The following is a 144,179-nucleotide window of genomic DNA, read 5'->3' as shown; positions in this document are numbered from 1 at the left end:
CTGGAAACTAGAAAACTAGAAAAAAATAAAATAGATAAATGTTGGTATAGAAGCAGTGGGCACCAGTGCATTGGGCCACTACTTCCCTTGAAGCGCTGCAGCTAAGGAAGCTGTACAGCAGACATCACATAATGGGTATGAGAACCAGCTCTCATGGATCCAGAAATTAGATTAATTTTTATCTTTGGAGAAGGGAGGAAGGCAACAGAGAATACCACCTTCTTTTTTGTGCTTGATGTCCATGCACAGCTTTGCTTTTTCTTTGTTTAATTAACCAATTTGAAAGAAAAAGTGTCTTTTATTTCTGCTTTAAATAAAATCATCTCCCTTTCTTCTCCTGATCAAATGCCACACACTTTAAAAAAAAATTATTTTTATAGAGTTAACTCAAAAATAACTGAACTCTAGAACCTGGCATGCAAATAGTTCTAATCTTAGGGTACACACATGTTCAAGCTTGAAAACAAACTGTGTAAGATAAAAATAAAGGTGTTGGTAATTCTGAATATGGCTTCTTGGCATCTGCTAAGACCTTTAGAATGTCCTGATTTAACTCCCCCCATATTTTGTGACTTGACACAGATACACCTGCCTGATCTCCATGCTCAGAAGGCTCTGCAGAGGCAGCGGACTATGGAGGACAGCGATGTCTCACAGTTGTCCCAGCAGAACCTTGAAGATAGTGAGGGAGGTAAAAGAAGAAATTGCCTAAAGCACAGACACACTGGAGAGTGCTTTCTTTCGAGAACTGCAGCTCCCAAATACTTTTGTTGCATTTTGCTACTTTAAGCTCTGCAGTTGACTCTTTGGACTTTAAGCAGTTCCAGTACCTCAGTGTATCACACTATACATCGTACAGGTCACACCACATTCCATTCCAGTGAAACAAGAGCATCACTGACTAATTTTATGATAATTCAGCTCCTGATTCATCAGTGTTTAGTTACATGTTCACCTTCAAGAAAGAAGGATCTCATTTACATACTCAAGTGGCTTACTTCGTTGGAGTTTAGTCTGGAGTTTACCTGCTCCAAAACCCAAAAGCCATAAACCCTAATGCCCCTCAACCGGAGTTTCCAGTATTTTGAAGCTGCTTAAGGGAGACTCAAAACGGAGACATTCCATTAGGTAAGGATGTGCACTTCCTCTCTATTTCTCCCTTTCTTTCTCAGCAGCCTTCAAAGAAGTCAAATTTCTTCAAGGAGCTGGGATCCTCTCAAAACTCTTGCTGTCTCATGGAAGATTGTAGGCAGTGGAAATAATGCTCACTACCTATCAATCTCCACCCCTTCTTCTTTTGCCCTTCTGCCCAAACTTTTCTGCACTTCCCCCCACAATCACCAGTTCTGCCATCCCTGTGCAGCAAGAGAGTCTGTCTGCAGGGCAGGAAAGGGAAGACAATGCACATGGGGAAACGAAAATCATCCTCTCCCGTGGACCCCCTTCAGTTAACAATGCAAGAAACATCTTGCCCATCACTTTTAGCAAGCTTATTACTTTGAAATGCTACTAACTGAGCTCCACATTGCCAGTAATTTTTTTTTAAGTCATGAGGAAGTAGTGCTATATAAAGAGAAATTGTCACAGACTTTACACACTAATAGAGAGAGTCAGGATTGCCAGAAATACCCACCTGCACATCCCAGGCAGTGACTCCTGCTGGAGTCAGTGTGCTGCCTCACAGAGGGGTGTGCATAGCACTCAGGAAGTGACCAGCCTGAGTCCTGCTAGACTCATGCTGGGCTTAAAGTTAAACATTCAGTCACTGAAAAGAAGAGAATGGGCAGTTCTGGGTACCAAGGAGACACACACATGTTAAGTAAAATAGGTACTGACAATCTTCAGAGCTCCTGAGATGCAATGAATCACCCACCTGGAAAGTCTTTTTTATCGCATGAGAAAGTGCATGTAAACGATATCTGAATTTTCTGAGCATGAAGCCTGGACATCTTCTCTCAAAAAGATACAAATATTGAAAAATTTCAAAGCATGCTTTAACTCTAAGTTGGATTTATCATAAAGAAACATGTCTGGTTTATAAATTAGAATTCGTCTTTTTCTTAGGCAGGAGTTAAAACCAAAAGAAATGGATCAGTTTCTGTGTTTAGGTCTGTGTATACATGGACACACCTACATACAAGACCAATGGCCATAACGCATGTTTTATCATTTAAAAAGCATCCTTCTCTGGGAAAATAATGGCAAAAATGGCCTTTCTCATTTAATTAATTAGAACTCAAATGGTTTCCAGTTTTGACATAGCTCTCCAGAAATAAGTGTTTCTGCCTGTGACTTACCTGATTTACATTCTGTCACTTGAAATTCAAGGAGTCATTCATCTTTGCATCACCTACTGGTACGTGCTGACTGCAGACACAGTCCTGCAAACTTGCACCACTCCCATCAGTCTCAAGAACTGCTGCATCTTCCAAAATGCAGCAATAACAATTCATTTCAAACAAGACAGCCCAGCAGTTGGACTTGCACTGTAACCAGAACTGTCAGTGGAAGCAGCATATTTTCTGGCTAAGAAGTTGCTGATCACTTCAGGCCTATACAAAATAAGGGGGATAAACAACCCCAGCTAATTAAAAACTTGCCTTGCAGTATTATGGTAAAGGCTTTTCTTTTTTAAACTGGGGGTTTTTTTCCCCATTTGTTGCTTGCCAGATGTTAACTGGATTGCAGCACGTTTGCACAGCTCATGGAGATTTTTAACTGTAAGGTTTACAAGAGGCATATAAAATGCATCTCCTAGCCTCTGACACAATTTATTTTTAACTAGCCCAAGTGAAAGCACTAAAATTCCCTGCTCAGCACTTGAGGAATGAGTATCTGACAAGGAATGCAGCACAATTGCCCCCAAATAACTTTGCCCTGACCCACCAAACACAAGGATAAAACAAATGAGATGGTTCTTGCCCCTCCTCCTTTTCTGAGAAGTCAGCATTCTCCACTGAAAATAAACCAGTGTCAGTAAGTGACAATTCTGGAATTCTCCTTGGGAGTTAAGTCCCAGCTGAGACACTAAATCACTTCATGAGAATGTGTCCTATTGCAAAACATTTGTATCAGGGTCCCATTGCAGTATCCTTGGGTGCATTCCTTTTTTAATAAAATTGACATTTTATTCCACTTAGGCACATCATAAAATTGCCACCAAATAATACTTCATGTGGTAGTTCTGTAATAATCAAAGAGACACTCCAGGCACTTTATTCTAAATGTTAGTCCTAATCCTCCAGGCAAATACTAACGGATTGTAGCAATTTGGGTAGTCATTGGAGCATAAAAAAATGAACTTTTTAAAATACCTAACGCTTAAAAAGCAAACAAACAAACAAACACAATAGTTTGCTTGTCAGAACACAAACTTCCCCACAAAACATCTGAGAAAGAACGAAAAGGCAGAAGTTTGGAGAAATCCAGTTTAGTCATTGTGTGTGAGTCTCTGCCTGCAGTAGGAAATTTTGGTGCTTTCCTCTTTTTTACTGACATGACTGCTGCTGCATCAAAGGATCAACAAAGCAAGCAGTAATGTATACAGGAGGAGGCAGATTCAGCAAACTGAAAAGCATTTCCTGTTTTCCTGCTCCAGGATAGAGGATACCATAGCTGTCAGTAGATGGGTTAACCCAAAACTACTGAGAAACCAAAGCTAGTGAAAAGCAATTGTAGAGACAAACATTGGGTATGTGACAAGGCAAACACAGACACACAGCTGAGTTCCCCAGGTGAGTGGCCCCATCTGCACTAGAGAAATGATGACACTGTGCTGTGTGTGTTAATTTACCTTGTAGGAGGCAGAACCCTCCCATTTCAGTCACAGCCACACGGGTACAACTCAAATTTTACTTGTCACCTGAACTTTTCCAAACTTCCCCTGAACACAGAAGAATACGTTGTCTTGGAATCATTAAACAATTTTAATGTGTCCTTTTCTAATTAAGTGGTTGAAAACAAACAAGCAGACTGACCCACACATGCAACAAGACCCTAATTTCCCCAATTTTCATTACATTCCCTTTCTTCCCTACTTTCAGATGACGAAACTGCACAATTTGATCTCTCCTTATTGGAATGGAATGCTTGACCCTGGACAGCAAGATACCCCAGCTAACACGTCCTGGGAGTCACTGCTGAGGTCCAGGCAGTGACCAGAGCTGCCCTATGGACCGGCCTGCTAGGACAGCTGTCAAGCCCAGCATGACTTGACCTGGTCTCTTCAGAGCCACGTGTCCCATAGCATCCTGCGGCTATCCTGGCTCCCAGAGGCTTTTACCCATGAACCTGGGGAACAGGACATCAGATTCCCATGGAGTGCTGCACTGATACACACCTCTTGCCAGGTTTCCACTGGGAGCACTGGCCAAGGAGGCCAGACACAAGCTCAGGCTCTTCCTCAGGAAAAGCAGGACAGAGCTTACCTGTGTCTAAGTGGTCAGGGCAGTCGTTTGGGAGGAGAGTTCTGGTCTTGGTATCTGTGCCAGAGATCATTTGTAGCTTCTTTTTAATAAACAACAGATACATGCATATATACATATCCACACAGATACCCGCTTAACTGCCTGAACTTTGGTCTAATATCTGCTTAATGTGAGAAGTGGCACATGGTCCCAAATGAGCACCATTTGAGGGAGTCAAATCCACGTCTGCATTGGCCTGATCCAACTGGATTCGTGGTAAAGGTGCTCAGCTTGTTGACTGCACTGGGCCCTTCTGAGGGCTGCAGGACCATGCCAAGCACTGTCAGAAAAGCAAGTGCTTCTGAGGCTCCAAGCAGAGGTGCGCTGAATAGGAATCCAGACACCTCAAAAAGACTTGATGACTATAGGACAGGGAGGAGCAAAGTGTTCCTCTTTTGTGGCTTTGTATTTTGGTATTTCCAGTTTGAACATCTATGCCCTTCATGGGGCTGAACCTGAAGCTCAAAGCTCACAGTAAATCTTGCATGTGTTACCAGACAGGAAGCACACCATGTAAATTAAAATGGCAAAGTACTAAAGACTAATCAGTTGGAGGCTTCACAGGGAAAATATTAATGAATTCTGCAAGACCAAAGTTTTTAATTGCAGTATTTGAAGATCATTGATGTTCCTCTGACATCCTGAGCTTCAGAATCAAAATGTCACTATAACTATTTCTTGAATACTTTTCTGTCTTTTCCCTCTTTCTAGATGGAGAATTTTCATCAAAAATTTGTTGCTTACCCAAGACTTCATATTTATGCTGACTCTGTGTGCTAGAAAGGAGATGAGAGATATAAAGCATATTTTTCAAAATATATTTTCAACCATGTAAGATAAAGAATCACATTAGTTACCTTTATGACCCCAACAAAAATGTCAGATCATGTTTCTGGTGATAGAAGTGACCAGACATACTTGGTTTCTGTCAGCTCTCTCAGCTCTGGAAAGAGATGGTTGAACCACTGTTTTCTCTCTCCTTAGATGTAGTTCTCATGTGTCAGTGTGGTGGCTAAGTTAAATCACAGTCTCTCATAGGATATTATCATTAAGAAGAGGCACATGGGAAACCAGTAATTGGTACTAAAACTTGATCTGTCACTTCTCTTGCTGGTAACTCAACAGATCCCCCATTTCCGGGCTTCATGAGATACTTCAGCCTTTGGACAATGTTCATGCACTCTGAGTTTGTGACACACATTTTGGTGTTAATCTCATTTTGCTGAGCTCATATCCTCACCTAAGCACAGGCACTGGTGTTCACATTATAAAGGCAGATGCTTTAATGCTGGACATAATGACATTACAAGATCCCATGGCTATGAAAGAAATTTAGATAAGTTCAAATTGTAAGGCATGCATATTTCTACTGTGAGGAAATGAAGCATTTACTTCAAGTTTGTGTCAATACTGAATTTTTTTACACCTGGCTCAAATGTTCTAGGCACAAACCAAGAACTGCAGGGTGAAATTCTATAGGTTTGTCCTATAAGGAAAGCTGAAAGAGATGAATATTTATAACCTCTCCTGGCTTTATAATCTACCAGTTCTTTGACTTGTGATCAGACTGCCAGCAAGTTTTTTGGAAGAGTTCTCCAATCTTTCGTTTTCAGACTATTAAAATTTTCTAATTTTGAAAACATGTGCCTGTTTTTTAGTGTTTGCTCCACTTTTCCTTTCCTTCTTTTTTTTTTTTTTTTTTTTTGAGGGGGGCAGTGGGGGTTGGGGAGGGGCAGGGAAGAGGGAAGGACATGAAATGAAATTAAAAAACCCCAACTTTCCCCAAAAGATCTGCTTAAAATACTACCTTACTTTGTCTACTTTGGATGCAACCCTGAGTTTTACACATTCATTACAAGATAGTACAAAGAATTTCTTACCATTGCTTAACTTTGATTTTGTTCTGAAAGGCAATTAAGTATCTTGTTTCGTAGATATTTAGGTGACTTATTTCAGCATATAAAAGATACTTCAAGGGGAGCATCTGCTAAACATCTCTGCAGGCATTGCTTACTGTGTTAAGGATTTACTCAATACTTGAAAAAGTAGACTCCTATTCTACTTTTTACTTTTTTTATTCTTAATTTTACAAATAGTGAATCAGCTCCCTCTGACATGGGACATATAACATTCTGTATATAATGTTCAAAGTAGATAAACCATCTGAACTAATTTCCCCTTTGACTTCCTATAATCTAAAGAAGTAAATGCATATCTTTGACTTCCTATAATCTAAAGAAGTAAATGCATATCTTTTTCATCACCTGTCCTTCATATGGGGAAGAGCAGAATGTAAAGATCTGTCCTACGAAGGAATCTGCAGACAATTGACTTTACAGCAAACCCCTAAAATGCATAATTCATTTTCCAAACAAGATCCTGCCAAACCTGGAGAGTTTGTATCTAAAAACATCCTGATGTGATTTTATCCAGCAAACTCATACCATTATTATTCTTGGCCTAGTTTCCTAAGATATTGAAAAAGTGTAATCATTGCATGTGTCTTCCCCTAATAACTTCTGTGGACACAGCCAACTTCAATCACCCTTTAAGAGGAACAGAGATGTCAGATGCATTCAGTTCCACAAGGCTGTTAAACTGAAATGAGGAGAAACTCTACTGGAAAATGGCAACAGTTTTAGAAATCAGTAAACGTGAAATATTGTGGGAATCCTAGGTCTGGGACAGGTTTCATTGGCATTTGCAGTGTAGATCAGATGAGATCTACCCATAAGATAGAAAGCTATGGATTAGACCTCAGTAATGTTGCTGCCCATAAAACTGGTTTCTGTAGAGTGACTGATACATTTTTACATTCTTTTTTAAGACAAAAGTGTTTGAGCAGTCCCAATCTGCTGCACACCAAATGGCTGCCTGCATCTGCCATCCAGGCTGCCTGCTAATTCCATAGAAAATATTGCCTCTGCCTCCTGAGAATCACTGCAGAATTCCCTCTCCCCTGCTTATTAAGGAGAGGACCAGGAGTTCTACTACTGTGAGGCACTTCAACCCAGAAGCCATGGGTTGAAATTTCTATCCCTATGTCACGTTCTGTGTGCAGATCCCACAGCTGGTCTCCAGCCCTGCCTCCTAAAAACAGCTGGACAGCTAATCACATGAGCCATAAAATCTCATGCAGTAATTTCATCACAATTATATTTGCACTATTTCATGACATTGTTATAGCTTTGGTTTGCTGTACGAATTCTGTGTCTCTACCTTCTTTTCTTGTAAGTGAAGTTCTCATCTGCCCGCTAAACAACATACAATTATGCTCTCTCTATAAGAACTATAAAGCCACTAAAAACACACTGAATTGAAAAATGACACAGTCTCTCTGTCAAGATTTTTCCTGGAACTGATAAATACTAGATAGACTGCAAGAGAAATTGAAAATAAACTTTAAAATATGGCTCTAAGAGCAAACCAATTTGGACAGTCTTATGGAAACTTAGAAAATCAAGTTCAAGCCACAGAGATTTAAAATAAAAAGGCAGAAAGAGCAGATCCTTAGATTCTGTAAACACATAGAACATAATATTTGTTTTGACTGAAAGATTTCCATTATATTTTTAAAAATATGTTAACTTACATAATACAAAATTGTACGTACAAAGAATAACGTACATTTTCTACCCTGATATCATCCATCCCATCTCTCAGATGAAAACCAATTGCACTATATGCCTTAAATATTTTGTCACTGGAAGTTTAGCTAGAAAAACAAATGCCTAACAATTTTATTGTTCAGCTCTTGAAAGAATTCTGGTTTTCATTACGGCAAAGAAGGTTATAAAAGCTGCATTTCAAAGACTGTGTATGGTACCACAAACTGACATTAGGTACCTGAATGAAGCCCATGGTGAGAGTAAATCATGGCAGATTTCCATCAATAGTCACTGGGTATTTGCTATCAATTGCTATGGAATTAAAGTCTCTAATAGCACCTAGAGCACAGACAGTCAAAGCATTAATCATTCCATCACTTTCCTTTCATTCTTAATTAGTTAAGAAGACACAGAAAAAGTCATCTCTGGCATTGTGAAGGCCTATATATGTTGCCAAGCCACAGCTTCTGTGATTCTGAGCAGGTCATACCAGAAAAAGCCCAGTATATCAAGAGGTGGGCACTAGCCATGCAGCACCAAACATCCCACAAATCTCATCTGTATCCTATCAAAAACAAAGTTGGGCATGAGAAGAGAGATGGAAGAGGTTGGGCATGTGTTCTGCGATCCGAGGTGCCTCCCTCCACAAGCAGCAGGCAAAGCAGGATACTTCAGCTAGAAAGGGCAAAGCAGAGCCAGGGAAAGGGAGTGATGGGAACCAGGCATGCTCAATAGTTATTTATTTCTACAGCTGTACAGGAAATTTCAGCTGTTGGCAGCCTGCCTTGGCAAGGCACACCTTGTCACCCTTTCTGAGCAGACAGAAAAGAAAGAAGGGGAGGCAAGTGAGATCCCTCTGCGGGTTCAGCCACCAATCCACCTGGAGCCAGCAGTATCTGAAATGTGATGTTTAAGTACCTGCTTTGCTTTGCTTATGGGTTAGAGATTTCTGCTTCACCCTCAAATTGGGGACCAGTTGTTGGCCTAAGTGCTGAAATCGCAAATGCTGGTAGGACTGTGAAACACATAGAAAGGTTAGATGCTTTCCTTTCTCAGCATGGGAAAGAGCTCAGCTGAAGTACTCTGCCCCATTTGGACTCCACACTTCACAGATGGAGCCAAATGGAGATAGCTCTGAGGGGAGTGATGGAAACTAATCTGAGGTTCAGAAAACCTGACATACAGGGCAAGAGAATAAACAAGTTGTTTACAGAAAAAGGCTGAGAAAGATACTTGAGAACAATCTTTGGTGTATAAGGTTGCAAAAAGAAAAGGAGAGGAACAAGCTATTTTCCAGGTCCAGTGTAGACAGGATAAGAAGCAATATGCTTCATTTGCAGTACAAGAAATCTGGGGAAAGGAGTCCTCTAACAAAAAAGAAAACCAAACACTGGCGAATTTGTCTGGAGAGCTCATTATGGGCGGTATTTAGGAACAGAGCAGACAGATCTGTATGACAAAGTGATGCCGGTTTAATGGATCCTTCCTTGGGACAGGGAGTGGACTTCACAACTTTTCTGAGATCATAGCTTGAGAAAACTCAAAATGAGGTAAACTGTGTGTCATGGTCACACTACAGACCCTGAGACATCATGTGTGAATGAAAGTCAGCAAGGACTGTGCCATGCAAGGACCAAAAGGCCAAATGGATTCCTTGGCACTTCAGCAGAGGATTGTGGGTACTTCTTTTGGCCACATTCTTCTAACCTGTGTGAAACATTACCTACATTACCTTACTCCCTTTCCTTTTGCAATTTCCAAGTGATTTCTGCTTATCTGGGAGCTGATTCAGAGGACAGTCTTTGTTAGGTCACTGTTGTCACTGTTAGGGCCTCACTTGGCCTCCTTTCCCAGGAGGGAGGCAATGGTCTGGGAAAAAAAAGTCATATCCTCACAACAGTTGTTAGAAAAAACAGCTTTTTTGGAGGGTCAAGAAAAATCTCTTAAATCTGCTTCCAAATTTAGATTAACAGGGACACCAAGCATGTCTACAATATGCAGAGACCTGGGATGAGAAATAGACTATTTCTTAGATAAGTTAAAAAAAGAGGACTAAAGAGAGCCATATGTCACATACCTCCTGTATTTGTAAAGGGGTCAGGAGCCTTCTGGCCACTCCCAGCTCAGGTGAATCCCCTTCTTCAATCAACCCCACACCAGCAGGAATCCTTCCAGGAAGGGCTGCCATGCTTTTCTGCCTGCTGGTGGGACAATGTCCTTGCCCTCATTCAGCTCTGCAGGAAGCACATTTTGGTGAGTGCTGCAGTTTAAGGAATGCAGGAATGTTAATTATTAGAGCTTCAAAAGATACAAGTTCCAGTGGGCTGGATTCCAGAGCTCTGAATGAAATAAAAACCTCATCTTGATCTCCCCTGGCCCACAGTTTGGGTTGTAAGTGGAAAAAAAGGATTGAGTATACACACACAAGAGGGCTTACCAGCACAAAACAACAGTACACAGCTTTAGGACTTGGGGACATGTTAAAGTAGGAGCTGTTGTTGGGAAATGTTCCTTATACAGACTTACCCTTCACTACTGTTAAGAAAATTCCACTGGAAGATTTCAGTGTTATGTTTACAGTGCTCTCCTTTAAAACAGATGTAAACAGATCCCCTCCTTCCCTACTGTTTGTTTGGAGTTCACATTTCAGTTCCTATGCTGTGACTGTGTTATATAATGGGTGCCACTGGCATTTTGAATGCCATAAGCAAAAAAGAATCACTTAAAAATATATCAGAACTGAGTTTCTCTGTCTGGGGTTTCTCACCAAGTCCCACTATAGTTTCTTGCTGTTCCTCCCCTTTTGAAGAAGAATATTAAAGCTGTTATTTTGCCTACCTCTCTGTTTGAGGAAGCCTGTGAGAGAAGCAAAAAAAAAAAAAAAGCTATAAGCCTTGTTCATCCTCTGGTTGATGAAAAGCTGTGACTTGAGGCACTGGATGTAGGAAGAACAGCACAAATACTTCTTCAACTCTGGTTACACAGGTAAAACAGCACGATCCAGGGCAAAGGTTCAAAATTTGGTCTGTTATGCCCAGGCTCCTACTGTGGTACACACGGACAAAACTAGCTTGTTTAGGTTATGATTAAGATGATGAGATGGCTCATCTAGTAAAATATGAGACCAGACAGTTTTTAAAGGAATATGAGGTGTCTGTACAGAAGGAAAGGAAGGGTAATTCATTCTCCCATGAGAGCTTCCATCACAGCTGAACACAGAAGAAAACAGTACAACCACATTCTGTACCCTCAAAAGCATTTTTTCATTGAGTGAGAGAAAAAAATCACAGGAAGATGAACCCAGCCATGGACACATGCCTCCTCCTAACAGAGGCAGACACATGAGCTTGTCCTTGCCAGCACACTGGTGCAAGCTGTCTGAATTTCAGAAGGTGCCAATCTCCAGCTCTTTCTACTCTTCAGACAGTCTGTTTTATGAACCCCAGAGGTGAAGCGGTTCTCATTTCTGAAGGTCAAAATCTCTGGTATTCACTGCTAGCATGTGAAATGTCTTCTCCTCTCCTGATGGCTGCAGCATGTGTCTGAATGGATGTGGCACAAGGTAGAATGATGAGCCCTTAACTCTTGTTCTTTTTCTTACTTGCTGGACGGTCTGGGGCGAGTGACTTCAATCTTTTGTGGCTCAAGTTCCCCATATGTGAACTGATGCTATTAATATGTCTCCAAAATCTCTGAAAAGTTCTAGATACTGTAAGCAGTTTATTTCCCCAGCAGTTCTTAAAAATTGCATGGGACACTCTCACAAAATACAAGTAATTTAAAAGAATTTAGGAAACTTCCAGCAGTTCAGACTCTAAGGAGAAGGAGTAAAATCCAAACCTAAGAATCTGCCTAGTGAGAATCGGGAGTTTCTCATTTAATTAAAATATAGACAGCTAGCTCAAACTCCACTTCTTACCTCACTGCCTGTGACTAATTCACAAGGATACACTAGGACCCAAACAAGGGAGGATTTTCTGTGAGTAGGTAAAAGAAAAGTTTGAGGGAGGTCTCTCTGGGATCTATAAAACCCATGCATTTTACACTCTCAACAAGTTCCAAAAACATCAAGATTGAAAAATAGCATTTCAATACAGCCAAGAGTTCAAGTACTATAAAAGCACCATTAAAATGTACATTTGTATTGCATCACTGAGGCAGAGCATCAAAGGATACACATTAGAATTTTACTTCACTGGCTTTAATATAGGCATTGCTATATCCTGGCTGCACTAGGACTATCTCTTTATGACTTTGCCTTTACCATCCAAATATATACATGAAGTGCTAGAAGTTGTTTCAGTGGACTGCACTGAAGAACATTCTTAAAAATATAGTAGTGCATACTTTGCATTTGACTGGATAATTAGCTATGCAATTATGAATGAGTGTGCAATTATGAAAACTAAAAGATTAGACTTAACATTTGCCAGTATAGGCTTTTGTAGTAGGGCTGAAATGAAAATCTTCTGTTCTGAGGTGAAAAACTATGAAATCTGGATTAAAGGGCATTGCTATTCAACTGCTGATGGGGGTAGATCTATGGTCTCACCAAAAGAAAAAACGAAAGCACTATTTTGGGGGCACATTACACATCTGCTGTTTTGCACACAACACTGAAAACCTGAAAATAAATTATCAGATCTGCTTTCTCTTATGGGAAAAGTTTGAACCAGGGTTTTCAAGCACACAAAATATCTCTGATAGTCACTGCAGTACTGCATCCTGTTATGTCCTGTTATTTTCCCTAGAATTTCCTAAAATTGGAGCCTATATGATCATTCATTTTGTGTTCACCTGTGTATCCATTCCATCAATTTCTCAATGATATTTCCAACCAGCTTCTAACACTGGTAGACTTGTGAAAGATAGCCAAATTCCTCCTTTTTCTTCCTGAAAATAGACAGATGCATAGAGATGCTATCAGAGTCCTGGCTCTGAGAAAACTTGCATTTGTGAGTTCAAGATATGAGAGAGGCCTCATGGGAGAAATCCCTTATATAAACAACCCACTGATGGGAAAAGCTTTGCCTGGGGCTCACATCCTCTTAGATAGTGAAAGTCAATCACCCATGAGACAAAAAACTATAGGAAACCAGGCTTCATTAGTTCTGCTGCCACAAAATTTACTTGTTAAACAAAATGGCTATTCCAGGATTTCTGAAGAATAGCACTGTACTGTAGGCATGTGCAAGTCTGTATTTTTATTCCTTTTTCACTAAGTACTTCTGTTTCATAAGCTGCAAGTTGTGTGCCTAAGTCACCAAAATGTACAGTCTCACTGCCATCCGTAGCAAGACAAACTGGTGACCTATGAAACACAGGAGAGTTGAGCAAAGGTTTGCACAAACAAACCATGACACAAATCTGCTGAGAACAACAAAGAATAAACAATTTAAACTACTTGCCTACTTTGCCAACACATGATTCCTGATTTTTAACAAGTAAATCTTTAGCAGAACATAGAGGGGGAAAAAATAACAAAAAAAAGCCTGAAAGCAAGCTGTTTAGACTTTTCTTTTCAGCAGACTATAGTGTCCTAAATTTTCAGCAGTGGTTTTGCATGCCAAAAAATCTGAAACAAGATTAATTATCAGAGAGCAAACTTTGAAAACATAAATAAAAACCCCCAAGCCTATTTTGATGTCTCATAGCTGGTCAACTCAGAAATGCGGTATACAAAATCTTTAACTTTTATTTCTAATCAAGTATTGTGAGTATACTTTTTCACTTCTTGGAATTCCTACTTTGTTTGGGAGAGAAGGAAATTTAGTCACAAAAGGTCCATCTGTGCTCTTGATGATTGGCATTCTTCAAACACTAAAGCAAGTTACAAAACTGTAATAATCTCTCCTTCAAATTCTGGATTTCACACATACACACACAAAATACCCTCAACATCCTGGAAAGCTTCTGCTATTGTGATTGCACCAACATTCACAAAAACAGCCTGGAGACTTGGGCCAGGGTCAAAGAATTGGATCTTTTCTGCTCTCCAGTATAACCAGTCTGAAAAAGTAAGGCTCAGCAGCCCTCTTCCCTGGTGGTCTGTTAGTATGGATATATACTGGTTTACATTTTTTAGGTCTGTTTTCAGGAAGCAGGCTACAGACTTTAAAGAAAAACAACCCAAATTCACCTCAAACCTAGTGGACAACCACCATAAACCTCATCAGACTCTAGCTCAAAATCCTCAGAAAATGGAGAGGGTGAATGTGACCACAGTCCCACATATGAAATATTCACATTGGTCAGACAGAGATCCATTCACAGCATCTGGAGAGCAGAAAGATTTACTAATTGTCCCATGCCTCTTATTTTTTCATCCTTTTCTTATATTTTTTTCATTTTTCTTCACAAAGAAAGTACAGTCTGTGAAGGTCTGCAGTCACACAAGTCAAAAGTTCCTCAGTTTAGTCCCTAGTCTATATTGTTCCCACTTAGTAGGTTGACATGAAAACACTTCATGGCTGTAGCCAGATTAATACTGCTGTAGATTAATATTTTCCTTACCCTTCTTAAGCCTCGCTAAAACCAAATCTTTATCTTTACTCTTTTAAATCCTCTTTGTTTCTCCTAGCCCTTTTAAAGTAAAATCCCCATGATCTCTCTCTTTGCAACTTAAAAGTTGATTCAGTTTGCTACCTCCACCATTTCCAGTTTATTTCCTTACCATGAGAACTGATTTATGTCTTCTCACAACTTCTCCATGTCCAGTTTTCAGTTCTCTCCACCCAGGTTTTAAGTGACTGGAGGAACAACAGAATGCAGGAGGTAACAGAGGACCAGATGAGCTACAAGAAACACTGATAGTGGGAAAACACAGAGAATTCTCTAATGAAAGAAATACCTGCTGATTTTTTCTAGCTTGGCATGCCATAACTACTCTCTGCCTCACAGAATGCTCTGCCCCATAAGCAAGTTTCCATGTCCTGTGCAGAGCTGACTGGTATTGCTTCAATTAAATGCAATTTTCCATTGAATAGAGATGTTCAGATAAGGGATTTTACCATGGGTCTCTTGAATCCCAGATAATTACAGATTCTTAGATGATATATACATGCCTCTCTTCAGTGTTTACAGATTATTCATCAAGCCATTTTGCAATTTCTTTTTTAACATTGTTTCCTTTATTTCAGTACCTTTGGTGAATTGCATTGATATATTCCCTAATCAATCTTTGTCTGTAACTCAGTGGGTGAGTCACCAGCCCTGGAGATATTTAATAGATGTGTAGACAGGGCATTTATTAAGGCCATGATTTAGTGGTGGACTTGGCAGTGCTGGGTTAATGGTTGGATTTGATCATTTTAAGGGTCTTTTTGAGCCTAAATGCTTCCGTGCTTGTAAATGGTTAACTAACACCAGAACCCTCACCTCCTAAACTCTGTGGCACTTAAGCATCACTATTTTAAGTCCCTTCACCATTTTTAAAATCACATTGATTCATACATTCAAGCTGATTTCAGAATTTGTACACTGCATATCCATGGTCCTCCACTGATTTAATTGTTATGTAAAAATAGCAAAGTCAAATGTGATGAGGTCTGTTAGTGACATAAACAAGGGCTATGACTGGAATGGCAATAAGCTATATGTAGGCATATGCTGATTGAAAAGAGAACTGATCCACAAGAGTCCGGCATCCCGTGAAACACAAATTAAGGCAGTAAGTGCTCCAATGCAGACATCTGATCCTGCACATTCCAGCCTATCTGGGACCTTGATCCTCTGATTCCTCCCTCTCCTCCCATCTCTGTAAATAACATTTCTTATTATGAACTACCCCACATCTGGCACAGGATTGCTTATACCAAGCTGAACTACACCCTTCCCCTGGGGAATAAGGTCAGGAATCGTGATAAACACAGCAGTATAGGAATTTCACACCTTATAAAATTTTTGTTTACAAGTAATACCAGTGATTACTCAAAAAATCTCAGAAAAAAAAAGATGAAAAAAGTTAATCAGATATGTAGACACAGTAATTAGGTTGTAGCCACTACCAGTTATCAATTTACCCAGCAGTCTGTGTCTTTATTCTTCTGCTGCTTTTTCTCTAAGAAAGCAAATCCCCTGCAGTCCTAACTGAGAGGAGAAATATCATTTAAATACTCTGCCCATGCAGCACAGAGCTCTGATTCAGATCCTTTCCTTACTCCCTAGAAAGAAAAAAATCAAGAGGGTGCCTTCTGGAATATATTTATTTTGCTTACTAGGTTGAGACTATTTGGAGACTATCCAAACTATCCACTCTTGTAGCCTTCCCTTAACGCCAATTGCTCCATGCATAATCCCACTGGGAGCAGGCTGCCGGAAGACATTCAGCACTTGTGAGCTTCTGCATCCTTTCTATGTGTGGCATGGCTGGCCAACCACACAGGAGCACCAGAGACACCATCTGGGAAGAGGTGAAGAGCAGCTTCCTCAGCCTGGCTGTTCTGGATGAGCAGAGATCCAGGGCAGGTGCCCAGTGGCACACACAGCCACAGCAGAGAAGTACCTGCTTGGTCACACTTCCAGCATGGAGCTGACACTTCTCAGCTGAGATGGAAGGACCCTGGTGCCACCAAAAAACCTGCTGCAGTGCCCCCAGCCTACAGTGTGTTTCTCTCCACTCCACATTATTTGCAAGTATCCCACACTTAAAGTGGGAAGTTGACTGTTTTCTATCTTCCCATAGAGGTGCTCCCCCCTAGTGCACGGCCACAAACAACACACACAAACTCCCTGAGGCCCTGGAAGCCAGAGTGCACCACACCTGAGTTACAGTGATCCTTGCAGGGTGCCATCAGTTACACAAGGCTGGACAGGGAAGGTTTGACATGCCTAAAAACCAATCTCTTTCTCTCACTCAGAGTTCTGGCAACAAAGACTACTTCATGGTTCATGCTTTCTACATTTAGAAAATTCTCTCCCAAGCTGAAAACATCACTCAGGGACTTTCCAGACCCTTCAAAGATATTGGAAATGGCAACACCATGTGTCCTCCTCCACTCTCATCAGAGAGTTATTTAGGAGTTAGTTCCTCTGGGTTCATCTTAAAAATACTCAGAGCACAAAAATAAGTCATGCTTGAAGGTCAATTAAATTGAAATCTTCCAAACGGTGTTAAAAGTGTCCCACTAGATGCAGCTAAGAGTAAGGGCTGGGATTTATTTCCCAACACCTTTCATATAGCTCAGTCAGTACTATGCCAATGTCAAGGGGGAGACAGGGAAATATTCCAGAGGGTCAGATCTTGCATCTCTCCTCCTTTCTGTGTAGACATGTGGACAGACTGACAGGAATGGTGGCAGTGTGTCCATCGCAAGGTTGTGCTCCATGACCAGGGACACATAAAATGGGGTTACAGAAGACAACAGCTACGCCTTCCTTTGCCAGTCAGCCATAGGATGAGTTCATCTGCTGTCAAATTTACAGGTTCTTTACAAAGCAGACAGCTATGGCCTGGCTGTCCCACCAGTGCTGTCAGCTGTAGCTGCAATATAGCACATGGGGGACTGCAGGCATGCATGAATTTTGGATTTCTATTTCTTCCTACAAATTAAACCCTTTTACAGTTATATTTCTCTAAAGATATTTGAGCCATTAATATATGTTCTGTGCTGCTGCATATATATGCATATTCTTTGACTGTATATAGAAGTTACATCTGCTGTTTTGTCAGAAAAGTGTAGTTTATAAAAAAAACATTAAGGTGGAGGTAGGAGCTGACTAAATGAATGCAGAAGATTAAAATCCTTCTTCAGGGCAGAAGAAAGTAGCTAATTTTAGTGGTTACTATTCACTAGCAAGTTTGATTACTTTATGGCTCCCATCTCTTTACCCTTTCCTGTTTAATTATTCTCCCTTATCATTCATTTGAAGACTAAAACCTTCAAGCCTGGCTTCATTCAGTCTTGTCCTCTTTTATGTTTTCTTGTCAAGACTGCTGTTATCTACTACTTCTTCCATCTGTGGCTTATTTTTCTGTCAGGGCAACAAGCTTCTCTTTGTCAGCTCCCCAAGGTCACTTCTGGGACATCTTCCATATGTGTAACTCCATGTAAAACCAGTGGGTCTAAGGTCACCTGCAAAGCCTTACCTCATATCTCCTGCAGCTGCTCACGGGAGTTCACAGTAATTTGTACATAAAATAATGTACTAGAAACTGATGTTTCCTCTGCCTATTTGTCAATCCTTGGGCTGTGGTTTTCCTGAAGTAGGAACTGTATCCTTCAGCTATGTCTAGACTGGTCAAACTAACAGTGTCTGAGCACAGACCCACCCCAGTCACCCACCCAGCTCAATTTGGAGAATGGCCTCTGGCATGGTTTTGGCTGAGGCCAGCTAACTCTCTTCCAAGCATTATGTGGGCACAGTTCAAATTTGGACATTAAGATGGGCCATGGACCATTCCCAGCTGAGTCCCATGCCTGGAGGAGAGAAGTGTTTCTCTGTGTGGATGTGAGCTCTGCCATGCCATGCCAGAGCAGGCTGACATCCTACCAGACGTTCCTGCAATTCCCAGCTCCTGCAACAGGGACTGCTTAGGATGTGTGCAGTGCCCATGCCTGGGGGATTTCAGCCATGACTGAGATCCCAGCTTGCTGTCTGAACCTCAGTGACTAAACAACAGCTTTATTTTTCCATTCCTAAGATTTTATGAGTGCATAAGAAAATATCTGCCTTTTTTCCCCCCTCACATTACTTGAGTATCCCTTTCTTAAGGCACAGAGGCACTTCACTTAACACTTGAAGGAGAAAACCCAATTCCAATCTTCCTTTCATTTGAGAGAAGCTAAGAAAAAGGATCAGAAGTCTCTGCACTCCCATTCTCCTCCTTGAGCCATCTGCATTACCTCTGTTGACTCAAGGGTTAACAGGGACTTTCTGTCCAAACTCTGCCTGTGAAACCTGTGGGTTCCTCTTTAGGGACTCCACTGGAGCACTGGGACCTGGAGGGATTTGCCAGTTTCCCTGATTCCAGAAGAGCTGTGCTGCAGGGGAAAGGAGGGTTCTGGGGAGGTATATAGCCTCTCAAAGAACACCCTGAAAACCAGACAGCTGTTAATGAGTTGCAGCAGAGAAGGCTAATGTGTGAGGTGGTGATTGAAGGCAAGGAAGATGCAACAAAAGCAGCAGCTGCAAAATCTGCACTATTCAGAGGGTGTTCCCATGATGCTGGGGGGAGCAGGGTGTCAAAGATCCCCTTCACATCACTGCAGATAAAAGCTGTTATTCCTTCCTATAAGGCCCCTCTCAGAGCCCAGGGAAGAGAAGGAAAGATAAATAGGAAACTGGGAGGTTATTATCTGTCTCTTATGGGTCCTTAGAAAGAATCTGGTGGCAAAAGCCACAAGTAAAAAAGGAGAAAAAAGCAAGAATGGCTGTGCATGTCCTCTGCTGTCAACAACAAAAACTTATATCTCAATGCCTTTCTTGGGCATCAGAGTGCTGGAAGGCAAAGGAAAAGACTGATGCCTGGAAAATTGGGCATCTTGTTCCTTGCATGGTTCTGACAATAGCTCATGGAGGCTTTCCTGCTACTGTGCCTTAGAGGCAAAAAAAGCAAATAGGGACAAGGAGAATGTGTGCATATTCTTATCTAGATTTTGTTCATAAATGAGAAAAGTCTGAAGATTAATTCAAATCTCTTTTAACTGGGATTCCTAGTGAGAGCATTGCTACATCATCCTTTCCAACCACAGGCACAGAGCTGAGCCCTGAGATTTTCCAACCCCCATCTCCTAAACCCTCCCACCCCATGGCTACACTGCAGTCAATATTTACGAGTGAGACTTATAAAACAATTTTATATCCATGCCCTCATTCTGCCACAATTAAGCACCATCTCCAGAGCTGTTCTGAGATCACTGATGGTATCAAGAGCAAATGGGACAGTAATTTGTAAAGACATGTTAGCATTGTTCGCCTTTAAAAGGCACAAACCCACACACTTACATGCCCTCACACACACACAGTTTTGCCAAGCATTACAACCAATGTTATTTTTAAGCTTCTGTCAAATAGATGCATGACTGCTGCGGGGATTTTACATGTTTAAAATTATTTCAGATATTTTCCTCTTAAATCTCCACTTTTAAAAAAAAAAATTATTTTTCCAAACAGGTTTTGAAATACTCACAAAGCCTAAACACATTTAAGCTTGCAGAAAGGTACATTTAAGGTCTGACAAGACTATGTTTAGGTAAGTTTGAAGGATCACTACTTTTTCAAGGATACTGTTCTTACTATAGTGCTGGATTTTGGCCTAATAAATCTACACACACACAGAGGTAACTTTTCTCCTCTGCATCCAATGAGAATACGCAAACAAATCAGGCTCGCATGCAGAACAAGTTATGAGAGCTACTGTTTTAAACTGTGAGGCCTCAGTTTTAGGAAGCATTCTTTACACTACAAATCCTCAAGTGAACAGAAAGGCTGTTTCACCGAGTTTCTCAGGGGAAGTTCATGGCCTCTGCATTTGACAGATCAAAATAACACTGCTGCTCCATTCCTGAAGTGGTGATGCAATATTTTCACTAGAACTCTCAGAGAGAAAGTCCGAAGAAAAAACCAAAACACCCTAGATTAAATTTCAGTGACTATAAATCAGGGCATGAATGCTTGAAACAACTCAAATGCAATTGCTTGTCTGCACAGATACTACCTTGCCATCCCATAATACAAACCCCATTTGTTTTCACTGATGAGACCCTTGTTCTAGAAATGTCATTGCAGCAAGAAGCAGCATAAGGGAGGATATCAGGTTTTCCTTTGGATTTATTGCCTTGGAAGGTAAGTGTATCTGCACTACATCCAAAACACGTGCAGGCAGGATATTGTCACAGTAAGCTACCTTCACTGCTTTCTCAATACTTTCACAAGAAGTGGACTTGTATGAAAAATAAACATCATTTGACATGTGCAAAATAACTTCTAGTACAAACGTATAAGAAAATATCCAGAAAAGATACCTTCATACCTTCTGAAGTTTTTTTGGCCCAGCTGCCCAAGCTTCCACATGTAGCATCAAACTGATCACTCAGCTAAAGGCATTGCCAGCAAAACAACACAGGATTCAACTGCTTAAAAAAAAAATAAATTGCAAAACTTTCCTTTTAGAAACCAAACCAACAAAAAATCATCCCACCATGGTATTCACAAAATGGTATATTTTCCACTCAGTTAAACCTCATGGAAATAATAAAACCTTAACCAGAAACTCTAAAATTTAGCCTCAGGCAGAATGCTTGAAAGAGCATAAATCAAAAGCTCCCATGATATCCACCAGAGACTTGGTTATAGCCAGTGATATTATGCAGCAGGCACACAAACACTGCAGTAGCAGGTGGGAGCATTCACATGCAGGAATGATAAACTAGGAAAAAAACCCAGTTTCAGACATATCACCTTGTGAAGCAGAACATTCCAGATTGCTTTGCTTTGCCTCGAGGTGGAGGGAGGATCACTACAAACAAGAGACACGTGTGCTTGTGTGTTGTAAGAGTGGTCTGCAATATCTGCAGATATTGTTAGGCAGTTGGTGTAACCCAATCAAAGCAGAAAACTCCTGGTTTTATCCAAGAGCATGACACATTTAAGAGTATAATAGACAGAAGATACTGAGGAAAAAGGACAAGCAAATGTTTAACCTCAGACTCAATCTTCATCCAAGATATTCAGGAAACATGGAAAAATCCTCAGCGCCAATCTTCTTGATTAATAGCTTGCCAGAAGTTTGCTACAGTTCTGATTTGGAACATATCAGAATCTGTATCTGACAACTCTTTCTGTAGTAAAACAGCATGTGCAGGCAGCAGCGAGCATCTCACTGCCTGTGCCACCTCTGAATGGTGTCCTTGGTACTATCACTGCTTCATTTCATTTCATGGACTTCACTTCTCATGCTATTTCCATGGCCAGCTACTTTTTTCTCCTTCCTCCATTAATTTATAAATTAGACAGGACTCAATTTAAAGTTCTGTTTGGAACTGTGTAAGTTATTCTACATCAATTCTTTACAACTGGTTTTATCCACCTATCAGCTTTCTTAGAGGTAAAAAAGGGCAGTAAAAGCCCTTGTGAAGTACAGACCAAATGCAAGACATACTTCAGCTACAAAAAACCATTCTCTGCCTAGCTAGACAATAAATCAAGACTACAAAAATTATCTGATTTAGTAGTTTGCCAAGCTTACGAATTACTTGCCTGTTTTTCACTTGCAAACAGAAGATGCACACTGATTGACACTGTGTTCACTATGCCTGGCTTTAGAACTGCATAGAATTTACAGTCAAATTAAAAATCTCTCTAACAGGAGGTGATAGCATTGACAGTAGCAAAACCAAGGAAGATGGACTGCTACAAATAAAACAAGTAAAAAAGTTGCAGGTACCTCTGGAGCATTCCCTGACAGGCAATCCCTCAAAGCACATGGGCTGTTCCAAGTCCTGCAGTACACTGGTGCTTGTGCCTGAAGTTGGTTCTTTTAACTTCGGGCTATTGCCAAACTGTGACTGAGTTTTCTCTCCAGCTGCATTGGTTACTTCTGGTTGGTCTGCCATCTGCCTCTGGCAGTGTAGGGTCTGCTTATTCACTGCTCCAACTTTCACTAAGGAAAGACTTGTGCTTTCCTGTCTGATGAAGAGTGCTAATCTTTTTTTCCTTGTTTCAGCAGTTCTACAGGGACCACCATCACCATCTCTGGGCTGCTGTTCTTCCTCCACAGTCTGAGTTTTCTGGCAAACACTCATGGTGCTCTTAACTCCCCTAAAACATAGAGGTCGTTGCCCTCTGTCTCATCCCCAAGGGGCTCAACTAAGACAGAGGGGGAAAATGCCCTTTTCCCACTCCTTCAAGTAACTCTCACCTCACTATAAATAAATTTTTTTATGCTGCTGCCAGCTACTCTCTCCAATAATTGCAGTCTTAGGGTCCTTGCTATCATCTTTCCTATGAAGACCGCATAGACAAATGTTAAAGAAGCAGGAAAGAGCTCTTACAGGGAGGGGATGGTGAGATAGTCCTGCTGGAAAGGGACAAAATGAAATTGCTGTGAGGCAGAAGCACATGAAGAACTATAAAATCAGGAGTGCTTTTCCAGGGACCAAAAGTCACAAAACTGGCAGAGGGTTAAGAGATCACAAAGATGGGCAAGTCAAGTCTGTGCCAGAGAGGGTGGAGAAAGAAACACAAAGGATCACCATTCCAGTGAGCAGAAACTGAAAAGTAGATCCTAAGCAGGAAAAATCCTTGGAAGTGGATGTAATGATTGCACTTAAGACAGAAAGAATGTGATGCTCACCTAGAGATGACAGCGGAAAAAAGATGAATTGTAGGGGTTAACTTCTAAAAGCAACTTGAAAAATGTAGCTGCTTCACTTCAGCAGTGATGTCATTATTAGGCTAACTTGCAGTTTTGAAGATCTTCATGCTGTTAATCCCAGTTTTCCATTGCATGGCTCTTGGCTGGTACTTCTTTGCCTGGTTTGTTACACTGATTTTTGGCCAAGAACTCTTGTAGTTGACTCACAGGTTACTGAGGTGTAAAGTAAATAGGAAAAAGATTGAGAAGGGACATATGACATCACTGGTGATGAAAAGGTTCTTGGTGTGTTCTAAGAAAACATTCAGGTCAGAGTAAACTGGAAGCAGAAAAAAGGACATTCATACTTAGGTTAACTTGGAAAACAGTTCTATAAAGAAAGCAGTTATTTAACATAGATTTTTAATCCTAAACCACTCTGTTGTTGCAGAGGATCATTTTAGCTTTATATCAGTATTAGTGGATTAAATTTGTCTTTCGTCTAACTCAGCAGAGGAGAGCAGCAATTACTTGACTTGGCATCCTTGTCTTGCTCAGTGAAGAGAGCCTGAATCCACAAACTCACTTTTCTTGCTTTAACAAGGGAATCAAGTGCAAAGGAAAAAGCATGAGTGAAAGGATAAATGCTACAAAAATAGTAAAACAAACCAAACCAAAATGTCCATCAAGATAGCTGCTGCTGTCTGACAGCTTTCTTTGTTCAAAGAGCAGAAGCAAATTCACTTCAACTACAGCATATAAGCTGCTCGCAAAGGCAAAGTTGTCCCCATTTTCAGTAAGGAATTCTAACAACATGCTGTTAAGTTACCAACTTTCAACTCCTTTGCTGAAAACCAAATAGTATCACTAATAATGATTAGACCTTGGTCTTTGAAGGATGTTAATAGCTAAAAAGAGAACCCTGTGCTACTACACTCAACCATAAAGGATAACTCTTTTATTAGTGTAGCCGAAGGGTTAGCAGAAATGTTCATCTAATGAATGCAGCTACTATATTTGAGCACATGCCTGAATAAGCTACTGGTTGATTGAAACCTATCTATTTTTAAGTACTTCTGAATGCTGCAAAAAACTTGCCCTACTGCAGTATTACATTGAGTTTTGTATAAATGTAAAGATTTAATTGCCAGTAACTTGTGAAATTCACCTTATGTGCAAGTCTTATGCCTGAAACGCATCATGTAAAATGTAATGACTTTATTACATCTGGTCTGATTTCCAGTCTCTGTAATGCATACAGCTTTCATGAGATGTACCTTTCTGTAAATGTACCTCTTACCTCTTCAGAATTAGTAACTGTTTGTGTAACAGACAGAAGATTCTACACATGTGGGGGTATGTGCTTGTTTATACATGTACACATATAAGCTTGCAAATATATAGACAAAATATAAACAAAAAAAATAAAATATTTTTTAAAAATAATTTTTGAAACACAAAGCATTTAGTTTCAGTAATCACACCAAAACCAACTCCATACAGTTGATGGCAACCTTTTCTTCTTTACAGTAATGTACTTCCTATCAAATTCCAGTTTATTTTTAAGCTCAGAGAACCCAAGTTTACCCTATCAGCTGTTACCTTTTCCATATTTTGGATGCACTTATGGTATAGAGCTCTGCATGAATGCAGATGAAGAAAAAATTAGGTACTTGTATATTATTTTAATTTGTATTCCTCTGGAAATAGAATGAGTTTGTTTAGCTTCCTTTTATCTCCTGAAATACATTATGTCCATCTGTACTGTCAGTCACTGATACTGAGACAGAAATACTGAACAGAAGAGCTAAGTCAAAACAATTTTTAAGAGACTTTACAGCTTCTCCAAAGTATGGTAAAATTAAGACCTGGCTTTTTTTTCTGTCTTATTTATTTTGAAGGGGCATAGTTTTAACCAATGTATGTACACATGCAAAAGCTGATGTTGTGTGTCCTCTGTATTTGATACAAAACATGCACCATTTTTAGAACTGAAAAATTATTTAAAGCTTCATTCCTTTCCATAGTTTTAGTACAGAGCTCTGCATAAATGATGGGATGAGAGCTGCCTGCCTTTCTGAATGTACCGGTCAGCGTGGTGGAAGAACACTGAGGACAATGTGACATGGAACACATTTACTGGCCTGTACTTGGGATGACCTGCCTGAGTCAGTGTGGCCCCACCAACCCTAAGAACATCCACTTCAGCCCATGAGTAATGTCCCAAACCCAACAAAACTTCTACTACCACACCCAGCCTGACACAGCCCTTTGGGTGAATCAGAAGATCTTCCCTAGGTTCTAACCACCAGGGGCTGAAAATACATCATGTGTTGAACCATATTAGGTCAAAGACATAATAACAAACCCTTCTAGACCACAAAAATTAATTCTTTTTCATACATCATACTTCCTGGCTTATACTCATCTTCCAAACTTGGAGACAGTTGCTTTCCCTGTCTGGGTTAGTAGAAGTTGAAAGATCTATACTCATCTGTTTTACCTCCATGTCACATCATATTAATGGCAGACAAACATCAAAAGGGGGAAATCCTAATACTTCTAAAGTCAGAAAGACAAAAAAGAAGGGAAAAGTACCCAAAGTTCTACCCAAAGTGAACTGTAGGCCATTCCTGCAACTTACTTCTTAATCAAGTCCATGCCACACTAATTAATAATAGGTAGCATGTTCTGTACATAGAGCTTTGAAAATAACAGAGGGGTTATAGAGGTATTTGCAAATGTGACAACTGTATTAGGAAAGGACTGTACAGTTTTGCTAAACTCTCTGGGATTCTGCAGCTGTCATGAAAGTGATCCAAGTAAGAAGACAGACACTTCCCATAAGATGGAAAGCTGAAAAGTCTGAAGTCTGTTTAGGAAATGATTCTTCCTCTTTCAATACTAGCCAGATTCTTCTTGACAGCCAGAGCTTTTATAGACACATTGTCTTCATGACAATGGTCTCCTAAAGCTATTCTGAACCAAATACTGCTGGCAGGAACACAGAAAATCAGTGCCACACAAAACTGACACAGCTTTTTGTGTCTGCAAAGTTTAAAAAGGCCTGTGATGATCTCCAAAGAAACTCAAAGTATGGGCTCACCTTGTACCTGAGGAAGATGAAAACATCCCAAATTCACAGGAAGAGGTAGCAAGTACATACCTGGTAAAGAGATTTATTTACATCAGGTGTTCAGTCTCATGGATGAAGTGGCTGAGGTCTTCTGGCATCATCTGCCCTGAAAAGCCAGACCTTAATGATGAGTCAGCTCCTGCCTTGCCATCTTTCACACCATGTATATTGTCTGTACATATTTCAGTTGTGTATTTATAAGTCTCTGCAGACATCTCCCCTTTACTACATTAATTGTGACGGGAAAACTGATGTGCTGTCATTAACACTAGTCATCCCCCTCTACAGACAGGAACACCCTGTCTGCTGTCACCTGGTTTTCCCTATATTAGGTGAAAGACAAAGCTGCTTACATTCCATGCATCTACTAAGACAGGGAGGCACAAATAAGATCTGTGCTGAGAAAACATGTGAAGTACTGTAAGAGCAGAAACTACTGAAAGAGCAGAATGACTTTTTCACTTGACCACCTTAGGCAAAGAAACAGGAAGAATCTTCAAAAGAACAAAATCAAATGGAGAAGGACTTGAAGGCTTTTGCACAGACTCTTCTAATATTCCACATGAAGTATTAACTTCCCATCCATCTTTTGTAAATGGTAGGCAGAAACCACTACACAAAAAAGAATCTGGCTTCATGTTCTGCAATGCTAAACTGCAGCTATAAAGTGTCCCAGGTAGAATCAATAGAATTACTGTCTTTTAAATCAAGACAACAGAATTCAAATCTCATGTTTTCAAGCTAATCATGGGATATAATTCCAGTTTAAAATTTGCCATAAGATTACTACAAAAATTGAAGATTTTTCTGCCACTGAGCTATTCCACTAAACCCCTTCTTCCTAAAAAACTTAGTGCTGGGAACAAAATAATAGTTTTAAATATACTCTCTTTTCCTTAGTGAGTAAGGTTAAGTCACATCAAAACATGACATATCAAAAAGATGGCAGTGGTGCCAGTCTGTCACAAAACTCTCAGCCTTTTTTTTTCTGTCAGGTGGACTTCTCATTATATGTATGAGCAAAATGGAAGCAGCTAAGGCAAATTCCCTCTGTAAAAACTTATAAAGTCTCCTCTCTTTCTGGGCAATTTCAACAAAGGTGTTTTGGAGCCAGCTGTCCTTCACTAGCAGGTAAGACTATTACTAAGACAGCAATTTCTGTGGGAACCTCATGCTTAAATACTGTCAACAAATAATTTATTCTCCATTCTAAGAGCCTTACAAAGATGTGCAGCTTTACAATTGTGTCAAGATGGTTTACCCCTTCATGCAGCAAAATAACATGCATGTACTGCTGCTTCAAATCAAAATAATTATTTGGTTTACTTGTACCTTCTGGCTTTCTCTTCAGGAAGAAAATTCTTACCACAGACTCTACAAAGCCAGAAGATAGATAACCACACCATTCTGATATGGAGGAGCAAGCCAAAACCATATATGTGAGGGAATTATTTCACACAGGTTTCTGGAAAACCCTGAAAAAAATATTATTTTTAGAAGAGCAGTAGGAAAGATGCTGAAAAATGAAACCGTGCAAAATAGTCCAGATGAAAATAAGACACTTGGGTCTAGTCAGATGTAAGTATTTTAGATTAGACTGCAGTTTTATTGCTCCCTCAGGTGGGGAAATCCCCCTGCCTATAAAGGTCCAAATGAAGTACCAGTATACTGCCCACAGGATACAAGTTATGTATATTGAACAAACCAATACTGCTTTAAGTAATAATGGTTTGCAAATCCTAATGCAACAAACAGCCTTCTACTTTAACTGTATTACCTGAAGAACAAAAAAGACTAAATTCTTGCTCTCAAGACCCCACTCCCACCCTGTAAGCAATTAACACTGAATTAAAATGGGAAATTGGCTGGGCTCAGCTCCCACCTCTGCTGCTTGCTTCTTCATCTCCTCCAGACCAGCACCTCCCCTGCTCCTTCCCTGGGTGGGGCATCCTCCAGCATCCCAGCACCAAGGTGGATGAAGCAGGCAGAACTAATCCTCCATAATCACCTTACAAACATCAGTAGCTCTCTTCTAGGAAATCTGGGGCTGAAGAACCAAAACATGCAACTTCGTAAGACAGTGGGACCAGGTAAGAAAGAATCTTAAAAGGCAGCAGGAACTTTGAAAAAAGCTGACCACAAGAACAGCACTGTACAGAAAAGTGTTTATTGAGGGTGTTGTTGCCTGAGAATTGTTACCATTTCATCAGCAAAAGTGGTGGCAAAAGAAACATATCATTATCATTATCCTGTCCCAAAATTTGGTCCATATGTCAGCACTGGTTTCTCAGTTGGTTGCTCAGCTCCTGGAGTTCAGCAATCATGTTGTCCATAGCTGTCACCTCATCAGCTATCTCACTGTGAACTTCATTACTTGTTACATCTATGAAAAGTTGCTGCACAACAAAAAGAAATACTTGTAAGCACTTTATAAATAAATACCTTTAAAAAATATATACAGTTTCTCTCCTTCAGGAGAGAGACAAAACACAGGAAGCTCATGATCTCTAGACTGCTTTTCATAATTTTGGAAACGATGATGGTATCTCTCTCAAAGAAAAGGCCATTTTGTGGCTAATAAACAGAAGTTATACACACATACAGACACATATCCTGCATATAGACCTGAAATCTGAGCCACACACCTGGTATTGTGCCAAAAGGGTTCAAATCCTCCTGTGGACGTGGGGCTTCTGCTCTGACCTGACTGCCTACGCTGACTCCTCATTCCATTGAAAGTAAAGGACTTTTTCATGAAACTTAAATTAGAAGAGCATCTCACATTTTGTCACTGAAGTGTATAAGCCCACCTACTGACAAATTGGTTGTGAATTTTAATGACCATTTTCCCCAGTTTCATATTCTTCATTTTCTCCAAAACTTCAAATAAATATTTTTTCACATTTGATGTGAAGACATGCATGGGTGGAGGCATTCACCTGTGTGAAACTAGTTATACCAGAGAAAACAAAACACTACAGAGTAATAAAAATTTTTCTTTAAGATTTTAAGACATTATTAGAAACAAAAAAAAAAGCAGCTAACTCATGAGCAATCATAATCTTCATCTATTTAATATTGAGGCTATGTGAGGTACTGCTACACAGAAATATGGGGAAGGGGGGACACCCAAGCATATTTCTTCCCTTCATTATGTAAAGGGAGAGTGATTCACACTTCATTTGACACAATCACAAAGCCTACATTTAGAGACAAAAATAAACCAAGAAAACAAAAGTTGCTCTGGAGTACATCTGTACATCAGTATACAATCAGTACATCAAAACATAACGGGATAATACAGATATGTATATAAACAAAAATGTACTTAAAAGGCTTGAACTAAGGTACTCACCATGCCTCAAAACAATGTTGTCACTGAAATAAGGAACATCTTACACAACAATAGGAACATATTCATGCTACAAGTGCAGAAACTTTGATTTTCAGCCCAAAAACTTCACACCGGGAGTGTGACAGAAAAATGTGGCTATTTCTGGTAAGATAGGTAAATAAATCAGAATGATATAATTATTTTCTCTTTTTAATTTTTTTTCTACACAGTTAGAGAAGTCTATTCAGCTAGAGACAGCCTGGGGACGTTTCAAGCACCATCATTCTTTGGGCTTTGTGCCCTATGTCTCCCCAAAACAGTGGCCACCTTTCATGCATTTACAAATTATGTCAGATCCAAAGGGTTCATTGGGACAAGAACCAGAGTGCCCACTGTGCTATTTGCCACAGCATGTGACTGCCTAGCAGGCCCTGTGCAGAAAAGAGCCCAGAAGCAGCACATCTGCTGCCTTTGACAGATTGTGGGTGCTTCATGAGTCTGACACACACAGGAGCTCAAACATCAAGAGATGGAGATCCTGGAAGCAGTGACATTGTTTCACCTGTTCTACTTATTTGTTCCAATTGCATATCCTGACTACAAAATTTTGGAATTTTATCTTTTATCAGTTATTTTCACTGTTCTTTTATTCCTCCTGAAATATTAACTAGTGAGTATGTTCTTAGCCCATTTTTAAAGTGCTTTATTCAGCTGAATTTAAAAATAAAAAAAAAAATTCTCACACTAATAATGACTCCCAGGGCAGTAAAATGAGATGCAGTCAAGCTTGGACAGACATAAACAGTGCTAAACTGTTTGTGCATAGGATCTGACAGAAGATGACTGAGTTTTTAAATTACAACATACTTTGAACATTCAATATTACTTCAAATTCAAAGTAGGATGACACCTTGGATGGGACGCAAAACCAGTGAGTTCACATAAAATGCTTCATTTCTAATATGACAGTTTTCTCAGAAGTAACAGAAAATCATTAGCTGCCAATAATATAGAGGTTCATTTAATTAGTGCCTTTGGAACTTGAAATAGAGTTTACTAGAGTCATATATTATTAATCTTTCAGATAAGACATGATCTTTCATAATATAAACCACCTGGACTTGCATTCATATAATGTACGTAATTTAGTGCTTTCTCTACAGTAATACTCAGTCTGTGCACCTTTTTTAAAGAAAACACAATCATATTTTGTGAGTAAGAGCAAAAATATGTTGTCTCTTTTTTCAACACATTTGAAAGTCTTACCTATACCTGTATCTAAAAGCTGAGTTACAGATCCAGCTTGTGTTTGCTTATGCAACTTTCCTAGGCTTTTATCCTTAAAATTAAAGAACTTAAAAGAAAATGAGCCAAGTTTAGCACACTGATGACAAATCAACACTTTGTAGCACAAGCACACATTATAAAACTTCAGCTCTGTGATTCACAGTTACTAACTTCACAGGCAGGAGGAATCCCTCTTTAAGACAAGATGCGTATTTTAACAGAAAATGTATGATTCAAATATGATGACTTTTTCAGGTAATTGACATCTGAATTGGTAGGGTATCCACAAGAACCAGATTAAAAATTAGTTCTGTCTTTTAATAAATAGCTCTTTTTAAAACACCCCAAGTGATGCAAAGGAATACATCTTGATACATCTGGGTCCTTTCTGCAGGTTTATATCCGTTTTTTCTGAGACTGCCCAGTTTATCCCATGACTACTTACATTAAAAACAGGTCTTTGAAATGACTGATTGCTTTCAAAATTCAAATCTGTACAATTCAGTTTGTCCAACATTTTAAATCAAGTTCTACCTTACTCTAAAATGTCAGTGCTGTCTCTTAGACTAGTATTGCAACAAAGCCTAGCAGGAAGAAGGGAAATAAAAGTTTACTTAAAACTGGAAACCTCAACAGCATGGAAATGAACATCACCTGATGATGCACTGCAACAGGCAGGTATTATTTGATCTATAATTGATTCAAAACAGAGAAATTCTGGCAACAGAACAAAGATTTCTAGCTTTCAAACAAAAATTCCTACCTTTCAAACATTCCTACCTTTGCCTTGGATGACAAGCCACGTAAGTTGAGCCGAGCTGAAGAAAGTATCTGCAAAGCTTCCTGATGATTAGATTTGTTCTTGCTGCATTTTATAGCCACTAGAATCCAAACACAGAAAGACCCCAAAACGAAAAAGCATTACCACTCTAGCAATAATCTTTAAAAAACCGATTTAATTAAAGATCTCCACAGACACACACCCTCCACAGACACACACCCTCCACAGACATTTTTAAATGTCATATCCCCCCCCAAAAAAACAAAAAGTAAAAAAAAAGCCAAGTAATTTTGAGACGATAACTCTAAACACAACAGGTATCTGTATCCTTCTTAAACCTAAGTACCACAGAACAGGGAATAATCTTAGTAAGTTTCATTCATTTCCTGACTAGCATACTCAATCAAACAATTTATCTGATGATCTGAGGACTGAGATGAACTGTAGATGCATTTTCACTTGCTTTATGAAGTTGCTAGATCATGAAATTAATTGATTCCATATTTACCAGTCATATGTTTACTGACTCACCCTACACAATTTCTGCCTCATTCCAAATATATTTTGTATGCAGTATCAGGATGATAATCTCTGTTACAGCACTCCTAGTAGTAGGAATAAATACAATAGGTAGAGTATTATTTTGCTACTAAGCTTAATAAATATTTGTTACAATCTTCATGAAAAATAAAAGGGAGAACATACCATGTGCAATCTCTATGGCTCCTTTCACCACTTCCTTAAAAGAAGAAACATCTTTCTCCCAATCACTTGATTGAATTTCACATTTATGTGCCTTAGTGAGATACTGCAGTGACTGCAAGGAGGAAAAAAATTATTAGAATGTCAGAAAATTAACTAGGAAAGTAAATAGTTTTAAGTATCTACAAAATTAGTGGTGAATCCAGAAAATGAATCTATCTTTACTATACTTGATTTCCTGTGAGTTGGAGTAGTGTCCTCCTCTGCAGCAGTAAGCACCAGCTGTAACACAGATGTGCTTCACCAGTACTGCAGCTCAAGTATGAGAAGCATATAAAGTAACATCTGTCTAATTTTTATCTTTTAAAAATCTGTCTAGACTGATGGATGTGACCCATGTTTGCCAAGTCATCATAATTAAATGCACATGAAAAACAGAAAAATACTTGCATTCACACTTCAAACAGCAAATTCATATCTAAAAAATGTTAAGTGAATACATCAAAGCTTTCTTCCTGTATATGTAATCTTGGGAAATATGCATTTATAGATGTAGCTATTAGTTGCCAGACTGCTCTGGTTCTCAGTGTGAACAGGATAAAAAAATGTAAACAATATGGAAGGAGGATCCCATTAAGGGGAGTAAAATAATTTTAGCAGAAGAAATTGATTTTGGCTTTTGAATTTTGTTTTCTTTCTACAGCATCAAAAACATGAAACAAATACATGCCAGAAGTTACATGGCTTAGTCCAGTGACAACTCTCCAGTAACCTTTTTAAAGAGATTTTAATTTTAATATAAAAGAATAAAATTTTTTATTTTAATAAAATAGAATAAAAATTTTAATTTTAATATAAAAGAATAAAAAAGTTTCAGTGTGGGACATATACATGAGCACAGTAAAGACTTCTGATTGTGAGGGTTGTCACTCCAGAAGCTTCCACCTTCTCTCACAATGGCACAGATGACTGAACTGCTCATGCTGCTGTAAATGGCAATAAAGGGATAGTAAGTCAAATCAGAGTGAATTACTTTTCTTTTCATAATAACCTAGGTTATAACTGGTAGTAGTTCTGGCAAGCAGAGGCAAGAATTTCCAAGAGAAGGAACAACAGTTTTTGCAGCAGTCTTATTTCAGTCTACATGTGTCTGAGTCAGAGCAGCAAATTCGGGGGGGGGGGGGAATGTTGCTGACAGATGTCAAGGAGGGAAAAGAATTCAAAGTCTTGTGGACTGTTTATTTGCACTTCTGGAACCTGGATTTATCCTGAAAGGAAACAGTTATGAGCTGGGGAAAGTTCAAGGAACAGAAGGGATTCATAGCCTGGGATGGATCAGCAGCAAACTTGAAGGCTGGAAAGATTCCTCAGTGGGAAAGGTGTGGACTAGACTGCATCCAGTGTAGGGAAGAAAGAAGTACTGAATGAGGTGGCAGTTCAGATACACTGAAGTGTGAGAGTAAATATATGCCAAGCTAAAGAAAAAAACCCCAAAACAGAACCACAAACCCAACACTTCAGTAATTTTACACTCCTAACTTGCAAACCTTGACTGACTTTGATTCAATTTACAAAGCGCTGCTGTGAATTTTAACTGTAGACCCTAGTGATTAATGTGGCATCAGATGTATCAGCAGAACAGAAAAGTAAAAACCCCCAGCAACCAAGACACTCTTTGAAAATAGCCACACATACAAGATTGTTCTTTCAAATTCAATGTTAGGAACAAAACTGGTTAAAGATAATTAAACCTGCACTAAATAAGGTGCAGAATGGGAAGGTATAAAGGTCAAACCCTATATTTGTAAGGAGGTGCATGACACATTTAAAGATTTGTTCCCATCTTTTTTTGTCCTTTGATGCCACAGTATAGTAAATAATGCCCTTTTAGAATTCATTGACCTTTTCCCTAATAAATGCGGGTGGCAAACCGAACTATATATGTAGAATTTTTCTACAGATATGGTTATAGTCACTTAATATCTGACTGACCCATGATGCTGCTTGTGGCAGTAAAGCCAATAAATACGGGTTTTATCATTTTTACTTCATAACATGATATCAGAAATCAGTGATTATTTGCTGCATTGCAAATTAATTTTTACACTGTAAATTAATACATGCTGTGGCCTTAGGCAGTTTTTTTCTTTTATGATCTGGATCTGTGGTACTGTCATACCAGGATATTTGCATACACATGTAAGCATACCTTAAGTATTTATAAACATCATTCCATCTCACAAGCAAGCTACACTGTGTGTTCCACAACCAGCCTGATTAGGAAACATAGTTAAAGTACAGTCTATACTCTACAAATTGAATCCATGTTTTTAACTGGGTTAGTTAAAAATACCATGATGTAACCAGATTCTGAAATGATTACATTCATAGTATAGACAGGGCCTCTGCTGCTTTGCATGTCTGAGTAAGAATTTGAGGATATATTACAGGATATTGCAGTATCTGTATTTCTGCATTCTAAATAGGCCAAATCCCTCGTACTCTTCGTCTGTAAAGAAAAATAGAGAAGACAAAAGGGAGGAATTGGAGGTATAATAGACACCAACAATGACTAAACAAGGCTCTTCACAGGGCAGAGCACAAAGAGACAATGAGCAAGGCACAAATGATTATAAATTTAAGCCCACAGGAATACAATTCATAGGCCTAACCATCTTCCCTGCTTGATATTAAGCAATCCTCCAGAGAGGCATTTTTCGCCCAGGCCAAAGGTGTACCCCCATTGGTGAACATACACTGAATGCTGACATTGTGTATTTTCAACTTCAGTGAAGATCTGATGACCCTAATTATTTTTGAACTGTGCAAGGCTATTTGAACTTTTTGAAATTTAATATCAAATGCAAAGCATGCTCCAGCATACAACAAAGTAAACACTTCTAGCAGTGCAGAGTGGTTATTCTGGAAATGCAATCAACTTAATTCCTTGGGAAGTGATAAGGACTCAATTCCTTGGGAAGTGATAAGGACAAGAAATGGAAGCTAACATAGCAAAATCAGTGATGGGTAAAGAGAAACAAATGGTTCAACAGACTAAGGATTAAGTATTATTATTTAATTCCATTTTAAGCTAATTAAGGACAAAAAATTTCTACTCTGGGTACTCTGTGGCGTAGATTATTTTACGTGCATTTTCCCTTAGTGATTACAAAGAACACAGATGGCTTATACTGCTACTGGATCATGCCTTTACGATCCTTTTTTTTTTTTTTTCAGAAGCTGTAATAGCCTATCTTCTGAATCAAATATTTCAATTTAAAAAAAGCCAAAACTCATACCACTTTTATAGATGTTAGACTGTTGCCAAGAAAAGTTTCAGAATACTAATTCAGGACCATACACATATGCTGTGAAGGATGTGATAGGATGTTTTGAAATGAAACACTGGTAAAAAAGAGATTTTTTTTTCAAGTCCAAGAAAACGGATGTAAAACATCTTGCTCCTTTGTAACAAAAATGCGTGCTGTAGGAACCCGAAGAAAAGACAATGTGCCTATAAAACACTAAAGCAAAATAGGTCTGGAACAAGAGCATGTTCTACTATAGCACTATAGTTCTTACCTTTTCAATATCTTCACTACTATCATTCTCTCCATTTCCATAAAGCTGGGCATAAAGTCTCCAGATTGCCCCATCATTTGTCACTCGTGAAGTGACTCTGCCCAAGAGCTCTTGCAGTTTCCCCTTCAATCCACTTGATACCTCTCCAGCACGATCTGCCAGACCATTCACTACTGCTCTGACCAGAATAGCCAGCACCTTAAAAAAGCAGCAGGAGAGAGTTATTATTCCAACTCAAATCAACATCAGTATATATAACGTTATCTGTAATGTTTGGTCTCTATTAATGATTGTGCCATATGGCAAGTACAGAATTTACTAAGAAATACATGGACTAATTCAACTGATTTAAACCTCATCTATAAGATTCTACGTTGGTGTGGGTGAAGAGGTCAAAAATATAAGACATAAATTTGGGTAAAGGAAATGGAGGCAGAAAATATCTTATAGGTATTTTCACCTTCTAATACAGTTATAAAAAGATCAGTAAATAGGATGAGCCAAATTAATTCAGGTAATGGAAGACACTTTTTTACAGGACCTCTATTTAACAACCTGCAAAAGTGAAAGATGTACAGTGGATAAGATGGAAACTGGAAGGCAATGGAATACCACCTTGGGAATCTGTTTTTAATGCACTCCTGGTGATTTACTAGACAAATCAGTTCCAACAAACACTCATTAGTGGCCATACTTTTTGAATCACTGGCTTGAGAATGTGGGATCTGACCTGCAGAAATGCTGAGCACATGCAGCTGCTGGTGGGAGATTGATTTTGCATGTAAAAAATGCAACACATTCCAGTCTTTTTGTCCCAAACTGGACACAGAAAACTAGAAAACAGAGTCACTTTGCCTCAGTTTCTCCTCAGCAAAATAGGAAACAGCAAATGTAAATCAAAGCAGTAGATTATATGATGAATTAGAAGAGAATAAACCCCAGAAAAGCTGTGGTTTATCAAGTGAGTAGTACCCATCCTGTGCAGTGCAGGAGACACAGCGACTGGGGAAGAAATAAGGATGAAAACAAAATGGAAGTTTCATCAGGCTTGCATTCAAGCTAGGCCAGTAAAAGCTGCACAAACACCTTCATGCTGGTACTTCCTGACTTGTGAGCCTGTAATTTGGCAACTTTATTGCTTCAACATTTTGTGTTAGTGTCACATTCATGTGACACTAACAACATGAAATCTCACACAGCAGTATTAATATCAAGACAGTAATAAAACTAACTTCAAAGATGACCTGTGAATAGCTGCAAACCTTACAAAAACACCTCACAAATCAAGATGCAGTTCACTGGCAGAAAGTAATGCAAAAATTATGACAGTATCAAAGTATATGACACTCAGAATAAAAACACACCCAGTTTAGCACCTGTGATATGTCATTTTCCTAAAATAACTTTTCTTCTGTAGAATGACTCAATTACAATGCATCCCAAAAAATAACGAGTTTTATCAGATACAGAAGATTCTCGTCAGAACAACCCAAATCAATCAAAATGGCTGATAACTATATAAATAAACATCTACCTGGTATCTTTTCAGAACCAGGTTGGCATCAATGTAACAACTGAATGGCATCACAGTAACAACTGAACATGAGTTAAACAGCTCCCCTCCTGTCCCCCCAAAACCACAACAGTCACTCATATTCCTTATAAAATGATATGACAAACTGGCAGTTCCTTCAAGATCTCTTAAAATTCACTTAAGATAACAGAAAATACAATGAACTATTAATAGTCCAATTTATATTCATAATTTGGAATATAAGGCACCAAATCCCACCATTAACCAGGTCCTCTATAATAAGTTGCTAGAAAAACATCAGCAAGTGCTGATATTTCCATTACTAAAGCACTGTAATAAAAAAACATCGGTGCAAGAAAACACTAAACTATGTTCTCTTTTGACAAGGAACCAGAACTGGTCCTGAGGATTCACACACAGAGATATGAATTCTCAATCAATTTCTCAGTTTAACAAAACTGTTAATCAAAGTCCAAATGTTAGTTCATGTGAATATCATATATAATCATCAAAAGTTTTAAAGCTTTTTTAAAAAAAGTTTTATTTTGTTTGTACATTAAAAAAAAAAAAAGAGTTTCCTTAATCAGTAGGATGTAGCAACTGTAAAATTAGCCCTATTCTCATAGAGTCTTGATTTTACTTACACTTCTATCACAATAATCCATTTCCTTTTTTTGTAATCCATCACGTAAGCTTTGGCACTACAGCAGTTAAAATGAAACTAGTGTCAAGACCCAGATTAAAAGGTCCATTAAACAGAAATAAATCATTAATGCTTGGTTGTCCACACTTGTTAAATAAAGTTATTTCAAACTGCAAGTGAATTGTACTAATCATCCAGATCTGTATTAGCAGTGTAGCAGAGTTTTGCAATTTAGGTTGCCAAAAAAGTTAAAATTTGTATCTTTGAGAGATTTTAAACTGCCATACACACTAAACTACTAGAGCAATGCTCTGTTGGGCCAAGATCCCAAACAAGCAGTAGAGGATTTTTTTGGTTGGTTGGTTTTCTTCATGCCTCTTTTAATGAACTGGGCTCCATATGACCAGAGAGTTCACATTTAGTATGACATCACACCATCTGCATGCCTCCTTCTCCTTTGCTTTTGTGAATAATGTGTTTACTACAAACTGAACAAAAGATACTGTGAGACAAAACCTTAGAAATAAACCAAGTAATTTATAAATGCAGTGATTTTCATCAGTTACTCTCATTTCACAATTGTTCTCCAAACAACTCCTTTCATATAAAAATTCTCTTGGTCAAACCATTTTCAGATGCTTCACTAATACTAATCAAACTTGACAGTGCCCAAGAAAGATGAGAACCCTCAGATAACCGATCCAAAATGACAAATTTGCAGTCTGTGATCTCTCCCTATTCCGTTCCAAACTAAGGATTTGATAATAAAGACAATTGTTATTAGTGAGCTACTTAAATGAAGTAGAGCTCCAGAAATTATTAATTCCTACCCTCGCTTTTCAAGATCCCCTTGGAACATGCTCTTTTGGCCTTTAGCTAGAAATGGTTTGGCAACATGAACTGCTGAAATGAGGATGGTACTTGATGGAAAGGGTACCAGAAAAACTTTGCTAGAATCTCAATAGCACAGAATAGCAAAGCGGAATCCTTTGTCCATACTTCTGTATTCATAATCTTTGACAGCATATAATGAAGATATGGTTTCTGAAATACTGTATTGAAACAGTTTTTCCAACCACAAAATAACTCTGTCATTCAGAAGACTGCAACACTCCAAGTAAAAAAGGTTGATCGCCTCCATAAGCACACGTGATGGAAATTAGTATAACCGGGAATTGCAGAAACCTTCCAGGTACATTTACTAGCTCATATCAATAACTCAGAGACCAAATTGATGATTATAATAGGTAAGGCTTTCTCCTTGTGTACTTTATAGTGACTGATTTACTAATGGAAAATATGGATAATTCAGTTAGCCTGTTTTATTACATAACACATATATTGAAGGTTTTTCAGGTATATTTCTCAGCTTTGTGAACATGAAAAAATACATGGAAATGTGAAGAATTTTAAGAACCGGTAAGGAGGGAAGGTAAGAAAGCGTGCTTTTAACATTTATCAAACATTTAGCAAACTGAGACTTTTGAAACTGTCATTTGCTGCAATCTTTTACTGCATTGTTGCTCACTTATAAAGAGCCCTTTTCCTCTTCCTTGTCCAATTCTATCTGTAGAATCTGTGCATACATATCTTCAAGCTCCATGATATCATGATCTCAGAACCTTTGCCACAAGGATGGCATTGTTAAATAACTAGAACAGCACAGAAGAAAAATTTCCCAAATCCGTGCACTGCATTCAGAAGACTGGCACAAAGGACAACAATGGCCTAACAGAAATCATCAACAGGAATCTGAATGCTTTACTATTATTAGAAGAAATCAGTGATATAAAAATATGACTTCATGCTATTCTGAAATAAAATTAAAGTCTTATGTAGCTACAGAAATCAAGGGCATTTCAAATTGTATATTCAATTGCACACTCGTAATCTATACATTCAGTCTCACAAGGGGTATTCTGCAGCAATGATTATGCTAAAAGCAGTTGGTTTTCACAAAGAACTGGAATCCATGACTCAACTTGTTTCTTCCAGTCCTGTGCATATTTATTTTTTTAAGAATTCCTACCTTGTTTCTCACCATTATGCCATGTAGCTTAGTGGTCTATCAATTAAAATCTATGATGACTACAAGTAATAAATATAACTTGAGAGAAGATCATACTATGTTGAATGGAAACAATGGTGTATATTTTCATTTACTCACGTTCATTATTTCAGATTGTCAAAATACAATTGCACAAGATGGTTATAGATCATCCCTATTCCAAACAGTCCAGTTGGAAAAAAGGAGAGGCTCACCAATTAATGGTGAACTTTGTAAACAATTTCAGCAGAAGCTTTTATTTTTATCTGCTTTTTTGTTTTGCTACAGAAATACTCTCCTCTTGTAAGATAATTGTTTCAAGCCTGAAATTCTCTAATCAGGCCCTGAGGTTTTTCTTGGCAACTAGTAAAATCCTCCTAATTTAGGCAACTGTATTAGAAGTTACAATGAAACCCATAAAACATTTCACATATGAGAAGCCAAAGTTAATTTTAAGATGCCAAAATAATTTAGGAAAGATACCATATATACTTCTTTAAAAGTTATAAAAATTGTATGAGAACAAGATTAAAAAAGTTATGCAACAAAAATAGAAATTTAATACAAGCAGTATCTTCAAATCCTTTAATAAAATATATTGCATAAAATTTGACAAATAACAGTAATAGGCATCTGTATAATCTCAAAATACCTCAAATGGGCAAAGAGATGTAGAAACCTCTACTCCTAGTCAGCTGTCAGTCTGTTTTAAATAATACAGTAGACCACCCCTAAAAATGCTATTTTAAGTAGCAATTGAGAAAAAAATTAGTTGAAAAAAGCCAATCATCTACAAGATGCTCATGACAGGCCCCACCAGTACTATGGTACTACTCTAGCTGCCAAACACACTAATCTTTACCACATATAACACAGTTTTCCATTGACACTCTTCGGTGCTCATGTTTAATGTTTAGCTATACCAAACCTGAAAGATTTTATTAATACAGAATGTTATCCTGGGCATGACTGGCTTTACTAGTAATAAGCATTGTACTCATGTACAATTTGTTATTAAAAAGTAACGTGAAAAAAGTATTTAACAGCCCTGTACCCCATGACCAAATGCTTCCACAATTTAAACCAATTCTATCTGCTCTCTCTCCTCATCACTGGACTCAAATTCCCAGGAAAGCTACTTTTTCTCTTTTTATGGGACAAGAAACAAAACAGTCTTCAGATCCATGAGCAGCAGCAGCTGGTTCCTCTTACCCTGGTACTACATAATCTCACTAAGAGCCCATAAGCTCTTCAACCAGATCTGCTAATTTTGCAAAGGCTCTTGAAGGTGTTTTATTATTCTCCTCGAGAGATTCTTTGGCTTGCCTTTCAGCTTCACCTTGCTATTTTCACTGAGTGTGCAAAACCCTGCTAGGTTCAGGACTTGGTTTCAGGCAAGGCAGCATCCCAGCTGAAGCTGTTAAGGTAGGTTTTCTGGATTTTGTCCAGAGCACACATTTACAAACACAAAATTTAACTGAACTGAACTACAGTGAAAGATGAGCAAAATACCTCTTTTATTTTTCTTTGTTCTGGTTATTAAGAATCAATATTATGACTGTAATGCATTCAGTTCACTTTCAAAGGCTCATTTGTGGAATTTTCCAATACATGGGAAAAGCTTCCCTTTCTTTCAACTAAACAATTGATATTATTTCTGACACCGAGATAAGCAGGAACAATATGGAAAGAAGGGATTATGCACTGCGTTTTATATAAAAATAGGTCTTGAAACTGCAAGGCTCACACATGTGCTTTCACAAAGTTGATGCCATCTGGATGCAAAGGTTTTCAGTTTTGTCCAGTTTAATTTGAAATATTTATTCTTAGAGTCCAACTCTCCAAAACTTAAATCACTTGCCTACATAACCTCATTGGCATGTGCACGATCATTACTGAGAGCACAGCTATCAGCAGCTATCAATCTCTCTGTCTCTGAACAAAAATTAGTGAACATATAGGATGACTAAATACGAAAATTTCCCCACCTGTGTATCCTTGTACTTTTCTTTTAAGTCCATTAGCCGGTGATAAGCTTTAATTGCTTCTGAAAACTCTCCAATGTCTGTACTGGTGAGAAGGTAGTTCTCCCATATTTGCCAGTGCTCATAGTTGCACTTGAGAGCTTCTTGGAGGGTTCGAAATGCTTTGATCCTAATCAAAAATAAAAGAATAATATAAATTATTACAGAAGATTTCTACACTAAAATCAGTTGGCACAGCTAACTGTGTCTAACTAAAAAACTGCTCATTTAAAAAATCCCATTTAGAACACAGTGCCATGCAAAAGCTATTGCTTGTAATTCACAATACTGATAATTCCTTAATCTCTCTTGCAAACTATTTTATATTAGTTCATACACAACAGTACACTCTGTAATTCGAACTAGGTAACGTCTCTTAGCTCTTGTATTTTTTAATTCTTTTTACAAAAATGTATCATAATTTTGCCATCTATGTCAATATTCTCCTTTCCAAATTTTTATCTGGAACCATGAGAAAACAATCTTATTCATGCTGCAGTTTTAACACACATTAAAAAATTAAAAATCACTGAGTTCATGATAGATGCAGAATGGTATTGACTTATTTAATCATATTTATTTTAAACATTTGCCCATGGTAAACATGCATATCCATTGCACAGAAGCCCATCATTTTGAAACATTTTTATCCTTAGGTCAGCTGAAAGGTTTACTTACACCTTCTGATCCCTGATGCTGTGCTGCTCAGTACAAATGTGTCAGAATGGCCCCAAACACTACTAGGGTCCTTCTCCAATCTAACCCATCTCATACTGACAGGAGAAAGTGTTATGGAATAAAGCTGGACAGCACAATACCTATAAAATCATCATCAACTTACAAAGCATCTTTAGTTTTTCATATGCATCCACTGCAGTCAACTCTTGACCATTTCCTTAGGAGAGCGGTAAAGCCATCCTCAGATAACAACATGCCGTCTGAAGCATGTGTTGGTGAGGTTTGCGAGTTTACTGTTTAAAGCCTTAAACATACTACTTGCAAAAAGTTGCAATAAATTTGAAACTTTAAAATAACCCTGCTAGAGAACTGGAATGATACATTTCTTTCCATGAGGCTGAAGTTGGACAGTCACACTCTCAGTTTGACAGTCATGATATGTAAAAAACCACAAAGGAATGTGTTCCTTTAAATTAAGACTTGAAATGGAGCTTTCCTAAGCTTCTTTGGTAAGGCATAACAATATATATCTTTTTAATAAATACCATATAAAGATGGCCTGTTATCAAAATATGCAGTTCACTTGCTCTATATTGCTTTACTAAGTTGTTGAAAGTGTTTTCTCTAAGGACAGACAGCCCAAAGAAACTGTTGGTTGAGTTTCAAAAAGAGGGTCCAAGAGAGTGTAAACACAAGCCAAGACAATGTAATATCAAAGTAGTTGATCAGGCCATTCATTAGAAGTTTGAAATAGCTTGGTCAGGGAAAAATGTAAATAACTGCAAATCTAATGCCATGATATTGAGTTATCAAATACACACAAAGAGAGTGGACTGATAGAGCAAAATTATTTAAGGAGAACAGGTCATTTGGCATAGTTAGAGCAGAACAGTCCACATGCAGGATCTTCCCATATCCACTCCCCTTTTCTCTCTCTTCTCATATATTGATAGATGTGATGCTGATGAATAAATGTGCAAAGAGTCGAGTTTTCTCCTGTTAACAATCTCACTAAGGGATTTCAGACCCTGATTTTACTAGATTCAATTAGAAAAGAACACAGTCCTGTTCCTTTGGTGGATTTTGCTACAATGGAAGTTGGGATCTGCCACAGCTCTCTGATAGTACTGTTTCTGCAACTGCTCTCCACCATCTGTAGGGTTAGTCTGTATCATCTCCCCTACCTTCCTGAAAATTAATAAGCTATCAGGAGGGCAGATGCCACTAAGATGGAAATGTAGTCAAGATACTGAAGGGATGGGATGGAAATAGTATTCCACAAATCATCATGCTTGCTATGTAATAAAATCCTCTAGATTCTCAAAACAAATCCCCTGTGTATTTAACCAATCACATAATGATGGAGTATCCTTAACCAGTTAAGTAAATTCATACCCAGACAGGAAACAGTAGGCAGTACAAATGCATTATCTGGTCTTGGAAATCAGCAATTTTTCATACAAAGGACAGAGGGCCGGTCCCAGTTTATTCTGAGAAATGTGAGACCTAGATTTCAAAGACCTCCTGGCACACAGAGTAGTTTTTCTGGTAAACCAAAGCATGGAGTCTGTTTTCATCACAATTAATTTTTCTGGAGGAAATTCAGAATACACAAAACTTGTGGAGTCTTAAAAAGCAAACAACCCCAAAAATCAACAAGACCCCTGTCCTTTGGGTGTTAGCAAGTTGCTTGCATACACTTTTCAAAAAAATGTACTTATGTTATATTTGCTTGTTCTGTGAGACTCTGCCAAGCCTTGGCCAAATTCACAATTACTTCAGGCCCTATGAGTGGGCCTGAATTAAAAGCTTGTTTGGAGTAAAGCCGGATTTGTTTTGAGGGAGTGAAAGAAAGCTATTAACTTAAATATCTTAGTTTTGTTTTTCTTCTTTTTAAATCCTCACTCCAGTTTGGTTTTTTTTCTTCTGGCAGGCTTAAAAAATAAGAATTTATGTATCCCCATACAAATTATTTAAGTGTACCACTACAGATATTCTCCGTTTTGAGAGAGAGTTAAAATAGCTCACACACAGTCTTGACCTGTAAGTGACTACACAAATAATTAAAGAAGTTTCTATTCCACGGCAAGTACAGGCCACACTCAGCTATCAACACGTAATACTCAAAATTTACTGTACATTGAGTCCTATCTCACATGATTCTATGGGAAAAAAGCTCAGTAACATGCCCCCATTTATTAATTTCGCTACTATATCAAATAGGTTACAAGTTTTGTATGTGCTTAGCATATTAGATCACAAGAATAGATTAAGAATAATAAAATTAAACCAGTAAGCTGAAATTAATCACTCAGTAGTTTCTTAGCCTTGCAGCAGATGGACAGGAAATTATTTTGATTAAAAATACTTTTATGAAACAAGCATAAGTCAGTACACTGAGCATATGACATTTTGAATTGTGTGAAAAAGAAGGAGCAAGTACCACATTAATTACACATACTCAAGGCACTGCTGAAGGCAAAAGGAACTACTGAAAAGTTAAAACAAGCTCTTGCTTTCTATTACTTTTTAGCCTTGTGTAGTTATTCTAACACTTCATTTTCTCCTCCCTCCTGCTCCCATTGACATATCTTTCTCCTAAGTCCACATTACTTCTCACTTTTCCTATGGATATTTATAAATTTACACTTTAATGCAAGCTTACTATTCTTTCTCTCTTTTGTTACTTTGCCTCCTGACTATGTAACCAGGTTGATATCAGATTTCAAGTAAGGTTTTTAAAAATAAGTTATCTTATTCTTTTGTTTCATTCTTTGGTAACAAGTTATAATGTGAAAATTCTTAAATAACAAATTCTTCCATGTAAACTTTTATTACATTGCATTGAAATAAAAAATACAAAATAAGAGTGGCAGTCCACTTAGGTCAAAGCTTCTTGTATGAATCATTAGTTTTGAGGAAGAAGAATAAGCCAGCTAGCATGTGTGCAGAATACCATCTTCTTTTGTATATAAAAACCAAACTATCTGGATTTCCCTTAAATCTACTGACGAAAATATCCTATGAAACAACATAGGTCTGAATATATTGTTTGCTTGAAATGGGCCTATCTCCTTAACTTCATGCTCCAAGTCGTTTTTATTATTCATCTTTATTATGAATATTTTGCACTGGTTGTACTTCCTATATCATAAATACCTCTAACAAGAAAAAAGTGTAGAGAGAGGCTGCTACTTGTATAAAAGTTACAAAATTATTTCCTCTAAAATAAAATAGTTACCAGTGATCCAGCTTGAGAGAGAGAACTGAAGGGCTAAGAATTGCAAAATATGAGTTAAGCACCTTATAATAATAAAAAACTCCATGTCAAAAAAAAGGAAACTGCAGTTATTTGTTTTGAAAGCAATATCTTCTAATTCTTTTGAAGTACTTACTTCTGTTTTAATCTGATATAAGCAGTTGATAAATTGTTCCAGGCCTCAGCATTCTGGAATGATAAAAGGAGAAGTACCAAAAAATTTATTCACTTACATTGTGCTTACTTCATAAAAATACATAAGTGAAACTACTGCCAAACATCATTGATTTTGCTAATCACACATATCGACACATACCTTCTACATGGCAGTTAAAATACTGCATTGAAGTATAAATTACTATATTAAAATTGAAATACATAAATATTTGACTACATCAGCAACAATCAGGTATATAAATATCAATTAACTGCCTTGGGGTTGCAATACACTAAGTCAGCTCTTGCCTTCAGTCTCAGCTGTAAACAGGCATGCTCTTCTGGAATCTAGCTGGGATGGCTGGAAAGGTCAGTGCTCCCAGCAGCTCCTCACTTCTCACTAGCTGGAAGCTACTTCAACTGCACCACTCTCTGCTACTGGACAGAAGTGATCTGATGCCCCCTAACACACCTCAGGTAAAACCAGCAGAGATGAGCAGAGATGATTCCTGCCCTTTGCCTGACACTGCTGTAAATGTGAAACCCCCATCATGAATTCAGTAAAGCAACAACTAGAAATTATTTGAGGAGTAGACTCTGAGCTCTGCAATGAAATGTATTCTGTACTGAAGGCTATCCTGAGGCTTAAGGGGCATTTTACTCACTCTGGGAAACCTTTCTGAGACTTAATTCATGAAAAAGGTCACTACATTGCTATAGCTGCAGACGTATAAAGACAGGTTTTGCCTCCAACTGAGAGCCAGTGCAGCACCTTCTACTCATAAAAACCCCACCACTTAACCTACTGAGAAGTCAGCTGGCTCTGTCATATGAATACAATTAAATACAGGCCCTAGAGATAAGTGAACCCAGTTTTAATATCTACTTGGAAGTAAATTTATTGCACTGAATAACAACAAAAAAACAATATATAAAGTAAGAATTCCATTGATGTCTGTATGTACATTTTTTCCCCTAAAGAAGTTGTTGCATTTTATAATAAAGAAAAAAGAATACTCTGTCACCTCTCATTGCTTTCTCATTCTTATCTCCAAGAGAAAAGTTTCTATTGAGTAGATGGCATTAATTCTAAGCAAGCAACAAGCTGACAGTCAGGCCTTCTGGCAAAAGTATTGTCAGTGTATTTCTCAGGTAATTCAGTTGGCACCTTCACTTTCTCAATGCACATTCAAACGACAGCATTGTACACATTCATGCCCTGCATCCTGAAAAAATGGCTGAGCTCCATTCTCCCTGTGTTCCTGAAATATACAGGAGCTACAAATTCACTTGTCATACGTAAACTTGACTTCTTTTTTCAGAAGAATTTGATTACTTAGATGACTAAATATTTTAATATAATTTTTGCTTTATCTCTTTTTAGCTCTCCTCACAATTTAGTCACTCCCATGTCTGTTTTAGCCATGTGTGCAAGCATAAAGGAATTTTTCAAATATATTTTAACATTCACACTCTCATACTTGGACAAAGTTAAGTACTGGGTAATTATTTTTATGATGCCTTACTACAAAAATATAACCTTCATGAAGAAGATTAATTTATTCAAAGGGCTAAGGTTTAAAAAAGTTTTTCATTATTCCTTTGCTTGTTTATAATGAAAACATCCTTGCTGCTTTTAGATAAGCCATCTGAATAGTTTGTTCAAAAGTACATACATCTGGTTCCAATGTGACACAGCGCTGAAATGCTTTGGCAGCACCTTCGTAGCCTTCTAAAGCAATGTATGCACAGCCCAAGGAAAACCATACACCTAGCTGGAGAGAAAAAATTAATGGTTACCTACAAACATGGATATTTCAGCACAAGAGAAATAATTTGCTCTGGGAGAACACACAATTCTTGTTGATTTATATCCATCTTCAGCTATGATAGTATTGTACTAGAAAAAATAGTATCCTGTAAGCTAATTAGAGAAAAACTTTAGGTTTGAAGTTTTAATTAATATGGATAAACAAAGGTGTAGACTGCATGAAGACCACTTGAACATTTGTGAAGTGCTCTTTAACAGTCCATTTGCATTTACAGAACAAAGGGATAGTTATGTAGGGGCTTGCATATTTTACTTTCATTTGTGAAAAATCCACATTCACTTTATACTATTGTAATTATGTCAAATGATACACTAGGAAACATTTTTCAAGGTAATCACATTTTACAAGAGACATCTCAAATGACCAAACAGGAACAGTTCAAAATTACAGTTCTTTCTACTTGTCAGAACATTGACCATCTCAAGTTTCTATTGCAATGTTTAGAGATAGAAATGGACTACAATAATGCCTTGCCCAGAGAACGGAACTTCACCAGTTCAGTAATCTTGCATTTAAAGTCTTTAGTTGTTACAACCAAATACCTCTCATCAATAAAGATTCAACCAGAGAGGAGAGCTCAGCACCTCCCTTCTCCATTCCCCCTTCTCAGGGAGCTGTAGAGAGCAATGAGGTCACTTCTCAACTTCCTTTTCTCCAAGTTAGACAAGCCTGCTTGTCTCAGGATGTTCCTTCCAGTCAGCCCTTTTTCCAGCTTTGTAGACCTCCTCTGGATGCTTTCAAGGACCTTCACATCTTTCTGAAATTGTGGGGCCCAGAACTGCACACAGTGCTCAAGGTGAGAATGGCAGACAGCAGGATAATCCCTCCTTTTGACCTGCTGGTTGTGCTGTGTTTGATGCATCCCAGGATTCACTGCCCTCTTGGCTGCCAGGGCTCACTGCTGGCTCACACAGAACTGCTATCCAGTGGTATGATGCATGGGAATGGTACAAAGCTGCACCAGGGGAGGTTTAGTCTGGACATTAGGAAACATTTCTTTCCCTAGAGGGCAGTTAGACCCTGGAACAAATCTTCCTAGAGGCGGTTGATGCCCCAAGGCTGTTAAGTGTTTAACAGGCATGTGGTCAATGCCCCTAAAAATGTGCTTTAACTTGGTCAGCCCTGAATTAGTCAGCAATTGAACCAGGTGATCATTGTAGGTCCCTTCCAACTGAAATAGTCTGTTCTACTCTAAATAGTATCAGATAATGGATAAATTACAGCAAAATACATTTTCATAGCTCTTTAACAGCAAGTTCCTGATTTGCCACATGGTTAATTCTCAAAGAGCTGCAAGCTAACCAGTATTACCTTTTATAAAAGTTTCATAATTCAGAAAATGATTAAACCCTAAGTACATTAACAGAACATTTTCTGACAGCATTACGCTTTTTAAATGCACACAGTCAAAACAAAACAGGACATTTTATAAGGTGTTGCAAAATCAGTCCAGGTACTACTACTCTACTGCAATAAATTCAGCCATTCAGCCATTTCTCCATTCTATATGCCAAGGTCAAAAAAACCCCTAAGTTTTTCTTGGGAAGTTTTTTGAGAAGGAAAGAGGTGGGGAAGAGGAAGATGGAAAAACAGGTTACATTAACTCCATATCGCACAACAACATATTACTTTTTGAGGTGTCTGTTTAATTTTTATATTCTCTTGTATTTTGGGTACTTTTTCTGAAGCAACTAACTCTGATAACTCAGGTTCTCCTTAGGAAATTGTAAAAAATATTTAAACACAAAAACATTACCTTAATTTTTTTAAATCAGGAATTTTACAGGGTTGAGGATAACGCTGTTGGCTCATAAACAAGCAGCTTTTACCTCTACAGACTAATTGCAAACTATAGCAAACATTCTTACAGTTCTCTCCACTTCAAACCCATTTTCCTGTCTCTAAAACTCAACTTATATCTGCTTATATCTGACTTAACTGCTATAAAATTTATAGTTAATCTGCTTCAAAGCTTCGATCCCAGCATACAAACACGTGACATTGATCTTTGTCAGACACGGCAGCCTGGTGGGCAATCTAATCTTCATGACACTGAGAAAAGAACGGAATAAACTTGACAATAAAGATATCCTTTTGCTTATGAGGGGTGTAAGTGGATGGCCCATTCCTGGAGCATGTGGATAAATAGGTGAAGATAGAATTAGCAACTACATCTGGGCTGGGCAAGCATGAAAACCTACTTCTCAGCATTGTCAACCTGTCACTTTCATGATTCATAAACTCATCAATCAAGGAGGAAATTCCATATGAAGAGAAAACCATGTTTCTCAAATTTCAGAGGACAATCCTAATAGTAAATAACCATATAGTCAATCTAATTTTTTAAGGCTCTTTTGTCCACCAGCACTCCCACATGGCTGCCATCTCATTAACTCTCCTTATATTCTTTTTAGGTCAGTAACTTCTGGACAGGAAAAGTGGGGGCAGAGACTGGAGCGATCAAGTATGAAATTGAAGGTTAGTTCCATCTTTACAGCTCACGATACAAGTTAAACAGTGCTTCTGTAAAGCCTGAGAGGAAAAACAGTCACTACATGTCTTATAAATCCAATGAGCAACAGCAGCACAGTCTCACTTCTGAACTGTGCAGGCTTTCACCACTGGAGAACTGACTGTGTGAGCTCTTTGACCTCTGGAATTGTTTGTCAAGCCTTGCAAGATGCTGACAGTGAAAGTACAAGAGAAATGTGTCTGTATACTAGAACAAGCAATTCTGTGAGCAGCAGTGCTAATGAACACAAGTTTCAGGTATATTTGAATTGCAAGGCTTTACTTTCTTTGTGGATTGCCCAAAGACTGATAGAGTGATTGGCTTATATAGCAAACACCTACCTCAAAGATCTCAACCACACTTGAGTGGCTGGCTAAAAAATACACAAGATTAAAGGAGGGTTGAGAGAGAATGATTTTATTCATTACATATTTTGGGGAATCACTTGATGCAGTCTAAAAATCTCTTCCTTCAGAAAGGTTTCTAATAAGCACAAAAAATTAGAATTTCTTTGTAACAGGGAGTCTTTGTTTACCTGATAAATTATTCCCAATTCTGGGAACAAGTGAATAATTTAATTGATTATTATTTTCCTTGGTAAAGTCCTTGCATTTAGAATCAATTTACAATTCACTCTGCTTTTGACCCACAAGAAGCTCTAGAATAGGAAACAATTTCTGCAGTCACAGAATACAGACAGAATTTAGGAGACGGTTATGTCAATCTGCACTATCTAGCTGCTCAATCTGTTTGTTTGAAACAATTCAACTGAATCTTAAAAAGAGCTTCCCTAAGCAACAAGAGGAGGAAATGTTCACTTTCCTATATGGACTGGCCTATTTTTCTTGGATTTCCTTTTATTCTACACTTCCTTTGGAAAGGATACAAAATAAAAAAGCATTTCAGCAGAATATTTCTCAATTTTGAGCCCTGTAGGCCATCTGCTGAAGCCCTTTATTATCTGGAAGTCCTGTTGATCTAAATAAAATTACTATCTGCGTAATATATATTTTGCTGACATTTTTGTTCATTTTACTTTCCATTCTAAAGATGTTTATAAGTTATCTGGAGTTCATCTGAATAAGACTGTGATTTATTGGAATAAAATATGTCAGTGAAATACAAAAAAAAGCTTCATGAAAATTACTTTAAAGGCTGGAGGCATTTAAAATTTTTTCTAAAGCAAATGTCCAGTTAGTCACATGGAACTTAAAATAGCAGCTTCAGCAGTGCTCTCTGAGGGGCAAAGAGCAGAAGGAGAAATACCCTGCTTTTGCATGGACCTAGAAATGGCTACGAGGAGCACAATTTATATACATAAACAACCACAAAGCTTTTTTAACTTCTGAAGATCTTCCACAGGGTGAACCTTATTGGGTTGGGATCTAGTGGCTGAGAAACTGAAACAAGATTACAAAAGCTGTCTGCAGAATAGCTTGCAAAGATCAGCAAGAGAAACCAGCCTCATCAAGAGAACTCTTTCCACTGTGGTTTCAATTTTGATGCATTGTTGTACTAAAAGCTACTGTCATCACAAGCATAACACAGTGCTTCTCAGTGACTCCAGAACAAGACAGACAAATGTTTTGGAACACTCAAAAAACATTTCTGTGAAATACAGAGATGAGAATTTCCAACTCAAAACCAGGGCAAACTCAGAGAGGGTGAAGGGAAACTTTCATTAAAATCTGCATTCCTCTTATAACTGCTTTGCTTTATAACTTGTTCATAATTTATTTCATGGTAATTATTAATTTGCAGTGGCTTCATCTCTTTGAAATTTCTTTGAAAGAGCTCTACAGGCAAAGATTTACCTGCATGCAAAGACCTGGATGTAAAAGGATGTCTTCATTTCATACTACCATTTTTAGCCAGTCTTCCAAGTACACGGTGAAAATTTTGCTAAGAATAGTAATAAACTCTAATTTTGGTAACTATGCCCAGAACTGTCTTTTAAAGAAGTGTCATCATGCAAAACTGAACATACAAATTAAAACCAAAGCCATATGTGATAATTTCCCAACCTGCATAGGGTTGATCTGCACTGAACGTTCAAAGCACTCCACACACTCCCTGAATTCCCGGTTGCGGAGATGCAGGAGGCCTTTGGAGCGCTGGGCGCGGGCGCTGCGGTGCCTGGAAAGCTCCCAGGCCTTGTCGTAATACTGGTGGTCTTTAAGAACATCACCAAGCAAACAATATAATCCCGGTGTCTCCTTCTTCTCCAACTCCCGCCTGAGTATTTCTTCCGCCTGTTAAAGAGCAAAGAAAAATCAACACATAATGAGACCATTTATTTTCAGTTAATTACCCTACCTGAACAAATACTGCTTTAGCACCTTGCAATCATCAGCTGGAGATTAAGAACTAGGGCTAGTGAGGAAACGGTATCTTCATCCAACACAGCACCAAAGAAAAAGACTAGAAAGAATCTGGTTCCAAACTGATGTTTAAAAAATACTTCAGCATAATATGGTGGTTTTTGGTTTAACACACCAAGGAAAATTAAACCATAAAACCAAGAAAGAGCTTACTCCTTTCTTTACTTCTTAGGTATGCATTCTGTCCCAAGAAGAAATATCAGTCCTGGACATCAAACCTACACCTAATTCCCAACAATGCAGTATCAGCACCATCAAGGTATATGCAATTCTAGAAGTTTATAAATTTTTACATGTCCTAGTAAGTACTCCTGCAACGACTCTCCTTCCCTTTTCTCTAATTGCTCTTTTCTGAAAATAATGATTTCCATTCTATTGTGTCTCACGTTGACATTCATACTGTTGGTTGTGGAAATGCCATGCTTTTATGTAAGATGCATAAATTCTATATTTATCTAAATCTTTGAAATAAAATATATTTGAAATATATACAGCTTTATGAAAAAGAAGGCACAGGCTGTGTCTTCCAGACATCTATTATGGGCTGTAAGAAACTTTCAACAGCTATTTTTCTCAGGGCCACTATCTTTGCTCTAACAATAAAATTATTGTTTCACTTTTAAACAAGAGACAGTCTGCTTTCTGTGGGTTTTTGAAAAGATAAATACACTGGACAGATGATCTGTTGTTCAGACGGAACCGTTACCTCAGTCCCCCACTGCAAAAATGCAACATACACAATTCAGATCAGTGTAATTTTTCTCTTAGAAAAGATCTACTTGAACCATCTAAACCAAGAAAGATCCAACACTGCCTGCCACAGAATTAAAGTTCAACATTGTAACTCCAGTCAGTCTTCTATCATAGCTCCTTTACCTAAAAGGAAACCTGCTATCATCTCTGCATCTAAATTATGATTGCTTTTCTTGCATAAGAATTGCTATCTTTGACCTTCGGATGATCTTTAGAGAAGCCAAGTTTTTTACTCCAATCAGTAGAATTCATCAAACCTATATGAAAATCATCTTTAGAAAAATGCTTGGTTTACCTTGTTTTGAAATATTTAATGCATAGCAATTTCAGCATCTAATTTTCTATTATTTTTGTAAAGTAACAGTAAAGTCCTACAAATATTTGAAGAGTACAAGTGTGAAGAAAAGTTTAGATTCCTAGAAGAATATTAAAAATTAGCAAAAATAGAATCCCATTAGGAAGAAAATTGGTGGCAAATTACAAGGAAAATAACTTGATGGCAAGTGTTTTTAAGTGCCTGTGAAGCAGCTCTCTAAAAAAAGTCAAAGAAGCTATTATTTAACATTTAGAATTAGCCCAGCCAAAGCAGTAGAAAAATCTTGCCTAACTAGAAGACTGTACTTACAGAATCCTAGAGTGGTTTAGTTTGGAAGGGAATTTGAGTATCATCTAATTCCAGCCCCCTTGCCATGAGCAGGGACACTTTCCACGAGACCAGGTTAATCAAAGCCCCATTCAGCCTGGCTTCCAGGGATTTGGTAAAGTGCAGTTTACTTCCTCTTAACTGCCTCCATTAGTTGCTATAACATACTAATAACACACATCACAGAGGATTTTTCTCTTCTAGAGCAGAGAGAGCTGATTTTTTTTGCAGTAACCACATTAGACACCAAAAGATAAGGTGGGTTTTTTTCCCATTCACATTGAGAAACAAGATTGAAATGTTGCTGTATAAGAAGATACGAGGTGAAAAGTGCACTGCAAGATGCATCTTCACCACTTCCTCTCTGCAGGGCACTCCCAGGCTCAGACTGCTATCATGTGGCAATGCCTAGATTAGAAAGACAACCACTCACTAATGGTGTTTCACATTTAAGAGCATAAAACCATCATGTTTTGGTCGAAGCTTACAAGAATTCATTGCCAACATAAATACTTCAGCACATAGATAAAACAGAGAATTAAATAAGCAGAAGTCTGACTTTTTCTTCATCTGATTAGCTATCTGATCACCTCTCTGCCATGTTGCAAACATTTTTATTACTTAAACATTTAAAGGCTAGTACAAAGATCAAACTAAAAGAAAACCCCTGTGTTATCAAAATATTTGCCTTGTACAAAACCAGATAAAACTCTAAAACTGGATTTCTCATTTTGCCTAGGATTTTGTGGGGGTGGAAAAAGGAAAGAGAAAAATCCTTTCTCCTAACCTTGTGGTAAAATGTTTTCAAAAAAATCACACTTAATCTTTGCTAGGAACCCTGCTGCTGCAAAACCAAATCTTTCCTTAATAACAAATAGTATCAAAAAATATCTTTCAACAGTGCATGTAATATAAGTAAAAGAAATGCAGCCACTAGACATTTATTCTTACTCATTAAAGGGATACTAATTATGAATAAGTGTGTTTATAACTAAAAATTATAACTAAATTTAGAAAGATATAATACGAAAATTATCAATTAAAATATAACTAAAAAAAAAAAGAAGCTGCATAATCCTCACTGACTGAATCAGGTGCATTTATAACAACACTGGTTTTTCACAGGACAGTCTGCACCAGAGTGCATGGGATTCAATACTAATCTCAAAAGTCAGTTGATTTAAACACAAGAAGATTTAGGTTCTTATCTTGTCTTCTAAACTACTATGAGAGGTATGAGAATTAAACAGGCAACACTTCACAAAAATGTCCAATCAGTAAAGAGGGGCCTAGTTTAAACAAGAGGTGGTGCCTTTTCATTACTCACTATGCAGACTCCTGCACACCAAGTTCACGATTAATTCTGCATCTGGCTTCCCAACCCTAAACCTCCACTTGCCATCCCATCCATGCGTTCCTATATTTTAATGTTATATATTTCCTAAAAGACCCTATTAGCCTCACTTTTCATTGATCTAGCAGTTCTACTGTTTTACACTTAATTCCTTTGCTAGTTCAAAGTATTTCCTAAAAAGTCATTTTTCTGCTTGCACATAATGTACTTGGCTAACAGAGAAGTAGCATGAAGAAGCAGAACAGAGGAGCATGGAAAAAGGCAGTGAGACAAAAGGAAAGCTCTCTGGTTTTCATTTCATCTTCCCTGTAATTTCATGCAAGATCCTGGGTGACACATTGACTCCTCTTTCCTAGCTTTGTAACCACATATAGGAATGCTTACCTGCCTTCTGTGACTGTTACTATATATAGTGAAACTAATCAAGTTCCTGAATGAGCTCATGCACTGATCAGTGTAGTACTGCTACACATCTGGGAAGCCATACCTGACTTTAAAGGTGAGCGTTTGAGATCTTGCCATAATTGTGTTTCCTCACTCAAATGTTTTGAGGTATCTGTGTCATGCAAGACAAGAAAAATAACCTGTAACACATGGTTTGCTGGGACATGTTGATCTAAAACCAGACTCTGTATCATGCTGTATACTCTCATGAGGTGATGGATTGGAGATAGGGTTGAAAACAGGCAGTTGTAAGATGGAATATCCATCTGATGCCAAATGGTAGGTCTCACTTATCTATCAAAGGTCAGCAGCTACCACGTTACAGAGCTCTTGCAAGGGAGAAAGGCCTTACTTCAAGTGGAAGAACTGAAAAGTCACATCTCTGGTTCACCCTTTCTTTTTCTTTTAGCAGGGAAATAGTACCATTGTTAGGTGGAAGAGACCTGTTACACCTCAGACAGAGTTGTCCAATGTTAATAATACTCTTGAGACCTCTGGGTACTTCTCACAGTTAAAAGAAGGGAGAGGGGCACTTTTCAACACCAGTTCTCACTACACACAGAGATGTCGCCTTTTGCAACAAGTCTGTTAAAGGGATACAATGAGTAAAATACTTCAGTGAGAAAGCCACAGCAACTATCAATATACTGTGCCTTCAGGTTTTATACTAGTTTTTTCTCCTTGTTATGTGCCATTTTGCTCATTACTTGGCACTCTTACTTTTCTGTTGACTCATGTAATAATATTAGTTTCGTCCTACTTTTGTTCAGGTTATAAAACAAATGAATATAGAGCCATATCTAGTAACAGTAACAAATCCTCAACAAAGTTTGCTAAATGTTAGTGACATCTTACTGTGCAAAATTTGTACTGCTACATGATGGCCCTGTTATAACCAAATGAATTACATATTTTCTAACAGCACAATGTGGAGCTTCATATGGCCTTACCTACATGCTCTGTTTCTTTATCAGCAGGTAATTCCAAAACAGGAGGAAACTTACTTACTTTCATGTGTAAGTACTCATCACATTGGTATTGATGATATTTAGCAGTTTTATTAAATTTTTCAGGATTTAAATTCAAGTTTTCTATATAAAAGCATTTTGGAATGAAAAACATTCAGAAGTTTATTAAAAAGATTTTTTTCTTTTGCACAGATATATGCTAAGCCCATTAATGAGTTGAACATCTAGTGGCCAACATACTACTCCAGTAGATTTTTTGTGCATTTCTACAAAAACAACTACCAGGTTTAAAAACATCAAAACACTTTTGGTAAATATGAGCAGTTCACACTCTGAACACTTTGCAATAAAGAACACAGATATTCATTCCCCTCGGTGCACAGCTACATGTTTCTAATTCTCTGTCATTTTTGGTCCAAACTAGCTTTCTTCCAGCAATTCTGTTATTTCATACTTACACAGCATTTTCTCTTTTTCAAAGCACAGCACAATCCCTCATTCTGAAAGCATTTCTAAGCAGTTTCCTGTGTCAGATATCCTGTCCTATTCTCTGAGTGCCATTTTCATAACTCCCTAAGGGCAGTTTGTGAATGTAACTAGGACAGAATGCATTTCCAGGAAATGGAAAATACTGACCTCTATTTCTCCACTGTACTGAGAAGATTGTGATATTAGCATGCTATCCCCAAGGCATCCATAATGTGGCACAGAATTTGCCAGCAAGACATATCTGTCAGTTTATAATGAATGAAATCTAAGCTTTGGTGCATGACTATTAGGAAAAAAACATGTAAGTATAAGGCATTCTGTTTTTTTTCTATCAATTGAAATTATCTATCTCCATTAAGCCTAAATTATATTGGAGCATAGTCTTTGTGCTTGTGGTATCGTAAAGGCACACGTACATCCATACATTTAATGCTACCATACACCAAACAGAGGAAAAGGAAGGGAAAAAAAGAAAAAACCCTCTTTTTGTCTGAAATTGGATATTTCTGAATATCTATATAAATTCTGAAAACACTGCTTGATAGCGTAAGTTCCTGATACAGCCTGTGTGAGAGTTTGCACCCAAAAGAGAACACAGTTAAAGTTACATACAAGTAGGCATTGCTTCCAGGTATGATTTTCTAAAGTCTTCCTACCATTGCTCTAATAGTAAAAGCAAAATAATCAACAATAGGAAGGCTAATATAGCCTGTTACCAGCAATTTTAAAGAGTTATGTCACTGATATACAGAGTTAGGTGATGGCTTTTAATTGTCTTTGGAGCTAATCACACACAGTAGTAACCGTGCTAAAGAAGTGATGGAGAAGTTCAGGAAAACATCAACACAGACTTAACAAGTAAAGTCTTTTAATCTTATACCACTTCTTGTCTCAAGTGTTTGCTTCTGTAATTTCAATATGTTAACATTAAGCAATTACACATATCAAACACTGATGTTACTCTATTTAAAGTGTTTTTAAAAACTACAGCTAATAGTTTGAAATCAAGTGTGAAAGAAAATTAATATCTCTTCCAGACAAAGTTTCAAGACTCCATCATGAATGACTGCTACAGCTTTCCAGAAATGCCCACACTGCTGTTTATCCAAAGTAGTTAATTGAATTATCCTTGAATATTTTCAAGTATTGCTATCACAATCTTCTTTGCATCTCAAGTTGCTTCTTATTTACCAACTTCTATTTCATGTGGCTATTACTCCAAGTCAATTCTTTAAGCATTCACAAGTTATGACAAGCTCTTAAGTGTCTATTTTTCCTAGGCAGATTTTCCTTTGATGACCCCCCCCCCCCCCCGTAAAAATGAGCGTCATTAGTGTTTTGCCAGCTAAAGCCAGACAGTCCTTCACCTTTCAGATGCTATTTCAAGATGGGATCTCAGCTACATGAAACATTTTTCTTACCTTTCCATGTTGTCCTGCTCTTTCATAGCAGATTACTGCATCTTCCCACATTTCCAGCTCCTCAAATATTTGTAAGGCAGAGCTGGTGCATCCCAGCTCAAAGAGTAAGTTTGCAAGCTGGCGCTGCAAAGATAAGAAATTCCAGGTAACTGAAAGTAGCAAATAATGCTGACAATTTAAAAATATCTTAGAGGCATTTCTGACATCAACAAGAAGCAGATAGATAATACAGAATTATTCTCCTGAAACTTCAGGTTGGAGCCTTGAACAGTGTATATACCTGAAAAACCCCCCACCAACTGAATAAAAATTGTTGTGCTTTGAACAATTTAACAATATAATGCAAAAATAGAAATGGACATGGCAAGAATGAATTGACAGAGATGAATTTCCAGCCCTTAAATGAGGCCCACGTGGCTGGAGAGCAGCTGCAGCAGGAAGTTGGGAATGCCGAGTGGGAAGCAGAGGCCAAAGAAGGGAATTAAAGCCCCTTCTAGCAATGCTTTGTCACTGCAATCTGCACCTGTGGAGAAACAAAGATGGAGAGAAAGGCTCTGATACAATTCTGTCCAGTAGCTGTGAGAAATCACTGTCCCAAACAGCCACTGCCAAAGGGTGTTGGTTTTTACACAAACCAATATTGAATTTGCGTTTAGGTTCAACTCCCTAGCTGAGTTTTCCTCACAGTTCAGTCAGCCTCTTTGTTATTTCAAATTCAGCTATTATTTCAGTGTACAAATGAAAATAAATGAGTAATGTCTTCAATTCAAAAACAAACATGTCATGTTTCCATGACTTTGAAAAGTCATCTTTGATCTTAGTTTTTTTAAGAGAAGATTAAAATTGCAAATAGGTCATAAACTTTGAAATAAGAGTAACATGCAAAATGTGTGACAGACAAATAGGTTTGAAAAATAAATGGGAGCATTCTGTGTATGGTCAGCTACTTATGCACCACACAGTTAACCTCTGCAGTGGACTTGGTGATCCTGAATGGACTCTGTGAAATTCTCCACATATGTTATGAACCTATCTTTATTGGTTTGGGTTCAGTATCTGTTGCAAATCCAAGGAGTTATTAGAGGGGAACAGACCAGTAGTAAAAAAAAAATTACATCTGGCTACAATTCTTTGATATAAATATGTAACAAACTCTGAAAACGTCTTTGTTAGCTTGATATTAATCACTTAGGAAAAAAGTTTTGTCATTGTCTAAAACTAATTCTCATTAATGTTTAATTAAATTTGCTCAGTTATATTTGGTAAAATTTATATATGCAATGTGTCTTCATTAGTATGACTAGAAGATTGAGTCATCTTTCATTATAAATCCTTATTTTAGCATTTCTATCTTTGGCTTAGAAAACTGGCTTGGATTGAAAATGCCACTCTGACAACTGGAAATGAAAACCATATTTGATGGTTATATTGCAAGTACATGTTGAAAGGTTATGTAGAAAATCTTGAGAATGATTGGTTAAAACAACATGCAGTGAGATTAGAATTCAAAAAGGAATAAAACACCATTAAAAATAAACCAACATGAATACCTTTGGAGGTATGCAATGTTAACAATTTTCTTGAGTTTGTTAAATACAGCATCATCAGATAAGACTTTAGTGTGTAGATTTCTGTTCTAGAAAATGAAGATGAACAGTGTAGTTATGGGTATAAAAAAATCCTGTCAGTACTAGTAAAAGAGGGGACTATCTCAAAAGAAAAGCTTTCTCAGCTCAAGTTCTTCAGTGTACTATTGATTCCCAACCCGTCTGATTTCACCATGATAACTTCCCAAAGTGAACCTTAAAAGATAAGAAAGATGCAGTAACAGTAGCATAAATAAATCAGTAATAAAAGGTAAGACAGTGGCAAGTTTATTTGGATAGGAAGTATGTTTGAAGTTTGCAAGTTTTAGTCTACTTTGTACTGGAGGAGAAAGGAAAGTGAAGAAGAATTGCACTAAAAAGCAATTACTCCTGCGCATGTCAGAAGAAGACATCTGAAAGCAGAGCACTGTAGAACTTGATGTCTCTCCAGAAACACCTGGTGTATGTTCAGTTATGCCTTTATTTCTACAGAGTTTCAACTCAAAAGTCGCATCACACTCACTTGACTTTGGAGTGATGCAGCAACAAAGATAACCACCACCGACTTTTAAGTAAAGATTGAAATGGGATTATTTCACACCTGTATGGCCCAATGTGGAGGCACCTGACAACAGTAGAAAATCTTCATGCGTTCAGACACCGATGTATTTGTATTTTCAAACTGGTCTGCAAGTGCCTGTAAATGCAAAGTATATCCTGATTTAGAATTTACTCAGATTTAATCAACCTAAACCCCCCATAAATTCAAAGTATTCAGAATTCTAGGCATTTTTGACATACTGGAGAAATTATAATCAACTATAATCAATTCCAGGAATAAGAATCAAATTTAAAATCCCAAGTAAACACTTATAGAGTCAAACTGCATCAACTACTGCAGTGACTCTGCCTAATGCATTTCAGTTCTTAAGCTAGTTTTCCCCTAAGACAGAATTGATGTGCTTTAGGCATGACATTTCTTGTTTAAAAAAGAAAGACAAACATATTAAAGTGGACCACGGTTTTGGAAACAGTTCTAATACAGAATAAATTATTGTGACTTGGCATACAATTAAATTCAGGCTATTTTCTTTCTTTTGGTGGAGTTTTGGATTGTTGAAATATTTTCTTCTGAAGTCCTTTGAAAGAGAATGGCAACTTTCACAGAGAAAAACTGCACCACTATTTTTTTCTATGAAAATCCACTACAAAGTTATTTATATCAAAATTCAATAGCAAAAAACCCTACAATAATAGAGGCTATAGCCAGAAAGGTGATTAGAAATTTTAAGGTAAGGGAGAAACTCTCTTCAAATGCCAGTCACCATCAAGTAGCAAATTCAAGGACAGTGTATAAATAAGGGAATATTAAGTTACTTGTGTTCACATGATTCACCTATCAAACTCTCTTTAATAACTCAAAGACTTACACATGGTGCTACACAGGTCAGAATTTTCTCAGTTTTCTGAAAATGAATGCAAAGATTCCCAAGCTAAAGGAAAAAATTGATAGGATCACTTCTTTCCCTCTCTTTCCCAGCTGTTGATATCAATAATGCAACTGACAGCTGCATAAAATCAATTCTGTGATTCAAACTGCTAAGCATCTTGTAACTGTTATTGATGTTAATGGAATTTATTAAGTGGCTTCATTCTTTTAATAAGAAAAGAAATCACAACTTGGAGCAATAATTTAGGCTCTAAATTGATGCTCAACCTCCTAATTTTAAATACTAATATTTCACGTATTTCATCTTATTCACATTCTTTTTCATAAAATTATCTCCAGAGGCCTGTTCCTACAGATTATCCAGAAACCTATGCCAAGCAAATGGCTGAGCTGTATTTGCAGTAAGAAAAATGACATAATAATAAAATTGCATCCCTTTACACAGTTTCAGGCAAACCAAGAGAGTTAGATTAAAATAAAACTTTTAAAGCAATATCATTTAATTTTAGAAGTTATTTGAATACAAGCTATATAATACATTACATTTCTCTGTTTTAGTTCTGCTGAAGTGTTCTAATGCAATGCAGAAGCACATTTTTCTATACTCTGTTGCAACAAAAGTTAAACCAAAAAATTGTCCAATTCCTTGGATACCCATTTTATGAGACCAAACAATGTAGTAAAATACAGTTGAAAAATTTAAAACAAACAATTGCTCTAGGCCTTGGAAAAGCAGGAAACTCCTAAATATGTCCTGCAAAATAATTTTTTGAGGAGTACAGGAAATGAAAGGCAAGAAAAATTCTAAGTGAATCAAAACAGTTTTGGGGTATTTTTAAGTTTTTGTCTTCCTCTTTTCTAATTTCTACTGTTCCAACAGAAATACAAATACAAAAGAAATACAAAGAAAAACAATTTTCAGAAGAACATATTTTCTTTTCTACACTTCTCAAGCAGAAAAACCAAATGTAAGTGATGTGTTAGAAGAGAGTATGATTGTTAACAAGCAGAATTCTCTCCCTTCCCAAAACCAGTACTATACTCTGTTTGGAGTTCTAACAAAACTGAAAATGAAGGCAGGACTTCTGAATATTATACACTCCTTAGGAAGAGTAAAGAGTGATGAATTTAAAAGTCCTAAAAATCTGTGGCTAATGCACTCTTTAATACATTGAAAAAATAAGCTTTGACAATTCTGCCTACTATTGAAGTATAGAAAATAAGTTACTCAAATTTTGAATTCTGTGTTTCTGAATAATGCTTGAAGAAATAAAATTTGGGCTGTTTAATGGAAAGAAAATGAGAATTCTACCATTATTGCACAGCTAATATCTAACAGATATGAGATCATAGAACAATAAATCAATAAATTCAACAAGTGAGCACTATCAAGTGAGCAGACTTTTTCATTAATAACCTTCAACATAAATACACTGTAATAAAGTATGTAAATACAGAATACTTGCAACACAGTCAGATAGAAGATTTTGTGACTTAGTTTAACTTGAGACTCAGATTCCTGCCTTGCAAGTTTTTACATAGAAATAGAGCAGAAACCAATTAAAACTCACAATTCTAAATTATATGAGTTCTTGCACAGGCAACATTTAAAAACATTAACAGGTTACTCTCCCACCATGTAACATACCCTCTTCTCAAGGCTTAAACTGTCACAGCAATGAGTTCTAAAGTCAAAAACCACAACACAGAGACACATTAATCCAGTCTGGACACAACAAAACCAGATAGTTTTGATGGAATTTTATATCATGAGCAAAGACTACACCATTGCCACATGACGGCAGGAAAAGACAGCTCTAGAAACTACAATGTGTTTTCCCCACCTCACACTCCAGTGTCTGCTCTGAGATGAAGCAGTACAAGAAACAGGCAGCCTGTTTGGGATAAGCATACCATGCTAATTTGAAATGATCACAGTAGGGCTTTAATTACTTATCAATCTCAGTCTAATCACTTTTCCAATCAATCTCAGCTGGTAATTGTCCACAACTGAAGTATATGAAGCTTGTAAAAGACTTCCCCACCTCGGACATAATTTTTGTATGTTCATTCCCATTGTATATTCTTGCTTTGCTTATATGTTCAACATATGTGTAACACCACTAAGGTCTTCAAGATAAAATATCAGCTTTGATCTTCAAGCCTGACCCACTTTTAATCTCTTCATCCACTCCACATGTTTTACCATCCTTATCTTCACCAGCTGACTGAGTTAGACCTTTTTTTTCTTTTTAGCCAGACCTTATCTCTGTGCCTAATCTCTGGAAATACTATTACACCCTTACAGTTTCTGAGTTGTCATTTTCCCACAACATTATGCTGTTTGATTTCTCAACCTATTACAGTACAGTTTTTTAATTTGTTAGTCATCCAACTGGTCTGAAATCCCTCCCCCAGAGATTTGTTCCTTAGTTAAAATATAATCCTTAGATTGCTTTTTGCATCTAAGGTAAATAAATGGCAATTTCACATCTTTCTTTCTATTCTTAATCTCTTTATTCCAGATTAAATTGTTTACCTGCTTTTAAAAATGCCCCCTACATGTAATACTAACTATATGTAAACATTTTTTCTCATCCATTTCACCTGAAGGATGTCCTGATGCAAGCTTACTTAGGGGAAAAATTCCCCCATAGCCAAACAAAAAAGCCCCAAATTCCTATCTTTTGAAAAGAGCAGGATATTTAATACTTGTCAAAAACTTACTGGAAACAGCATAACACCTTGCTTGTGCAGCAACTACCTAATTCCATCTGGATCTCCCATCTCAAAAACACTGAAGATACAAATACTCCTATCCAAATTTAACATTGCTGGCCCAAATAAAACCTCCATTTTATCCATGCAATTTGATCTCACTTCTTCCCAAGTTTTCATATCAGTAACAGACAGTGTGACTGCACCACTTTTTCCTTTACCTATCTTTTCCAACAAGCATTTTCCAGTTTTAGTGTTCCAGTCACAATTGTACCACCCGATTTCCTTCCTTCATGCAACAGCTTGCTTCACAGACAGTGTTAATCATCATAGCTTGTTTATTCTGTTTTCCTGCCTTGTCCTACTGCTAAGCAGGCATCCAGCTGTTTTCCACCAACCACACCCTATTTTAAAACTACTAGTCTTTACCACGTTATTACCTGACCATGTGCTACGCATTTACCAGTACTGCTATCTCCACCCTTCTTTTATTTCCTCATACCCTTTGATTTATCTTGGTAGCCTTGATATTTATTTATGATTTTATAAACAGAAAGATTAGATAAGTTTTTTCCTAGACTTTTTTCTGCTTCTCAGTCTAGAAATCTAGTCAGGCCACCAGAATCAATCCCTAGTTAATACCTCTGGGACTCCAGTGGTGATGGTCCAGCCATGGAGTCCTCTCTACATGAATGCTCACACCAGCCATAAACCACTGTGTTAATCCATCACCTAATCCCAGCTGACATGGTGTCTGTGGCATTATCTTGTCCTGCTTTTACCCTTCTCTAGCACGTCAAAGCTGTCTGCTTCTCACATGTTTTTACCATATTTGACACAGATTTAGCTTGATTCAATGAATGGAAAATGCCTTTCAGTCTTTTCTAACACAGAAACTCCAGACACACTTCTCATTAAATTCTTGTAATTCCAGGGTTCTTTTTCTTCAATTTCTCCCAAGCCTGAAGACTCCTGAAAATCCCACAAATCACCCTGACCTTTCCAAGCTCTGCCTATAAAACCACTTCCATTTTCCTTGTGCTTCTTCCATTTCTCTACATTACCTCTGGATGACGTATAAGCAGCAAGTTGGTGTCACAACTCTCCTGCTCTTGTATTCTAGCTGTTCCCATAGCTATTTACACAATTTATACACCTATTAGAGTATCAAAGTATGGACACCAGCTGTGGGACTGCTTGGTGGGTCATGGCTTTGTGTCAGGCACAGAGGTGCCTCAGGGCACCAAGACATAGCTGGAATTGTTCAGCTGCTTGCAAGAAAGGTGTCTGGAAACAAAGGGGGTGAAGAGGTAAAAATACATTTGTAGGGAAAACAAACCTGCTATCTCGCCCATACTATGGTTCCTGAGAACTTAGCAAGTGTACAGTTCAAACTGAACTGAGCTCACCTACGTTATTTAGTCAAAAACAAAGTAGAGGAAACCTTTGTAAAAATAACAGCAACTACATGTGTAACTCTGGTTGTGGAATTACATAGTTTTTATTTTATTCATAAGCTTACTTCAAAAATTATGAATGAACAGGAAAATTTATCATCAAAAAGCTCCTTTGATTTCCTTCCACAGAAGTTTGTCTCACAGTTTCTATTAAGTGGGCATTTTTTTAAACTTATGGAACATTAAGTTCTTGTGGATCCTGTAGTACGTAGAGACTTCTATAAAACTTTGATAAACTAATTCAATCTTTCACACTTTTTAAGACTTAATTCTAAATGCTATAAATTTTTTTTTGAGGCAGTGATATTAAAATAGTTGTTTAACAGAAAAATCTACATAATTCTTGAAGTTTCAAAACATTAATTTACTTTATTATTTTTCAAGTTGTCTTCTGCCAAGTTACATTTTCTAACAATAAAGTCTGAAAAACGCTGCAGAAGAACGAACTAAAGTCCAAGTTAATTTGGGATGCATTACAACAGTAATTGTTGCAACCTTGTTCCACAACAGTGTACAAAATAATGCATAAACACAGAAAAGTACTAACAAAACCTTCATTCTTCCTGAAGAACATATACATAATCAGTGTCTAAAAGTCAGAAACTGTATGCCTATTAGAAAACAGGTGATAAATAGAGATAATTAAATATGCAGAATATTTACATTTCTTTCCTCTGAAATATGTATTGGGTATTCCAATCTTTACTAGTACTATAACTTTTTAGTACCTTGTGGATATGTAATTAGATCTTGAGTTACACTCCTTTGATAATCTTACTTTAAAAAAACATTAAACCCCACATTTACATTTCAAACAACACACTTACTTCAATAGCTCTTTGTCAACCCAAGAGCACCTGAAACCAAGACCACCAGGACAAACTGAGACATATGCAGACTTCTAAAATCCAATGGTCAAATGTAAACTACCAGTGAAGCAATGCCAGAAATTATAAAACTATTAAATCTTTTCATATAACAATGCAGTAAAGTTTTGCTAAATGGGAGATAGTAATTTCTGGCCTGGTCCAAACTTCATTACAGAGATCATAACAAAATAGTGATTACTTGATTGATTGCCAATTTTATCACTAGAGAAATAGATTCAAAACCAGTTCATTGGGTTTTACATTCAATCATTATTCAAAACAGCATTTTGACAGTTCCGACAGAACTTTGTTGCTTGGAAACTAAAATGACTTGAAGGAAATAACCAGCTATCCTTTTAAAAGCTCACAGAGCTCACAATTACATATTTCTGTTAAACAATGAAACCATCTCTGAATAGTTAAGAACTAAGGCATCAAAACACACAGAAAAAAACATTAAGCAAGAATGCATTTCAACATCAAGAAGAATCCTTCTACTCATTTATCTAATTTTCAAAATGGAATTATGACACTAAATACTTGAGGAAAATTTATGACAATGATCACTATTATAAATTGTAATTTGTAACTCATTGAAGCTTAAATAGACCATTTCTTACTCTGTGCAAAGATGCCAAGCCGAAGACTACTGCTTACTGGAGATTTTACATTATTCACATTCTCAGGAGGATAAAAACATTCTGTGAGAACTCTGCAAAAGTTAAATGCCTAAAAGCACAAAAATATTGCCTCTTTTTTACACCTCATTAAAATACAAGTCCAAGTTTCATTAAAATCTTGCAGCTTTGAAGACTCCTGTTTTTGCTCGTTTTGAAAATTCATCCTCTCAGTCATTTTTCCAATCAAATTACTGCTTGTTAGGATTGACCTCAATTGGTGTGTTTATTTAAACCAACTAGGACTGTGTATCACATTGCTCCCCAGGAACTGAAAACTGCTCTAAAATTTATGAAAACTAACTTTACCATTTTGTATTGCACTGACTGCCTACTTTTATGGCAAATAAAAGTGTACAAGGTGTCTGGAACACAGAAACTGACAAGATTTCAGGATCCTTCACAGAGAAAAACTACTAACAAGATAATGCAACTTGAAACAAAACTAAGTGAAACATTCAAGTAGAAGACTTTAGGATGCACATTTCCAAACCTAAGTCTGTTTGCATTGAAAGCAGTATTTTACCTACTTTGTTCAATGCTTGGGTAAAAACTTCTTGATAGTATGTAGTCATTACTGTGACAGAAAGCACAATGTTCACTGACCCAGGTTACTCCTGGGTCCACGAAGGGAAAATGGACCTAGTTTCTAGCAGCTTTACACACAGAAGGGAAAAATGCTGACTTCCTTAAACTGAAATGAAAACAAAAATTTTCTATGCATATTCTCTCAAATTAGGGTAATCCTTTGTTAAACAGCAGACTAATCCCCAACTAATACTTTGCTTATTTTTTCCTCCCACCATAGAGTCAATGGAGAAATCTCTCTGATCTCTAAAAACAGGAGGTCTACTGGTATTGGATTCAGCACCATCCACCCCATAGCAATGTTCTAGTAGCTGACTTTGATGAATTCTTCAGTAAAGATGCTTTAGTTCTCAAGGCTAGAAGTAGCAATAGTACCGAGTACGCATAAGGAACACGGATTCTTCTCTGCTATCTCCTTTTTTCTTCTCCCCACTAAACAGTTAAAGAAACTTCTTGGCACCAACAATTCCTCACCAAATACTGAAAAACCTAAAGTTTCTAGGCTGAGAGGACTGCCAATAGAGGCTTTCTCAGGACAGCTTTCTCTGTGGCATCTGCACACAGGTTTGATTTCACTGTCAGCCCTTAACTTGAACCTGAGAATAATGCATATTCTCTCCAAGACAGATTACAACTAGGTAATTTCCTAACATGGTTCAAGTTTGGTGCATTTCAAGTTGTTATTCCCTTTAAAAGCATAAGCAAATAAATTTTTTTATTTAAAACAAAGGTTGTGTCAATTTTGCGGCAAGGATCTTGCTTATAGCCTTTAATAAAGATCTGACTGTTCTTGCACCAGACACCTCTGTTTTGTGCAATCTTTCCTCCCCAGCCACATCAGGCATTACAATAAATTGTTATAGAGAGTAAGTCACATCAAACATTTGTGTTTTGCAATATATAACAGACATATTCTCTGAGAGATCCAGTTCTTCCTCAGAAAAGCCAAGAAAGGAAGGGGATAGTCAATCTAAACCCTTTAATAATTTTTCTATGCATTATATGATTGTTAGTTTGGATATAGTCATCAACTTTCATAACTATGACCCATTTGATCTATCCTGTATTCCAACTGGAACACCCTGCTCACATAGACTAATCTATCAGAAATATCCTGTACTTTTTCTGTTGCTGGTAGACTTGAGTTTACCTACCATAGAGCACACATTTGCATTTTGCTGATAGGAACTTATGCCATAATATATATATAGACAAGCAATTTAAAAAAAAGTCAAAGTATCTGTAAATAGCAAAAAAAGCCTCACTCAAGCTTTAATATAAAGCATAAGTACATAATAGGAATAAATATTCAAAAGAAACCTTTATGCATGGCAAAAAAAAATTTCAGAATTAGATAGTCATTTCTGAAACAACAGATACTTTAAATAAAAAAAGAATTCCAGAGAAAAAGTACTTAAGGCTTGTCACTAATTGCAAGCATGCAAAAATTTACAGCTTCCTACCTAGGGCAGAGACTGGATAGTATTCAGTTATACAAAAGAAATATCAAAGAAAAAAACACAGCACAAAACAAAATGCCATGTATTCATGTAACTGTTTTGGTGCAAGCACATTTGGTTTTGGTGCAGTCACATCAAGCATAATTCTCTCATGTTACTAAGATACCTGGGAAAAGGAAAGAAAATCATGCCTAGTCTTATCTAGATACCCATAACCTGAAATCACAAAAATTCTGCTCCTTTAATTGCCAGAAGCTCTTTTTTCAGTAATAGAAAGAGTCAGTTTCTCATGGGGGTTTTTCAACCGCAAAGTGCTCTTTTGCTGTTACCTGTTTTTCAACTATTTTCATTCATTTGAAAACTTCAAGAACTTCTTTACTCATTTGGTGAAGGGGACAGGAGTATAAAGGGAAAAGACAAACAAGTTCAGTCTCTTTTTTCCTGAATCCAGCCACAATATCTCAGATAACATCTTGGGACACCCATTGTTTTCACTCCTTACAAGAAGAAATTTTTGCTAAGAATAACTGCCCTATACAATGAAACCTTGACTGATACCCAGTAGTTTCTGTTGAAAAATTACTTGGCAGCAAATAAACATTCTTCCAGTAGCTGAGCCTGACCCAGAAACCATACAGTGTATGATGGTAAGTACATTAGAAATATGACACACGGGCAAAGTATTTAAACTTTAGCTATACCAAAAGAAAGCAGTCACATGTAAAGAAATCTGTTTTCAATATATGTATTTTCTTGAAAGACATCCAATCCAGTTCTTCACATGTTCCTGGAAAGCTCTCCATACATCAGGGAAAAACAAACAAACCCCCTATCAATCTCTGTTAGTCATTGATCTACTCACCAAAGAGGAAAAATAAACATCTTCAGTAACAACAGGTTTGAAATCAGTTCAATTTCCAGTGAAAATAAAAACATTCTAAATGCATGAAATGTTCCATGCCTGATTGTATGACATATTCAAATAAAAGTGTATCAAGCTCCCCTGAAGACTCAGCTCTTTATTAAAGAAGGAGGAATCCACAAAACCACAGTTCTTTCCACAATCATATAGCCAGTTTGGCACACAACCAATCAAAAAAACAGACCAGATGAAAAATTTTCAGTCAGCTGGACAAAGTTTTATGATCTGAGCTGGTCACTCACACCAAACTGGTTGATGGACAGAGACAACAGAGAATCTTCTGCTACTTCACTGGACTCACCATACCAAAAACCTTGCCCAACAAAACCATGTACTATAGACACTAAGGGACAGCCAGGATAACATGTACATCCTTTAACTCTGTTAACAGCCTTCAATTGCTTGAGGACCATCAGCTGCAAGTCCTAATGGTACCACTCTTGCACTGGAGGCAATTTTCTTACAGATCTGCAGGAAGGGGTATCAGCTGCTGCCAAAGGAACACTTTGGCACTTTGCTTTCAGCTAACCCTGTTTTACTTGAGATACTCTAAGTATACTAAGATACTCTCCCTGAGCCAGAGGGAGAGTACTGAAGGACAAATGAACTCTTTCACCAGCAGCTGCCACCACCACCTACTTCCTGCTACCATTTTTTTCTAGGGGAGTCAAGAACATGAGCCCAGGAGTCTGCTGGGCTTCTGGTCATTCATTCAACCCTCAGCCTGCACCCTTAATTGAGAGCCAGAGGAAATGAAGGCAGATTTAACACCAGAGAAAAGGCAAAGTGGAGCTTAGGAGCTCCTGAAATAGTTAAAGATGGCACTATAATTTGGCATTTTTGACCTTTTAAGTATCCGAACCTGCAACATTATTAATGACCTTGGCTCGTGCACATTTCACACAGGGGAAAACAGAAAGAAAGCAGAAGTGTTCTGTGGTAGAATCATTTACTACATGTTTCTATTTCTAGGCAACTTCAATGTTTTCCCAGATCTGTCTCTGGAAAAATGGGCAGGTATAGCACAGCAATGTGCATAACAGCTACAAACAAAAATATTTATGTCATTTAAAAATCTAGTTCTGACATGGAAGATCATATTGCTTACAAAAACATCTCCACATTTGTCAAAATGCCAAAGTCTTATCACAAAACCACAGTGCCATCATTTACAATATTCAGTCAGAAACCAATACTATAAAAAAACTGGCTAACTGCAAAAGTAAATGGAAATATTGAAAAGAATCATTATCATATCATACTCTGCACACCAGACTGGGCCCTCCAGGGAAGTGGTCTCAGCACCAAGCCTGGCAGAGTTCAAGAAGCATTTGCACAATGCTGTTAGGCACATGGTGTGACTCTTGGGGATTGTCCTGTGCATGGCCAGGAGTGGGACTTGATGATCCTTGTGGGTCCCTTCCAACTCAGCATATTCATGATTCTGTGATTATAAAACTCTCCATACACCAGTCCCAATGATTATTTGAATTGATTGTCATGAAATCAGTTTGGAAAGTTGAGAATCCAAATATATTCCTCAATTCATAACTAAAGCCGTAAGAGGAACTAAAAGAGTTGAATTAGGCCAGAAAAATCAGTTCTCTGGTTAGAAGCTACATCAAACACATACTATTGCAAAGTTTATCTCTCCAATCAATTGATTCTTTACATACTAGATTCTCCAAACTGTCTATCTCCAAACATTTAGAAACCACAGCAGTCACCACATTAAAGAGGATTTTTAATAACCCAACCCTCCTTGAAACTTACCGGAAAGTGAAGCCCTCGGCATGATGGAAATTCTTTCAATGGAAACATCTTTTAGAAAAAGCAGTGCTCAATCTACTACTCCATCACAGTTACAAACTAATTTAAATGCATCAGCATTTTCATTTCACATACAACTAGTTATTTCTGTAAATGGTACACACATTTAATCTAAAAACCTAAAAAAAATAACATTTCCCCTTGTTAATTACACAATAGTTCATTCTTTTCTATTTTATCTTTTCCTCAAGCATTATTTTCCATCCCTATTTCTGTACTTATCTCACAGGGATTTGTCACAAATGTAATGGCCTTTTTTACAAATCCCTTCTTCCCACTTTCTGTGAATTCATATTCTCTAGGTCAAAGATTACAAATCTCTACAGCTTATACTTCAAAGTTTTGCTGCAGAAAACCGATCTGCTGAAATCTTACTCTTAATACTGTACAAGAAACAAATTTTCCAAAGAATTCTCCTTGATTATCCTTGGTGTTGACCTCCATAATAAAAGTAAAATATTTCCAACGTACTGTGCTGAAACTCTACACCTATTTGGCTCTACAAACACTTTCTTGCCCCTAAACACCTGAGAGTAATTCTTTTCAGTTTTTATCAGATTTCCCACTGAAAATCTCCTTTGGCAATAAATGCATTGGCTTCCCTTAAAATCACCGCTTGTATGCTGACCTGAGGAAGTAAAATATTTATTTTGTATCAGGAGAAAAGAAAAGCCCTACTAACAGACCACTCAGGTTTTTTTTTTTTTTCTGAGTGAATATATATGCCAAGACCAAGGACCACTAGTTATTGGGACTTATTAAGTTGTCTTTGACTTACTACCTATTCTAACTTTGGCAAATATTAGAGAACCAGTATTTCCATATTCATTCACTATCGATACTTCTACAACTAAAAGCAGTCTTCAGTCTCATTTCTTGCAAAGAGTAGAGCAGCACTAAAATACCTTCTGATGAAAGAATTTTTCAGAACAATGCTGGGTCACTTTCAAAATATTAAAAGACACAGACACAAGCACTTCTATCAATAATATTTACCTCAATGTTATGTTACTTCCCAGCAATTGTTTTTGTACATCTTCATTTCATTAAAGAGGAAGGCACTATCTACTATATGCATAACTCTGAATTAAAGACTGAATTCATTCTCTGTCTTTCAGTACTGTTCACCATGGTCCTGGAACTTCTGGAACTACAATAACCAGTGCATTTAGCGCCTTTCATTGCATTGAAAAACTCATGCATTTGGCAGGCTTTGCACAGCAAGATTCCGCACAGAAAACAGAGAGGACAAAGAGAACTGCTTTAATTTATTTACCTGATTTAACTTCTTCCCTATAATAAGCTGACTACCATTACTGAATTGAAACTCCAAAACTATCATAATGAGGGCATTATATATCTTGACTGCTTATATTTTTATTGTTCTGGAAAATGATTAAAAACTGTAAAGAATGCAAAATTAATTCTGTCTTAATTCAATTTTTAAAAGCCATTTCATGCAATAGCTTCCGTATTTTTAATAGACTACTACCCTAATCAAACAAAATAAGCCTACAGATTTGTGTCATTGAAGGTGAAGAATGACTGAGCCAGAGAGAACTATCACAAATTTATGCATTTTGAATTAATAAACGTCAATACTATTATGGTCAGCAAATAATTATGCTGGGGTTTTGTTTGTTTCATTTATCTGGGTTTTGCCAATTTTTTTTTTTTAAATTTGCATCTTTTCTTCTGTTCCTTTAAAAGGTGAATTTTCATCAGCAGTCAGAATCAGACTGTCCTTCAATGATGTAAACATGTTTAAGACAACTCTATCTTTAGTAGAAAATTCCTGTTTGGTTTTTTTAAATTTAAATGTTGGAGTATGATTAATAGCATTTTTCATGTCCTTAAATAAGATGTTAACTTGCCCCTGTTTTAAGACTTTTTTAACTCTTAAATGGAAATTAAACAAAATTACCTGCCTTGTAATAAAAAGACAACTATCAAAATGAGATTTGCATTTCAAATTTTCTCTTTTCTTATAAATATCTTAGAAATGCACAGGTTCTGATTGTGCATTAAAATTAATATCTATTAGGGTTTCAGTCCTAATTGTATAGGACAAACGTGAAAAACATACCTTTTTGTCCTGTAAGCTTCAAAGGAGTTTCTCAATTCTGAAAAAATTAGGTCTTAAGCTATGAAAGAAAACACACCTTTGCACCTGCCTGGCAGCTTCTGAAGGCTGGTTTGCCCTTTCAACACACTCTCAATTCCAGATACTCGGTTAGTGATTTTTACCAGATCATACATACGATTGTCCTTTAACCTCAGCATCACAACATGTCCTGCTGGATATTAGTTGAGATTACTGATTATAAGTGTAATTTAAAACATTTAGTAATGAAATATATAAACATTAATTGAAAGACCACTGTTTCTTAACCTAGTTATAACCATATTATCACTTGGACTTTAAAACTTTGTTGTTCTACAGGTGGTGCCTGTATAATCAATAGAGATATTGAATGTATAAAGATATTAACATATTTAAGCATTCAACATTTAACAATTCCACTAAATTACCAATTTTTAACAATTATTCTACACTTCTTAGTCTATAAGAAAAATATAATTTATCACTTCTTGTTAATCTTCTTTCCAAGAGTGAGCATTTAGAAAAATAACACTTGTTTAACTGTCTATGTCTAGTGGACCTTTTATCTAAGAGGTCTTTCAGTCTAATTCTTTGGTATACCAGTTAAAACTGTTTAATTTTTCTATTTTATATGGTGGAAGACTGGAAAGCTACTGCCTATACAACATTTCCCAATTGTTTTTTTATGATATTCTGGTAACTCATTATTTCCCACCCATGATTACTTTGTCTCCAGGTAAACAAATTCATTCTTCACTTTAACTTATTCCTTAAGTATGCCCTACATGTTTAAGCAACCTCAACATCTGAAGTTATTCATATCACAATTACTTAGAATTTAAAAATTATTGAGGAAGAGACTACCTCTTGAACATAATGTATCCATTTCACCTATAAAATCACTTTAACGGCAGGAAAAAGAGAAGGCCAAAAATTTGTAAGGGATCTACACAGAAGAACTTCAGGCACTGGACAACCAATGGTACTTAGCTTTTGCCTAACTCAAGGTGAACTTGTAAGATGCAAAATAATGTTGATAGTTTTAAGGAAGCATGCTGGGGCAGGAGTTAATTAGCATGCTGAAACTATGTATATCAGTATTTTTTCTAAAGCGAGTCACATAGCAGATTCTTAATGTGCATGTTTTGGTTCATTATATCAGGTCCTGCAAATGTGCATTTCACTTTGAAAACAATACTAGCCAACTAAGAAACAATATTCACTTCAGTTGTTCACAGACATTTTACTAAAAAAAGCTCCAATTTCTTTATAATAGGGCTCTTGCAGTGGGTGGGGAAGAAAAGCACATAAGAGGAAATGAGTCGAACAATCCCAAATGAAATACAAAGCATTTTGATATCAAAATTAGCACAAAAGAGGTCAAGGTCATGAGTAGGAGATAACTGGATTCATGACCATCTGACGTAAGATTTCCTTTCTGTTTGAAACACAGAGCCAAGCAGCGTACCAGGCAATTTAGAGCATCCCAATGCAACTGCCCTTTGCAATGTTTTGCTGTAGGCAACACTACCACCTAAAGAAGCCTGGCAAAACATCGAGGTCTACAACAGCACAGCAGCATTATGAGTTTCAAAATGGTGAGCTTACTGTTATTTCTGTACAAATATTGAACACAAAGTTACTGAGTGCCAGTGCTTAGGATATGGGTTTCAATGTTAAAACCTATTAATGGCTTAAGACTCCACTTCCAGCACAAAATCTTCAGAAAAGTACAAAGTCTATTTCATCTTCTTTATGCCATTTATACTTATTTTTCATTTATGTTACTTAATGAAATAGCATTTTATAGTTATTGCATTATCCTTACCAAGCAAGTGAACCTTCTTGAATGCTTTTGTTTCCAAAGTAAAAGCTGTTCCACCTGTCGACTATGTTACTTTTATGATTTAGCAAAAGATGTAAGCAGAATTTCCTCTGAAGTCTGTAGAAGAAGCTAGATTTAAAAGTTTACTTGATGAAGGGTGGATTTAAAACCAGACCACTTGTTGTACTGGCCCTGGTGAACAGCAGGTATAAAACACTTTGCAAAGGGTGCAAAACCCACAGAGGAACTGCATATGATTCAAAATAGTACGCCTGTGGTAAGTTCCAAGCTGTTGTGGTTACACTACTATAAAAGCTCCCAAATCATTTGATCTGGGAGAAGACACAAGAGCAGTCAGTGCTGAAAAACAGATCCAAAGACCTCTTGCATCTGCTCTGTCTTCTGCTTTTCACTAAAGGGGGAAGGACAAGAATGAAGAAAGAAAAGAACAACTATCTCCATCAAATTCAAGTTAAATTACAATATAGGAGAAGCAAACAACTACCTTGAGATAAGGCAGAGTCTGGTTTGTAGTACCTGGCATGTGTGCTGGACAGTGTGACTGTCTAGCAGCACAGGGCTATTTCAAAATATGATTTGTTAGCTCACCTTGAGGTACCTATCTCCAGCTCTGTAATGACATTTATGACATAAAACTGTAAAGATTCATCTATTCAAATGTAGCAACAGCTGTATGTCTTCATCTATTCAATTTAGCAATAGACAGGAATAGGGTCTCCCCTCCATGTCATCTGGTCTGTGGAACTAATTATTTTAATTGTTTAATTTGTTGAAGTGGAGCTTATAATGTTTATGCCTTCCCGAGCAAAGCTTAGGCAGAACGATGCAAATATTGTGTCTTGGTGCTCATATTTCTCTTTGCAACTTCCTGTCATCACTTTATAAAAGAAATGCAGTATATTACTGTTGAATATGGCTTAAGGATTCTCCTATCATCACCTTTCAAAATGTCACAACACCAAGTGAAGAGAATTCTAAGGGGAGAAAAGTCTTCAGAACTAAAGCTCAATGGGAAACATTTGGGAAAAAACTGGAGGCTTCATATTTTTGGCTTATTTTAGAAAGTGCATTGACACAGGAAGTGGAACAGCTCAGGTGTTGAACATAATTGTCAAGAATAGTTGAGAAAATATGAAGAAACTTTAGCACAGAAAGAATGGTTTCATTCTTTCCCCCACACCAATAATAGCACTGACCAAAACTGGCAAAACCGAGAGTGCCGTAGAAAACTCCTAGGCAGAAATCATTAGCTAGAAAATGAAATTACTCAATATTCTCTTTTTTGATAGTGGTACAAAACCACTTCAGTTATTCCTGGATAATTCTCGGCAGACTGGATCTCTGATTACCCCTCCTCCCTGTCCTTCCAACCCCCATAATAACGCAGGAGAAGAAAAACAGGAGTCAAGCACCACCACATTAATTATTTTGAAGTGTGCTAATGAGTTTGGTGTATCCCCAGATGCACTTGTGTCATGTAACATCTTCTGGCAAATATGTCATCTGTTTAAGCAAAATGAAATATGTTCTGGAAATGTGTACCTTGAGACTGAAATCATGACCATCACCAAGAGGTCACTCTCTTGTGAGATTGCTTTCTGAGGTAATAAGGTTTATTTCTAGTGCTCTGGAGACCTTGTGATCTTGTATAGAACTCAGTAAGGATTGGTTTTATAAGACACCTGGCTTTTCTCATCTTCTAAAACACCTTCTGGAACATGTGTTCTAATAATAAATACAATTCATAATGGTTAAGAACTATTGGGATATCAGTGCAGGATCTCCACAGGATAGAAGAGGGCTGTGATCCACTTATAACCCTCCTGAAGGAAGTGATTTATATCTCCCTCAGCTCTCCAGTACATCTCAGATCCCAACAACTTCCCACTAAAACTTTCAACTTGATGTGAAACAAATTTATTAAAATGAGTATTCCTCCTCCTTACCTCCCCTCCTCCATTCCACCCACAACTAAAAGCAACTATCAAAATCTTATTTAATGTACCCCTAGAATTCAAGAAGGGGTTAAAGAACAGAAACAGGAACTCCTGGTACAGAGATCTAATAGTTTTGCTGAACATACAGGTGCTGTTATTCTCCTGGTTATGCTACATGTCTCTCTCTATTACTGTGGTTTGAGAGGTCTGATCAGGAAGATATATGACTTGAGAAGCAAAAGAATAGGGAAAAATATGTTTGCCTCAAACCTAGATGAGCCTTTTGGGAGGAAGACTGCTTCCCTCTCCTTTTTGAACTCTTCCCTTAAATGTTGAATTTGTCCAATGTAGAACCACCACCAAATAAAAAAAAGGCAGAGCAAGCAATTAGGCAAGGAAGTGGCCGTTTACTTTTGAAAATAAAAAGGATATATTTCTATGATAAATGACATAACTTTCTTGCATAACTATTTAAAGCCTATCAATGTGAAATTAACAAAACAGCAAAGTTGTGTTCAATCTCATAAAGCTCAAGACACCAGTTCTGTTAATCTCTATCAGCCTTCTGTTCAATCTCCATCAGCTTTTCCATTTTACATAGGCACGTAATTTTTTTTTCAGATTTGAAAGAACTGAACACTAACTAGCATGCTTCTTTAGTAAGAACAATTTAAACAAAAAAAATTCCCTTTTTTTATGCACACAGAAAAACATTAGTTGCTGGTGAAAATGACACTCTGAAGTATTATTTAAGTGCAAATTAAAGGGCAGTTGACAGAATTCCCAACCACATACATCTGTGTATGACTAAGGATATAAAACAAGATCTCATGTGACCTTTCAATCTTAGGCATAATGATTAGCCTATAATATTGCTAGTCTGCTCCCAGCTCTCCTGAAGTCTTATTAAAACACCCTTTTCAAGACACATTTCTCTGCCCCAACAGACATATTCCTTTACTGCCAAGAAAAGCAAGCAGGAGGGAAGTGTATGAAATCCTGCGTATGCTGTACGACGTGCTAGGAAAGTAAAGCCATCAGCTTGCAGGCATGCTGTCACCAGGTGTAACAAGCAGCAGAAAACCCAGGCAGAAAAGGGGCCCATAACAAGCTGACAAAAGCTGCAAATGTAGAGGTAGCCAGTGTAGGCACTCAGGTTAGGGTAGGATACACCTGGGATATCCCAGGTAGGATAAACCTGAGCAGGCTGCTGGAGTACCAGGCACGTGGCAGCTTCACCTCTTTCACTGCTGGCATAATACAGCAGTAAATAAATGGTGGTCTTGTTTCTAGCCCACCATTTTAATTCATTTTGCTTCATACTTTCAAATTCACTGAAATGGAAGAGTAAACCTATTTCATATATCAAGAAGCTACAGTGGGATGATACTCTGTGTTTTGAACTGGTTTGGTTGTGGGTGGGGTTTTTTTGTGTTTTTTTTAGATCATCCCTCACTTTTCCCATTTTTTCATAGCTTCTAGATCACTCAAAATTCATTTTTTTTCTCTCCCATCCTGTTACTTGAGCTCTGACTGCACTTTCAGCAGTAATTTGTGGCTTAACAGCTTAGTTCAACCCATCTTCCACTACTAATAGTTTCTGATTTACTTTCTTACAATAAAAGGTAGGTAAAGATCCCCAAACTGATAGAGCAATAGCAGGTTTCTGGTTTTATCAAAAACCTACCCCAATTTTTTCCTGTTTTTTCCCTTCCATTTTTCCTTCCAACCTAGTACTTTTCACCCTTCCTGAACCTTCACCCAAATGGAAGAAAAACAATCACACAACCTTAAAAATATCATACTGCATCCAGAGACACATTTTAGTTGGCAGTACCTTGATCTGCACTTCTCTGTATGTTACACTGTCATGACTAAATATTCCAGCGGAATGTAAAATAACTGGTTTTGCTTTCAAATGCTGTTTCCTTTTCTTAGAAAAATGGTTGAAAGAATTACTGGCTTTAAAAATCTTTAACCTTAGTTTTGCAGATCCAAACCCCATTTAAGCAAAAACTGGACAGAGACAATCCACAGTATCCAGAAAAAGTATCTCCTCCTCACTAGCTACTAGCTGAAGTGCATCCCACAGTACCCAGAATGATCATTTCAAAAATCATTCCAAGGACTGCATTATTAGTTGTTCAGATTTCTAAAATAATCAGAAAAAGGTTTTGAAAATGATCATTCCAATTCCTCTTGAAGTTTTCCTATTAGGAAAAAAAAAGACCTAAACAAATTCATGAAAACTGTTTGTTATAAAGTAGGGATATATTTAATATTTGGAGTCTGGTAGTAAATTTTAACCAATATGCCCTCATTTCAAAAAGAGTTGCAAATATTTCCACGTAATTAAAATAATGTAAACAGACATAGCCAGTCCTACAAAGGCAGGATCTAAAAGGTAGTTGAAAAATGCTTTCTCTGACAAACCAACAACGTAGCCAGGTTTGTTAAAGGGCTGAAAAGCAGCATATGCCTACTAAGCAATATTCATTTAAAAATATGTTTATCAGCTGCAGACCCAGCACAGGAGCAGGTGAGGGTAGAAATGGGGAAAGGAAGAAAAATTGGAGTAGAATAAGACAGGAGAGTCCCAGCATCACTAAGCTAGAGCCTATAGTGGCCCATGCACTTTTCAGAAACCCTAAAGGAATGTAGAAGGTTTACCATGTCTTATTCAAGCTGTTCTATAAGAATTTTTATAATCCCTTTAAAAGACTGATATTGCAAAGAATCGCATTTACACCTCCTTAATCTAGCATAACTAATCTTTCTACAGCACTCTGAACTAGTAAATAATGAACTTGTAAAAGAAGAACCCATTAAATCCATTTGTATGAAAATTCTGTGGGTTTGAAATCCATTTTCTACTGATAAATAGCTGTAGAAGTCACTCGTTCTTTGGCATCTTAATGAAAATTATACACCGGCATCTTCATGAAGATGATATATCAAAAATTGCTTATGCTGTGTATGAAAACAACACCATTCATGGTATCTTCTCTGATTCCTTCTTAGCACTGTTAGAAACACTGATATTAAAAAAATTCTGATCCTGATGGAACTCAGGAATGAAAACCGTAGCTGGAAAGTTAATCAAGTCATTTGATTAATTTAGCACATATAAATCATTTAACAACTTTTAACTATTTTTGGAAACTGAGCTTGTTACCATCAAGAACAAATGGGTAGAAATACACAATTATATCCAAATGACTAGAATGCTTAATGGAAGAAAACATAAATGCATTAAGATTAAAGGAAATATTTAAAACCACAGATTCTCTGTCTACTGTGTGGTCATCTCCCAAAATGTCACAGCCCATGCTAATAAAATCCTTTGCATTACTGCAGTTGCAGCACAAGAAGTCAGATAAATGGACTTGCTAAGAGAACCCCTTCATGAAGGCTTCTGTCATGAGACTGTCAAACTGTCTAACATAAGAATTTCCAGTACTCAGGTTTAATCAAGCTAGACAAAAATGTTGGAGGCACTCCAAATGTTTTATGGCTTAGGGCATCAAGGATCCTGAGATCACTTCCCAAGTGCTGTCAGATTCTACATCTCCCAGATTTGGAATCCTGGCTTCCCTGACAGTCTCCTAATGAATGACCACAGGAAATTCCTCTACAGCAACTCCATGTCTTCATCAGCAAAAGAAAAATGCAGCAGCACATCCAAAACGCCCTCCTTCAAAGACTAATACATCATAATGATTTTAAATGAAACATCAGCTTTTCAGGATTTAAATACATAGCACCATAATGATAATTTTTTTACATTCCTGGCTGTTTTAGCAAGCAGGAGTGTGATGGACATAGACAAGTGCCTGCTGTTCATGTGTGACAACAAGACTTAGCTATATAAAGATGACAAAGGGCTAACAAAACTGTAATATGAAGGAAAAAAAGAATCTAAAAGAATCTTGATAAAGCCTATAGACCCTTCGTTTGAAAAAAAATTAAATAAATCTACTAGATTACACGTTTCAGAATTTTAACATTTCTTTTTTGTATTGGAAGAACAATCTTCTTTTTGTTTGGACTGAGATTATTTAAATAATCACTGCCTCAATCTTGCAATAAAAATACTCATCACCAACTATCACATCAAAATGGTAAATTGAAATTGCCGCTTTATTCATGAATGCGTTTTCTTGTTCTCACAATACCAATGACTATTCAAAAGTTTCAGTGTTTTACAGAGCTGATCTACTTGAGAAAAAAAAATTGAAAAAATTGATAGCAGTAGCAGCTTGATGTTCAAGAACATCTACATGTACTCCTCAGATCCTAAGTCAGAAACTACAAGTACAAAAATAGATTTTAATTTCAGTCTTCCAAAACTTGTCATGTTGTTGAAAGTGATGATTCATCACTTGTACATATAAGCTCATCGCAAGACTAGCAGACACAGAAGGATTTGTGGTTTATGCATCTAATTTAGAGACATAATTAGAAAATTATCTCGTACAGTTTGCAGGGAGGAACTGCAAAATCTCTTAACTCCTGCCTATTTGAATTTGATTATATATATATTTATATACACTCTATATTTATACACATACATATATTACAATAAGGCAGCTCAGAAGTCTTACCTGAGTCTGCTTCATTGCCCGTTCCATCCTGCGAGTGCTTCCTTTCTCCAGTTTGGTCCGAAGGAGTAAGGCTGATGTCTGAATGGCCCAGAACTTTGGCTGGGAGAGCAAGCACTGCAGACAATAAGAACATTTTGTCATTACTTAAAGACATTGAAGACAGTAAAATTTTTTTAAGTGGTCTCAAGCATGAATGCTGTTTCTTATTCTGAAAGTCAAATATGTGGCTGGAGGACTTAATGAACTGCGGGCTGTACGAATTACCTTAATCTATTTTCAATGTAAAAAGTGGCCTTCAAAACCGCTTCCTCACTCTCAGCTATGCTGTACTTTGTTTCATATGTACCCATATGATGCATAGGCCAAACTGCACAAATTTAAATGGCTACTTAGAATCAAAGAAAAAATGAAGATTTGATCCTGGGCTGACTGGCTCAGCCTTTTCCACACCTGCACACTGGGTAGCTGTAGACAGCTGCAGGGATCCTATTTCTCAAGGCTGAACAAATCCAACTCTCTCTTGGCCTCTTCTCATATGCAAGGTGCCCTGATATCCAGGTTAACAGCATTTCCACATGAAAAATGTTAGATTTGCTAAGAACCTGAAGAACATTAATTAATCTAGAACTTGCCATGACTTGAGAATGACAGGAAGAATTTTTGACTTTAGTAGATATATAGGGACTATGGAATAATCTATGCAAGCAGTTTTCCTAAAATAATTTTAAGTTATTGCTAAGAACACGCTGCACTGATGCCAGGAACTTAGTGCCAGTCTCCAACCACTGATTTTCAGGAAAGTCCAATAGAAGACATGCAGCCAATACAATTCTGGTACCTCTTAATAATTGACAGACTGCCTGGACTCTTTCCAGTATGGTTTTAGAAAGAATATACCATTTCTGAAAAGTGAGACAGCAGGAAAGCTCCTTTGCTAATTTTATTGACACTGCAAATATGATCCATCTTCTCTGAGAAAATATATTTGTCTATAGATATTTGAAGACTGGAGAAAAAGCCCCAGTGGTTTTATTCTTTCCTCTCAGAGATCTCCCAAAGCATTAAAAAGCATAATTTGCTCATGGTTTGTGTCTAATGCCTGACAAATTTCTGTCATGTTGTAATCTGGTTTTGTTTTCCCTAATGATTTCAAAAGAAAGGAGGCAGAAAGAAACAATCTAAAAAATATGCTCCAAACAAAACTACAATAGGAAGAGAGGCAACAACAAAAGCAAAAATGAAGGCAGTGTTGTTGTGCAACAACCAAACACTCAACTAATCCTATCCTCTGTGAGCAAGAATCTCTGCACTGACTCTTTCAGGACTTCTCCTCAGTCTTAGATTAAGAGGCACCCAAAGGCTTCTACACTATCCTCTACTTTCTGAGGATCTGGAATTAATTAAGGGAACACAATCACAACATTCTCTATTCTGTAGATTGTCAAGTGCCCTTTTACAAACTATAATCACCAAATCTGGTAACTGATGGATGTCCTAGTTCTGAGAGCTATCTTTCCTCTGTTTCATCAAACTTCAAACACCTATTTTAGTTTCATCTTAAGACAAACACAAGCAAGGCATTCCTAGCACAGGAGATTGGTGTCTGAGTTTATTTTTTAGCAGCCATACCAGGTAGCTGCCTAATCAAACACCTTAAGGAATTGCTTGGGCAAACACTGGAACAATGTTTCTTTTAGCTTAAAAGCTTATTTTGTGGGGAAGGTCACCCTTTTCCCTATTTTCTTCACTATTAGTATTGTGTCATACTATTTAATTTTTTTACTTCAAGGGATTTATTTCTATGCTACCTGGTGGTAGACATCAGTATTAACTTTGCAAAAGAACAATGACAACTAAAAGTCTTGGCTAATAATGCTCCTAAAGATATTTTCAGGTCTGATTACTGCCCTTGTCCAGCAGCAGAGTCCTTGTTCTCTCACTGCTTCAAGCAAGTGGCCCACGAAGGGCAGAGTACAAAGTTTCTTGTCCACAGCATCCGGCTCTGTAGGAGAACCAGCAGCCCAGGAGAGCCTCTCCCCTGTCTCTGTGTGCACCTCCCACACCACCACCTAAGCAGTGATTTAAGCAAGCATGCTGCATGAGCTGTGCATAAAGTCAAATAGGGAGGGAGGAAATCTGAAGAGAAAAAGGGTGGAATACAAGCAGAGATAATTACATTTCGCTCCTTTGCAGGAGCAATGACGAGTAGCATTTTGAATAGCAATCCTGCTTTTTAAAGGTATTAATTAAATAAAATGAAAGGTATATCTGCTGTAAAATTACAGAAAAAAAAATTTCATTTCTCCAACAGTTTACTGATACAAAAAAATATTGCAACTGCACAAGACAATGAGAAGCAGACCTAGTTTGCATTTAAGAAGCACTTGTACTTTGTACTGATACAGAGCTCACAGTCCTGTGCCAGAATTCAAATGTTCACCTTTTCATTGCCTAATTGGAATGTTTAAAGCACCACAAAAAAATCAAAATAATACATGCATAAAGGGCACAAATGTTTATACTCAAAGACTGTAAAGAATAGTTTCAGAACATCTAACCATAACCATTAAGCAAGCTTTAATCTTATACCCAAAATGTCCAAGTATTCCAGATAATAAATGCTTTCTCATAAGATCCAAAGCTTTATGTTTTCACCTGAAATTAAATCTAGGCTCTGCTAATAGGATTATAGGTTAAAATAAAACATCGGCAGCGGAGGGGGGGACGACGACGACAACCTAAGAACATGCAGGTTTTGTCAACATACTTGGAAGTTCATTATACTGCACCAAGGGCAGCTAAGAAAATTAACAAAATAATAATTCTGAAGCAAAACGACTATTGAGAATATTCACAAGTTATCATTGTTCTTACTTTAGGGAAAGAACAATAAAATAAAGAGAAACATGGGAAGATTAGACAGACTGAGAAGAAATGAAAGGAAATAAGGTCATGCAACATTTTCTGCACAGAATAGGATATTTTCACATGGGAAAAGTAATTTTCCAATTCTTTCACACATTTTTTTCCGACAAACAATATCATCCTCTCCCATCATATCAGAATGTAAAAAAGGAGATGACCAAAGAATTACACAAACCAGAATATTTAATTCAATATAACTTCCTTATATGACATTGAAATGAAACAAGATGCTGCAAGTCTTAATAGCAAAGTAGTCCATTATTGTACAACACTTATAAATACGTAAGAACAAAAGGCAAGTTTTGTTCTTGGAACATAAACTTCTCCTGGCAACCTGTTCCAGATTGCTCAAGGAAGTTATTGATGCCCTATCCCTGGATTTGTTCAAGGCCAGGTTGGAGAGGCTTTGAGCAAACTGGTCTAGTGGAAGGTGTCCCTGCCCATGGTAGGGGAGTTGGAACAGGATAGCCTTGAAGGTCCCTATCAACCCAAACCATTTCGTGATTCCAAGTAATACCTGAATTGTGAGATAGGTTACATTAGTAATGACACCCAGATCAAACCCAGCCAAAGATTTCTGTCAAACCCAAAAATCAGATACCATGAACAAACCATTTCAGCCTCAATATTCAGAATTTAACCTAGGTGTGAAGCACTCCCTGATCACTCTTAAAACTTTCTGTCAGAAAAACAGACAAAGAACTGCATCAGTCAGTCACAACTTAGAAAAGGTAAAGATTGGTCAAAGCAACTCTTTTGCCTTCCTGCATCTATTATTTTAAAAAGCTGGAGTTCCTATAGGAATTCTTCCTGTCATCAAAGTCAGGAAGAGCTTACTTGGGCATATAAGACATGCTAAAATACCTGGAACAGGTAAAGATGATTGTTATTAACTGCAGCGCTAATTAATTTTAATGGTTTCTAATTTTTCCTTATGATAAATCTATGAAGTAAGGTTATTGTTTTACTCCTGAAGCTTGCTCACTGATAAACTATCAGTAGCCTAGCAAAGTACTGTGATTGCTATGATGGAGCTATCATCTGAAAATGGACTTGTAAACGAAGCAATTTTAATTGCAATCATTTGTGGAATTCCTAAGAATTTGCACATCAGTCCATCAGTGAACCAAAAATATTCTGCTTATTGGCCAAATTGCCAGGATGTGGTGAAATTATTTCACTGAAGTCACAGGCATGAGGCACCCTGAGGATAGCTCTGGTCCTCTGTCATGCCTCCAAAAACATGACCCTTAATTCAGATTCAGCCCAGGTTATTTACTAACTTATTTTAAGTTACAAACAAGTACAAAACACTGGGGACGATTTAGAGGAAAAAAAATGAAAAATATTCCTTTTTAGTTCCTTATGTTATCCATTTCAGTTAACATACTTCAGGAGCTTTGGTGTTCACTTTTCAAAAAAACCACACCTTAAGATTTTCAGATTACTCATGCGGATTACTTCATCCACAGTCCAATAGTCTTGTCAGTAGTCAATAGTCTTGTTTCATATAACTATTATATCCTTATTTAATGATTTTCAGTAATTCATTCAGATAATTAACATGAAACCCTTATTTCTTCAACACATCCCAAGGCAAAATGGCAAGCTTTTAACTCATTCTGTGCTTTGCTGTAAAATGAGACACTACTATGGCTTCTTTTCCACATTCTATATCCTGCACAATTATCAGGCGAGTACATTAAAAACCCACTAATACAACTGAGGCATGAACAGGGAAAATGTGCATTTGCTTGTATATGTATCTGTTAATCTCTGCTGAATGACTTTATTACTGAAAGCTAACTTTAAAGTGTTTCATTTGTTTTTATGTACACAGCAAAGAATTGGCAAAAACTTCTATGGAATTCATGACTAAGATCAAGAGGAAAAAAACAGCATGATATTAGGGAGAAATGTGATTTGCTTTCTACATGTTATTCTCATCCAAATAATTTGACACTTAAGTTTCTGTACAACTAATGCAAGTTTTTCTTCTGAAAAGTCATGTTCAAATGACACTTACTTAATATCAAATTTTTTGGAAATTTCTCCTAGCACTAAACTGGTGACCGAAAAAGCAAATGAAATAAAATTAAAAATAATCAACTTAGAGAAAAACCTGAAAGATGCCACATTATTATGGAAAGACTTCCTTTCATTAAGTCCATGTTTTTTCAACAGAATAGTGTTTAATAAAAGGTACTGCTTGCATTTCTGGAAAAAAGTATGTACAGAACACTGCCCTGAAAAGCATCTAAATGAACTTTATGGAACTACTTTTAATTGTCTAAGAAAGATTATGGCAATCCAAGGTCCAGAGGGATGCAAAAATAATAGAAATTTTGAGATAAGTCCTTAAAATATTAACTCCTTTACTAACCAAGCTCAAACACAAATGATCTGCAGTAGTATTGGCAGCATCCGGATGAAATGAGATTTGTAACTTTAAACAATAATTCTGTTTGAACCCAGTAAGTTAAAATAAAGCACATTTGTGACTAAGTGGTTTCCAGTACCAGCGCACTTTTTATTTTTTAGTGAAAAGCACAAGTATCAAGAGGGCAAGAAAAATACTAAATTTCTAATTACAATTAAGCAGCAGAACCATGGCTTGGCAACAGAACAAGCCAGTCAGTATGACCACTTTTAGCTTTTCTGCTTAGTGTTAGGAACATGTAAAAATTGCCTGTTGGCTCAAACAGATCAAGTATGTTCAAATCAAGAATACATACCTATTCTGCTGTACATGCCCACCCCAAAGATTTCAAAATAAAGAGGAATCAAAAGAAGATTTGACTATATGGCATCACTAACAAAAGTATGATGCTGAGGTTTCACAGAGCTCCAATTCCTCCTAGTGTTTTTATTCTTATCACAACACTCAGCAGTTTACCAATCCTCCTTCAGTGACCACAAATTAAGAGGAAACTGTAATAGCTGCACGCATACACAAATCCTCAAATCAATAAACAACTAAAATTCATTACTGTTTTCTAAATAGGTATATTTAAATGGTCAAGGAGTAGTATTTGATATTTAAGCTGATTTAATGTGTGTGACGAAGGATTGCTTTTAAGCACAGAATGCTGTTGTGCTGGTGTATATAAATAGTTTAATGCAAAAAATTGCTTAGCAACCAGCTTAAGGAGTATTTCTCCTTTTATCTATATTTAAATTTAAAGTTTCTATGTTGCAATTATCATAGTACATATGCTCTTTATACATAAAAATGAAATTTCTAATAAAAATGCATTTAGAATTGCAGAATACTGAATAACAATTACAATAAAAAGTTTTTTGTGTTTGATACACCATTATCCTTAGTTCAATGCTACCCCAAGACTTTTCCTTTTTATTTTCCATTGTTGTTATACACAAATCCTCTCTGTTGTTATGTGTAACGATACATAATTACTGCATGTTAATCTCTAAATGTATTTTTATGTAAAAATTGAAATGGAGCCATAAACTAAAATGTGTATCTGTAAATGCCCATTTGATTCATCTCAGACAAAGACTTAATGCTAAAATTTCAGAGAGGTTATTTTTTCTGTACTAACAGGGGAGCTCCTGAGTGTGTCTTCATAAATCATCATTTTATTGAAATTGAATAATCTGAAGTTCAGACAGAAACAACTCCATTCTTCTATACTTAAATATATATATGAAATACTTTTCATTTCTTTGAGGGTATCACCTTAACACATGACAACTTCACTTTAGGTTCAAAATTCAAACAAAACCTGACAGCCAATAAAGATTTCCTCTTGGACAGTAAATTGGAAGAGGTAGCAACAAAACACAACACATCAAATTCAAGCCTATTGCCTTTACTGCTTCTACAGGAGAACAACTACTCATGGAATCCACAGTACAATCCCCAATTTATATAAAACATCTTAAGTATGTGACAGTTCTAAACAAACAACAGTGATTAACTCGGGAACAAACAAATAGGATGATGAAGCAAATTATTTCAAACCATCTGCTCTTTCCAGCTTCTGTCATCCATAATCATTGACATTGCTTTAGACATGAACAATCAAGCTGTATATTCTCCAGTCACATTTTATTATCTATAAACGCCTTCATATTTTCTAAGGTCCAACAACAAAAAAATTACATTAGGACTTCACTCCAGATGATTCTTGTTTCAAATGGACAAATTCTAACCTATTTGGCATAATTATGTCCTTGGAGAGCAACACAAACAAGATACGGGACACAAACAAGGACAGTAATATTTTTATACCTTGAGAATGCAAGGCTTCCATAAATACTATGACAGTGGATATGCTTAGTGGCTAGAAGGAAGGAAGAGAAGAAAAGATAGTCAAATTTACGCAGAAAATTATTCCTAGCATGGACTAGCCAAGAGATTTTGCAGATTGGTTTTTGGTTGCTTTTTTCCTATTAAAAAAATACTGAAACAGAAGGAATACTCACACCAGTGTGTATTGTAGTCTACTACATCTTTCCTCCTCAAGGTCAAAAGCTCTGCTCAGGTATCAAACAAAGATCAAAGGCCCTGCTGGTATGTTTAACAGTTATCAAACCCTGTGCTGTATATGCCTTGATATATCTCTTTAATTTCACACTTTCACTAAACATGGAAATCTGTCCTACACTTCCAGTCATTCTAACAGTTTTGGGCCACAAAAAATCAAAATATTATCAATAATCCTGCAAATTAGAAGTCACATCAACACGTGAGTAACTGTCTTGAAAATTTCTGTCTTTTTCTGTGAAATGGACTGCAATTTCAGGTAGCAACCAAAAGCATCTTTTTCCACATGGCATTAACAACTAGAACTTAAAAACCAACAATATGCAAAGTCTTTGGAGTTATGGATTACTAATTGATTTAACAGTCTTAGGGAAAAACTAGCAAGACAAGGATAATTTACATTTTTTTCTTTGCAAACGTGACAACTTGCATTATACACTTCTAATTAGTAATACTTCAGGCATTATTCCAAGTCCTGTGTTAGTCTTTCTTTTTCAATGCTGCATGAGAAAAATGTGTTATTACTTGGTTAGGTCTTAAATACTTTCTTGCCTAACAGCATCTAATATAAATTCTACATGGCACCTTTAGAGCATTATGCCAAGACCTTTGCACTGTAATAACAAAACAAAAAATAAAGCAATGCTTGAGCCTGTATGAAGTGCATTAGCAGAAGTTCTGTATTTTTGTTTATTAGGTCTCTTGGTGTTTCAGGGAGTTGTTACATCATGCTACAGAGTCAATCATGATCATCTATGGTTTTTTTAAGGCCTCTTGAATTACCATGATTAAAAAAATTCTCTGACTGTATGTTAGGCAAATGAGAGGCAGAAATCCTGAAAGTATTAAAGTCACAGAGGAGAAGATTTACTCTCCTGCACTGGCTGAGACATCAGCATTTGCACAGTGCCATTTTCCAGTACTGCTTTAATATTCCATCTATTTCAGTAGGTTTAGACCACACATTCAGCATATTTTTCCCCAAAATCTAAAGCTATTCACTCAATTGTATGACAATGGTTTATTTTGGTCCATAAAACTAATCCTGGGACTGTTGAACAAAAATAGCTTTTCACCACAACAGGTGTTAGCTGATCATTAGCAGAGCTGGGCTTAAAGCTCTTAACCACAGCCATTAGAAATACCTCTTGGGTGTTAAAAAGTCAAGAGTGAGGCCAAAACACCATCAGTGATCTGCATCAAGGGACTAGTTTAATTAGAATGGCATTTTTAAAATTCACTTTGTCTAGTCTTGTCTGGTAGCCTCAGCACTCAAATTATAACATTACATCATTGTAAATACAGAGTACCTTTTGTTGATTCCTACCACTAAAACAAGAATACACTATCTGATTTTTTTTTTGCATTGCTATATACTTCAGTGTATACAGCAATGCAAAATGAATGAAATTTTTTTCATATACATAATTTCAGAAGCTTGGATAATTTAATGGATTTGGAATAAAATATAAATCATGAGTGTTTTAAAATGAAACGTGTACACATATATACTGATAACTTTTTTCAGTTTTCTTTTTGTCCATACACACTTTATAAGGCAAAATGTTAGAAACCTATTAGGTAAACAGTTACTTACTCACACTATACTAGACTGATCTAGAAATGAATGTTAGACTCAACAGAGCAGCAATTATATTGCACTTACCTAAAGGCAATTTAATGTTCTCAAGTGCCTCATTCAATTTTAGTCCACATGTGACTGACTCTCTCTCTGAAATTTATTGTATCTGGAATTTATCACATCTGAAGGTACATTAAATATAATATAAGAGTTATTTCATAGCTTGCTCAATCAGTTAAAAAGTTATAAGACAATTCTGGAATAAATTTTCTTCTTGGAAGATATAAAAAATATCCCAATACATGAAGGCTAATGTAATTTCACTTCAGTTGCATTTTCCACAGCTTTTTTTACCCTACTTAAATAGTGTTCTGCAGCAAATGGGTAGGTTTTGAAAATATCCACCCACCAGTGGCCTCAGATTCTATCCTGCTTATCATTCTAAACATATTTCCCCTCCATGGCACTTATTTTAAGCAGTAACTCTTACTCCTTCTGGTATCTACCTTGCAAAGGGACAATTCTTGCTTCTAGGCAACTATGTATGCTAGATCAGCTTGGAAACTGTGCTGGCTTGTGTACCACTTCTGTAGCACCTAGAATTTCAAGGAATAAAAAAAACCAAAAAAAAAATCAGGCAGGAAATATTGGAAGTTAGTTCTACTATCTGCTCAAAGATACTGTTACCAACCTTATTAGAACTAGCAAGACACGTCATTGCCATCTCTTCTACCTCGCCTTAAAAGAATTGTGGTTGAAAAAACTCAACACAGCCTCTTCTCAGCAACAGATCAACATTATTCACAAGCAACCTTCTGCTTTCTTAGTCAATACTCAGACTCAGCACAGTAAGCTGACAGTCTTAAAGGGATAAAGGATGACTTTCCAAAAGAAAACACCCTCAGACTTTACAGCTTCTTTGTTCCATTTGTTTTCATTAGCAAAGGAAACATATTCAAGTAAAGTGAGGCTGCCTTACCCTGGTCTTGGTTCTTCTAAATAACATTAGTCAGGAGAACATCCAACTTCTCTTTCTATTCTCCATCACCATCTCATCTGAAACCTGAATAATCTCAAGTCCTATTTGCCTCTTCAGTGAATTTTTTTGAAGAACCCAGAGCAAAAAGAATCATAGAAAAGGTCTAGATCTGCTGCTTTTACTAACAGATCTAAATATGTTGTTCTGTTATTTTTATCTCCTGATTCCATGTACAGTTCCTCACATGCAGAACACCAGTCAAAACTCACTCTCCTTCTCCGCAGCCACACTGTTCAGAAGTCTAAAGGGAAATGGTTAAGCACTCTCAGCACAAGGTTCATAACCAAACATATGAAATGCCATAGCTGTTCCTTCCCCCATTACACTCTTCACATCGTCTGACTACACACCAAGAATTTCCTCAGCTTTTAAGTTGGATATTCCTATGTTTTCTCTTGGAAAATCTGTCTCACGCCATAACCCTGCAACTCAGAAACACCTAAACATTGTGTGTATTTAAAAAATTAAATAAAACACGTTCTTTGACATGAACATGGGGGTACTGGAAACAGATCTCTGGTCAGAAATAGAAGAAACACAAGCACATGATGAATGTCTTTCCAGCTAGCCCTGAACGTAGCTCTGCAGATAAGAGTGAAATGACAGCACAATGGCCCCTACATGATACAATTTACAGGGAAAAAGGTCAGAGAAAATGAGCACTAGAGAAATCTTCCCTTTCAGAGGAAGTCTCCTATGTTCCACAAAAAGAGCTGTGTGAAAGGAATACAAAGATCTATGCTCAATGAAGAATTTTCATTGGAAACAAAAGACTCAAAGAAAGCTTTGTATGGATTCAAATGTAACAGAAACACAAAAGAGCAAGCTCATATTAGCCTGCATGGAACAAAAATATAATAAAAAGTATGGAGACTTATAGTGAGTTATAAACATGATTCTTTGCTTCCATATAACGCAGTCTGTGACTTCACTTGCATACATGCAAGTACATAACTTGCAGAGAAATCTATGGAAGAAACAAGTACCACAATTCAAAGTAATTTTAGACACAATGAAATAACTCAGATCTGGATTGGCTAAGAAAATGTTTCAATGCTTTTCCCCTTTAGGACTTCCTACTTTCTAATAACAGCACAAAAACATTATCAATCAAATTAGTTGTTCAGTTCTACTTACACGACCAAACTGCAGATGTCTCCTGGATGTCCAGAATTATGTATGTTTTCTTCCAGATTAACAGGCATTGGTGGGCTAATATTTAGCAGGTTTTTAAGAGCTTGACACTCTCTTATGATACTAAGTGGTATACCTTTTGTGTCCTCATTTAAGATGTAAAATATTTTTTTATGCTAATGTCTAATCTGGTTTTTGTGTTGTATTTCAGTTTGCATTTTTATTTTCATTTTAAGAGACAACTTAAGTTCAGATGTAAGCTTTCCTTGGAGGTTCTCAACTTTTTTATTTTTTTAGAAGAAAGAAACTAGAGAAGAAAAGGATATGTAATGAAAAAAAAGAAGGTACTGTTTTATTTAAAGGCATCAGCTTTCAATGACTAGTGAAGGGTAAACCACATAAGATATGGCTCCTATTTTCACTTGGAATGGAGTCCAGCCATATGACTGACACTTGTTCCGTTGTGCCAAATACATCACTTATTCTGTGTTATGCTGCAAACAACTTCAGCCAGACTTGACGGTAGTAGCATTGTTTTTTTCAGGTCTGTGGTTTGGACTTACTCCTGAAACAGCATAAGTACAGACTTCCATACCACATCACAGAACTGCATTTATTTCCTAAGGCCCAATCTCAACAGTAATAAATCACAATTTTGGATACAAAAGACTAGAATTTAACTCTTTGGTACCAATGATAAGGATTTCCCTAGTTATTTAACAAGAGCAAATTTCTTGTTTTAACTGCTCAGCCTCTGTAATTTCACCATCTGTGCCAAGATTCTCAATACATCATGTGATCTTGAGGTTATAACCTGAAAACCAGAAGAGTATTTTTTTTCCTCTGCACAGGTAGTAAAATAGTGAACTGGTTTGACAATGGCTAGATATTATATCTTAAAAATAGATAATTTCAGGACTGCATGCAATGGTACACGCTATCTGCGGACTTGCGATCTATTTAGTACCAAGACAAACAAAGCAAATGACTGACAAAAGGCTAAAATTTAGAAAACCTGCGTCGATGGAGGATATTTTCTAACTTGTTAGAATTGGTCATGTGGGAGAAGAAGTAAATCCCTCCTCCCCTTGCAAACTACCACAGTAGGCTCCTAAATCCTACGCCTTTCATGCTCTACTCCCCTTCAGCCTTGCCTCTCCTCTGACAAAGAGCATTTTTGGAACAGACAGTGCTACAGGTTAACTCATCCTCTGCTGACAGAAATTTTTTCTTCAGGGAGACAGTTATGACTGTTAATCTTTCGATTTGTTACTACTGCCTGCAGCTACAGACAAAACCCATCATTTCTCAATACTTTCATTGGGTTGGTAATTTTTATTTTTTTTTAAAGTAGTACTTCTTACTCAGCAAAATCTGGGTAAACCTACACATTAAGGTTCCCATTCCCATTTTTCTGCTTTATTTGCCTGAACTTTGCAGGGCAAACTCACTGCTTTCAAAACTCCAGATCACTGGAAAAATTCTTTAGGTCTGACAGATCCTGCATCCTTATGCAACTGACCCAGGGTGGTGGGATTAGTGTGTTCTGCCTGCCTACTCACATTTATGAGCTCACCACTATGTTTTTTTCCACAGACTGCCAGTGATACTTCCTGTTTATTTGGCCTATCAACAGCCTCTGGAAGAATGCTGCTTTATATACTGATGTTATCTGATGCTGCATAGATTTGTACTCTAACAGCAACTTTTATCTTTAATTCTACAATGATAACTTCAGCACAAATATCCATTTACAATAACTATCCTTAAAATACCTTAACTGAGAATCTTCTGCAAGAAGAGAATATAGGGCAGCAAAAATACTTGTTCTCAGACAGATGTGGAGCACAACCATAAAAATTACACAGAACAATGAAGCATTAAAAATTCCCTTCACAGACTCACTAGAAGGCATTAAATTATCTTCTTGAAAACAACTAATTTCAATGTTTTCATAATTTCTTATATTTAACATCAGTCAATGGCACAAGAAGAATAACAGTTGCATACAACTTTTACATTATAAAATACACATGTCCCATTTGTGAACCAATCCAATAATGATGTTAACTAGTAAAAATCAGCTACCACATTTTTTTCTGTAACAGGCACAGCCAAAAAAATTCAGAAATAATTACATGCCTAGACCGGTGATTTATAGTAAGGCTGCCACTGACTTTATTATTCATCTATGTCAGAACAAATTAGAGAAGTTCCATAAAACACCCTCCCAACCTTCAGTCTGTAAGAACAGCTATCTGTATAACAGTGAGACACAGGAAAAGAAAAACCACACAATGCCAGACAGAGCTCCGCAGGGAATGTGTTTACCTGGCTTTTCCGCGTTTTGAATGCCAGCATCCACCGCAGGAATTCTGCCTACAATGGTCTCTATGGCTCAGCAGTCTACATACTGCAATACCTGGTGTTCACAAGTAATGTGACATGTTAATGCAAGAAGCATGCCTCACTTACTGCTTGGTGGGCTGAGGGGACAGGAGATGGCTAGAGATGACAATTTCAGTGAGATTTCTAGGATGGCCTCGACAGTTTCCCCAGAAAGAGCACATTAGCAAGTCTCACCGTCCATTAGAAGATACTTGATTTCAATTTCATTCAGTTCCTTCCTGACTTCACCAGCAGAAATATTTTGTCTCTTAAAAAGAGCTACTGCTCTCACATGCAAGAGCATCAAGCTGCTGGAGGCCACCAGCACCCTAGCTTTTAACCTTATGTGCAAAAGTTTAGTTCCCAGGAGCAAAAAAAACCCCACCACCTTCCTTTCAGAGCCTGAAGACACAGTAGTCTTGAAAGAAGAGTAACTCCTTTAGCAGCAACCAAAAGTGAGGAAGGAATGGAGTAAAAGTAGTCAGCAATATATTAGCAAGAAAGAAATTAGGGAAGAAGACAGCAAGAGTGAAAGATAAACAGAAGGCAAGCACTGACAAAGAAGGGCTGAGAGGAACATGGCATGGATGAGTAAACAAAAAGGGAAGCTGACACAAGCACAAGCAACTAATACTAGTGGGGGAAAAGAGTGAGAGACTGCTGGAGAGCATGAAAGAAAATCCCGTCTTGGTGGCCAAAGTGAATAGCATTCCTAAATCTGAGAGAGTTGTGAAGAGAGAAGCTATAATCTGAATGTATTTATCAGGGACAAATGGCAGTGTCTGGGTTGTGCTTTGACTGGAAAGAAGCTACAAGCATGAGCTGTAATGGATTAAGATTCAAACACAGTCTAGTGTCTGACCAGTGTATTATGCACAGAAACCACAGCAGTTATTAAAATCACTAAGAAAATTGGACAAGGAATCACAGAATGAGTTGGGTTGGGTTGGCAGCGACCCTTAAAGGTCATCTAGTCCAATCTCCCTGCAATGATCAGGGGCATCTTGAACTAGAACAGGTTGGTCAGAGCCTCATGCAATTTGACCTTGAATGTTTCCAGGGATGGGGCATAAACCACATCTCTGGGCAACTTGTTCCAGTGCCTCACCACTATCTTCATAAAAAATGCCTCTTTCATTTGTCCAAGTAAAATGTCTATGTAGCTTCTTCAGACTAGACATAAGGTGGACAATCTTTTTAGTTATATACCCCTATGGTTTGCAACTTCCCAGCTTTATTACAGCTACAACACACAGAAATGAATACTTGCCTATTATAGATCAGGAAAAGACACACAATATACACACACTGCAGTTCCTGCACAATAAGCTGTAAGATGAGAACTGTGTCATTACCCCAGCCTCTAAATGTCCTGCTTACTACTAAGCTACTAACTGCTTCAGACCATGCAAGCTGTTCAAAATAAAAACATAAACAGATTTCTAAACATATTTCAATCCTTTATTCCCAAACAATAATGCTTTGACAGATAGGTATTAAACTAAAACCAAAGAAAACATCATTTCTAGCAAACAAAAACCAAATTAGGTACAATACCCAAGACATAGCTTTCCCTCTCCTGGTGTTGCAACTATGAAATCAAACAACTAATCTTACAGCACAGAAAAATCTTTCACAGTCTATTTATAGAAATCTGTAAAAATATTTTCTCTTTCATCTTTTGCCTAGACTAGACAGAATTCATTGGAGAATGTGTTGCCCAATGAATTCTGACAAATATACTTAAGAAAAATCTAACTGACACAAGATATGAAGTCTTCAAGACGAAGAAAAAAGCCCAAGCTCCAATTTAATTAATGCAAGACATGCATGAGGATAATATAGACAAGACAGTAAAATCTCAAATATGTCAAAATATATCAACTAGTACCTAGTGTCATGATTTTTATTTCTGTTCAGAAAAGGCCCCAAATCTCAGCTTCCCAGATAGAAAAGCATTAGTGCAAATATTTTAAAACATTTTTGCAAATTCAAACATTCAGAACATGATGCTTTTAAATATTTTATTGTCCTTTATTTGAATAGTCTTCACAACTAACAGCTCTACTTGCTATAATTAATGCAGCCAATCCAAACATGTCAAAAGTATTTATGTTATACCATATTATCACATATACTATATTCTAGGCATAGAAGTTATACCAGAAAAAAGTCTGAAATTTCTCACAGTAATCATCATTTATGTAATTTATGGTAGACCTTGCTTGAACAGTCCATAAATGAGCTGGCATTGGTTCTATTTCCTGATGCAATGGGCTAACCTTCATCAATAGAATATAAACCTTTCTTATTCATGTATTTGCATAACTGGAAAGTACTTTTCATAAGGCTCACAAACACTGCATGTGAATTACCTTATGAAGATTTCCTGCATATTTGATGTTACAAATAAGTCCTAAAAATAATACTTTGCTTTATTGGTCTGTAAATTATACCAGTAAAAATCTACTTCCGTAAGAAAAAAAATCCAGCTGAGCAATGGGGTTCTATTGGAAAGAATAAAAGCTTCCCTCTGTAGTCATATAAAATGTGATCAGTACTTGAATTCAAGCATTCTATAAACACGTGTAAAATAAATGCGCATACACCCTCTATATAAATGTATTTAAATGTTTCACAAATTAATTTAACCATAACACCTTACTTTCTAGCCAACAGCACTTCAAAATTCCATTCTTTTATTTAAATGTGCTGCTTCTGATAAAACAAAGAAAATACTGTAGAAATACCAGAATCAGAGCTCCTTTGAGAGAATCTTTGTCCTTCTGTAACCCAGAGGGCACCATGTTTTTCTCAACATACAGAAGCCAACAAACTCCTCATACAATGGCAGGACAATGCCCAAAACCATAACCAAGATCACTGCTGAACAGAACAGGATTTACTCAAACAAGGACAGCTAAGCAAGTAAAGCAGTATTTCCATGAATAAAAGGTGTAAGTGTTTCTTTGGAAAGTTTTCCAAAAATAGGTACTCCAAATCTTTCTCCATTACATCTCCATTCAAAAGCCCATTGGTTTATAGACTTAGAACTTGATTAAACTTTTTTTTTTCCTCAAAAATGTTGAGCTGTCTGTCAATAAATGTACAAAAGAAAATACCAATTAGAAATTCTTCCCAGTAGCTTGGCTACCTGACTTCAATATGAAAAAAGACGAAAGGAAAAAAAGAATTAAAGAAAGGAAGAATCTGGAGCCATTTCAGTTTTTCCTCCCCAATTTTGGGGGAAGAGAAAAAGAAAGTCATGCAGCAATAGGGTAAGGTAATTTTATTACTTATCAAGTTCATATTATATTTTTCCCAAAGTAGCTAGAATAGAATAGCTCTAACTGACTGCATCCAATAGAACCAAGAACAACAGGACAGTGACATTTTACTGATGACAAATGAATCAATGAGTATCAGATTTGCACATTTCAGACACCTTGGGCGGGACTGCAATATTTCATTACTGCACTATTTCATGACTGCAATCAAAGACTATGACATTGTAATCAAACCTATCCTAAAGTGTATTAAGTCACAAAAAATGTCACTTGTTCTATATTTCATCTTTAACATAGACCATAAAGATTGTTTGGTGAACTGACATGAAAAATACTCTACTTCCAGTTGAAACACAGACATGATATCATCAGAGAAAATTAAATTTAAGTTGTTTAGACACTAGCAACAAGAATTCAATCACCTTTATTTTTTCAGATGCTATGGAACAAGCAACATTAGAGTAATAATTGGAGCATTGAGTTAGGAAGAAAAAAAAATGAAGGGATGATATTTAGGTAGGTAGAGAAGATGAGAGCAAGACATTATGACAGCTATATAAATTTCAAGAATGTCTTCCTCATACAGTAGTAAAACAATAAAAAATTTACTTTGAACAAAGAGAGGATTGGATTTATACCTTGTTTAGTTCATCTGTGCCCTCTCCAGCAAAACAGTCACTAAATATAATGAATTATACACAGAACATAAGTCACTAACAAAAGCAACTGCTAGTACTGATAACACGTGATGATCATAACATCACCAAAAAGGGGTTACTAAGCATCAGACAGAACAGTGAGAATGTCTTATTTCCTTCAGATGATATCTCAGACAGCATTCTGTTGAATAGGGGGTTTTATTTCACCTTCTTGCTGCAATGAAAATTTTCTTGCTGAAGTAAATTATAGTAGTTACAACTGGTGAAGGACATGAGAGGGGGAAGGGAAGCCTGGGACATGTCAACTGGCTGTCAGAGAGGCTGCTAGAAAAAATAAGTGAGCTGCTGATAGATAAAGGAGGAAGGGGAAAAGAAAGGGCTGCTGTGGGAAAAAATGTTATTAATTGTCATCAAATTTGTCTGCTTAACTTCTCAAACCCTTAGACAGGCAAAAAGTCTATTAATATTTAAACATTATTTCTGTGTTCTTTTACCAGTACAGTTACAGTGAGCCCACTAAAATCTATTGCTTGAGTAATTCTGTATGGGTTATACAAAAGAGCACACCATGCTAGAAAGGAAAGGCTATCCCAAATTTCTTGCTCAGAAAGGCACACAATAAATCAGGAATCATCTCTTGCAAGACATAATTCAAGCAGAGCTGTGGATCCCATGGACTGAGGGAAGAATGCAGACCACAGAGGAGAACAAAGTTGAAAGGGATAAAAGTGTCAATTATGCTGAAATCTGATACTTTGTAAAATAAACCAACTTCAGACAGACTGTTACTTAATCCCAGTTTTGGAATGGAATGCAAGCTTCACCCCTGCCCTACAACACATGTACTACAGCACCCAGTTACTTTACCCTGAAACATCTAAATGCAGCAAACATAACTGACAATAGCAGGCCAGTCTCCTACCCACAAAACACTGCACACACAAGTACCAGATGCTTTGTGAACAAGCTTCCAAGAGAGCCAGTGGAGTCTTTGCACATGCAGCAGAAAGAGGCAGCTTCTCTTTTGCTACACTCAATCTGATTTCCCAGTACTGTGTGATGGGCCAGAAGGCATACATGCACTAAACTAGCAAGTGTTTAGATCCTGACATTCCTGTAAAATGATTCAGACTTTTGAATAAAGCCTTTCGAAGAAAAAAAAAAAAAAGAAAGAAAGAAAGAAAAAAAAAGAATGGACTAGCTTTGAATTCATTTACTTAAAGTCTCACTAGCTAACTAGCAGGGCTTTGTTGAGAGAAAGCCTTTGCAGTGTTATAATCTTGTAACCAACAGAGGCTATTCAAAATGGGCAACACAGCTTAGAAAAGAAGTGAAAGAAACTTTTTATAAAGCCACAAAAGTTACAGCAGTAGAGACACATGGCACTCTTAATGAGCTTTTCAATACTCTTGCTGCATATAAAACATAAAAAAACTGCAGCCATTTTCTCAGCAGAGAAAAATGCACTGCTTTTATTTAAGCTATATAAACAACTTCTCTTTAGAAACCAAATTGGCATGTTAGTTTTAAAGAGTTTTGATAGGAAGGCTTAACATTAAAAATATCGTATGCTGTGACTTGATTGCTCCCTAGTTCCACATTAATATCGCAAATGCCATAAAAAAGATGAGAAAAACAAAGCATTTCCATTTCCACCTTCCACTCCCTCCTCCCAATGCCCCCTTCTACAGTGAAATGCAGAAAAAGTATTCATATATGCATATTCATACACACACACTCAATAAAATGTGCACTGTAATCCTTCACTGTGCTTTTCAAAGGTACCATACAACATGAGCTTCTATTACACTCAATAAATGCCCACCTCTGGAAAAAAAAATATCCAACCATTCTAAAATTCCTTAGTAAAAACAGTCTCTTATGGAATCAGTAGCTCAACACTGAGGAAAAACATTCCCATCTGGTCTATCTTTGGAATACATAGTATTCCTTGGATTCTGCACACTCGTTTCATTCAGACAGACTCGTAACATTCTCCAAATCCTCCATCGGACCTTGGTATCCCTCTCAGTACTACAGGAACAATTTCAGCATGATACATTGTTTTTGTTAGAAGGTGGTAAACAACTTCAATTCTGTAGTCCAAGCAAGATACAAGTTATTACCCTGGTTTTTTCCCCTCTTTAGAAAGTTATCCTCACCTGTTCAAAATGTACACAGAGAGAAGAATTGCCAGAGCTTCCTTTTCCCTCTTTCACCACTTGATTAAAAAAAGACTGTTCAGCTCTCCATAAATCCTGAGAAAGCTCAGAATTTTAAGAAACCAAAGCAACTAAATTTTTGTGGTTCCATTTCTCTTCCTTCTCATCTTTCATGGGTTCCAAAGGATACAAACACAAGTCTAAGACATGGGATGCACAAAGCAAGACTTCTCCTTCACAGTTGCTGGTTACTTTCTCTTCTCAGTCCCCTACAGGTTAATACTACTGCTGCCACTCAATGTCCCCTGATCATAATACACTAATAAGGGAAAAAAGTAATATTCTCCCACACTGGGCTAAGTGCTCATCACATTTACCACAAAAACCATTTCTCCTGGACTGTTCAAGGGCTTCAACAGATGGAATGGGTAATTTTAAGGACCAGCTGCAGCTCCTTAATCTTGGATATTTGTTGGACTGTCATATTGGACTATAAAACATTGTTTTCCTGATATGTAAACTATAAGCTATAGTGGAAGCTTTCTATAAAGCTCCAAGAACTTGTATTGCTGAGTATAATCTTATTAGCCTTTTTTTTTAAAGAAAACATTTTTCTCTTTTGCAGAAGAAAAATGCAACACCATCCAGTACTTAATATTTTCTCTATTTCTCTGCAAGGATTGCATAATACTAAAATTATAACAAAGGAATATTTATCAGTTCTTAAATATATTTTTCATATGTTCCTGGAACTTTTTTACATTTCAGAAATAGTTTGCAGTCCCTGGTTGTAAAACTTATGTTCACATCAAAAAGATTTCTATAAAGCCTTGCCTTAAATATAATCTTGATTTTTTTTTTTTTTAATATCATGCACACTTACATAGCACTGTTGTTCATTTCATCTCCTCTTTGGTATACTGTCTGACCTACATTACCTATTTGAAATAATGCAAACAACAAATATTTAACAAATTATTTTAAGGCTTACTTTTGCTCATTTCCTAAAAGGATTTTTTTCCCTAAACAAAGTATTTTGGCCACTGATTTACAGCTCAGTGATGTACTTGTGTAATTCTAGGGAAAAACTGCTGACCAATATAAAATGCAGCAGAACTTCACTATTGCATTTTCCCATTAAAAATAATCCACTAAAATTAAAGAAGGTAATTAAGCACATTTAAGCATTGGAAAACTGATTTGGGGACCTGGGAGTAAACTAATCTACAAAATCTCAATGTAAAAGCATGTAAGCCGCACTGATTTAGTTCTTTGGTTTCTTGCATAGTCTACTTCCTACATCCTACACAGAAAGCTCCAGCAAAAATTTTATTAAAAGGAAGAAACCAGTAATTCTACCAGAGAAGCATTGAGTGTCACTACTGCTTGACTGTCCCACCATCCCCCTCTTTAAATGGTAAATAGCTGGGTAAATACCTTAAATACAAATGATAACAGCTATGGTGCCATTTAATTTACTTTACTTACATTTAATTTAATTTACTTTACATTTAATTTAATTTACAGTGTCAGCTAGCAGACATTGTAGGAACCAAGAGTGAGTGTCACTTCTGCTTTACTGTCCCACCATCCCTCTCTTAAAATGGCTTTTGAATGCAATATTCAGTTAGGTAATCAGAAAGTTCACCAGCTACATAACTGTCTCTGAAGTGGCTTGTGTGATGTTTGATTGCTAAAATATATCTTAGCTTTCTTAGAAGGCCAATTGCTTAACATAATAGACTTAATTAAAAAAATCTATAGTTGTTACCCTAAGCTATTAAGTGTGAAAAGAATAATATTCAATCCCCCTCAAAAATCAATGCTTAATTTTGTGTTTAGTCTTATGCTAAAATGTAGAATGCAAGCTTCATTACTTCTTATGTAAAGATACTGTATCAACAATTGAACTTAAAAAAAAATCTAGTGCATCTAATTTCACTTCTGGATTAACATCTTGAAAGTTGAAGTATTATACTGATGGGTTGAGATTTGCCAATTCAAGTCCAAATTCTTGTCCTGAGAGCTGCTATCCCAGTCAATGAGACTACATACACCCTCACAAGTTGCTTCAAAAACGAGCAACACTGAAAGCAATTCTTTTGTAAAAAAGACAGTGCTTTTAGGACAATAGCAACTATTTCCAAGTGACTCCAGTAAATTAAAAGCAGCAATCCTTTTGTAGTTGACTGCAGTTGCCAAGCAGTGAATTAAAAGTGATATTTTTAGCATTACAAGTTATGTTGTTTAATAGATACAGATATAGATATCTCTTCCAGATCCAGTAAATTTCAACTTTTACACATATAAAAGGGAGTCTAGAATGACAATTTTCCAAACTGCACCTAGTACAAGGCAGGATAATATCATCTACTTGAGATCCATTTGATCATCCTTTCCCTCTTGTACTACCTAGATCTTAATTCTCTCTGCTTGAGAGAAATTTCATGTCACACGCACTTGTTTTTCAGTGCCCAAAGCAAGAGGATCTTTTGATGATATACTGATCAATTTAAAGTGCCTTGTAATTTTTCAAGTTTCCTAAGATAACTTGAAATGCCTTGCTTTTCTGAGGAAACATGAATTTCAGTAGATATCAGATGAATGCATGACAACCATCTAACCAGCCTGCAGATTTAGGAATCCACATGTAGGCTGAGAAGATGCCTGCTCACACACACACACACAGAGCAGTTTGATGCTAAAGAAATTACTAGAGCAGCATTGATACAGTGCTCATTTGCCTGTTTTGGCAGTACCAAAGCTTGGAAATACCTTAAATACAAGTGCTAAGAGCTACGGTGCCATTTAATTTACTCAGCTTGCAGACACTGTAGGAACCAAGGCTGTGTTAACATGGACACATCCCTACTGCCAGGGAACACAGGGATGGATTTGCCTCAATGACAGATCTGAGACACAGAAGAGCTCAGAGATTTCATCACGAAATTCTGCAGTGACTATTCACAATTACAGGCTCAGATGCAAGAGCCACAAAAGGTACATTTACTGAAAAGAACCATTATAGGCTAATATCTGATTCCTGCTTTTGGCTTCCAGGAAGGATCTGGGATGGTTACTACAATTCATACTTGTTCTTTTTGTGTCTTGGAACCATAGGTCAAGATGAAAAGAGAAAATAATTCTTAGATTCAATTGTGTCCCTACATCCAATTAATGGAAACATTAAGTAAAAGTTTAAAAGAACACTATTCTGATACCAAGAATTATTACTCCTCAGTAAATCACTATTTACTCTAACATTTAGACTACCAGCTACTTCTTTATGTCACTGCTGTTGACTGAATTTTGCATTACTGGTATGATGTACATTCCTACTCATCTACTGCCATAGATCCTTCTTTTTTGCTACTCTGAGTACAAAGTGATAGGGAAGCCTACACAGATCTCTCAGCTGTTTCTCTGGAGACCTAACATGATAGTGGCTGCTGATCTTACAAGTGTGAAGCAAGCCATAGCTGACTTAGCAGCTCTATAAAAAATATAAGTAAATAAATGAAAACATAAGCTCCCCATAATCATGGCAATAAAATAATTACAGAGTAAGTTAATCAGCTGTCCTGTGATTTTTGAGGGATCAGCCACTAGATGGCAGAAAAATGCAGTTTGATTTTCCCATCATGATGAAGAATTCACCCAATAGATTTCTTACATCTGCTCTAACAGGCTATCTGTCAAGCAATGTCAGATAAAGGATGACAGGAAGGCTGATTATCTCTTCCCTAGTGCACAGCCTACCTTGACTCTTTCTACTCTGCTGTAGAACTTTAAAAATATTTAAACTATATACTTGCTGTATTCTGGAAGTAGACCACTACAGGAGTAGGGTCAATTTAGTTAAAGATATTCTATTATCACAATATCACTCCATTTAATATAAAAATGATAGAAGAAATGGAGAAGTTATCTCAAGATTCAGGTATATAATGGCTGGTTTTCCATCCAATAATGATGTGAACAATAGTGGTAGTGAGGAGACTGAAGCAAAGGATGTACAAAAAATAGTGCACAGAGTTAGGAAATAAAATATGAGAAGCAAGGTCCTGAGTTTTCACAGAAAACCCTACTTCTATAGTTTTACATACTGTTTTTACATTATTTTAACAACAAAAATGGCAGGGTTTGTCTTAATGAAATTACATGCATGTCTTAAAACTTCATACATTTGTATTAACATTACTTTTGGGGGGAAAACTGTATTGTAATAGTTTCACCATTTTTGAAAAAAGCTTACAGTACTCAGTCCACCAGTTTGGTGTCACTCCTACAGGCTTCTTTTGTGTGTACATTTCCTTACTTTATATGTGTTTGTTATTTCTGTAATCTTTTGATCCCCTTTAACGGTCATCATTCTTGAATATTCTTATTGGATACTTCAATTATGACAAGAGGAGAGCAGACAGTCTCATTTTTTCTACATTTCAACTTTTTCCTGCTCTCTGTTCCTACCTTTTGGGCAAAAAAAAAAAAAAAAAAAACGAACAAAAAAAACTCACCAAAACAAAGCACACTAAACCCAGAACAAAACTGTAGTTGAAAACAAAATACTTCAGAAATTATATAATGAGGAATTATAGCACTACTATCATTGTACCAACAAAGAGAAAACCTACAAAACCCAAACTGTTTTACAGCAATTCACTGAATTCCCTCATGCATCCCCTCTTACACATACTGCACTACCAGAGGGACCTAAACAAACAGTACTTCTAAACCAACCTATTTTACATGTATCTAGTAAGATTAGGATTATCTTTTCTCACAGACACAACCTCCTTTTACAAAAAACCCTCAGCCAAACATCACCATAGTTAACCTTAGATTACTGTCTTTTTTGATCTTTTCACATAAGTACAACTGTCAGTTGTAAGATCCTAGCTCAAGTGAAACCCAAGGGGTTTTTGCTGAGATCCCATAATTTACTTTTTCAGATGACACTACTACAGCAATACAGTCTCTTACTACAAGGCTTAGGTTGGATGCAGGAAAGAGGACTTGATCTCCTAACTTAAGTCTAACATTGTGGAAAGTAGGCAAAAAAGACAACATAATGACAAGTTTTTCCCTCTACATCTGCCATCTAAACTAATGTTGAAAACCTCACAAAAGCAGAAAAGATCAAGGCAGAAGCAAAATTGTGCCTTAAGTAAAAAAATAATAAAAAATGATGATATAAAAAAATACTGAGAATTTTCAAAGCTTCACTGGAAGTTACAGATTTGTTCTGCAGCAAATCAGCCACTGAATTGGGAAGAAACATGTCTAAGCAGAACATCGGATACAGACTGAATAAATCTGACAGAATAAAGCCAAAATTGCTTTAGGACTTTTCTTGAACAGTGTTTAAAGAAAAGCACCTTTAACACTAATGTTACAAGAAGAGTTTGTTGTAAAATTATTTAGTCACATATTATGCTATAATTCATATAGTGAATAAAACTTAAACACATGAAAATGTTTTGTATGTGTTTTGAGGTGAAATTAAATTTTTAGATGTCAAGTTTTTCCAGCATGATGATGGCTGGAATGATGTTAAAAATCAGCATAGTTTAATTTCTTGAAATAAGAAAAAATTAATGAAACATCTGACTACTAACACAAATTTGGTTTCCAAACAGTTTCCTGATTAGGGTGACTGACAGATTATTACTTGGTACTTAAATATTAAGTAAAAAAATGTTTATTAAGTACCAGGTAAGGTACTTACTGAAGTAAAAGCCAGAAGTTCCTCTTCAGTCAATTTGTGTATTGGATTGTTCTTTTGGAAGTCTATACTGTAAAGAGAAAAGAAAAATAAAACAATGCTGATTTCATCTTTAGAATAACATTATTCAGAACACATTTTTCAAACTTGCAGAAATCTGAAGGACGTTCTGGAAACGAAAAATGGGAGTATGGTACCTGCAGAAAATGACCTAGACCTAGAACACAGAAATAAAGAACCATTCAGGGGACTAAGATACTTTATAAGTACCTTCCCAACACCATCGTCAAGTGAAATGTCTTCCTTGGTTTAAGCTTATGGGAATAACGATTTCACTAATCCTAAAAAAAAGTTTAAAATTGTTTGCTTTTACAGAGATCTGTTTTGAGTTAAAAATTTTATAACTAACTGAATGCAGATTCTGCAAATCAAGAAAGTACTGAAGCTAAAGTAGTGCTGAAGGGTTATCTCAGACAAACACCCTCCTAGTCACTCAAAATACACGACCACAGGAGTCCATCTCTCACTAACCAGCATTACCATTACCTTGAACTATTCACAGGGGGGAAATCAGAAGAAAACACAGAAGTGAGAATTAAAATTATTTTATTCAGAGTTGGATATGCTTACAGAGATGATAAAGTAATCTGGCTTACAACTCTGTGTGGGTGAATGTTTTCCTTATACAACAGCTCCCCAACATTTACAAACATACTACAAGAGATATTACCAAATTGCACAAAAACCAACAAAAGCTATAATTCAAGCTCCCTGTTAAAACCAAAGATACCAAGTGAAAATATATCCCAAGCTGTACCACAGGCGATGGATCATCACCAAACCCATATAATGGCTATAAACATAAGCCCAAATTTATCACATTAAATTCTGCAGCAGGCTTCACATTCTAGGCTAAAATTGTGAAGATACTTATTGTGATAATAGGTTACAGACTGAAATTATGTCCTCTACATTATTTAACTTACTTGGAGATTACTTTGCCTGGTTATTCAGGCATGATTTCTTCTGCTTAAATGCACACAGACTACTTGGAACAATTTCTACAAGAGCTTGAGAGCTCTTCCAGCTCTTCTTCCTGCAACCTCTCCAGACAGATTGTTACCTAGTCTGTTCCCCTGACTTCCCATGATGGAGGTTCCACACACACTTAATACCATTTATGCTGATGTTTCACAATAGCATCAGCTTCAGCAAGCTATTTGACTGTGGCCACAAGGACATAAAGGAAAGTTTATTAACTATTGCTTCAGTACATTTTCCCTCATCTCCCCACATTAAAAAAAAAAGAAGCATATGCTGTTGGTGCACTGTTTTGAAATTTTTAGGTAACATCTAGGAAAGAAATTTTGATAAATACCTATAACTATATATAGATATCTATCTCACTGGTTTTTCCCCACCTTGTGCAAAATTTCATGCAAACAGGAAAGTCATAAAGAATTTCACTGCTTCAGTTAAACCTTTTTATCATATCTAATGTCAGGTGCTAGCAGACAAGACTTCTAGTTGGCTGGACGTAGTCAACTCAAGATAACTGACTTCAGGTAAACAACAGCAAGTTTCTCTATGCATGGGGGGAGGGAGACAACCAAAAAAAAGAGGAAAAAAAGGCAGCAAGAAAAGTTCAAGGATTATAGCAACTCAACAGCAGTTAGGCAACCAGAATGTTAAATGACATGACCATAGCCTTTGAAAAGCACAGTAAACCAAGGGACAGTTAAATTGTGACAAAAGTAGAACTTATTTTTCATCATCCTAAAAATAAATTGTTTCAAGCAGGAAGGATTAATCCTCTTCTTATTCTAGATCAATTTTTGTCACTGCTTTTTGAAGCTTATAGATGAAGCTCTTCCACATAAAAACAGTGCTAAAATAGATCTGATTTCCATTTCTGCCACATCCATTTACAAAGCCTGAAGACAAGTAAGTGCAAAAATGTAAGTCTTGAAAGATAGAAGAACAACTAAATTGTTTTAATTATTTTTCCGTACTGAATCAAATCAAATTTTAAAGCTATAATTTGAATCTGAATCTAGAGTAGAATTGTACCTTTTAAGCATTTCTAATGACTTTGTTAGTTCTTGTCAGACTGCTTTATAAAAATTTAATTTCTATGGCCTGTATTTGTTCTGGTTTCAAGGACAGATAAACCAGTTCACCCCAGAGAATTTCAGGAGTTGAAATCTGAGTGGAACTTAGGATGTCCTATGTTATATGTAAGATGAGGGATCTTTTCATAACAATATGAAGAGAAGTCACTAATCATCACATCATTCAGTTTTGTAAGCTATTTTCTCACCGCTCTTGAGTCTTGTCTTAAGGAGTTTATTGAAATAAAAGAGAAAGAAAACAATGAGAGACAGACATTCTTTAGACAGATTAAACAGTACCTTGGAGTAAGATGTACTGTGCAGCAGAAAAAGGTATTTTCTAGTAAAACAGCAAAAGTTAATTGCCAGCAGCTTACAACCAATTCTTAAATCTGATTAATCAGGTCTACCTTGACAGCCTAATGGATAAAGTATCCAGCTTAACTAATGAGTTACAAACTTTGGGACTTAATGACCCATACTTGAAACAGTGGAATTAATAGTCATCAAAGCATCACTTTCTGGATTACGACTACATGTTTCAAAAACTGATTTTGAAAGATGAAAAGCATTAAGGAACATTGCTAAAGCTATTCAAAATGAAATAGCTTACAGGAATTCTAAAGCTAACTTATTAATTATTAAATGAAGCATTTACCCTCCAGAATTGCAGTCCTCATGCATTAAAGCACAGAACATGCTATAGAAGAAGGCTTGAGAAGAATGTTTTGCTTAAAAGCCAATGCTGTTAAATGCTTTAACATGTCTATGCTTCCTCAAAACTGACATACAATAGCTGGTATGGACACCAAGGGTACAGCCAGCAATCCAAGCCTAAACTCTACTCTGTTACAAGAAGAATTCTCAAAGCTGGCATCCTATTATAACACCCTTTCTGCAACATGGCTGGATCTCAAATCTTGTCTCCATCTCTGACTGAGACAGCTTCAGTCATTTAACGTCACCCCACCCACTAAATGGCATTTACCAATCCTTCAGGGAAGCAACACTGAATCTGGTTTGGTTGGTTGTCTTTAGTTTTGTCTTGCCAAACACAGCTGGCAGGCAATAGGGCTCCTAGCCACTGCTCAGAACATGACAGTGATGGTTTCAAACTCAAACACTGTGACCAAGAAACCTACTGTGCAGCCAGACAATGTAAAACTCAAATTGTACCCCTAAAAAAAAGAAAATAAAACAAAAAAGAGCAGTAGGTAAATTAAAATTTCCTTCAGAAGGGAGGGAACAGGAAGGGTTATATAACCTGAACATAAAACAATACTGTGTTAAAAAATACAGTGCTCGTTAAAATGGTCCTCAGCAAGGGAAAAGCTTTGCCTTGGCTTGAGTCAGAGTGTGGAAGACTAAAAGCGAGTGGGCTAAGAATTTACATCAGCCCACTGTTCACTACATGGTCCTCAAACCGGATCTAACAGATTCCGTCATTTTGCAACTCATAGATCAGAAAAGCACTTTGAGAGTCAGCGATGGTGAACACTGCACCAAAGTCACTGACTGACTATATTATACTTTTACATGCCCTAACTTCTGATCCTCAGACCTCAAGCCTGCCTTTTGCTCTCCTATGCTATTTACAAAACCCATGTTGCATATAATTTCTAAAAGGTGAAAAAAAACAAGGTGCAGAATCACATGGACTTCATATAGTTTTTAACTAGTAAAAGACACTGAATTTATACAAGTTTTCCCATTTCAGTGAGTAGTAGGGCATTTGCTTGATGGTTGATCCTCACAGGAAGCTGCCAACTGCAGAATCTGAAATATTTTTTCAAAATTCACTGAAGTGCTATTGCTGTATGGTAACTAATGCCAGCTGAAATCTGAAATGTAACTAACCTGAAGCACAAAGAATATAAAGTTTTTTAAAGATAAAACAACAATATAGCTATTAATGAAATATTGCTAAAATTCTCAACTGGACACTACAGCTCACTGTGAGAGAACTGAAAATGTTATCCATCTAAAATGCAAATCTTGAGCCTTTTAGCCAGACTATACAATAAGGAAAAAATGTCCCCTCAACTCACTATTTCATTGTAATAATGATTCATGCAGTTGTTTCTTTGGGTTTTTTTTAAAGTAACCATAAACCAACTTACCATATTCCAAGGATTACAGCAAGCTCTTCTGCACACAAATCAGGTACCTGGTACTGATCAGCATCTGCAAATTTGATCTCATTAAGCACCGTGTCATCATTTAAATCATAATTCTGCCAGAAGAAAAAAAGAATATTTTAAAACACACAGAATTATGCCTTCAAAATATGAAAAAATAAAGACTTGTTTGAAAAAGGATAATACTACCAATAAAGAATGACACAATGGAAAGTAATTTACCATTATGATATAATAACTAAGTAATGAAGCCAGTACAAGGAATTATCACCCAAAACATTTCTCCTACAAATATACTGTTTCTCATGCATGAGGAACAGTATTCAGAACAACTCTAAGGTTAGCTAATATCAATTTTCTGTTTAAATAAGCCTGAAGGCAGCTTCCCTTTTCAAGCTGTTGCTCATAGAATTATCAACAATTTCATCCTCTATTATACATTTACAGACAACTGAAACAGATTGATGTTATGGTCATTAATGTGGGTTTTCAGGCTAGCCACCTTGGACATCTGGGAATTTAAGGATTTCTGTTTAAATATCACTACATAAGCCATGACTTCTGGCAGTAAAGGTAAATTAAAAAAAAAAAAAAAAACCAAAACAGAGAGACTGAAAAGACCTCACTGAGCCAAGCACATTCTAAAAACCTTTACTCCTGGACAACTACCTGTAATTTTCCATAAAATTTCCTCTGGAACACACTTTCTATTTAAAGAGTCTTTAGTTTTACAAAAATAAAAAATGCTACCTGTAGTTCACTGTCTATCATTTATTTAACTTGAAGAAGAAAATAATATAATCTATGTCTGAAAAGTGCAAATTAACATGTTCACAGAATCTGTGTTTTTTGAAAACAATGAAAGATTTCCTTGGCTGCAAGCAAAGAGGAGGTAGCTGTAATACAACTTCTTCCTTCTCCCCTTGAAAAACAAACCCAAACCAAAACTGGTCCTGAAACCAATTATCATACTACTGGTTTTTAGTTACCAGTAGTAGTTTTTACAAACTACTAAAAACAGATAATGGATTTCTATTAACAGTTTTTCAAATTTCCTATTAATTTCCCTTCAGTGTCCCAGGAGAAGCTGTTTCTCATTCATATCTTCCGTTGGCAAGATCAAATTGAAGGTCCACAGGAGAACAAAGAGCAAACAGGAATGCTTTGAAGTGAGTTATATGCATTCATCAACAGTATTTTATCACTACATAAATGAAAGGAAATTGTGATTTTACAGAGAATGTGAAGAAAATAAGTTTTCATTTTAAGAGGATAAGTAAGATATTCACAGTTTTAAAGTCAAATTTATTACCATCATTTTCTTCTCTTACTGTATTAAACTATAGAAGGATTATCTACCACTTCCAGTGGAAAATTATTTTTGAACTAGTATAATGATACTTCATCAGGTGTAACATAAATTACAATTTCCTCCTTCAGGTCTAAAAAATTTTAAAAATCTATCTTGTATAAATGGTACTAATTACTTTAGTTTCACTACAAATATTGATCAACTGAACTCAACTGTAACTGTATGCCAGAGCTTTAAATCGTGATTTCCATTCCTAGATATAAAAAGAACTTCCTTAAAACATAAAAACAGCTCTGAATTGTTTAAAACTGATCAAACTATTTTAACATACCACTTCATATCAAGAGTCCTTATTCATCACCTCAAGCCTGAGGCTTTCCTTTCACAGCAACTGACCTGGGAGCAAATACTTCAGAAATTTGTGAGTAACTGGGAAAAAACACTCAAACAATATCCCAGTTAGGAACTCTGAGAACAATGCATCCTATCATTTAGTTCTAGGTAAGTTGTAATTGAAATCTCTAACTAAGTGTGACATTCACCAGGCAGCCTCCCCTGAGCTCTCACTATCCTATAAGGGGTTGCCATATGCAGCTCTACCATAAGCCTAAGTTGTCACATGTGTAGTCAACCTTGTTTCATCAAATCAAATGCAACACCAAGGATGTGGTAATGGGCAAACAAGAAAAATCTAGATTAGTCTCCTAAGATATTAATGCATTCAATTTTGAAATAGAGAAATATTGGCAATTTTTTTTTGCTTAAGATCCCTGCTTGACCTGGAAGTCTACCAAGGCACAGTATTTTTTAATAAAGGCTTTCCTACTTGAAGTATAAACTTGGGACCATAATGGCTCAATTCATCTCTGGCTTCTTTAAGAAGTTCAAATAAATGTAAATCTCCTTATGGGGAAAAATGTCATCCTAAATCAATACTGTGGTTCTCAAGCAATTCATAATTGAAGTCATCATGCACACCCTTAACATCAGTAGGACCAAACTCACATAATTCATGCCACAGGAATAAATAGAGCAATTTCCTATCTTTCCACTGTAACTGAATACGTCTGTCAGTCCACAGGAATCTCTGAAATCCTGTGATGTCTTGCAGACTACTTGGAAAATCTGCCTCTCACCTGTTTTCCTAGCTCCATCATTCTTAGTCACTAAAAATTAATGCATGAACTGTAGAAGATCATATTTGCAAACATGCTCTTAGTTGAGTAGCCACATCTGTCTTGCAGACATGCATATGTTGCTTTACCCCATATCCTTTAATACTACGCAAACTACCGAGCCACGGTTCTTTCATGAACTTTCAAAAACCCCAGCTAAGTTTCTCTAGGCACAACACACTTTTCCCTAGTAGACACCCAACAAAAGCCTCAGAACATTTTCATTTTAAGAAATTAAAACAATTCTTCTCAGATACATACTATTGTCAAGCTTTCTAGAGGTGTTGCAGCTGGACTTAGTTCACTGTGAGGAAGGAAGAATCCATCTGTTCTTTGGACATCCAAAATAAGCTGTGCAACATATTTTTCCTGAAATCGTGTTCTCTTCCCCAAAGCACCTACAGAAAATATGTTGATAATAATGAACACTAAAAACCAGTATCTAATAGTATACTAGAGAGTTACTACCAAAAAAACCCCAGACAAAATAGAGAAATACAAGGAGAATTAACCTATAAAATTTAGTGGTTAGCCTCTGCTTGATCTCTTTGCAGTGTTCTCATTGCCAGCAAACATACAAAGTAATACACATTACAAACACAGCTATATAAGTCTTGCAAAGCTGCTTTTAATTAAATTCCCCATAACCCAGCATTCTGAAAACTCATAGTCATCAAGTTTTGTCACTTCCCTGCTTATTTACATGCAATAAACCAGAAACAATTGTTCAATTCACCTGCTAGAAGTTAATGACTACATGGAGATATTTATGCAAATGAAAATCCCATAATATCTTAATAATATCTTACAGACCATCATTTCAAATATTTCAAATCTACATCCAAAGAGTTAGATCCTTTGAAGAATTATCACAGACATGATGCTACCAGAATATGGCATGTAAGATACCATAAAAGCAATATTGGGAGTGAGTGAAACAGCAAACCAGTGAAGGCTCTATAAATGAATTAACCAATATTCAGAATGCACAACATGAGACTCCACTCAGTGTTGCTTCTTCAGTTCCTTATTGGACCCACTGACAATTTTTATTAGTTTTTAAAGTGGTAATTGACATCGATACCAAATTGTAAGGAAAAACATCTGTTTCTCTTCTGTTAGCAACTTGCTTGTAAAATGAAGACAAATAAAAGAGCAATTTCAGGAAAATAACTTAAAATAACAAAATTTTAGCTCCTAACCAGAGCCAAAAATGGAGCTAAAAATTACTCTATAAAATGTGATGGTTTGCTTGTTCATTATTACTGTAATACGATGCTCAGACAGTGTAAAATGGAGGAATGAGAGCTAATCCACTGCTAGCAATCCATCTGCTGCTTTTGCAGAACCAATTAAGATGAAATAAAGTCCTTATTTTTGTGATAATTTTGAAAAAATTTCAGTATATAAAATCTTTGAGGTAAAGACGATTGACTGCTCATGTGACAAAGGCCTGATGATGAGGCCACAGTCCATAAGCCTCATCCAGCAGAGGGACTGAAACAGCAGTCACACGCTTTTCTTCCTGAAAGTGGAAAGAGATGAGTTGGGAAGCCAGAAATTAAACTGATTTCTCCATTTCTGCCAATTACCCCTTTTAGTGGAAAAGCCCTGTATTAAGAGATTATGAAGAAATGAAAAAGATTCTAAAAACATCACTTTGAAAATCACACAGCAGAGAGACACACAGAGCAAAATACTGTCTAATGATTCCTACTAATTTTACGCAGTGGCATCCAATCCTCTATTTTAATATTCCTTGAAAATCACTATGCTGTAATTCACTTCCTGTTATGTCTTACTGTCTAAACAGCTGAAGGAAACACTTGCAAACTTATTCTGGATACCAATAAAATTGCTTACTACCACTCAGGAACTGTGATTTATTTATGCTCTCACACCTCCCAACCCATTTTTTAAACCTAAGAATTCCTTGCTATTACAGGGACAAAATACTGGTTTTTACTTGAAAAATATGTATCACATGTGTTAAAGCTGAGAAAAAATTTGGTTGGTTTATACCACTACCACCACAGCAGTGTTCAAGGCCAGCTGGATAACACCTTGAGAAACCTGCTGTACTGAGAAGTGCCCCTGTCCTTGATCTTTAAGGTCCCTTTCAACCCTTAACATTCTATGGTATATCCTCCCAAAGTAAAAGGGACCTACACAGAAACTTTACTTTCTGTTTCATATTACAAGTGATGTGTTCATATTCCCAGAGATGTGTTATGGGTATGAAAAGAATAAACAGATCTCAGAGTGCAGCATTATTAATCCTCTAGATCTGTTGATTTTAAATTTATTTTGGATTACTACTCTTCATTTCACTAAATTTATATGCAAGAAGGATATTGGAAATTGTTTTGTAGCATTATTGATGGTTATGACTCATTGTGAGGAGCATAATGATGTTTTCAATAAAAGATGAGCACTATACATACTTGGATTAACGGGACTTACAAAACTTACACAAACCAAGTACGATTTATTCACATATTACTGAAATAACTTTGGAAAATATTGGCCCTAAAAACTCTGTTGTAAGAACAGTATATGTTTCCATGCTGTAATACAATAGTCAGCTAGTAAGGATTACAACCATTAATGCATATAAACTTCTCCAAATCCTTTCCTAAAAAGGAAATCCCTCCCAAAAGCCTTAAAAATGTCTTTGCTAGAGCTTGGATTTTTACATTAAACCAAAGTCTTTTTCGATGATGCAACATTCCTCCCATTTAGCCCAAACATGCATGTCAAATGAATTTGTCTAGAATGCCAACAATTCCCACATGTTCAGTTCAGTTCATTTGCCTTCAGGTTAGACATAACTATGTTAATAGATTTATGGAGATAAACCACAGAACATTTAGGAGTTCCACAACATTTTTCCAAGATACTGTATCACCACAATCTTTCTCTGGGACTATGATAACCTCTTGGTAAAGTAATAAAAAATATAAATAATTCCACTGCATCCAATCTTTTTTCTCCTTCTCCAAACAAGAAGGTTTTATCTAAGTTAGGTTTAAGGAAATAATTAATCCAAAATCTGAAGATCTCCTTTAAAGGAAAAAAAAATCCAACATGAAGACTGTCTCTTTGATTTTACTTATTCTCAGTTAATTGCATTTTTATAGCTAGAGTACCATCATAGGTAGTGATGTTTTCAATAAAAAAAAAACCAAGAAAATTTTTGACTCATTTTAAAGAAAAGTACTTTATAATACCAAGCTGGCAATAAATACTTGGAACACACCACATGCACAGATTTGTTGCATACAGGGAAAAGAAGATATGATCAATTGAAATGTATAGATTTCCTATAGATACAAACTATTATGTTTTATTTCCATTACACATCTTTCAAAGTAAGTTTTTAAAACTTTTGAATAAATGAGCATGGAGTTCCACATAATTTCTGAGAGTTTGTGTTTCTTTGGGTTATTATTTGGTTTTTTGTGTGCTTTAGGTTTTTTTTTTTTTTTTTTTGCTGCTGATGGCTTGGGTTTTTTTATATTAAATTATTAAAATAATTCATGATATAAATAGGATTAGCTGCAGCTCCAACCTAGATATGAAGGAGCATGAGCCTTGTGATATATAGTGATATAATAAGTAAGGAAGCTGCAAGTTTGAGCTCCTTAGCACTTCCCACAGGAAAAAACCAGATAAAGATTTTCTGCATTTCTACTCAGGTATAATCATACATTCTCACAAAGAAAAGGTGTGATTTTATGCCAATTTGATTGCCTAGCAGGACCAGCTAGACCATAGATCAATATCTATACATGGAAGGTTTTAAGTGCAGCACTCTGATCTTCCTGACACCAAAGAATAGGTTCTGAAAGGATAATTATAAAGTCTCCATAGTGACTGAATCCTTGTGATTTCTGTTCATCAGAAATTTAACTTCCCTACTTATTTTCCACGATGATACCAGTCCTGGGAGTGACTTCTAAAAGCTATTTACCCAGAGTAGATCTAGGCTAGTGGCACAAAGGGTGAAAGACTGCATCAAATCATCATACAGACACCTATGTAAGTATCTCCAAACAAACAAACCAAAAAATACTCATCATGACACCAGCAGATGCAACTAGCCATAGAATTTGACATGAAACATTAGGAAGAATGCTTATAATACCCCAACTCCTCAAATAACCATTCAGGAATGATTTTTTAACTTGATGTCCTATTTCTCTCCCAAGCAACACTATTTCTTGGAAGACAAGTAAGACTGACCTGTTAAACATCAAGCTTTTTCAAAGTACAGTTTTTTATTCCTTGGATATGTCACAAAAAGCCCCAACAAGCCATAGGTTAGTTTGGGCCAACCAATCACCCTTTTAGACTTTAAAAGCAAAACTTACCTGTAAGATTAATCTGCAGTTTTGTTATGTCTTTAGCCATATTGAAACAGTGCTTAGCTTTTTTATATTCATAGTAAAACAAAAATGTATAGGCAGACTCAAGATGGAACTGAACTGCTAAGTGCCAGCTTTCACCACCTGTGAACAAAGCTTCTGCTTCTGTCACTGCAAATTAAGAAAAAGAAAAGAGATGAGAATGCAGTTCAGGAGAATGGTATTTTAATAATACCATTTTAGCAATATACCATGAGAGAAAGTCTGTTGCTCTTTACACTTTCACACATTTAATAATTCACTAACAGTGGATAAAAGATATGTGATTTAAAGCATTTTTCAAGTTTCACATCTAAAGATTATTACCAGAAAAAAGAAAAGTCCAATCTTTGCTTATATTTAGCAGCAAAGTTGAAATGGGAAATATCACCTTTCCAGCAAATAAACAACTCTAATTGTATTGGATCTTCTAAAGAACATAAGAACAAAATATTGAGCTAATACCCACCCCTTAAGTACAAAGCTTCTAATTAAAGCTTCAACAGCAGATCAAGCACTGAATGGTGGCTTAGGATTTGTAAGACATTTTCTGTTTGGCTGGGTTTTTGTGTGTTGAATTTTTGTTTGTTTTTAAAATAATTATCGACTTCCTGAGTGATAAAGATCATGTTCTCTATCTGAACTGGAAAAAATACCTCTGTGAACAGATCTGAAGCCTTTGAGAAAGAAGACTTGAATTTTTTCATTCAGCATAAAAGCATTTGTATTTCTTAAATATTTAAGTTTATCAAAGTACAGTAAGTTACAAGAGAATATTCCTGCAAATACAGACATTAAGTTGAAAATTATTCATCTGATTAGTCTTAAATGGAAGAGGGTTTTGTGCTTCATGCTTTATTTCTGCATTTTGCAAAAATATTTAGATAATAAGAATTCCAAAAAATCTTACGGCATCACAGTACTTAAAAAGGACTGGTTACCCAGTTATAGCACTGAGGTGCCTTCTTATGCTTAATTTTTCAAATAAGCTTTATTAATGGTGTTAAAAAGTCTTACTATAAAAAACAGTATTATCAAGGATTTTTTAAACATTTTCTCTGAATTTTTTGATTTTTTTTAAATTTAGAGATTGGCAGTCAAATCTAGCATGAAGAGATTTTATTGTTTAAACCTCCTGAGCTTTTTTTTTGTTAGTACTTGTTAATCCTTAAAACCTTTCACTTAATATAGAAAGCTGCTAAGTCTGAATATAGTTTTTACACAGCTTTTTTAATTCATTAAATAAAAATTTGCATAGATAAATCCTGCCTAGTAACAACTTTTTCGAAGATGAGGTTTAAATTTTTTTTTAAAAACCCATGAAGTAGTAATTTAAAAATATTACTCCAAGCCTACAAAATACTGGACATGCAAGTACAAGTGGAAACCACACAAAACCGCAACTTTTGAATGAAGCAACACAAAATAATTTCAAAGGAAAAAAAAAATCAGGTTATAGTATTTAATCATGCATTACAACTAGATTTTCCACAGCTAGCAAGTTTCCATGATGTGAATACAAGATTACTTGTGCTAAAGCCATAGGATGAGCTCAAGTGGCACATTGAGAAGCAGTCTTACCACTGCCTAAATACCATTTACTCACAGTGCTTGATAGGCTTAGGCACTTTGAGACTTGAAGGACCTTTGAGGAAAGCTTCACATCATTACTAGTACTGATGCAGTGGCCCAGAAGCACTGATGTCCCAAATTTATGACATCCTTCTGGCACCCATACCATGTTTGGCACATGGCCAAAGGAATGGGAAACTGCACCAAGTCCCATTGGTTTTGCATAATGGCTGCTTCAGAACAGCAGGGAATCCTTGCAGCTGTCTTCTATTCAGGTAATGATACTGACCTAACACTTGAGAAAAATATAATTTCTCCTGAATTTGAAGGTCTTTTTCTCTAGTAACACAAAGTTTTCTTGAGAACTTGATATAGACAAGCAAGTGGGTGATTCAAGACACTCACTACTCAAAGACAATAAAAGGCTTAAAAGTATGTATTTAATGGACTATGAAGGTACTTGATTGAAATAACAGATGGATTCAGTGAGAAAATAAACGGGTAAGAGGCACTAGGCAGCAACAACTACCAGGAAGAAACTCACTAAATATTCAGGTGTATTTTACATCATGTATCTCTGAGAACCATATCCAAGAGTCTCAAAACAAGTCACTGTTAAAAAAACCTTTGTCTACGAACACATTTTCATCTTAGAGGCTGAAAAACAGCATGTGCCTTACAAGTCCATATCAACTTAAGTGAATTTCTGTTCCCTCTCTAGTCATCTTAAAAGAGATGCTGCAAGTCAATAAAACAAGTAATCAGAAATATACCTTGTTTAATACAGGCCTGGGCAAGAGTAAATAGCTCAGGTGATCTCTCCTCCAACAACTGCTGGTGAATATTTACACATCTTAGAGTCCACCAAGGTAAAGTCTGAAAGAAAATATTGATACATCAAGTTCATAACAAGTACAGACCTTTAAGAAAAGAAAAAAAGGAAAGTAGTTTTAAAATACAGATTTTGTGGTCTATTCAATTCTAGTTTCTAAAAAATACAAACCTGTCTAAAACAGCTGTTTTATTATATAAAACAGCCATAATCTAGCATAAAGATGAACATATCCAGGCACTTCTACATTGCTATAAAGGTTTTATGGATTTTCCCTCTATTAATTTCTCTAACTGCTCTTTGAACCCTGCAAATCTTTAGTACCACCATCTGGTAAGAAATGCTGTGAACAGCAGAAAAAAGGAATACTTGCATACACTTATTTTGGAGGAGTCACTTGCTACTTTGATTTCATAGCTCCTAACTCTTATAACAGAAAAGGACCAAAATAAAACCAAAACCCCAAATCCAGCTGTTTCCTACTTATCTTCTTTGTGTCACATAGTTTAGGACTCTTCAGGAAGATTGCTGAAGAAGAAAATCATGGCTTTCTATTAAAATAATCTATTTCATTACTGCTTGTACAGAAGCCATTCAGTATTTCTGATAATCCACTGTCATCCTTCTATGCATTTTTTCCTGTTCTGTTTGGCCTTTTTTATTTCTTCAGGTGGGAGCATGAACAAGCCTGAGAGAGGTAGAATAGGAGCAGAATTGCTCTTGAGAACACATTACAATCACAATTGATAGTTCTCATGTCTGTATGTTCAACTTCAGAAGGGCAAAAATGTTAGTGTACTAAACAATCACTCCACAGCAGGTAGAGCTGAGCCACAGCTCAGGAAATAGCTGATTTTAGAAAGCTGTGTACACAAAACATAAATTCCCCACAGTCTCTTAAACTCTTCTCTAGTTGCAACAAGAGAAAATGCATGGAAAAGTTAATTTCAATACCCTAGTCTCAAAATTGTACTTAAGATTATAATCTGTGAATGTAGAGCACATCTCTACAGAGGCTTTAATGATTGCTATTTATTCTGGTGCTGTTAGCAGCAGACTAACAGCATTTTCTATGAAAGATGTTTGATTGTTTTAGAGGCACCCATCTTCAGAACTTTTTATGCAGGTATGCTTCAGACTGACCTAAGGGTTGTGCAGTATTCAAGCACAAACATCTAAACTAATTACAGGGAGCTGATTCTAATGTCCCTAGAAAGGAACTATCAAAAAGAATAATAGCATCTCTTTCCAAGAGCAATGAAAGACGACTTTTGATATCAAGCTGGACAGAGTAAAGCACACAAACAGGCTTCATGAAAGAGGTCAGATCCCAACGTTTCATCATTTATTTAGAAACCTAAAGGCAAATTAAGTAACAAGTTTCAAATTACTTGAGTTTAGTTTTATACAATGAAGTATTAATTTTCCCACACAGTGGAGTATCCAGTTTAAAGATACAATGTCCTGAGGCCTTATGCTTACTACTTAGAAATTACAGAATCAGTGAGAATATATTTTTAAAGTTTCAGGTAAACCAGCTGAACTGCATACAATATTCTACTGGCAATGTTTTTTGGGAGCCAAGTTGAAAACTTACAGATTATTTTTAAGCATTTACTCTTACATGTGAAGTATCATACAGAGCTTTATTAATGGTTTAAATAATACATTTTGAAGCATTTTACCTTGTTTTAAATTTGTGTGCGCTACTATTAAAGCAGCAAAAGTATTAAGAGGCCACCTTTGAATCAAGCTGAAAAGAACAAGAAGGGCAACCTTTAATTGCTACACCAACCTGTTGATCAAAGTAGTTCCTATCAGCTGTTGCCTTTGAGCTACTATTCAAACTTAATGGAGACAAAAATAACTGAACCTCAATCCTGTAGAATAAAGCTCCCCATTATGTTATTCTTAGGGGAGGCATCAGGGGAATTCTCTATACCAGGTACATTTTCTGTTTCTCTGACTGACCCAGTTGCTGAAATTCAACAGCACTCATCTGTGAATAAGAGGGAAAACGATGGCTTCCAGAAATGCAGTACAGCCAACATCTCCCACACAGTTTAATTCATCACTCATACAAAGACCCAGCTGGGAATGGATGTTGTCAGCCAAGCATAAAGAGAGGCCATGTGGCATTTTGATCTCCAGCCAAATTCTGTTCAACTGAAATTCAATAAAGAGAAGTTGCTGCTGTTAAAAGTCCCCCACTTCCAGAGAGCCCTGCTACCAACCAGGCTGCTGCCGAACTACAAGGGAGGTACAGAGCCTCTAAGAGTGCTTCATGATGTCTGCTTGTTTTTAACACATATACACAACAGAGATTTAGAGTTAGAATTCATACAGTAATGGTTAACAGTATCCAAAAGCTTGTTAAAGGGTATATAGGGCATGTAAGCTGCATTACTGGGCATTCCCAGTAACTCCCTGACAAATAATATCACAAAATATGTGTCTGGATAAAGCTGGTTGTATTAAATTTCCTAATTTTTCCAGCTAATGAAGACACCTTTCCTCTTTTTTAGGGAAGACAGTGAGTAAATAGCTTATCTTTAAGAAGAAGATACTTGTGATTAATTGCAGTCACTTTGTTGTAACTGTTTCTTAGAGGGAAGAACCTCAGAGCTACAGGAAAAGAAATAGAAGTCAGAATGATTCAATGAGGTACAAAGAAAAGAATGAGAGAACCAATTAAGCAGTAGCTGGTAGTCATAGTCATTAGTCACATACTTCTTACCTGGAGAGATGCGAGTTTGTGTCTTGAATTCACAAGGATTATCCTGGCTATAAGCAGCAAAATAGGATGAGAAGTCAAGGTATAGACTGATTCACCATCTAGAACCAGCATCTTCAGAATAGTTGCATGCAGCACTTTTGGCTAAAAGAAGGGGAAAAAAAAGACAAGTTTCAGGAAACTTAAGTTTACTAAAAAATAATGTAGTATAGAACAGAAAAAAAGGCTATTAAAGTATTTAGGGAAAATGTCTGCTTAAAACATTAAAAAACCCCAAAAAGCAAAAAAACCAAAACAAAACCTAAAACTCTTGTCTCTAGGAGTCTCAACCTTTTACCAAATCATGGTAAATGCTGCACTGTTTCTTGCTGTCCTGATACACAACACCAACGCAATCTGCAGGACACTGATTTCCTCCCACCTGAAATGCCATGTCATCCAGTCAACTAACCCCAAACACATTCCAGTAATATATTCATTCCCATGATCTAAGGAGAAAAGCTTGGTAAACCCATGCTATTCTATTTGCAATCACAGAACCAAAACAATTTTATAGTAATTAACCTACAGCACTGAAACACACTAGATATTCCTGCAGTGTTGTCAGTATATGTTATCATTTTCTTTCCCCAGAGGGAGCTTCCTGTTGGAATGGCATCAGAGCAGCAATATCCGAGCCATTTTTCCCTTTGTCTGATAAATAAAAAACTCTCTCTGCTCTGGATGCATTCCTGTATGATGTTCTCTACAGTAACACTTTCACTTAATGGCCCTGAGGTGGCTCTCCAGGGACTCTCTCAGTGGTGATTGTCATCTGACAGTCACCTATTCTCCCCTGCCTTTTAACACAATGAAAGCATTTGAACAGTTTATCTTCAGGCTCAGGGAGATGTCCATTTATCAGTCTATTCCTGGCTCTCATATGACAGATTTCCTTAATGAACAAAAAAATAGGGTTTTAGTTTTCAGTTGGTATAAAAGGGGCAGCAAAGGGGAATGGAAAGGAGAAAGCAGAACAGAAGGTTAAATGACAGCTTGCATTGAAGTCACTTGCCTGAGAAAGATTCTGAATCAGTCTACACAACCAAGGTATAAGTTACTTGAATCATATTTCAGCTTTTTAAACTAAACAAATAACATAATTCCTGAGTTATTTGAAACTCTTTTCAATACCTGTATCAACAGGTTCTATCAAAGACAAAAATTGTTATGCTATATGAACCTCCAATATCACTTTTTAATAACAGAGTAATCTTTAAGTTTATTCTGTTAAGTTTACACTGATTTACTATGGGGTCTTTTAGTTAGCATTAGCATTGAAAATACTTTTACTTTGCAGACAATGATTTGGGACAAAGACGAATTCCTGTATGACATCACTGCAGTCATTTCAATCCCACTGTGGAAAATGATGATCACAACAATCGGACAAACCACTTGAGAATAAAGGAAAAAAACTGCCAACTGGAAATATACTGGATCTGTTGCACCTCTGGCCATTCAGAAAGGAATAACCTTATCAATAACTGTAATTTTGAGAGGGGAAAGTCATCAATCAGGACTTTTAAAGATTAATTTTTCAAACACACACACATAGTGGGACACTCAATACAGTTTTCAGTTTAACATAAACTTTTTCCTACCTGTATGTTTTTGATTCTTTCTATAATCAGAGTAGACCACATTTAAAATATCCAACAGGAAAGCAAAGGAGATTTGTTATAAAACCTTTTTGAGAAACAGCCTTGCAATACTAGAGTTATCTGTACTTGTTTAAGCGCTGTAGTAACAAATTAATCTCAAATTCACATTTCAAGTCCTTTCACCACAAAACTCAGTCCTGCTAATGTAACATTAACAAAGAATGAAGGAGGAAGAAGGGAAAGTTGAGATGACATATTACAGCCTTGACAATAAGCCAACAAGTCCCAGAGCCAAAGAAACGCTATCTTCTATTTTAACTAATCCATGTCCTTTTTCATGAAATAAATCCCATCCAGAAATGCAGACATCCTTTACCTGAGAAAGTTTAAACCAACATTCATTTTTCCAGCCTATGCTCTAAGACTGTATTATCCATGCAGAATTCACTGCCCTGATGTAGCCTTTAAGGTGAGAGAACAGCTGCAAGTAAGAAGATGCTTAAGGTGTTATGGCTTCAAGGACTGCAAAGTTAAGAATAGAAGTCCACCAAAACCTCGAAAACATTGGCTAAGAGCAAAAGGAAATGCTGAGCTTGTGTTCTTGTGTTTAAACACCTAAACATAAAATGCATTGAACCTATCTTGTAGCTCCAAAATTTCATGTATCTCAAAATAGCCAACCCAAGACTTGCTAATATAATGTTCCTTACCTAGTAAACCTGGGTTAGATTTTTGAGTCTTTCTATTCTTCATCAAACTTATCACAAGGAATAATTATTTTATTCAGGAGTAATTCTTAAAGCACAGAAACATATACTAGATAATTATTTCATAACATATGCAGAGAAATCACTGGAGTAGTCATCTAGCTTCTGCTGGACCTGCAAGTGGTTCCGTTTGACCATCACAAATCAACACACAAATCAACACACAAATTAAGCTCAATTCTAGATCAATATTTTTTAATCTCTGAAGCACAGAGATTATTTGTTTCTATATTCTACTTACAAACAGTAACTTAATGGCTACTTTTTAGTTAGTACTGCTAAAGACCTGAATCAACTGCAAGCTGGACAGTACTCCTGTGTATTTCAATTTTCACAGTATTTCAAAAGTATTTCCCTGCATAACTGGAGCCACCTGATTAATGATAAAAATCAAAAGAAAGCTCCTGCCATTCACATTCAATAGCTCTAAAAATAGAGTGTATGAGAATTTTAGTTTAGGAAATTAGTGTTCTTTTCTTGCTAATGATAGTGACTAGAAGCAAAGTGAGCATTCAGTATGCTTTTATTTCTATATTGAGAACCACTCTGGCCTTTGTAACATTTCATCAGCTCTTTCTGTCTTGGGGATCCTTAAAAAGGTAAGTGCAGTCATAAAGAAGTAGACAAAGCCAGGCTAAAGGCTTGGGAAGACTTGATTAAATGGAAGCAGAGGTGAGGTGTAGTCAAACAAATGATCGGATCAGGAAGCTACTGCCTGTGGCTACTAAGCCATATATACTGGGCTTCTCATATTTTTAAAAATACAAAGACTACTCCACAACAATTTGTCATTTAGCAAAGCTAAGGTGATCTACAATTTCAGATTAACAGAGGATGTACTGAGGTTACCTGCCAAAGGTTTGGTCCTTGAAAACAGAATTCACTCTTTACACTCGAATGCAATGGAAATATTGCTTTAGTATATAACTTTTTTTCTGTTATGCTTATGCTTTTCTCTTCAACTTTCTGAAAAGGAGGCAAGATTACACCGGAGGCTGTCCCCAGTTTTACAAGCCGAATCACTAACAGGTAACCTATGGAAAGCTGAGTCCAGATTAAAGATAATCATGGTGAGCTCTTTCAAGCAAATCTTGCTTGAGAGCACTACATGTCGAAGTACTTGGGTTATAAAAGCTCTTGTTCATAAACCCTCTCTTGTTCATGAGGGTGACTTTGCTCCGCTGTTAAGGGGGAATTTTTGAAGTGACTGCATTAAGATTCCCCCTTCTGTTCTATATTCATACCAAGAGAATGCAGGGTAAAACTGTAGGCAACTTTAGCAGACTATCTTTGCTTACAAGACTCTGCCTCTGGATTTAGCCTTGATCATCCATCCTTACATTCCCCACAAGAGGGAGAAATCTGCATAACTTTCAAAGCCTATATCTTGCTGGCCAAGCACAGATGTTTTTTCTTCCTAGCTAGTGCATGCTAATAGAAGGCAAGCATCTGGGCCTGAAAAAGGAATTCACAACAGACTGAATTAACAAGACCAAGGAATCATACTGGATTTGAGACAGTAGTGCCACATAGCACATTAGTGTTTTTCACATTAATTATGACCATGGCTATAGATTCCAACAGAAGCATGGCAATATTTCAGTCTCTTCCAGCAAAAGGATCAAATAATGCATAAAAAGGAATAACAAAAACATACCAAAAAAAATTATTCAACTGTATTCCAAAACTTATCCCTGGGATCAGCCTGGAAGCTACAAAAAAAAGAACAGGAACTGTTGATAGATGTATTTGGAAGACTACTACCAGTTGCTTACAGGTATTATCAATTAATAGATTGACATCTTCCAGATGGAGCTTCTCACTGTTACCAGATATATTCTATTTGTGAATATGAAATCAGACAATAAATAAAGCAGTAAGCAGCTTGTCCCCTCAACATTCTTTATCATCAGTGGTCTTCATTAGTACTACTATACATGATTTTCCAGTTCATCCACTAAAAATACTGAGCTCAGCTGTATGAGGTAATACACAGAAGCTCTGAAACCTAAGGCAGAATAAATATGCTTCAATTTCAACCGTTTTGTATCTTTTATTCCCTTACACACAGAGACAGCTCTTTTAAGACAAAAGGAGCCCATTACTATAAGTCACTTATTTTAAGCACTGAGCTCATTAATCATGTTGTAGTCTAACCCCAACAAGATCAAAACAAGAACTGCTAATCCACCTTCACTAGAATTCAGTATTTTTTAATCTTCTTTTACCACATTCACTCATTTAAAAATGCAGTGTGGTATCAGTCAGACTATTAAGAGGTGTGATAAAGTCTCACAGTTATTTTAGAAAACTGAAATACATCTAATAAATAAAATGCTACTTTTGTGTGGACTCTGAAAATCACAAGTGAGTTCAGCAGGACATAAAAGCAAATCTTAATAGAATATATGACTGTAACCATAGTATAGACAGAAGGCTAGACTGAAGGAGGAAAGGGAAATAATTGACACATACTTATGAATATTGCTCATTGAAGACATCCAAGAGGCCCCACTAGCAACTCATCTTAAAGAGGCTATTTTATTTTATTCTTCACTAAAATAATTACAGTCTCACGCAGCCTTATTGCACTTGTAAGAGAAGAAGTTAGCTGGGAGCAAAAATGAAGCTAGGTCACTGATCCAGAGGTGAAACTTCCCAAGGATAGAAACGGCAGCAGTTACATACCCTGGAAACAAGGACTAATCCAATAAAGTGTTCTGAAACTAAGAGTTTTTAAAATATTTATTAAATAAATGAAACATTGTAAAGCTGAAATTTAGTGACATTACTTAGAGCAGGCTAAAAGAAACACAAAGACATAATTCTTTAACCTTGATGTGGGAAAAATCATTTTAGTCTGAAAACCTAAAAAACGGATGATCGGTTTAAAATGGGACTGTATCAGCCTTGTGACAGAATATGGAAGGTTACAACAGACGGAGAAAATTAAGAGTTCCATTTTTAACCCACATTTTCTGAATATCTGTGTACGCATGAGAGGAAGGCTGGATTAAAGGAAACACAAAAAAGGCACTATTGAGATGTTCATTTTTACAGAGTGCTCATATACTAAGAATCCTTGGAATGAAAAGTACATGAAGAGAATTCAAAACATAATTCAAAACCTTTTGAATTCAGACTTTTAATAAAGAAGAGAACTGGATATTATATTTTAGCACTTAAGTGCGTAGTGCTCTTGGAAAAAAAACCAACACCAACATGTCAGAAGACAATACAGATAACAGTAATAGAAATAAAGGTAAACTTCTGCCTAAATGCATAAGTAGCCAAACCTTGAAACAATATGGAAGTCTGATGGAACCCTCATTAGACTGAATGCATAAGTAGCCAAACCTTGAAGCAATATGGAAGTCTGATGGAGCCCTCATTAGAAATAAAGTCTGGTTTCCCTTATAATCTCTTGCCAGTTTAGTTTCTGCAATACCACCCCTGCATAAGCAAACGCATTTCAAAGCGTCACACTCCCAGCCACTGCAGAAACATAAAAGAAACCAAACAGGAGATCATGTATTTCCTTACTCAACAGGGAATTAGTATATCATTCTTCCAGACATTAAATGAAATTGCCTGGAAAAAAAAGGATTTGGGGTGACCTAATTGTGGCCTTCCAGTACCTGAAGGGGACCTACGAGAGGGAGTGAGACTATTTACAAGGGCATGTAGTGACAGGACAAGGGGGAGTGGCTCAAAACTGACAGGGAGTAGGTTTAGGCAAGGAAATTCTTTGCTATGAGGGTGCTGTGGCACTGCAACAGAGTGCCCAGAGAAGCTGTGGATGCCCCTTCCCTGGAAGTGTTCAAGGCTGGAACTCTGGTCTAGTGGAAGGTAACCCTGGCTATGGCCAAGGGCTTGGAACTGAGTGATCTTTAAAGTCCCATCCAAGCCAAAACATTTTATGATTCTATGAAATGGTAAACAGAAATTATGAACACTGTATTTTTCCAGGTCTCTGAACTCTGTCAGTGACACCAATCCTATAAGCATCATCTTGAGCTGCAGACTGTGTTAGACTGCAAACTGTGCATACACACTAACATAGAATATAGAGTTCTCCAGTAAACAGAAACAAACATTTGTAAGAATATTTCAATATCATAATATTAAACATTATGAACAAATTATAAAGAGAATCAATTAGGCTTTATTATTTTTACTATATATAATGGCAAAATGAACTACTTTTCCCTTCAAAACTTTTGCTCATTTCACATCCCAAAAGGTTTAGTACACTTGGTTTTTACTATTACTTATTTAGTCATCAGAAGACAAGATTTGAATTTCAAGTATCAAAAATCATGCAAAAAATAAGCCCATCTATACATACTGTTGTTGTCGTTACATTGCAAAGGTTCAATATTGTTGCTCCCTTATTGCAAGAGTTCCATACCGCCTTCATGTTTCTTGAAGGCAGCTCCTCTAAGCACTAACTCTTCCTTTTCTTGCAGTAGCCAACTGACTCCAGTTCCCCCTCAACCAACCAACCCTCTCTTTTATAACACTCTTCTTATTGGCTACAGGTGCAGCCTGTAAAATCAGGCCTGCTCCTAATCTTTAATAATTAGCCCAGTTGAAACTCCTTAGGTGTAAGATTACTTTCTATACTACCTTTATTTTCTTATATTCTATCCCCCACATACTGTGCCAGCCCTAAAAGATAAACCAAATTTATAAACATCTATTTAAAAAAATGAGAGCAATACTGTATCTACAGAAGGAAATAACTACTGTATCTGAAGTAGTTATTTAGAAATACAACCTTGCAAATGAACCTAAGGCAGGACTTTATGAATTATGGAAAACATGCCGCAGTAAGGCATCAGAGCCAACAGTTTTATGTGAAACTTTTCATATACTCCAACTTCCCCTCATTTCAGTTTACAGCACTTACATTGCTCATGATCCATACCCTATTCTTAGTGAATTCTGAATTCAATCTCACGTATAGATTCAGCATTAACAGAAACTACTGATATGTTCTTCACTGACACTGCAGTAGCCAGTATTTTACCACAGCTTTAACCCCCAGAGAAAAATCAAGAAGCTGTGCTAAAACCCCATGTGAGGAGAGTCTGGACTGTGGTACTGCCATGAGGAATAACACACACATCTCACTAAAAAAAGTTAGGGTGTTGATTAGTAATCTACATAAAACGATGACAAAATAAATAAAACTGACAGCCTGCAGTTTCATCTCCTATATTCCCTTCTCTTTCCAAAAGCTCTATATAAATTAGCATTTTTGTACTAATATTATCTCCACTCACTTGGCATTCAGGAGCCTAACAGGATACTGAGCATCCAAATCTACTGTTGCCACCTGCCAAACACTCTGCTATTTGCAAGATACACAACTTCTACCTTTCCTTAAGGAGGGGAAATTTCTAAGCCATTTATAAACATCTTTCTTCAATTCAGCTAAGAATATATCCCAAAATAAACACATAGAAAAGTTTATTGATTGAAAATGCCCTTTGAGTAAATGCCTATATTAAAGATATCTTCTCCACCCAAATCCAACATTTCCAGCAGGAAATAAGTAGAAAAGCAGTAACTACTTTTAGGACACTGCTGATATAACTGAAGATGCTGCAATAGCAGCCGGTAGGATTGATGATTATGGCGATTCATCTAGCACCCCACCTGGCAGATGTGCCTTCTCTGACACAGTGCTATGGTTACTTGTGAAAAGCAGAGACAATAAAAGGACAGCTTATTAAAATCCAAACCTACCTCACAGAATTTCTGTAGCAATGCAGGTGGCAAAAAATCCTGAAGCTTTAACTGAACAGGAGGCCCAGTCCAATTGCTTTGAACGAAGAGCTGCAAACTCCCCACACCAAGCAGAAACATCAGCCTCTGCCTGCAATATAGATAAGAATAGCAATTAGAAACACATTACATTTTCACTTAAAGCTACAAGAGCTAATTAAATCTTGTGCTAGCTCAAAACCCTCAGCTTTACCAAAAAACAAAACAAACAAAAAACCCAAACAAACAAACACCCCCCCCCCCCCCCATAAAAATCACTCTCCTATGAGGAGGGTTCAATGAAAGGAATATTCAAGAATGCACATAGGAAACTGAAAGTCCTTGAAACATGTTTGTTTATAAAGGTTGTAACTAATGCCCAACATCTTGGAGGTGGAGTTTATATACTTCACAATTTAAGGCTGTACATAACTATCAGAGATCAGAAGACTAGCAAAGGATGCAGATAATCCAGTATTTGCATATTGCATGGTTGTTATAGTTTCTTACTATACATCTAACTCTCAGCATTTTCACAGAGAAAATACTGCATTAGCATATGTTCCAAAAGAGCAAGTTTATTTTTGTTTTGTCATAACTGTTTATTTTCACTCACTCTAATAAAAAAATTAATTAAATCAAAAATTCAGAATACTCCCTCCAAGTTGGTTCAGACACTTTGGCAGTAAATAATATCTAATTCTTCATGGCCTTTATTTTAATTAATAGTAATTTATTGAAAGATGAAATTAAGAGACTGTTTCATTTCTGAAACTAGGTTTTGCAAAATTTTCTTTATCTACAAGACTAAGCTCATTTTACATTACTATGATTTCTTCAGCAAATAATCTATGTGGTCTGCAGAAGGCAGGGCACAATCTCTCAGAATTTAATGGTTAATTTAACAGGTGTAGACTTTTGAGATTTATACACAAACTTCTTGTTTGTTTTATGATACCTTAATAGCTCAGAGCCTTATTGACTTATATTAACTAACACATAGAAAATGGGTCTCCTAACTACAAAAAGTTACATTTTTAATTGTGCAGGTTTGATATAAACACTGGTACGTTAAGGAGCATAATTGAAACAGAAAAACCAAGTCCTTTCTTTTTGTAAAAACAGAAACTTAGAGATGTAAGAGCGCTCCAATCAAAACAAAAAAATAAAGTGTTATACAACCCCTTAAAAACTAAAGTAATATAGAAAAGCCACACACAAACAAGCAGCTTGTGGGCAAGAATGCAACAAAAGATGCAGAACAATAGGAAAGCAGGGGTGGAGAACATTAAATTGAAAATTAAAAAAAAAAAACAAAAAAAAAAAAAACAAAAAAAAAACCATCTCGCATGGGAGTTAGAGAACAAGGACTAGCATAAAGAGTTCTTGTTGAATAAGACAAGGTAACATCTCCTGGCTGTCATTATTCAGCCAGTAACTATCTGCTAGGAAATATGAATATAGGAATACATAACCAAGATCACCATTAAATTTCCAAATAACTCAAGAACACAAAGCACTAACAATTATTGTATACTAAATTATTACCACTACACATGAAATATCAACATTGGTATAAATTTCCTCATTTTTCTCCCATGATAAATTATACTTCAAAGCCTCTGAAAGGTAACAAAGAACAATCAACCATCCCCGCAGTGTGATTTGATACTCCAGTCTTTTGAAGATCATTTTCATTATTTTATCTTTTACACTGTTTCTACTAGTAACAATTTATTTATTTATTCATTTTAACATTACTGATATCTATCTGGAAAACAAACTTGCTTGAAGAGACAGAGTTTTATCCATGCAGAATGTCTCTGGAACAGCTGATAACCAAATCCATTACTTTGGCTGGGATACTGTTTTTCCACTGTTGAATTTGTCATCACCAAATTTTTTTTTTTTCCCCATTTCAGATTCATGACCAACTCCCAGTCTCCTTATCAGTCACTCTGTATCAGAAAACAAATTTCAATTGTTTTCTGTAATCCCTGCAAATGCTGAACTCCCTTGCCTATCCCCTGGGTTTTTTTCCAAGAAAATGCATTCTGTCTCCCTGACTGCCCTTCACACTCACAAGGCAGACCTGCAGATGCTCACCTCCCAAAGGCTGCCTGAAAAGCAACACAGAGACTGCTGCCAATGTCCCCCTTGCTAGGGTGAGCTACATAATTTATTTTGCATTTATCCTTAGATATATGTATCCATTCATCTCATTTTTTTCCTTTTTCTGTGTGAATGGGGTTTTTTTAACACTGTTTACACTGAGTCAAATCATTCTTCATGGTACAGAATCACATGCTTAATATTCATATTGCTGTATCAAATGCTGCTCAAAAATAAATAACAATAGTGCATTTGTATTTCCAAAAAAATGGATGTGCATATAATGCTAGAATTTACAAACAAAATAAAAGAAAAAAATATTCAATAGCCAGGTTCTGCTTAAGAAGTTACTGGTTTCTGCTCTTTTTAGTGATGCCATAAATTGCAGAACAGTAGCCAAAACTACTCAGTGTCTAACTTTGCTATTTTTTAAATTCATGAACATCAAAGCAAGCTGCAAAAACAGCAAGGACAGTCTTCATTCTATACAGCACACCAGTTAACCAACCATCAGATGTTCCATGAGAAATACCAGAAATACCATTCAGTGTTCAATTTGGGAAACCGTAACAAGCTTTATTGTATGGACTTCTTTTTCCAAGTATTCATTTATACGTTGAATATGTAGAAGTAGTAAATACAGGCTCAACAAAAAACAGTGTTAGAGCTCATTTCCTTGTTCCTTTAGATTTTGGAACCTGCACACTATTTCCTTCCAGTCTTTTGAATCAAACTGTACACCAGGCAAGGAATTCACCTTCCTCCTATGGAGCTCAGGAAAAAAACAAAAAAGGCATTCCCCCTCTGCATGGTTAACACATATCCTATTGCTTCATCCTCCAAATTTTGCTGATTAAAACACAGCCATGAAGCTACATTTTCCGTAGAAAATAGCTTTTAAGCAGTGAAGTGAGTAGCAATAGCGGAAAAAAAGTAAAACAAAAAATATCCTATTCAACACATTTATTACAAGGAATGCTTATTTTTTAGGACATAAAGGATTAAAGTGCCATAGTGAAAATGTGTCTGGGGCAGGGAAAAGAAGGCAATCAGTTAAAAGGGTAGAAAAGTTGCACCAATTTTTAAAATGCTGCTAAGTAATTTTTGTTACAGAACCATGGCTTTCAAAGTGGAAAAAGTTACAGAGAACTTGTCCAAAGAAATTACCATCTAGATACAAATTTAGAGCTGTTTTGCCCTCAAGCTGCTCAGTTTTAACTTCAGAAAAAGAACTCCTTAAGAGTTCTTTTAACCTTATTACAAAACTGTACTTTGCACTGTTTATATTGTGCAAAAAAGGGTAAGATTCACATTATCCAACTTTCTCTTTCTGATTGAATTCAACTCCTACTGTGTTTTTAAATCTACAGAATTATAACTTTCAATTCAAGAAAAAAAAAATTTTTACTTATCCCATCTACAGAAAGTCACAAGAAAATCAGTGTTTTACTGAATTTTCTGGGCTAGAACTTAAGAGGTTTGCTGCACTTCCTTTGAATCACTCAGTGGAAAAAAGAAAACTACATTTTAGGCATTATAAAATATAGAACCCCCCCCATTTTCATCATAAGCAATGCAAAGTCTGGATGCAAAGGTTACATTGGTTCCTATAAGGCCTTCACAGGACACTGGATCTGCAGGTAGAAAAAATAAGTATGTAACACACTCCAGGAAACTCCTCCGAGACCAACACTAAGAAGTTACCTGTCTTTCAGACAAGCAACTTCAGTAGAAGTTTTTATATAAGAGAAAGCCACAACTTAGTTCCTTCAGCCCCCAAAACTTCTTAAATTATTACTAATGGAGCTAGAAAAATTCACTTGGGTGCTACAAACAAGTTTGTAGTGTTTCTGGCAGACACTGACAGGTTTTGCTTTCATTTTGAATAAAACTTCAGGCTATCATTTTGGGCAAAAAACCCTCTGTCTGCTTCTGAAATGCTAAATATTGCAGGTCTGCCTCCATATATTCTGGCAAGGGGGCTTCTAATATAGCCCAGAGCTATAGAGCAAAAATGAAAAACCAGAAAGACCATAGAGCTGGAGTGCAAGCAGCAACAAATTCCTTTGCTGTCTGCAGTAGGAGTGCACTATAACAGCAAAAATATAAAGTTTCACTGATACAGATTGTGATTACCTTCAAGAAGCTGAATGGCTTAAAAAGGCAGCAACACATATTTGAAGCAATAATTAAGATCAGGATTGAGTCTGCTTCAAGTCCTCACTGATTTTTCTTTCCTTATCACATTATTCAAATTACCACAAGGTAACAGAATCTAGAATTATCAAAAAATTTATCCAGCTAATATTTAATAGTAACAGCACAACAAAGTAGGGTAAAAAAAAGAAACACCCAACAAAAACCATGCACAGGAAAAACCTCTGAACACTAACTCAGAAAGCAGGAGTGCATTGTATTGTGCACCACACCAGAAGATGAGTTTTTGACACACTATGATCACGAACAAATCTCAGCTCAGTTTTTCAAACATGCCAGCTCTTTTTTCTCTGATATTTTAGCAAAAATTCTTAGGCTTATGTGTGTCATACCAAAACACACACATTTGGATTCTGCCAACACTAACTGGTTACAATTACCTTCCTCTTACTTTTATTTTTTAATCTTTATCTTCTCTTATCTTTTGGTGAAATTTTTTACCTTTTAAAATATGATATATATATATGTGTATATATATATATATATATGTATATATGTGTATATATATATGTATATATATGTATATATATATGTATATATATATGTATATATATGTATATATATGTGTATGTATGTATATATATATATATATACACACAACACATGTATAGCTCTCTGCTTCTACTATCCCTAGCATGTCAGATTTCAGTCTGTTCATTATTTACACAGCAAAATGTGAACAGTAAATGCAAAGTCCTTAACAGCAACAATTAGCACATAAGAGTACAATTAAGAGAGACTGTACCAGAGAAAGTCTTGGGAAGAAAATAATTAATTGATGAACAGCATCCATGAGTAACACCTTACTTGTTTTTACATTAAGAAGAGTAGAACAACGTCAATATAAGTCAGACTTAGAAATACAGGCATTGCTTGCACAGTAACATTACACAGTACTTCAAGCAGCCACATAAATGTAATACAACATTTCAGAGAGAAAATTGTTAATTGTTTGATGATATATGGCAAAATGAATTTACATGTGTGACTTCTTTATACAAGAACCTTCTGAGGTAATCACTGTACATAAAGCTAATGTCTTCAACAAACCCCTGTATCACAACATCATTGTTTCTTTCACTGGACAGAAATTAAGAGATGCCCAAGGGAGCGGGGGGAATAACACAAGAAATTTGTTTTCTGCTTTCTTGTCAGTAGAAGGATTTTGAAGGCCCTATACAAATTCTACATTTTTAAAATGCCTTTTGTAAAAATCAAACATAGCCTCTATTAGACTTCCATATAATAAATAATAATTTCCACCTTTCCACGTTATCAGCCTCTGCAGAACAATCCAGGTATGCCAGAATCTGTTTCTCCAAGTAAGTGTCAATGTTCTCCTCTGTCACAGAAGACGCACTGAAAACATTCTGAACGGCTGAATTTGAAAATATTGCCTCATATTTCCCATCAAACATCAACTGCAATAATGATCCACTTTCTGGAAGAGGAAAGAAAAAAACAACACAGAAATAAGTGTAAACTTTCAAACAATTTTGTCTTTCAAGACCTATTGAACATATTCAAATGAAAATATCTACCACTCCCCTTCTAAAGAATGTATCTTCATTTACATTGCAGGGAAAGTGCAGTTGCACTGAAACTCAAGAACAGCACTAGTAGGTGTCACTTCATTCAAAATAATTTGTATTAAAGTCACAGTGAGACACAAACGACCAGATGAATGCAAAACAAAAACTTGCACTGAAATTTCAGGAAAAACAAATGGATGGCTTTTTAAAATACTTCAATTATAACAGCAGGATGTTCTTCCTTCAAAACATTTAAAATGAACAGTAAACTGCTATAGATAAGACATTAATTTCACAGACCAGAGAATCTACTTAGGGGAAATGCAACAAATAAAAATGATTCAATATTTGCAGAGTTCAGTGAATAAAGCCTTATGCAAAACTGCAGAAACTGCTCAGTCCTTCATTTACAAGCTTGGAATACTGACAAGCAATGGGCAATGAGATTTTATTTTTACAAAAGAATTATCTCCTATGGTAACTCTACTACCTCAATGAAAAGCCTGCACATGGAGCAGATCCTTAGGGGTAACTACTAAGGTGGATTCAGACCCATGACTGTCTCTTAAGCCTGATTTCAAGACAAAGGGAAGTCAAGAAATGCTATATATTTCTAAGAAGCTTCAGACCCATCAAGTTCTTGACCCAGGCTACAACTTTATTTACAGAAGCTATCTTCAGATATGCTACAGTGTAATCAATACAGCAGTTGTTGGAACAACCTGGCCACGTTAAAACCTGCTATTCTTGAGCAAAACCATTATCTGCCTACCCTGCAGCTGTGGCCACAGCTCATGCAGATGCATTAACTGGTTCCTGACCAGATGATGTAGGTGCTGGTGATGGTTCAGCTGAGGAAATGCAGAGGTCTGCACAGGATAAGTGCCTCACTATCAATCTGTGATTCCACTTGGGGATTGCAGCTCCCTGAGCTGCACTAACATCAGCAGCCAGGTAACCAATTTAACACTAGCAGAGCTGTGGATCCACACAACACAGCAGCTGTGCAAAGAACTGAACTGAATACCAACCCCAAGCTCATCCAGCTAAACAAGTACTTTAAATTTTACAAATACAGGAACACAGAGGGCAGAACCACCTTCAATAACAGCAATGGATGACTCTATAGGAATGGGTGACAGAGACTCATTCATTCTAAAGTCTCTGCACCACACTGTTGACTGAAGTTTACTTCAGTTCTTCACAATGAGCTAGTGAATGATGTAAGAGATAATGTGTGCTGTGTATTATTTAAAAAACACTTTAAGCTGTACCTGGAAGGACATATACAAAGAATAGCAGTGGTACCACAATGCTGCTGACATCATGCCCTGACAGAGAATGGAAATAACAAGAGGCTTTTCTCCAATCTGTGCTTTGGAGAGACTCACCAAATGACACCTTTTCTATATTGGATTATAGTTGCCCAGACAGGCAATGCTGTAGTTTGTAGAATAACTATGGGCTGTGAGGACACATGTTGATGAATGAGGAATATTGAGGTTCTTCTCTTTCCAGTAACATAACTGTAGCATGTAAAACCTGCTTTTGATTCTATGTGTAGCTTTTTATAGGACACTATACAAATTCAAGGTCACAGCTTTTAAATTCATTTTCAGGATCATCAATAGGAAAGGTCCATGTAAATGATGACTAAGAATCATCACAAGCCCCACCATTTTCTATCTCTACTGCAAGATGCCTTTCTTCAACAAGTTTTCCCCATATCTTATAGCAGCACACTACTTAAAACAAACCAAAGCTAACAACGAATCCGACCAAAAAAAAAAAGTAATCAGAAAAACTCCATACCACAAACAGCATTGTTGAAAAGACAGATGTGAGAGATGTCAGTCACATCAGCTACCATTCCTGGACAGCACAATAATTAAGGTCAATTGAAAAGTCACATAAGGAAATTAGTTCTGTATGGCTCTTTTCCAAAAATCAGTAAGCGCTTAGGTAAGGATAAATGAGATTTTCAATATGCTACAACATGGCCCATGACTTCAGTACTTCAGTCTGCCTGAAACATGGAAGCACCTTTACATGACAAAGGTTACATTTTAAGACCTGCTGCGCTTCCCTGCAGGAAAGCTGCGTCTAACCAAGTCCCCTCAAGGGACTATTTTCCATTGATCCCTCAAGCAACTGTGACCGAATAACTAATAAATATAGAAAAGGCAGCTCGTGCCAGACTCTTCCTTCCCACGTTTTGCTCCAAGAGCGTGTTCCACCTCACTGCCAAGCTCCAACAGGCAGGCAGGCAGCCTTTCCCTCGGGAGGCGACCGGAGGGAGCTCCTCCGTGCTTACAAGCCTCCCGAGCGCCGGCATCAGGCGGCTGCCGGGGCGTCTGCCGAACCGGCACTGCTGCGGCACCGAGAGCGGCCAAGGAACCCTGCGGAGGCCCGGCCGCTGCTGCCGCCTCCGCCCTGTCCGCAGTGCCCGGAGCTCCTCCAGCCTGACAAGCCCACGGCCTCCCCCACCCTATAACACGGGCAGGAGTCGCCGGGAGCTCGGCGAGGCTCTGACAGGCGCTGCAGGTGAAAACGCCCGCGGGAGGGACCCGCCAGCCGCGGCCCCGGCTCAGTCCGGTGGCTCCGGACACGCACAAGCAGCGGGCACCTTCCCCACGCCAGGCCGGGACCTCCCCTCACCTGCGGCCGCGACTTCGCCCTGCTTCCACTCCAGGGACTCCGCGGCGCTGAGGAAGCCCCTCAGCAGGGCGCGCTCCAGGGCCAGCATGGTCCCGCCGTCCGGGCCCGCCCCTCTCCCCGGCACCGCTGCGATCGGGGCTGCGACCCCCGGCACCCACAGAGGCGCACGCTGCCCGTGCGAGCCCTCAGCCCATGTGCGGGCAGCGGCCACAGGGAGCCGCCATGACAGCGGCGCGGGGCACGCCGGGAGGGCGCGCTGGCCCCGCCCCGCCGCGAGCCGGCGGCGTGAGGGGAGCACGGGCACCGCCATGGCCGGGGAGGGCCCTGCGGCCCCCGGGGCCGGCGCTGAGCGCAGCTTGTGAGGGAGCGGGGGTGGGTGCGGCCAGGCATACGTATTCATATGGAGAGTGCCTGGGCGATTCCCCACGGAGAATCACCGAAGGGGTCAGGTTGGAAGGGAACACGGTGGGTCAGCTTGTCCAGCCTCCATCGTCCAAGCTCCCTGCTCAAGCAGGGTCATCCCAGAGCACAGGGCACGGGATTGCATCCAGACGGTTCTGGAGTATCTCCAGTGGGGGAGAAATCACAGCTTCTCTGGGCAATCTGTTCCAGTGCTCAGTCACACGGTAGAGAAGTTCTTCCTCGCATTCAGCTGGAACTTCCTGTGTTTCTGCCCTCTGCGTCCTGTCCCATTGCTTGACCCCACTGAGCAGAGCCTGGCTCCATTCTCTTGACACCCTCCCTTCAGGGTGGTGCTGACATCACGCCCTCACAGAGAATGGAAATAACAAGAGACTTTTCTCCAGTCTGTGCGTTGGAGAGACTTTCCCTCACCAAATGACAACCAAATGACAATCAGGTGCAGCCTGAGGTGCCCGGCACTGCACTCACGGCAGGGAGGTCAGGATCGCGCTTTGGTCTATGCCCGTGTTAATTTCAGCACCTGTCCAAACACAAACTTGATAATATTAAAATTAAAATTCCTATTGTGAGATTTTTGCTTTTTATTTTCAGGAAAAACCACTAAAGTAACATTTTCTGCGAATAAATAGTTGCTAAGTATAATTCCTTAGTAAAAAGAAGGAATATTTTGCTGTCTTCCTCACCTCTGCCAGTTCCCCCCATGTGTGGGGTTTCACCCTTACAGTTCAGTTCTGGGAGCATCTGGAACATCTGGAAGCTGCAGCAGGTATGTGGGCAGGAGTACCCCGGCAGAAATGAGGGCACTCCTCCCTGGCACTGGGCTGATTGTTACTGCTCATGTAAAAGATGGTTTGGGATGTTTGTCAGTTGACTGAAATCTGCCACTTAACTTTGCTTCTCTAAACTATTTGAAGAATACACATTTATTTCTCAAAGAACAATCAATATGCTTTCTTTGCATCTAAGGATAGCTTCTGCCATATGGCTCAAGGGGAAGAAAGTCTTTGCAGGTCTGTGTAGGTCTGTGTAGTGCAGATTCAAGATTTTAGCATAGTGCTGCTTATTGTTTCTAAGCAGGAAGTAGATAATCAAAGTTTCTGATACAAGAATTTTCAGAGAATAACCTTCATCTTTAACTTTTTCTGAGAGTGTGAGAAAATTATCCATATGAAATGTGCTACTGTGGTATCTGAACTAGCATATTTAATATCACCTTACAAGATACCTGTGCTGCTGTATTGATGCAGTTTTTATCTTCTGCTGCAGGGGTTTTTTTCCTAAAGCCTTTTGAAACAGATAATCTTGTGGACTACCAAAAAAAAACCTGCTTACTGTAAAAAAAAAAGATTTTGTAAGCTTCAAGCAATTAATTTTAACATAGATTTATTATAATGACATTTTTAACAGTGAGCTGCTGTTTGTAAAAGCTGCTGTTACATGATTTTCAAATTGATCTTGAATTCTGTGTGCCAGGTCTCTGGTACTGCTGGGGAGAGAAGCAGTTGTGCTGTGTGCCATTTTTGAGCAGGAGTAGATTGGCTATTTGAAGAGTGGGGAAAAGGGAGGAATTGTCAAGGACAAACCAGCTCATTGGTATACCAGGATGAAAATTTGCAGGACTGTGCAACCAAACTTCTGCAATTCTAATGAGCACATCTGATGCGCCTGGTGAGAGGAGGGGAGATGCAAGGCTCATATTGGTGAATTCTATCAGCTTTTCTTGCCTTGGCTCTGTCAGTTCAGCCAAGTTATATCCCACTAACCAGCTGGTCTCTGTGATCCATCATATTTAGGGTTACATCACCTTAGTTACAGTATCAGAAACTTCAAGCTCCTTGGAAGCTTGGGGGGCCCCAGTAGATGTCAGTTAAATGTTCAAACTGTTCTTGGATTTTGCCGAGTTAATGCACAGACCCTCACTGTCAGGAGGGGGGTCCCTCAGAAGGCTCCCAGCATATTTACAGCTTTCCCAGTTTACAATTTAAAA

General features: G+C 36.9%; 1 protein-coding gene across 1 annotated transcript; it reads right to left on the bottom strand.

The window, feature by feature from the left end:
• Window positions 1-28,656: 28,656 nt before the first annotated feature.
• Window positions 28,657-142,113, bottom strand: TTC27 (tetratricopeptide repeat domain 27). Its single transcript, XM_071429905.1, has 20 exons — window positions 141,770-142,113; window positions 138,843-139,020; window positions 133,233-133,362; window positions 125,072-125,212; window positions 122,276-122,378; window positions 119,898-120,062; window positions 115,786-115,922; window positions 113,020-113,132; window positions 108,792-108,858; window positions 83,378-83,491; window positions 61,517-61,612; window positions 59,330-59,452; window positions 52,901-53,128; window positions 48,209-48,307; window positions 46,513-46,565; window positions 42,404-42,569; window positions 36,192-36,389; window positions 32,613-32,724; window positions 31,907-32,007; window positions 28,657-28,901 (listed from the first exon to the last, which is right to left on the bottom strand). The coding sequence occupies exons 1-20, from the start codon at window positions 142,077-142,079 to the stop codon at window positions 28,779-28,781; spliced, it is 2,757 nt and encodes a 918-aa protein (XP_071286006.1). The 5' UTR covers window positions 142,080-142,113; the 3' UTR covers window positions 28,657-28,778.
• Window positions 142,114-144,179: the final 2,066 nt, after the last annotated feature.

The sequence above is a fragment of the Agelaius tricolor genome, unplaced genomic scaffold, assembly GCF_023055355.1.
Source record: "Agelaius tricolor isolate 1412-34295 unplaced genomic scaffold, bAgeTri1.0.p SCAF_1, whole genome shotgun sequence".
Classification (NCBI taxonomy): domain Eukaryota; kingdom Metazoa; phylum Chordata; class Aves; order Passeriformes; family Icteridae; genus Agelaius; species Agelaius tricolor.
The sequence above is the reverse complement of the archived record's forward strand: the minus strand, read 5'-3'. Positions and strand labels throughout refer to the sequence as shown.

Excerpts from the sequence above, each read along its gene's own strand:
- TTC27 (XM_071429905.1), bottom strand. The coding sequence starts at position 142,079 with ATGGCGGTGCCCGTGCTCCCCTCACGCCGCCGGCTCGCGGCGGGGCGG. Across the intron at positions 53,129-59,329 it reads GAGCAGGACAACATGGAAAG|GCGGAAGAAATACTCAGGCG; the intron begins GTAAGAAAAATG and ends GCTCTTTAACAG. Across the intron at positions 42,570-46,512 it reads TATATCAGATTAAAACAGAA|GATCAAAGCATTTCGAACCC; the intron begins GTAAGTACTTCA and ends ATTTTTGATTAG.